Genomic DNA, 138,717 nt, shown 5'->3' with positions numbered 1-138,717 from the left:
GACATGATTTGGAAATTGGTTGGGAGGTAGGAGACAGAGATGAAGAGTAGGCACTCCGATTGGTGGGATGTGACAAGTGGTGTTCCTCAGGGGGCCTCAGCTTTTCACTATATGTATCAATAACTTGGATGAAGGAATAAAGTATATCCAAGTTTGTAGATGACACTAAGTTGGGAGGCACAGTAAGTAGTGCAGATGGGAGGAGGAAATTACAAAGGGATGCAGACAGATTAAGTGAGTGGGTAATACTGTGGTAAATGCAGTTCAGTGTGGGGAACTGTGAGGTCATTCACTTTGGATTCAAGAAAGACAAATCAGAGTAACTTCTAAATGGTGAGAATCTAGAAACAGAGATTTGGGGGTTCATATACACAAATCACTGAAAGCTAGTAGACATGTACAAAAGTAATCAAGAAGGCTAATGAAATGTTGGCCTTTATCTCAAGGGGTCTGGAATGCAAAGTGGAGGAGGTTATGCTTCAGTTCTAAAGAGCCTTGGTCACTCTATCTGGAGTATTAAGTTCAGTTCGGGCACTGCACCTCAGGAAGAATATGTTGGCCTTGGAGGAGGTACAGCGCCGATTTACCAGAATGATACCTGGGCTTAAAGGGTTAAATTATGAGGATAGGTTGCATAAACGTGACTTGTATTTCCTTGAGTATAGAGGTTGAGGGGTGAACTAATGGAGATGTTTAAAATTATAAAAGGATTCAATAAGGTAGATACCGAGAAACTATTTCCTCTGGTGGGGGCATCCAGAACCAGGGGCATAATTTTAAAATTAGAACCAGGCCATTCAGGCACAAAATCTTCCTCACACAAAGGGTAGCAGAAATCTGGAACTCTCTCCCCATAAAGCTGTGGATGCTGGGTCAATTGAAACTTTCAAGACTGAGATAGATAGATTTTTGTTAGGTAAGGGTATCAAGGGATATGGAGCAAAGGCTGGTAAATGGATTTGAGGTACAGATCAGCCATGATCAAACAGGCTCGAGGCTATGTACACATTAAAATGTTGGTTGTGATCTTTATGAATGTGCTTTATTGATCTTTCAGCTAAAGGTAGGCTCAGCCAAATGCCCATGGCATGAAATATATAACACAAACCCACTAGATATTCAGGGGTTTCTTTGGGCCTACAGAAGTTCATTTATTCTGTTGATACAAAATATACTGAGGAACTAAATAATAAGACATATTTATGCATTTTGTATTAAAGTGTTTATTCAGAAATTAGTGTCATTCTAAAAAGGTCAAGTTTGAAGCTCTGGCTTTATAATAGTGAATCACCATTACATCATTTTTTATTTTTTTAAAGTTAGCTTTGCATAACCCAAGATGTTAATTTTGGTTTTCACTGATTTTTGTGACATAATGGAATCATCCATTTTTCCACGATGATCTGCAAGGTATTTATTTCACTGCTGCAATTTATTCTGCCGTAGAAGAATTTAGCAATGAAATCCATTGGTTATAGTTTGTCAGCATCATTAACAGGCAAGTACAGCAGACATTTCAAATGGATCATTAATTTTTTATTTCATTCTCCTATTTTGACAGGAAAACACACACAGGCCTAGATCTTCCTCCCATTTACTGCCTCTTTTATGGTGGATTCTAGATAAATGGTGGAGGAAAAAGGGACTGTGAAAACTCGCACTGATTGCCCACCAGTCCAAAACCCCATTGGAATTTTCCTCCATTTTGCTGTTGGTGCAAAGGGTCAGCTTATTGTACAGCACTGATACCAATATTTTCCTGTCTGACATAAATCAACTTCATAGTCCAAGAAGGATATAGTTCCATTTCTGTTGTACTTGTTTTCAATCTCGTGCCTTGGTTATTGTTGTGCATACGTGCAAGATCAAAATTTGGGGACTTTTGATCATTTGCTAATCTCCTCTATTCATCAGGTATATTTCCCTCCATAATGGCAGGAAATGGAAATTCCACTATGCAACAGTCTATTCAAAGGGTTCAGGTAGGTTATGTGTAGAATAGTGAATCAAAAGAATAATCTAACCAAGAGGTTCATATGGCATTATGAACCAAATGGACTGAAATTTTAGTGGTTTATAATCATCTAAACATGATGGCTTTATATTCACTAAGGCATGGAAATGCAAGACATTGCTTCTAGGGCAGGTTCCCACTTGACGGGAGCACAGATTGGAAAATCAGGAATAGAGCACAAGTTGCACAACACATCTGATTTTCCAGCTATTAAGATCAATGACCGGAAAATTGGGGGCACCATGAATCGAGCACATGACCTTCATATTTGAATCTCCTATATGCACTCTCATTGAGTGAGGCACCATGCCAGAAGCAGAGTCACATGGTTTTGGGGCTACAAAATACAATCAGGAATTTAGCAGGATGATTTAATTTGGCATCGGGTTCATTTCTTTTTGCCACTACCTGTCATTTGGGATGCTGAAATAATTCATAGCCTGTTAAGTACTTTAGGACATACTGGGGACAGAAATACAGTTTTATATGTATGTAAGTACTTATGCTTATAAAAATAGTATATATTTATTAAGCCAACCTTTTTAAGTTTTCTTTTGATGTTTAAATTTTTTGTGTGTTTTTCTTTTAGATCTATGCACGGAACCTATAGCATCACACAGCTGAGAGGGGTGGGACACTTGATCTGGCAGTGCCATTCTACAGTAAGCCATGGTATCTCACCCTTCCATTTTAATTCCCCTTAGGGAAGTGCCCATCTTTTGTTTGACCTCCTGCCAGTTCAGTGAAGGTTGAGAACTTGCTGTATGAGGGACTATGGGCACAAACATAGATGCATTTAAGGGAAAGCTCGATAAACATATAAGGGAGAAAGGAACAGAAGGTTATGCTGATAGAGTTAGATGAAGAGGGGTGGGTGGGAGGAGGCTCATGTGGAGCATCAACACCGGCATGGACCAGTTGGTCTGAATGGCCTGTTTCTGTGCTGTAAATTGTATGTAATTCTATGTGAAACCTGCATTGCACCACTCCAAGTGCAATTTGTTGAACCACAATGCTGTGCCCCTTGCATCTGAAAAGAACTGAAAATACATTAAAAAACAAATCTGGAAGGAGCTGGGGTGGGTTGTATGGCGAGAACTGTCATCAGTTTATTCTCAGTAGGCATTCAAAATGGACGCAAACCATCTCTTGTGAGATTTTTGCTTTGGTCAGTTGTTATGTTGAAAATAACTTTTCAACTGTATACCTTATAATATATAGGCTAACTGTATTTTCTCTTGATAATTAGTTGTTGATTATCATCCAACAAATTACGTTAAAATCATTAATCCATCAGTATGGATGTCGTCCTGACTGTATCAATGGCACCAAATGCTTTTCGTCAGCATCCACTACAGTAGGTCATGGAAAGTTAAATGAAATCATCCTCAAATGTAGTTGGTTCTTTAAGTAAGCTCCCTTCTTAATGCAACTATTAATTTTCCAATGAAAGTTGTTAAAACATCTTGCAAAGTCTTTCTGATGCCATTATTGGACCAATCAAATTCAGTACTTATTTACATACCATATTACCTCACTGCTATATTGCCACTGAGATTTTTAGCAACAAGATGATGAAGGTGGAATAGATGTTTTCTATAAATACATGGTTTAGTTGCACATTTTCAAATCTAATTAACTTCCCAAGTACATTAAATGCCACAGGTCTCACTTCATAATATTGATTTTTAAGTAAAGGCTCAATTGCAAATGCTACATTAATAAAGATATAGAGGCACTGGAGAGGGTGCAGAGAAGATTTACAAGGATGATACCAGAAATGCGAGGGTATATCTATCAGGAAAGGATCTCTTGAAAAGGGAAGGCTGAGGGGTGACATAATAGAGGTCTTTAAGTTTTGATAGAGTGGATACAGAGAGAATGTTTCCACTGGTGGGGAAGAGCATAACTAGAGTCCAAGAAATCAAATATGGAATTCACAAGAAACTTCTTTACCCAGAGAGTGGTGGGAATGTGGAACTCGCTACAACAGGGAGTGGTTGAAGCAAATAGTATAGATGCATTTAAGGGGCGATTAGATAAGCATATGAGGAGAAGGGAATAGAGGGTTATGCTGATAGTGTTAGTTGAGGAAAGATGGGAGGAGGCTCGAGTGGAGCATAAACGCCGGCATGGACTGGTTGGGCCGAATGGTCTGTTTCTGTGCTGTATATCCTATGTAATCCTATGTAATTAATAACAATGGAATATCCATAATTCTCTTACAACCGATATAGGATAGAATCATAGAAGCACAGAAGGAGGCCATTCAGATCATCGTGTCTGTGCCAGCCGAAAAAGAGCTATCCAGCCTAATCGCACTTTCCAGTTCTTGGTCCGTATCCTTGTAGGTTACAGCACTTCAAGTGTATATCCAAGTACTTTTTAAATGTGATGATGGTTTCTGCCTCTACCACCCTTTCAGGCAGTGAGTTCCAGACCTCCACTACCCTCTGGATGAAAAAAATTCTCCTCAACTCCCCTCTAATCCTACCAATTACTTTAAATCTATGTCCCCTGGTTATTGACCTCTCTGCTAAGGGAAATAGGTCCTTCCTATCCACTCTATCTAGGCCCCTCATAATTTTATACACCTCAATTAAATCTCCCCTGAGCCTCCTCTGTTCCAAAGAAAAGAACCCCAGCCTATCCAATCTTTCCTCATTGCTAAACTTGTCCAGTTCTGCCAACACCCTCGTAAATCTGCTCTGTACCCTCTCTAGTGCAATCACATCTTTCCTGTAATGTGGTGATTAGAACTGTACGCAGTACTCTAGCTGTGGCCTAACTAGTGTTTTATACAGTTCTAGCATAACCTCCCTGCTCTTATATTCTATGCCTTGGCTAATAAAGGAAAGTATCTCGTATGCCTTCTTAACCACGTTATCTACCTGGCCTGCTACCTTCAGGGATAGAAACATAGAAACATAGAAACATAGAAGATAGGAGCAGGAGTAGGCCATTCGGCCCTTTGAGCCTGCTCCGCCATTCAACGAGATCATGACTGATCATCCAAACCCTAGCACCCGGTCCCTACACCGACAGCCATCCCACCCAAGCCCTATCCCCGTAACCCCACGTATTTAATCCTCCCTAACACTAAGGGCCAGTTTTTATCATGGCCAATCAACCTAACCCGCACATCTTTGGACTGTGGGAGGAAACCGGAGCACCCGGAGGAAACCCACGCAAACACGGGGAGAATGTGCAATGCACTCCAAGGTCCCTCTGTTCCTCTACACTTCTACACCTCTACACTTCTCAGTATCCTACCATTTATTGTGTATAATCCCTTGCCTTGTTAGCCCTCCCCAAAATGCATTTTGGATATGCTTTACATTGCGTCAACCGCTTTGAGATTGATGTCTAGATGGCCTTCTCTGAACCTTTTCTGGGCCCTCACTGTGTTAGGGGACCAAAACTGGATACAGTATTCTATGTGAGGCCTGACGAAGGCCTTATAGAAAGACAGAATAGTGTTCCTTATTTTGCATTTAATCATCCTGGCAGTACATCCAGATACTGTTTGCTTTTGCAATTAGCTTTGTGGCACTGGTAATGGGCCTTCAATGGCTCGTGCTCTATAATACCCATGTACTTCTACTCAACAGCCTTGAGCAATGTCCTTATCTATGTGCACAACATTACATTTACATATGTTAAAAGACATCTGCCAGATATGCTATTTGGCATATATGCTTGCGACCAACTGTAATGGCATAGGAAAAACTTGCTCCAGTCTGAATAGCAAGAGGAATTTCAAAAACAAATGGATTAATTGTACCTTTTGAGTGTTGCAAAACTGAAAGTCGAGCATATAAACGCAGACAATTTTAAAGTTTTTTAAAATTATTATTTCTTCAATGACACATTATTTCCTTTTTTTGTTCACTCTAGATTTCCTATTCTTGTTTGAATTTTCTTAAGTGTCTGTTAAGTTAATCATCTATTTTGTTATCTTTGTGTTTTTGTATTTTTCATTTATGCCAATCTTATGTTATATTTTGGTCTGTGTGTATTTCTGTATTATCTGCCATCAGTTGATCATTTTCTAGCAGTCGATATATTTTGATTTCCTTCTATCTCTAAAAGGGATACTTCCTTCCTTTGTTCTTTCCATTTTATGGTTTATTAATCTTTTGTGTATTTTTTGCATTTTTATTTTATCCCCAAAATCTTATATTCTGAAAAATAAAACACGCCAAAAAGATTTAAAAGATTATCAGAACAGTCTGTCTCTTTAAGCATCTACAATAATGGCTGGCAGTTTATGCTGAGCTCAGGCAAGCTTGTAAGTTTGGTAGCAGCTAAAAGATATGTTATGATCTAGTCATCTTATTGGTTGTTATGATGCACCATTTTAAAATTTGATTCTAAATTTCTTCTAAAATCTTTTAGCCATTGAAAAAATATTTACATTTGTGATGTAGATTTTAAGATCTCAGCACACAGGACACTGCTGTGAATCAGCTTTGGCTAAGTTAGATATGTATTTTTATTACCATTTTAAACATTATACTAATATAGCCAACTGAAAGGAATTAATAACAGTGGTCTTGCACAACTCTTGGAGGAATTACACAGAAAGCTCTGCATACAGATTGGGGTGAAAACAGCACAGTCACTATGGAAACAAAATGCGCATCTCTGGGGGAACTCATGTAACAAAGACTTAGCAAGTAATGAATGAAAGGAGTGTAGGAACTGAGCACAGTGGAGGCAGCAGCTGATCGGGAGCCATATAACTACCATGGCAATATTGCAATGGTATTTAGCAGTGGGCTGCCAATAGAAGGGTGCAACCTAACAGAGGCAAACAAAACCAGAACACATTTGGGATACTTTTGCAGTCAGTTACTGCACAAACAAGTGGGCCTGCCTGACTTAGACCTGGAACTGCTACCAAAATGGCGTTTTCTCTTTTCAGAGCCTGAATCCTTACAGTATTACTTCTGTCTGTTTGCTAGATATCAGCGATTGATCCCTTCCTTTGGTTCTGTTTGTCTCTTTATTTTGTCTTTCTTACTTGTGGTTTGTGTATTCTATTTTTATACTTTTGTTTCATAATACTGCCTACACTGTTGACATTATCTCTGTCTGCCTCTCTCTCTTTGTATTCTGTCTGTATATCTCTTTCTCTCATTAGTTGGACTCTGTCGGATGGAGAATGTGTCAGTAGCACTGCACCCACACAAGAGTTTTTCATGTTATTTTTTGGATGGTTTGTAACCAGGATGAGACTTCCCTTCTGGAGAGTCACAAAAAATAGCTCCAGCAGCTGAATCACAGAAACAACAAATAATTCCCATCAATTAGCTTGGCATTGACCTCAGTGCCAAGGTAGATGCTTATATTTGGCTATATGCAAAATCAGTTCATAATGCACTTTTTAGTGTCATAGTTACAATTTATACTCATTTCTTTCACTGTTGCCGACAATGCAAATTCTGGGCATCCTGTATGCAAGCACTAATAGGATTGATGCACAGTTTCTGGTTATTTGGATTTATATGCAAGTCAAATGGTTTCAATGAATTGTAAAAATCAGGTTGAGGACACCTCTTTTAAGGAGCAGTAACATAAATGTCAGTCATCTGATTTTTAATGCTGTACATATAAATACAAAATAAAAATTGATAGTGAAAAAAAATATTGAAAATAAGGAAAAATATAATACTGCTGTGTGTATTGCATATGTGTGTTAGGGAGTGGTCTCTAAACTTTACCCAAACTCCTAAAATTGCTGTTTAGGGTAAAAAGAAGTATTGCACATTAACAATTGGAGGATTTTTATCTAAATTCATACTGGGAAAAGTGTCTGTCTATGGGTGGAAGGAACAGAATTGTGTGTAAAGTGACCTGAATCAAACAAATCGAGCACATGGGATAGCGAGGGCACTGAGATAAAGTAGCGAAGAGACTACAGAAAACCAGAGTCCACCCTGAATGGAAAGTGCTTCACATGCTGAACCAGCCCCATGTGGTGCCTAGGCATCTGTGACTATTGATGACAAGACCATCAGTTATGTTTCTGTGATACAGGATATCAGTGCATCAGACAGCTAGCAGGAACTGGAAAAGAGTTAGTGAAATTGACTAAATGCCGGATTGAAAAGATCAGTCTGAGAAGGTTTTTGAAAGTGAGAACAAATGAAGTAAGTTTGAGGGATTTAGAAAGAGAACTCCAGAATGCAGGGCTATGACCACTGAAAGCTCTGCCACCAATGATGATGCGAGGGAAGGAGGACCCGTAGTAGTCCAGACTCAGATTTTCAGGCTCTTAATAATACACCCTACATATGTTCCAAGGCTGTAAGATATGTTGGGACTGAGTTAACATTTATAAATATCTAATACTTTGCTCTCACATTTATCTCAATCCTCATGTATAGCGATTACCTGTTGGGACCAGTGTTTTCTGAAAAATAAACCAGAGCACTGGCTGTATCAGTTACGTACACCACAGACATAGGGGTGCAAAGCACCTAGCACCCAGTGGCGGCACCACTAATGCCTCCCACGGCAGGTTAGCGGCAGCGGTAGCCTGTAGCACCCTGTGGTGCTGCACCTCCGGCGATGACATCATCACCATGCGCAGTGCCCCACTCGCGCCCCAGCCGCAAACTTCACTCATGCCCCCTGAGCTACCACTGGACGCTATGTCCGACAGGGTCAGGGTGGTGTGTTTGCAGCCACGGTGGCGCAAATTAAAGGGCAGGTGCTGGGCGGCCATATTTTTTGGGCCGCCTGCCAGCATTTGCCCCCTTTCGCCTCCTCCTGCGGGGTGCCGGCCGTGATCAGTCAGCCCTGCACTTCTCTTGTGTGCTGGGCTCTTTTGCCGGCACCCTACTCTCCGGTGGTCCAGCAGGGCCCCGGTGTGCGCTGCGCTAGGCCCCACCCCTTTAATCAGGGGAGTACCATGGCACTATGTGCCGACGTGCGTGGCGCTGTTGCACGTAGCGCCGCGATATTGAATGGTTGCGCCTCAAGAGGGAGGGCGAGTGCTTCCACTCAATTTCCAGCGAGGGGGTGCTAACCTTTTTGAGCTGGCAAAGTTAGCGCCCCAAAGGGGGCGCAACCCAATTTTTCCCCCATAGGAACTTAGGAACAGGAGTAGGCCATTCAGCCCCTCGAGCCTGCTCCACCATTCAGTTAGATCATGGCAGATCTGTATCTTCACTCCTTGATTCCATGACCCTTAATAGCCTTGACTAACAAAAGCCTATCAATCTCACTTTTGAAATTTCAATTGACCTAGCCTCCAAAGCTTTTTGGGGAGAGTGTTCAGATTTCCACTATCCTTGACCCCTCCATCCTTGCAAACTACTGCCCCATCTCAACCTCCCTTTCCTCTCCAAAGTTCTTGATCGTGTTGTTGCCTCCCAAATCCGTGCCCATTGTTAGATCCGTGATTCTGAGAGTATGCTGTTTTTCAATAACCACACGGATGCTGTAACTTAACGATAAACAGGTATTTACTGGAGGAGGGTAGTCTCAAGACTGGGGGTACAGAGGCATGCGCAAGGCTTATATACAGGTGTGGTCACTGCCGGTACTACAGTATACAGGAGCTGTAAAAGTAGTTCTGTCTTAAAGGCACATACACTACAATTCCTCCCCTTTTAGATTAGTAGTACCCCTAATATTCAAATAACAATTAACACTTTAGCATGTACATTAAACAACAATAGTCCATTTATAGATTCAGTCTTTGGGGCGGCTTCCTGACCCTTTCGGGATAGCGCCTTTCCGGAGGTTCTTGTTCTTGGTGCAGAGGCGATTCTGACCCCTTTTCATCGGGTAGTTCATCGGGTTCCATTGCTACTGGTTCTGAGGTAGATGCTACCGGTATGTCGGGTTCATCCCCAGGTACTCGAGACATGGGGTTGACACGTTCCTGTGATGCTAAGATCTGATCGACGTGGCGTCTCACAATGTTCTCCCCGACATCCACTGTGTACATTAATGGCCCCTGCCTTGTGCATATCGTTCCGGGTTGCCATTTCTCTGTTCGATAGTCACGGGCCAAGACTGGTTGTCCTACATTGAAGCTCCTTGTCGGCTTCTCATTGATGTGCTGGAATTGTTTGTCCTCAACATTTCTTCGCACATTTGGTCTGAGCAAGTCCAGACGAGATCGCAACCTTCGGTTAAAGAACATCATGGCTGGGGTCTGGTTGGTAACTGCATGTGTTGCGTTTCGGTAGGCTAATAAGAAATTGTCCATCTTATGCTGTAGTGGAATTTCCTCGTTGCACATGGCCTTTATCGCTTTCTTAAAGGTTTGTACGAACCTCTCAGCCAATCCATTTGTGGCTGGATGATACGGGGCGGATGTGTAATGCCTTACCCCATTCCTTCTCATAAATTTTTGAAACTCTTCGGACACAAACTGTGGTCCATTATCAGAGCAAACCTGCTCTGGCAAACCGTTGCTGGCAAATATGGTCCGTAGGACTGCAATCGTTTTCTCTGTAGTGGTTGAGGACATTTTTATCACCTCAGGCCACTTCGAATGAGCATCCACTGCTATTAAGAACATTGAGTCCATGAATGGACCAGCGAAATCAATATGCACCCGTTGCCATGGAGAGGAGGGCCACTCCCATGGGTGTAGAGGGGCATGTGGTGGTGCATTTTGGACCTTCTGGCATCCTAAGCAGCTCTTAGTTAGGTCTTTGATTTGTTGATCGATTCCCGGCCACCACACATAAGCCCTAGCAAGGCTTTTCATTTTCACTCCCCCCAGATGACCTTCATGTAGCTCATTTAGCACTCTCTCCCTTAACTTGGGTGGAATCACCACTCTGGATCCACACATCACTGTCCCCTGGCATACTGACAGCTGTTCTCTTCTGGATGAGAATGCTGGCAACAGTGAGTCGCCATGTGTTGGCCATCCCCTCACCGTCAAATCATATACCCGAGACAGCGTCGGATCATTGCGGGTCTCCTTCTCTATATCCGCATTCGTTACTGGCAATCGTTCAATTATTGACGAATAAAATATCTCGATAGGGTCCACTGCTGGTGCTTCCTCCACAGTAGGCAGTGGCAGGCGTGATAGCCCATCAGCGTTCCCATGCTGTTTCATGCCTTTATATTCTATTTCATATTGATTCACCCCTAGAAACAGGGACCATCTTTGTAACCGTTGTGCAGTCATCACTGGAACGCCCTTCTTAGGATTAAAGATGGAGACAAGTGGTTGGTGGTCAGTCAGCAAGGTGAACTTCTGCCCATGCAGATAGTGGTTGAATTTTTTTACTCCCCATACTAGGCTGAGGGCCTCCCTGTTAATCTGGGCGTAGTTGCGCTCGGCTGAGGTTAGTGACTGAGACGCAAAGACCTTCATGAGTGTCGCACAAATTCCCAGACGGGTTGGAGAGGCGACAGCACCGCTCCAATACCATAGGGTGATGCATCACATGCCAAACGAATTGGTAGCGCTGGGTTGAAATGGGCCAACACCTCTTTTGATGTGATCAATTCTTTACACTTCTGGAAAGCTCGTCTACGTTCGTCATCCCACTTCCATGGTACCCCTGTTTGCAGTAGGATGTTCAGTGGGTGTAATACCGTGGACAAATTTGGTAAGAACTTGTGGTAGTAGTTTACCAGCCCGAGGAACGACCTCAGTTGTGACACATTTTCCGGTGCTGGAGCCTTGACTACTGCCTCAATCTTTTCAGGGGACTTATGTAACCCCTCTTCATCGATGACGTGGCCACAATACGAGATCTGTTTCTGGAAAAACTCGCACTTGTGGCGATTAGCTCGTAGCCCATACTCCTTTAATCTGGTGAGCACCTTCTCCAAGTTGGCGAGGTGATCACTGTCATTTTCGCCCGTGACCAAGATGTCGTCCAAATAACACTGGGTCCCTGGAATCCCTTGCAGGACTTGATCCATTGCCCTTTGCCAGATAGCCGGAGCCGAGGCTACCCCGAACACCAGCCGGTTGTATTGATAGAGACCTTTATGAGTGTTAATCGTAAGGTATTGTTTCGAAGCTTCTTCTATCTCCATTTGCAAGTACGCCTGGGCTAGATCAATTTTGGTGAAGCGTTTACCTCCAGATAGCGAGGCAAAAATATCCTCAATTCGTGGAAGCAGATATTGTACCGTGTGAAGGACTGGGTTCACTATCACCTTAAAATCCCCACAGATGCGAACCTTCTTTGGTTCCCCAGGCGTATTACTCAACGACCTCTTCATTACAGGAACGATGGGTGTAGCCCCCTCGCTCCAGTCCACTTTGGACAGTACTCCTGAACGTTCCAACCCTTCCAGCTCTGCTTCGACAGCTGGTCTGATCGCATAAGGCCCTGGTCTGGCCTTAAAAAACTTTGGGCTTGCACTTTCCTCTATTTTAATCATTGCTGTTATGCCTTTTAGTGTTCCTAGACCCTCCTGGAACACTTCTTTTGCGTCAGTTAGCATTTTTGACAGTCGTCCAGGTGTGACGTCGTCATCCTTTTTGGCCTCAACCTTCAGTACCTGTATGGAATGCCAATCTAATTGTATCTTCCGGATCCATTCACGTCCTCGCAGTGGTGGTCCTCCATCTGGCAATACATATATATCCATTTTAGGTATTTCCTGGCCTTTATATATCACTTTCACCCTTATTTTTCCTTTGGGGTAGACTTTTTGCCCCGTATACGTCTTCAAGACAATCTCTGTAGCTTTCAAGGGTATATGTGAAAATAGCCGCTTGTAGTCCCTTTCTCTCTCCGGTTTGCTTTTTGTTTTTTTTTTCTCGACGCCGCTCGGTTTTCAACCCCCGGCTGCGCCCTGTGCGCTTCACCCTCTGTCTTACCCTGTCAACGCTGCTCGGCTTTCTCTCTGCCGTCGGTTGGCTCCAGCCGCTGCTGTCCGGGAAGGGTCTGCGCTGGACCTGTCGTCAGTCTCTTGCTGATCGTCGTGGCTGGGGAACCAAGCCCGGCTCTCCACAGCCTCCCCTGCGATGTTCACTCTCTGCCGGACGACTGGGCGGTTGCTCGTGGTCGACGCCCGTGTTCCTGGCCTCGACTTTTTTTTGTTTTCTTTTTTTTTTGTTACACCACCCTCCCGGAGCGAATCCTCGAAGGGAAATGCAGAGTTGCAGGTAGATTCGAATCGGCATTCGTCGCCACTGTTAGATCCGTGATTCTGAGAGTATGCTGTTTTTCAATAACCACACGGATGCTGTAACTTAACGATAAACAGGTATTTACTGGAGGAGGGTAGTCTCAAGACTGGGGGTACAGAGGCATGCGCAAGGCTTATATACAGGTGTGGTCACTGCCGGTACTACAGTATACAGGAGCTGTAATAGTAGTTCTGTCTTAAAGGCACATACACTACACCCATCTTTCCTGGAACTCCATGTTTGAATCTCTCCAATCAGGTTTCCACCCCTGCCACAGTACCGAAACGGCTCTTATCAAAGTTACAAATGACATCCTATGTGACTGTGACAAAGCTAAACTATCCCTCCTCGTCCTTCTCGACCTGTCTGCAGCCTTTGACACGGTTGACCACTCCATCCTCCTCCAATGACTCTCCACCATCGTCCAGCTGGGTGGGACTGCACTCGCCTGGTTCCATTCTTATCTATCGAATCGTAGCCAGAGAACCACCTGCAATGGCTTCCCGTTCCTGTATTGTTACCTCTGATGTCCCATGAGGATCCTACTCCTCATTTACATGCTGCCCCTCGTCAACATCACCCAAAAACGCAGCGTCAGTTTCCACATGTACGCTGACGACACCCAGCTCTACCTCACCATAACTTCTCTCGAGCCCTCCACTGTCTCTAAATTGTCAGACTGCTTGTCCACTATCCAGTACTGGATGAGCAGAAATTTCCTCCAACTAAGTATTGGGAAGACCGAAGCCATTGTCTTCGTTCCTCGCAAAAAACTCCGTTCCCTAGCCACCAACTCCATCCCTCTCCCTAGCATCTGTCTGAGGCTGATCCAGACTGTTTGCAACCTTGGTGTCATAGTTGACCGTGAAATGAGCTTCCGACCACATATCCGTGGCATAACTAAGTCCACCTGTTTCCACCTCCCGGCTCCGCCCCTGCCTCAGCTCATCTGCTGCTGAAACCTCATCCATGACTTTGTTACCTCTAGACTTGACTATTCCAATGCACTCCTGGTTGGCCTCCCACATTCTACCCTACATAAACTTGAGGTCATCCAAAACTCTGCTGCCCATGTCCTAACTCACACCAAGTCCCATTCACCCATCACCCCTGTGCTCACTGACCTACATTGGCTCCTGGTTAAGCAACGCCTCAATTTTAAAATTCTCATCCTTGTTTTCAAATCCCTCCATGGCCTCGCCCCCCGTCCCCCATCCCCCCATCTCTGTAATCTCCTCCTGCCCTACAACCCTCCAAGATATCTGCGCTCCTCTAACTCTGGCCTCGAGCATCCCTGATTTTAATTGCTCAATCATTGGTGGCCGTGCCTTCAGCTACCAAGGCCCTAAGCTCTGGAATTTCCTCCCTAAACCTCTCCACCTCTCTTTCCTCCTTTAATACACTCTCTGCCCTAATTTGTCCTTATGTGGCTCGGTATCAAATGTTGTTTTATAATGCTCCTGTGAAGCACCTTGGGATGTTTTACTATGTTAAAGGCGTTATATAAATACAAGTTGTTGTTGTTGTTGTTACCCTTTGTGTGAAGGAGTGCTTTCTGACATTGCCCCTGAACAGCCTGGCTCTAATTTTAAGCTTTGTTCTGGACGCTCCCACCAGAGGAAATAGTTGCTCTCTACCTACTCTATGATCTTCTTAAACGCCTCAATTAGATCATCTCTTAATCTTCTATATTCAAGAGAACAACAGCCTAGTCTATGCAATCTGTCCTCATAATTTAACTCTTTTAGCCTGGTATCATTCTGGTGAATCTGCGGTGCACACCCTTCAAGGCCAATATATCCTTCCTGAGGTGCGGTGCCCAGAACTGAATACAGTACTGCACACAGGGCCTAACCAGAGCTCTGTACATGACATGAGTAAGTTATGTTTGCTGGTGACTTGAGTTACATAATTTTCCATAAATTACTGATTCAGGAAGTCTATTCTATTTATGCAATAAATAGTAATTTTTTATGTGTGCTAAAATTATTTTGTGTTAGCTTATTGCTATTTTCAAGTGCTAGTCACTTGTGAAGTGTTACATTTGGTAAACTTGAGTGACATAATTCTTGCAGAATTTGAGACCGTATCCTTGAATGGGAACACATAAGCAATAAGGATGGCATTATTTTATGAGTACATATTTCTTAAGGTAAGAATTTTGGAATTTCAAAATATGTCCATTGAAGTTTGAAACATCAAGTAAGGTTAGGCGCTTTTTGAACTATTTTTGCCCTTTTTGTGGAATTTTATTTTTCGATAAAGAAGAAACTGTAGTATCATCTTGGCACTTCATTGGTTCAACTGTTAATTGCTTTCTTGTGAGGAGAATTCCAAAATGTTTTTAAAAAAAGAACTTACATTTATATAACAACTTATCACGTCTAATAAATGTCTCAAAGCTCTTCACATGAAATTAATTACTATTGAAGTTTAGCCTGTGAACCTGTGTCAGCAAGCAGGAGCAGGCCAAGTCCAAGAAGCCGGACGACTCAACTAGCTGTACTTATGGTAGATCCTCGCCCCAGGAAGAGAGCTCGCAGATTTTCAGAACAAGCAGTGGAGGAGTTGGTTTCCACTGTGGAGAGACGGAGGGCGGTGCTCTACCCAGCAAGTGGCAGGAGGCCCTCGCCACAAATTTTCTGTGCCATGTGGAGGGAGTTTGCCCATCAGGTCTCAGGCAGTGCTGTGGTTCCCAGGACCCATACACAGTGCAGGAAGAAATTTAACGACCTCACTCGGGTGGTCAGGGTGAGTCAATGCCTCAACAAATGCTACATAGTGTAACATTTGCATATTGAATTATCATTGGCCCGCAGGCATCTGTAAGGAATACCTATTATATTCACATGTGATCACATGCTGAGTTGTCATTGGCCTGCAGGCATCTGTAAGGACTGCTATTGTTTTGAAGACCCAGGCTAGGGGTCCTAATGCCATCTTTTCCCCACTGTGCTGTATGAGTAAGATCAGACCTATTGCTTATTAAAAGAGTTAAACTGTAATACTCCGTTGTCCTGTAATTTATTATTTTTGTACAAAGTGTGCAAAACAAGACATGGTGTCAGAACAGGGATTTGATATGGACATCGTTGGAGCTCCCTTACCTCAAATGAATTGGGAATCTTTGAACTTAGCTGGAGAATGGCGCAAGTTCAAGCAACACGTGCAGTTGATGTTCTCGGGTCCGTTGAAAAGCAAAGGGGAGGAAGAAAGATGCAGCTACCTACTCCTGTGGATCGGAGAAAAAGGGAGAGACATTTTTAACACATGGTCTCTCACCGTGGATGAAGCAAAAGTACTGAAAAGTTATTTTGACCATTCTGAATCATATGTGATGCCCAAGACAAATACGATATTCGCTAGGTACAAGTTTCAGGAGCAAGTACAAGGCGCTAGTGAGTCGTTTGAACAGTTCGTGACTGAGTTAAAACTGCTGGTAAAAGACTGTGAATATGCAGATAAAGATGAGATGGTCAGAGACCGCATCGTGTTTGGAATACATTCAGCTAAAGTGAGAGAGAAACTTTTGAATGTTGGGTCCGGGCTAACGCTGGACAAAGCTATGGACATAGCTAGATCGCACGAGATAGCCCAAGCACAGTTGAAAACCATAACCGGCGCCACGAGCAGCCTGCGTAAACAGACAGTGCACGCAGTTAATAGACACACACCAAAGAACACCACCCAGAGAGCGTGTTTCAGAACAGAAAGAACAGAGAGAGTTCTAAAAATGAGCGACACAGACATAAAATGCTTCAAAAACTGTGGATATTGTGGAAACAAGATGCACGGGGAAAAGGAGCAATGCCCCACCAAAGGAAGGCAATGTGGTAAACGGAACCACTTTGCTAAAGTTTGCAGAACTGTTTTTGGAAAGCAGTACACACAGTGAGTGACAGCCAAATGCCAGATAGAGAGCCAAATGCAAAGGAACTGTTTATTGATTCTGCGTCACACAAAAAACAGATTTCAGAGACTGAGCAAGCCTTTGCAGATATTGAGATAGGAAAACAGGGCAAAGAGCTTAAGTTTAAACTAGACACTAGAGCTCAGGTTAACGTAATTCCTCTAAGTGAGTATCACAGCTTGAAGGATGAGTGTGAGCTACAGCCCACCTCATGCAGACTGACCAGCTATGGGGGTGAGCAGCTCATTGTAAAAGGCACATGCGTGATGAAATGCAAGTACAAAGAAAGCGACATGATGTTGGACTTTTACATTGTTGACACTCGAGCACCTCCAGTGCTAGGTCTATAGGCATGTTTAGACATGGACATCGTCAAGCTAGTGCTATCATTGACAGCACCAGTTGAGAAGCAGACAGTCACGGAGGAGTTTGCTGACGTTTTCAAAAGGAATCGGACTATTCCCAGGTGACCCAGCTTGACCCAGCAGCAACCCCTGTGGTTTGCCCACCGAGAAGGATACCCCTTGCTCTACATAGTCGCCTGAAGGAGGAGCTGCAGAGCATGGAGAATACAGAAATCATCGTCCGGGAAACAGAACCGACAGAGTGGGTCAACGCGTTAGTAGTGGTTGAGAAACCACGTACAGGCAAGCTCAGAGTCTCGACCCCAGAGATTTGAACAAGGCTATCAAACACCCTCACTACCCTCTACCAATGCTAGATGACATCACACCCAAGCTAGTGGGAGCACGTTACTTCAGTGTAATGGACGCACGATCAGGATACTGGACTATCAAGCTCACGGAAGAGTCATCTAAGCTAACAACGTTCAACACACCATTTGGACGCTACCGATTTCTGCATTTACCATTTGGTCTTATCTCAGCTCAGGATGAATTCCAGTGGAAGATCGACAAAACCTATGAAGGCCTCGACGGAGTAGTTGCAATCATAGACGACATCCTCATCTATGGCAGGAATAGAGAGGAACATGACAGGAACCTCCGTGCGATGCTACAAAGATCACGGGAGAAAGGTATCCGGCTCAACCCTGAGAAAAGCATAATCGGATCCACCGAGATCAGTTATCTCGGGCATCGCCTCTCAACTGATGGCATTAAGCCGGATCCAGAGAAAATCTCTGCCATCAAGAAGATGGAGCCATCGAAGAACCGCGCAGAGCTAGAGACAGTACTAGGCATGGTTAACTACTTAGTCAAGTTTGCCCCGAGCCTCTCCGAAATCAACGCACCCATGTGTCAGTTGCTCAAACAATCCAATGAGTTCCTGTGGGACAAACAACATGACACAGCATTTCAGAAAATGAAAGACCTAATCACCAGAGAACCAGGACCAGTTCTTGCCTACTTCGACCCCAACAAAGAGCTTAGACTACAAGTGGATGCGTCAAAGTATGGACTAGGCGCAGTATTACTGCAAGCAGGAAAGCCCATCGGCTACGCTTCCAGATCTCTCACAGACAGTGAAATCAACTATGCTCAAATCGAGAAAGAGCTATATGCAATTCTGTTTGGATGTAAGCGTTTCCACCAGTATGTCTATGGCTGACAAGTCATTGTGGAATCTGACCACAAGCCCCTCGAGTCAATCATGAGGAAACCACTAGCTGCAACCCCACCAAGGCTACAGAGAATGATCCTTCAGCTACAGAAGTACGACTTCACAATCATTCACCATCCAGGCAAAGACATTCCTGTCGCAGACACGCTCTCCAGACAGTCTCTTAGCTACTAGGACAGCAGCCTCAGTGAAGGCATGGATGTGCAGGTGCACCTGGTGTACAACAGCTTACCTGTGAGTGACTCAAAACTGAAGGAGATCCGAGCAGGAACAGAGAAAGATGCACAACTCACACTGCTGAGCAAAGTCATACATGAAGGATGGCCTGAGGAAAGGACGAAATGCCCTCAGAGCATATCTGAATTCTGGAACCACAGAGACGAACTGTCACAAATCAATGGAATTGTCTTCAAAGGGGAGAAAATCATCATTCCTACCAGTCTCAGAGAAGAGATGTTGACAAAAATTCATGCTGGACATATGGGCATGGAAAAATGCAAACAAAGAGCACGTGACATTATGTTTTGGCCCGGAATGTGCAAACACATTGAGGACACGGTCGGAAAATGTTCCATTTGTCTCGAACGTCGTCCATCAAATGTCAAAGAGCCCATGATACCTCACCGTATCCCAGACAGGCCCTGGCAGGCCGCGGCAACGGATCTGTTCACATGGAACAACGAGGACTACATAGTGACTGTTGATTACTACAGCAGATTTTTTGAACTGGACAAGCTTCACAGCACCACATCTGCAGCTGTGATCCACAAGCTAAAGGCAGCCTTTGCCAGGCATGGCATGGTAGAGACTTTAGTCTCAGACAATGGCCCCCAATACAAATCAAAAGAGTTCGAGTTGTTTGCCAAGGCATGGGATTTCACACATGTCACATCAAGCCCACATTACCCTCAAAGTAATGGCCTTGCTGAAAAAACTGTCCAGATTGCAAAAACACTCATGGACAAAGCCAAAGCGGACAAAAGAGACCCCTACATCAGTCTCCTTGAGTACCACAACACTCCGGTTGACAACTTCAAGTCACCAGCACAGCTGTTGATGAGCCACAGACTTCGCTCAATCCTTCCAAGCACCAACCAGCAGCTGCAGCCAGAGGTCGTCAGCTGCAAGTAAGTGCATGCAAAACGTGTACAGAGACGGCAACACCAAAAGAGATACTATGACAGGTCAGCTAGACTACTGCCGCCGCTGCACAATGGAGAATCCGTCAGAATCCAGGAGCATGACTACTGGAAGCCAGCAGTCATCATCCAGCCAGCTGATATTGAGTGATCGTATCACGTCCGCACCCCAGAAGGACAGGTGTACTGCTGCAATCGCAGGCACCTCCTGAACACCAAGGAACAACACCGTCATTCCGACGAGAGGATCAGTTCAACAGAGTGTGATGAACAGAGCAATACACAAAACACATCATACTTACCTGAACCTAAACCTGAACCTGATTTGTTGACCGATTCAGGAGCATGCTCAGTTCCATACCACACAAGGTCGGGACGAGAGGTCAAGCCTAGAGTTATCCTTGACTTGTGAACTGTCAAAGGGTGTAGGCGGATCGCTGCCCTAAAAAAAACTGTAAATCGTTATTGAAACTTTGAGATGTTTTCAGTGCTAGTTAAATGCTGAGTTTACTTACATGTTTATGCTACCGAGAACATTAGGTAGAAGAAAGGTTTAAAAGTAATGCATAACATTTTTCTTTTAAAAGAAAGGGGATGTAACATTTGCATATTGAATTATCATTGGCCCGCAGGCATCTGTAAGGAATACCTATTATATTCACATGTGATCACATGCTGAGTTGTCATTGGCCTGCAGGCATCTGTAAGGACTGCTATTGTTTTGAAGAGCCAGGCTAGGGGTCCTAACGCCATCTTTTCCCCACTGTGCTGTATGAGTAAGATCAGACCTATTGCTTATTAAAAGAGTTAAACTGTAATACTCCGTTGTCCTGCAATTTATTATTTTTGTACAAAGTGTGCAAAACAAGACACATAGCACCATCTGAACCTCAGTCTACACACACTGCCCAAAGCACCACACTCCCAGCACTCACCCACCAACAATCTACACCTACCAACACTCACACCCACATCTCACTTCACCTTGCACACAATGACAGCTATTAAACTATGGCAGGCACATCACCCAAACACACTGTTCCACATTCACTCACACACTTTCCCCTCTCTTGCAGGCCAAGGTGGCTCACAACAGGAGGAAGCAGGAGCACACAAGCGAGGGACAAGCCGACACCCAACCACTGTCTGTGCTGGAGATTATTGGGCACCATGGCCACCGACGACATGTTCATCCCTACTCCTTCTCACATCCCACTTCCCCCTCACCCCACAAACGTTTCCCACTTTCCAGCTAATCATGCTGTATGCATGCATTTCTCCCTTCCTGCCATCACCCCTCGCCTTAACCTGACTCTTGTGCCTTTATGCTTTCAGATAATGAGCAAGCACCAGAGCAACCTGTCCTGGAGGGTACCATAGAGAGTGAGGTGGGAGAAGGAGGAGGAGGAAGAATACATCACGTCACTGCATGTCTCACCTGCAGGCACCAGCTCAGATACTGGCACTACATGTTCTTTAGAGGCTAGTATAGTGGTGGGATCTGCACAGGTTGATGCACTGGGAACGAGCGGGCTGCAGCAAGGCCAGGGGGAAAGGGTAGCTCAGGGGCCAGCTCGCCGGAGGGCGAGTTCACGCATGAGTTCTGCGGCACAGGACTCAGATGAGGACCTCGATGGGGAGGCCTTTAGAAGAAGGGTGCCATTCAATCTCAGACTGCTCTCATGCGGTCTCAGCTTGATGCCACACAAGATCTGACTGCTGCCATTGTGGCTGGGTCTACCACCATCAACCGGGGCTTTCACGGTGTCGCAGCAGGCCAGCAATCTGTGCTTCAACAGATCGCTAGGGATGCTGGGGTGCTGTCCTGGGGGAGTGGCAGTGGGTCAGTGGAGCAGGAACCTGCTGTCCTCTCTCACAATGATCGCATTCCTGCTCCCACCACTGCCACTCCACCATTGCCCTTGTCGCTGCCTGTCATCCAGCCAGCCCAGACTGCTGCCGTCCATGCTGAGGTGGTACAGTCTACAGCCCAGAGCTGGTCGAGGGCACTCTGCAAGGCTATTTGAAGTCTCCCGCACGGACACTCAGCAGCCGTGCTGCAGCCATTGGGCTAACACTTCGTAAGAGCACCAGAGTAGGCAAAGTCACAATAACGACAGGCACTAAGTGTAATGTATATACCTTTAAGGGGGGAATTATCTTTTACAGCTCATGTATACTGCAGTACCGGCAGTGACCACACCTGTATATAGCACTGAGTAGTAATCTGTACAGATCAGTTCCCGTGTGAGCCACGTTGAGTAAACACCTGTTGTACCGTTCTCCTGCAGTCTGTGTCTTATTATACACAGACACAACATTGGCGACAAGGCAAGTTCGAACCTACCTGCAACTCTGCATCACCTCCCGGGGATTCGTTCCTGGAGATCAGTGGATTGGAGGTCAAGGCCAGAGACTCGGGCGTCGACCACGGGCAACCGCCCAGTCATCCAGCAGAGACTCGAGAATTGCGGGGGAGGCTGTCGAGAGCCAGGCTTGGCTTTCCAGTCGAGGTGGTCCAGCGAAATGGGCTGGCAACAGGTAGTACGCAGACCCTTCCCGGATAGCGGCGGGTTAGAGCCCGACCGAGCGGCACAGCAAAGGGCCGAGCAGCGTCGATGGGGGAGAGAGAGAGAGGGCAGAGCGCACAGGGCGCAGCCGGTGTTCAGGGGCCGAGCAGCGTCGAAGAGAGGGAGAGAGAGACGCGCAGAAACCCGCGAGGCACCGCCATTGCCACGAGGACCACCGAGAGCGGCGTTGGCAGCAGCGCAGGAGAAGCGCGCAAAACCTACAGGGCGACGCATTTGCCATGAGAACCGCCAGGAGCGGCGTTGGCAGCAGCGGGGGAGGAAGGAAAGCGCAGGAGACGCCATTTTAAGCCATTGGGAGAGGCCATTTTAAACCACACCCAAAATGCCGAAGAGTGGCAGTATCACCGCATTTGACAATGAAGTCTAAGATTGGACTACATATGTCGAACGAATAGAGGTATACTGCAAGGCAAATGAGGTGTCAGATGACAAGAAAGCGTCGGTATTGTTAAATTTAATGGGTGCAAAAACGTATAGTTTATTACGAAATCTAGTAACCCCAACGAAGCCAATGGAAAAGAGTTTTGAAGACATAGTAACGATACGACAGGAACATTTAAACCCCACACCGCTGCTGATAGCAGAAAGATTCAAGTTTCACAAACGGAACAAGCATAAGGATGAAAGCAATGCTGATTATTTAACAGAACTGCGCAAACTATCGAAACACTGCCAGTTTGGAGCGGGGCTGGCAGATACCTTAAGGGACAAGTTTGTGTGTGGGCTTCAAAGTGAAGGAACCCAGAAACGGCTTTTATCTGAAAAGGACCTTACGCTGGAAAAGGCTTTCAGCATTGCGGTATCATATGAAGCAGCAGCACGGGGCGCTGCAGAGATACAACAGAGACCGCAAGAATATGGCACAAACAAAATGTCATATGGAACAGAGAAGTGCTATCGCTGCGGCAGAACAACACACGACCAGAATGATTGCTGGTTCAAAGACAAAGTGTGCAGACAGTGTGGAAAAGTAGGACACATAGCACGAGTCTGCAGGTCGGGAAAGAAAACTAGCAATAAGAAACCTACCAAAGAAAAGTAGAAGAAGGTACATAAGATGACGGAGAATAGTTCAGATGAACAAAAGAGTCATAACGACTCCGAAAGCAGGGAACTGAGTTGTCTGAAACTACATAATGTGATCACAACGGAGGATCACCGAACCATTTGGGTCACTCTCAAGATAGCAGGAGTCCAGGTAAAGATGGAATTGGACACAGGATCAGCCCTAACAGTCATAAACCGACAGGACTACGAGCGGCTACTCTCACACATACCCTTGAGAGACACAAAAATTATTTTGAAGACGTACATGGGGCAAAAAGTCTACCCCAAAGGAAAAATAAGGGTGACCGTTATATATAACGGTAAGGAAACACCAAAACTAGACCTGTATGTATTGCAAGATGGAGGACCACCATTACTGGGACGTGAATGGATCCGGAAAATACAACTGGATTGGCATTCCATACAGGCACTGACTGTGGCTGACAAAAAGGATGACGACGTCACACCTGGGCGACTGTCAAAGATCCTAACTGACGCGAAAGAAGTGTTCCAGCAAGGACTCGGAACACTAAAAGGCATGACAGCGACGATTAAAATTGAAGAAAACGCAAACCCAAAATTTTTTAAGGCCAGACCGGTACCTTATGCAATCCGCCCAGCCGTCGAAGCACAGCTGGAGAGTCTGGAACGTTCAGGTGTACTGTCCAAGGTAGACTGGAGTGAGTGGGCTACACCCATCGTCCCTGTGATGAAAAAGTCGTTGAGTAGCACGTCTGGGGAACCAAGGAAGGTTCGCATCTGTGGGGACTTTAAGGTAACAGTGAACCCGGTCCTTCACACCGTACAATATCCACTTCCGCGGATTGAAGATATTTTCGCCTCGCTATCTGGAGGGAAATGCTTCACTAAGATTGATCTGGCCCAGACGTATCTGCAAATGGAGGTAGAAGAAGCATCAAAAAAATACCTCACAATCAACACCCATAAAGATCTCTACCAATACAACCGGCTGGTATTCGGGGTAGCATCAGCTCTGGCTATTTGGCAGAGGGCAATGGAACAAGTCCTGCAAGGGATCCCAGGGACCCAGTGTTATTTGGACGACATCCTGGTCACAGGCAAAAATGACAGTGATCACCTTGCCAACCTGGAGCAGGTGCTCACTAGATTGCAGGAATATGGGCTCTGAGCTAACCACCCCAAATGCGAGTTTTTTAGAAAACAGATCTCGTATTGTGGCCACGTTATCGATAAAGAGGGGTTACATAAGTCCCCAGAGAAGATTGAGGCAGTAGTCAAGGCTCCAGCACCGGAAAATGTGTTACAACTGAGGTCGTTCCTCGGGCTGGTAAACTACTACCATAAGTTCTTGCCAAATTTGTCTACAATACTACACCCACTGATCACCCTACTACAAACTGGGGTGCCATGGAAGTGGAGTGACGAATGTAGACGAGCTTTCCAGAAGAGCAAAACACTAATCACATCGAAAGAGGTATTGGCCCATTACAACCCGGCATTACCAATTCGGTTGGCATGTAATGCGTCACCCTACGGCATTGGAGCGGTGCTGTCGTACAAATTCTCGGACGGCTCAGAGAGGCCAATAGCCTTTGCGTCACGATCACTAACCTCAGCCGAGCGTAACTACGCCCAGATTGACAGGGAGGCCCTCAGCCTAGTGTGGGGAGTGAAAAAGTTCAATCACTATCTGCATGGGCAGAAATTCACCTTGCTGACTGATCACCAGCCTCTTGTCTCCATTTTTAATCCGAAGATGGGCGTTCCGGTGATGACTGCGCAACGACTACAAAGATGGTCACTTTTTCTAGGAGCACACCACTATGAGATTGAATGTAAGGGCACGAAACAGCATGGAAATGCTGATGGGCTATCACGCCTGCCACTGCCTACTGCGGAGGAAGCACCAGCAGTGGATCCTGTCGAAATATTCCATTCGACTATAGTTGAATACCTACCGGTAACTAACGCTTGTATCGAAAAGGAAACCTGAAATGACCCGACACTGTCTCGGGTATATGATTTGACGGTGAAGGGATGGCCAGCACATGGCGACTCACTGTTGCCAGCATTCTCGACAAGGAGAGAACAGCTGTCAGTGTGCCGGGGGACCTTGATGTGTGGATCCCGAGTGGTAATTCCACCCAAGTTAAGGGATAGAGTGCTCAATGAGCTTCATGAGGGTCATCTGGGAGGGGTAAAAATGAAAAGCCTAGCCAGGGCTTATGTGTGGTGGCTGGGAATCGATAAACAAATCGAGGACCTGACCAAGAGCTGCTCAGGATGCCAGAAAGTCCAAAATGCACCACCACAGGCCCCTCTACACCCATGGGAGTGGCCCTCATCTCCATGGCAACGGGTGCATATTGATTTTGCTGGTCCATTCATGGACTCAATGTTTTTAATAGCCGTGGATGCGCACTCGAAATGGCCTGCGATCATCAAAATGTCCTCCACCACCACGGAGAAAACTATTGCAGTCCTACGGACCATTTTTGCCAAGAATGGCTTGCCAGAACAGATTTGCTCCGACAACGGACCACAGTTTGTGTCTGAAGAGTTCCGGAGGTTCTTGAAAAAGAATGGGGTAAGGCATTACACATCTGCCCCGTATCATCCAGCCGTATCATCTGAGAGGTTCGTACAAACCTTTAAGAAGGCAATAAAGGCTATGTACAATGACAACATTCCACTGCAGCACAAGGTGGACAATTTCCTGTTCGCCTACCGGAATGCGACACATGCAGTCACCAACCAGGCCCCAGCCATGCTGTTCTTTAACCGAAGGTTAACATCTCGCCTGGATTTGCTCAGACCAAACATACGAAGAGATGTTGAGAGTAAGCAATTCCAGCACATCCATGAGAAGCCAACAAGGAGCTTCAATGTAGGGCAACCAGTCTTGGCCCGCGACTACCGAACAGAAAAATGGCAGCCAGGAACGATATGCACACGGCAGGGCCCACTAATGTACACAGTGGACGTTGGGGAGAGCATCGTGAGACGCCATGCTGACCAGATCCTAGAGTCACAGGAACAAGTCAACCCCATGCCTCGCCCATACGTACCTGGTGATGAACCCGACGTACAGGTCGCATCTACCCCAGAAACAGTAGCATCGGAAGCGGATGAACCAACCGACGACAGGGGGCCAGAATCGCCTCCGCACCAAGAGCAAGACACTCGGGAAAGGCACTGATGTGCCATCGATAACTCAAAGACAAGGAGTTTAAAGGATTCAACTAAAGGCTTTTAATCACTAAGAACATTGCAGGTCTTTACACATCGAGTTCGTCTGATAGAATGACTCATACAGCTCTTGAGACCTTTATATGACAAAAGACAGGGGCGTAGCCAATACACACAATAGGAAAAAGGGTGCGGTACACACAATACAAAGCAGGTAAAACACAGGGGCTGATGAAGGCATATATTTCATCACATTCACCCCTTCTACAGATTTAGTCTGTCCGGGGGTGTGATAGTCCTTCCTGAACGTCGCAACAGTACCTCGGGTTCCGACCGGGAGTCCGTGGTGCCCTCCTGGGCATACCCATGTGTTGGGGGTGTTGCAGGTACTTCTGGGGGTGGTGAGCCTGGGGATGGTGGAGGTTCTTCTGGGGGTGGTGGTGATGGGTCGTCGTCGCTTCCTGCCGAGGCGAGGTCCTTTATGGACACGGTGTCCTCACGCCCGTCGGCGTGCTTGACGTACGCGTACTGTGGGTTTGCGTGGAGTAGGTGTACTGCCTCCACGAGTGGATCCGTTTTGTGGCCCCTCACATGCTTTCGTAATAGGACTGTCCCTGGGGTGGAGAGCCACGAGGGTAGGGACACTCCTGAGGTTGATTTGCGGGGAAAAACAAACATCTTCTCATGAGGAGTGGCGTTAGTAGCAGTACACAGTAGCGACCTTATCGAGTGGAGTACGTCTGGGAGGACCTCTTGCCAGCGGGAGGTGGGGAGGCCTTTAGACCTTAGTGCTAAGGTGACCGCCTTCCACACTGTCGCGTTCTCCCTCTCCACTTGCCCATTACCCCGGGGGTTATAACTAGTGGTCCGACTCGTGGCTATCCCCTTCGACAGCAGGTATTGGCGCAGTTCGTCGCTCATGAACGATGCCCCCCTGTCAGTGTGGATGTAGTTAGGCATGCCGAACGTGCAAAACAGGTTGCCGAGGCACTTGATGACCGTGGCACTGGTCATGTCTGGGCAGGGGTAGGTGAATGGGAAGCAGGAGTACTCGTCCACAATGTTGAGAAAGTACACATTGCGGTCGGTGGAGGGGAGTGGTCCCTTGAAATCTAAGCTCAGGCGCTCGAATGGCCGTGTAACTTTGATCAGGTGGGCTCGGTCGGGCCTGAAAAAATGCGGCTTGCATTCCGCACAGGTGCGGCAGTCCCTGGTCATAGACCGGTCCTCCTCGATGGAATAGGGCAGGTTACGGGATTTTATAACGTGGAATAGCCGGGTGACCCCCGGGTGGCAGAGGCCATTGTGGAGGCCCTGTAGCCTGTCCCCCTGGATGGTGGCACACATCCCTCGTGATAGGGCGTCGGGGGATTCGTTGAGTGCCCCCGGCCTATATATTATTATGTCGTACTCAAACGTGGAGAGTTCGATCCGCCACCTGAGAATTTTGTCGTTCTTCATCTTCCCCCTCTGTTTGTTGTTAAACATGAAGGCTACCGACCGCTGGTCGGTAAGCAGGGTGAAGCGTTTGCCGGCTAGGTAGTGCCTCCAGTGCCGCACTGCCTCCACTATGGCTTGGGCCTCCTTCTCTACCGAGGCGTGCCTGATCTCGGGCCCTTGGAGGGTTCTTGAGAAAAAGGCTACGGGCCGCCCATCCTGGTTGAGGGTGGCTGCTAAAGCGAAGTCGGACGCATCGCTTTCGACCTGGAAAGGGATGTTTTCGTCCACTGCCCGCAGCACGGCCTTCTCAATGTCGTGTTTAATGCTGTTGAAGGCGGCGTGGGCCTCGGCCGTGAGCGGGAAGGACGTTCACAGAAACCTCACAGAAGGTTGATTTCAGGAGGGGACGGGCCTTGTCAGAATAATTGGGGACCCATTGTCGTAATAGGAGAAGAACCCCAGGCACCTTTTCAGGGCCTTGGGAGTGTTTGGTAGGGGTAGCTCCCGTAGGGGGCGCAATCGGTCGGGGTCCGGACCGATTTCCCCGTTTTCCACCACGCAGCCCAGGATACAGAGGCGCGTGGTGCTAAAGACACACTTATCCTCGTTGTAGGTGAGATTGAGTCTGAGGGCGGTTTTCAGAAATCTCGCGAGGTTCGAGTCGTGGTCTTGCTGGTCGTGGCCGCAGATGGTGACGTTGTCTAGGTATGGGTAGGTGGCTGTTAACTGGTTCTCATCGACCATGCGGTCCATCTCCCGCTGGAAGACCGAGACCCCGTTCGTTACCCCAAAGGGGACTCAGAGGAAGTGGTAGAGGCGTCCGTTCGCCTCGAAGGCGGTGTATGGACGGTCCTCCGGCCTAATGGGGAGCTAGTGGTATGCCGATTTTAGGTCGATGGTGGAAAACACCCGGTATTGCGCGATTTGGTTAACCATATCCGCTATGCGGGGCAGAGGGTAGGCGTCTAGCTGGGTGTATAGATTAACCGTCTGGCTATAATCTATCACCATCCGCTTCTTTTCGCTACCCTTAACTACTACTACCTGGGCGCGCCACAGGCTGGTACTGCATTCGATGATACCCTCCCGCTTGAGTCTTTCTACTTCCGACGCAATGAACCGTCTATCCTCCCAGCTGTACCGCCTACTCTTGGTCGCTATGGGTCGACAGTTGGGTGCGAGGTTGGCGAACAGAGAGGGCGGCTTGACCTTCAGGGTAGCCAGACCGCACACTGTGAGGGGCGGCTGGGACCCACCGTAGGTAAGCGTGATACTTTGGTGGTGGCACTGGAAGTCCAGACCCAAGATCACGCTCACACAGAGATCTGGCATTATCAATAGTTTAAAATCTCTGTAATCAGTGCCTTTTACCGACAACATAACCGCGCAGAAACCTGTAATTTTTGAGGTATGCGTCTTATCAGCCATGGCGATTTTGCCCTGTGTGGGGACTATCGTTAGTGAAAGTCGTTTTACCAGGCTAGGATGAATAAAGCTTTCGGTGCTCCCGCAGTCAATCAAGCATTTAACCTTGTTCCCGTTTACCTCTATGTCCATCATCGATTTAGACAACGGATGCGGCCTGGATTGATCCACTGTGATCGAGGCCACCAGTGGGTCCTGGAGGTCCGTGTAGTCGGGGCAAGATGGTGGATTCCATGAGGGTGGACAAGATGGCATCCAAGATGGCCGCTCCCACGGCGCGCACGCGGCGGTGGTGGAGTTGGAGGCGGGGTTCCCTCTGCAGACTTTGCTGAAATGTCCTTTCTTCCCGCATTTAAAACAGGTGGTGCCCTTCGCTGGGCACAGATGCCTGGAGTGTTTGTCCTGGCCGCAGAAGTAGCATTTCGGGCCCCGATGCATCGCGGCAGTAGTGGGGCTCCTGGGTGGGGGCTGGGGCTCCGATGGTGCTGGGCTGGCCTGAGACCTGGGAGGTGAAGATGGCTTCCAAGATGGTGGCCCCCACGGCGCGCACGAGGCGGAGTGGGCCGCGTGGCCTGAGGAACAGGATTCAGAGTTCCTCTGGGCCATATCCAGCGATCGCGCTATACCCATAGCCTGTTTTAAGTCCAGTCCCTCCTTTTCAAACAGTTTCTGCCGAATGTAATTTGAACTGAGGCCCGCAATAAAGGAGTCTCGGATCAGCTCCTCCGTGTACACAATGGCAGACATGGCCTTACAGTTACAGTCTCTGTCCAGTACTTTTAGGCTTAGCATAAAGTCCTCTAGTGACTCACCATGCCGCTGCGTGCGAGTAGTCAGAAGATGCCTGGCGTACACCTCGTTTATTGGCTGCACGTAGTGGGCCTTCAGAATGGTGCAGGCATCCCCGTAGCTGGTGGCGTCTTGGATGAGAGGGGAGACCCGATGGCTCACCCAGTTTCGCAGGATTCCCAGTTTCACATCTCCGGTGGCGGTTGCGGCTGCTATGGCGGTGGATGAGTTTGCAATGAAAAATTCGAAGCATTGGAACCAGTGTCCGAACTGTGTGGCTGCGTCTGAGGCATGGGGGTCCAGATCCAAGCGCTCTGGTTTCAGGAGTCGATCCATCTTGGTGTTTTAGTGATTAAAATTGATGTGCCATCGATAACTCAAAGACAAGGAGTTTAAAGGATTCAATTAAAGGCTTTTAATCACTAAGAACATTGCAGGTCTTTACACATCGGGTTCGTCTGATAGAATGACTCATACAGCTCTTGAGACCTTTATATGACAAAAGACAGGGGGGTAGCCAATACACACAATAGGAAAAAGGGTGCGGTACACACAATACAAAGCAGGTAAAACACAGGGGCTGATGAAGGCATATATTTCATCACAGGCGCTATCCAGAAAGGATCAGGAAGCCTTCCCAAAGACTGAATATATAAATAGACTATTTTCAGCTAATGTTGCATGTTAAAAGTGTTAATTGTAATTAGTTTGATATTTAATTGTTAAATGAGTGTTACGGTACTGTTAATCTAAAAGGGGAGGAATTGTAATGTATATACCTTTAAGGGGGGAACTATCTTTTACAGCTCATGTATACTGCAGTACCGGCAGTGACCACACCTGTATATAGCACTGAGTAGTAATCTGTACAGATCAGTTCCCGTGTGAGCCACGTTGAGTAAACACCTGTTGTACTGTTCTCCTGCAGTCTGTGTCTTATTATACACAGACACAATACTAAGGGATTGCACAAGGGTGAATAATAATATTGTTGTTGTAAAGATGCGTTCACTGATTATTGATAAATTTATTAATTCACTTCGGATAATTTTGTACTGTCTTTCATTTCAGCTGCACACTGTGATATGGCCTGCGACAGGGATGGAATGATGGGGATGTGGTGAGCAACGGAGATCTGGGGTTGAATTTACTGGAACCGCAGTCTGATGAGGCGGTCACGGACTGCCCTTCCGGTAGACCGATTGAGTGGCAGCCTTGCTCCTGTTCCTCCTCATTTTCCTCATCCTCCTTGTCATCCTCCTCCTCTTCCTCTTCCTACTCCTGAGGTGGTCCCACAACCCTGCTGGCAAGGGCTGGGCCCTCATGATGGCCAGATTGTGGAGCATGCAGCAGACCATGATGAAATGGGACACCTGCTCCGACGAGTACTGGAGGGCTCCTCCGAGTGGTCAAGGCAGCAGAACTGTTTCTTGAGCACCCTGATGGTCTGCTCAGTGATGTTCCTGGTGGCAGCACGGCTCTCATTACGAGTGCTGTGCACGAGTGTTGGGGTTGCGGAGGGGAGTCATGAGCCAGGTGGAGAGCGGATACCCCTTGTCTCCAACCAGCCAGCCACGAGCTTGATGTGGTGGCTGGAAGAGTTCTAGCAGAATGAAGGCATCGTGGCTGCTGCCAGGATATCGGTCTACTGGAAGGGCAGTCCGTGACTGCCTCATTAGACTGCGGTTCCAGTAAATTCAACCCCAGATCTCTGTTGCTCACCACATCCCCATCATTCCATCCCTGTCGCAGGCCATATCACAGCGTGCAGCTGAAATGAAAGACATTACAAAATTATCCGAAGTGAATTAATCACATTGAGGATTCACTGTCTGTGGTCGTAGATCAACTGCACATTAAGTGAGTGGTATCCTTTGCGGTTACGGAAGATCTCAGGATTGTTATGCGGTGCCCGCAAAGCCACGTGGGTGCAGTCAATGGCGCCCTGCACCATGGGGAATCCCACAATCCTGGCAAAGCAACATGCACACTCGTCCTGCTTCTCTCTGGTGATGGGGAAGGAAATGTAGTCCCTTCTCCTACTGTAGAGAGCCTCCGTGACCTCCCGGATGCAGCGATGAACGGCAAACTGAGAGATGTTACCTATATCTCCTGTTACAGACTGGAAGGATCCACTGCCGAAGAAATTGAGGGTGATGGTGACCTTGACTGCCACTGAGAGAGCTGTCCTCGTCCTGCTCTGAGGCTCGAGGTCTGGTTGCAGGAGGTGACAGAGCTCTGTGACCACCTCCTTGCTGAATTCTCCTTGCCTTCTAATACACTGCTCCTGGCTTAATTGGAGGTAGGAGAATTGCTGTCGGGGGGTAAGGCTTCCTGTTGAGAGCCCTGATGGCCCTCCTCCTCCCTCTGGCCACATGTTCCAATCTTTCTCGCTGCCTCTGCCGTAGATCCTAGAGGGCGAGGTCGACTGCCAGTGCAGCCCCCATTAATGTAACCAAGTGCAGCACTTTGATATTTTGTGAGAATAAATGTAACTAATTTTTAGTAGCCACAACACTCTGGAGACTAAACAACCTTCAAGTTACTGATTTAAACTGTTGCACAATGTCAAACTGACAAGGGAGCAGTGAAACAGCTTTAACCTGAGAGCTGCGACTCATTACTGATGATCCCTTTAACTAGCGCCCCTGGAGCAGGCTACCGACTGCTTCACGCCTCCTGACCCTGTCGGGGCGAGGCGCTAAGATGGGACGATACTCAATTTGGCAGATCGGGCGCTCACTGACGTCACAATCTGCCTGGTGATGGAAAGTCCCAGCACTAACTCACAGTGGTGGTACTATGGTGGTAGTGGGGGGGGGGGGGGGGGGGGAGGCGAATTTGGCATGCGCCGCTGGATTTGCCTTGCTGCGGTGCTACTACCTCAGCGTCCCATTAGCGCCCCCACCAGGTGCTAACTGGAGGCACTAAGGTACCGAATTTCTCCCCCTGAATATCTATCTAACTATAAAAAAAAGGTACAATAGTACAATAGCTTACACTTACTGTTTGATATGTTGCGTTTCTTTACTTGTAGAATTCTGCAAGTATAGTTTAACATTCAATCTGCTGACTAAAATGTAAATCAATATGCTTAGAAGATATATTGTGAAAAGCATTTTAATATATTAATACAGTTTATACAGAAAGGCATTGCATTAACAAATTTTGGAGGGGAAAAAAGTAACCAGCACTTGTTCTTGACATTTTATATGACCAGGTCGAGGGGAGAAAAAAATACAGCTAAATCCCTGAAGTTCTGAATTCTTTTATAAGTTTCATTCTCACATAGTTAAAAGTCTTCATTGTTTAACCCAGGTTCTGAGCTGCTGAAAAATCTCTTTTCTTGCTTTTATGAGCTGTGGCAGGTCATTTTGTTGTTCTGGGTACATGTCGGCACAATGGGCTGTACCTGTTTGGGTGATTAAGGGAAACACAGAAAAGTAAATCTCTGAAAAACACTAGCTCCTCTGCACTGTATTTTCACAAAACCCTCATTTGTTTAAGAACATGCAAAGTATATCCCGCATGTAAGTATACTCCCTGTAGTTCAATGTCACTGATCTTTGTTACGTGAAATCAATGATACCAGCCATTTTATACATGGAAGTGTCACTTGTAAAACACCCGCCCGACTACCTTACTGGAATTCACTATCAACTGTTAAAGCTTACAAGTCGCACCCATACAGGGTTATACTCAACAGGTACAGTGTTAGGCCCAACAAATCAGTCCTCAAGATTTAAAAAAGCAGAAACAAAAATATTTTCTTCAAAGTTCTTCAACCAATCCTTTCTTTGAAAGTGTTGGGAATCTTGTTCAGCTAGTTTTTCTGTGCATGCTTTTTTGATGCTGGATGTAAATATTTTTCAGCAGACTTTGGGTATTTTTTTGTTTAAACAGTTTGGAAATCAGTTTTAAACTGTTCAAATTTTAGTCTCTTTTTCTAGAAATTGGATGGGGGCCAACTGAGATACCACACAGATCACTTGAAGATTAAACCTACAACGAGATGGTTAACACATACCACATTGGTGTTATTACTGTAATTCTCTTTTTATTGCAATACTTTAACACTTAATTGATAATCCCAAATGAGCAGTTAATTATAATTTTGTTGACAAAAGCTTAGCCACTTGCCCAGCTAAATAGTATTACATTTGTCATTTTTTTTCATTTACTGCTTTTTCTCTTGTTGGTCGGCTAATTCATAATGTGAAGCTGCAAGGTGTAAAAGGGCTTGATCCAAGATTTGTACTATTAGATTAATAAAAGCCTTAATTGTGAATGATGAAAATCTGGAATATTCAGAAGATGATTGTAGTAGTCCTTATATGTGTAACCCTATCGGTTTGAGACAGACCAATCAACTGGAGGCAATCTTAGTGGGAACAAGAATTCCATGCCAAATGAACGAGATGCAGTATGGAGGGTGAAAGTTGGAATCACTACTGGAATTTGCCTGAAAAATCTTAACCTGTGTTAGCACAATACAGTCTGTTCTATCACAGTTATTAGCATGGGACATTCAAAATGCAAAGCAAATCACTCCTGTCCATCACTTAAATTTGTAAGTAAAATATTTGTAATTGCATTCTTGTGAGCAGGAACCATTAATTTATATGTCATTCCCTATTATCTCCATAGGGCTGATAATGCGATGTTTGAAGTCCACAGTCCTGCTGTGCATGGCCTGCATTATGGGACACTGAGGCCATGAGAGAGAAGGTTTGTCTGCACAGGGAAGCAGTCACTCAGTTGTAAGGCTCGGAAACATACAATGCGCAACAGACAGCACACATGCCCAATACCTCTGCCAAACACAGTATTGCCTCCATTGGCCCCAATCATACCTCAAGACCGATTGCCACTGTTGGATTTCTCCACAACTACCATATTTTGCTCTGACCAAATGAAGTCTTCCAATACATTAGAGTCCGATTACCCTAACAGTTTGTATGGTGTAGGTGTGTTGAGTATGTTTTCCCCTAAGTGAAAGTATATGTCTTCCACTTCCTAATCATATTCTCTTTCTCTGTGTTTCTCCAGCAAGAGGGTGAAATGAAAGGGAAGGCTGCTGCATGCCAATGGATGCCTCTAGGGATTGAAGTGATCCAGTGCCTCCTTGTGCTCAGGCACTAGATGATCCAACAGATACTTATGTGGTAGCTACCAGGGCCTGTATACTATGCAACATATCTGTCATTTGAGTGGAGTGCGTGGGCGATAAGGATGTAGCTTCATCCTGTGAGGTATCTCCATCTTCTATGCTAGCTCCTGCTATTCCTCTGCTACTGGGCACTTCCTCAGCATAGCCAAAGATCGGTGTGGGAACTGGCAACAATGAAGCCCTATGTTATAGTTATTTTTCAATCTGATTTCCAGCTTGCTGAAGCCAGGCAAGACAGATTGCTTTAGGCCTCTTTAGGCATAGCATTCATTAAAGAAACATAGGGCTTCAGTCAAAGGGGACTCTATTGCAGAGGGCCCTGGAGTGGCTATGTTCTCCATGGGTCTACCCATTGGTCAAATGGCCGTAGAATGCAGAACTGGACTCTTCCATAGAGCATTCTCAAACTGTGCTTGGAATTCTCTCAAACGACTACATGAACTGTTGAAGCAGCCCCTGTGAGGTCTGAATTCCTGAGCTTGGCAGCTGAAGAAGCCATCAAGCTGGCCAGGTTACCCCTCCTCTTCTTCACTTGTGCTCTTTGTTTCACCAAGGGTCACTCCTGCAATTCACGAATGTCTTTCGAGATATTTACCAGATCTGTTTACCACTAAAAAAAAGATTTTTCCTGCATATTTATCTCCTTCTCTCTCCTCTATTGCTAGCAGAAACTAATGTTGGGTATAGTTTTGTAAATTTTAAAATGAAATTAAAATGTGGAAGCAATAAACCTATTGTAGTAACCCATAGCAGAAAACTAGAATAGTTTGCACTGCTGCAGAGAACAACAAGGAGATTTTTTTTTAAAACACTGAACTTCTAAAATAATAATTCTCTTGTAAGCATTTGCAGCTTATTTCAATAAACAACATTGAATAAAAATGTTACGGCATAAGCAGGACCATTGAAAGATCACAGCTGCATCGATATCATGGAGTCCATGAACAGCACCGTGCTCTGCTCCCCAATCCACTTCCCGCCATTGCTTCAAACTCCTTTGTGATGATGCTGCTGCTCCAGATCAGAAAATGCTGCAGACTGTCGGCATGAATTCCTGATCATGTGATAGTTTTTTGATAAATGGAGACAGACTGGTTCCATGAACTGAGTGGTTAGAGAAGGAGCTCGTAAAATGGTACTAGTATGAACGGAGGAGGAGGAGGAGGAGGAGAGTGCTAGAATGAACTGGGGGATGGGAAACAAGAGTGTTGGTGTGAACTGGAGGACTTGGGTAATGGACAGTGCTGGAGTGACTGGAAGGGGGAGGAAGAGAAGGGGGCTCCATGCACTGAGAAATACATGGGGATTAATGAGCAATTTGAAAACAATTTAGCAACATAGTTGATCAATTTACATCCAGAATAATCCACAATTCCTCTGCAAGGAATGAAGAAAATCCCAACAATTTTTGTCACAATCTCCTGCAATTTTTCCAGCAGCCCTGGCAATAAAATTCACTATAAAAACTGCAGTGCAGATTCCTAGGGATAATTTTATCAGACAAGAACGGGTGCATACTTAAATTCGGAGAAAATTGAAGCTTGGCCGCAACCTGGCTCCAACGTGCCGGCACCTGGGTTTAACTCGGGCTCGTTTGGCTGCGTGCGAACAACCTGCTCGCCGGAGTCGACGGGATCATTAGAACAGGCGGGTGGGAAATGAATACATAATTTAAGATGATAATTGGATGCAAATGAGGACCTTTTCACAGGAATTTAACTTTCCTTCTGAATGAACTCCTCCAGCATAGCTTTCCTGGGGCTCGGGAAACTGACCAGTGAAAAGAATGCGAATTTCAGGTGCGCTTCATGGGGGTCTATCGACTTCAGATTGCCTGAACTCATTAATTTTTACAATTGCTTTGTCAGTATCCTCTGGCAAATGTTTAGCAGAGAGTTCTTGTGACCATAGAGATTTTGGAAAAGTTTGGAGGCTATCAAACAGACACTAGCAATATGGCAGGTGCCTTGGATAGTTTTGATTGTCTTCCTCTTTTGATGTACTATCACCATCCATGGCAGTGATGACGTGCTGTGATAGGATCAGCAGGTGCACAGCAGAGGTGCAGAACAGGAGAGAAATGAGCAACAGAGGGGCCAAAGTTGCAGGAGGCACTACCCATGTAACAAACTGTGGTCTCCTCTACATTGGGGAGACCAAACGCAGATTGGGTGACTGCTTTGCGGAACACCTCCGTTCAGTCTGTAAGGGGGACCCCGAGCTCCCGGTGGCCTGTCACTTTAATTCACTGCCCCATTCCCACTCAGACCTCATCGTCCTCGGCCTCTTGCACTGTTCCACGGAAGCTCAGTGTAAGCTCAAGGAACAGCACCTCATCGTTCGATTAGGCACTCTACAGCCCTCTGGGCTCAACATAGAGTTCAACAATTTCAGATCATAACCTCGGCCCCATTCTCTCTTATTAATCCACACTTTCGTCTGGGCTTTTTTCTTCCCTCCCACATGGCAGCTGTTCTTCATTCTGCCAGCGCAATTCATACTTCATCTAGAGCCATCCTTTGTTCCTTGAAGATCTCTTAATGTCTCTCAATGTCTCTTAATCTCTCCTGCTTTCTATCCGGTCACTGACCTTTTTGTTCTTTCATCCCCTCCCCCTTTTCCCAGCCCCTACTTGCTTTAAAATCTATCCCCTTTCCTGTTTTTTTCCAGTTCTGCCGAAAGGTCTTCGACCTGAAATGTTAACTCTGTTTCTCTCTCCATGGATGTTGCCTGGCCTGCTGAGTATTTCCAGCATTTTCTGTTGTTATTTCAGCAGCTCAGCTTCCTTGACTTCTCAGAAGAGCAGTGCTTCTGCAGGCTGAGATAATCAAGTCATTCTGTCAAACATCCATGTACATACCCTTGGTGAATTGCTTGAACGTATGCTTCCTACTGTTTCTACGTGGTGTATGCTGCAAGGCTTCAGCAGAGGTAGAGACAGGCTGCTCAGGTCCCTACCCAGACTGCTGAGATGTTTTTGGCTTGCGCCAAAGATGCCTCCACCTGAACCTGTGCAGGGGCAGACTCGGCTATCAGGAGACAAGTGAGAGCACTTTAAGTGGAGTTCCCACTTCTATGTCCCTTTTCACCATCATCCCTCTCCTGGGCCAGCACCACATCACTCCCACCACTCTGCTGAAGACCAGCTTGGTGAAATTCAGTGACATATTGTAAGGCCACAGATAAGGTATCTGTCATTCTGTTTAAGTCTGTATGGCCGTGGTCATGGACTGCATGGACTCATTTGAGAGCCGTGCTTGAAGCTTCATGGAGGCGACCACTCTCTCCATGGCAGACATTCTCGCAATTGCCTGCACCATCAATCCACTAGTGATCGAGTTGGACTCCTCCATCCTCTCTGCTATTGTGGAGAGTGTACATGGCATGTCTGTCAGTACCTTGCTAAGTTGCTGATGCACCTCTAGCATGTCCTTCTCAATGATAGCCCCCGGATTCAGCTTCTGTGTACAGAGCAGAGCTTGGAGAGGATTGCGCCCCCCTCTTCCCCCGCCCCGATATGGATTATCCACAGCTGCCTATGCCACAAGGGTCTGCTCGTGCTTACTTGTGACTAGTGACTCACCAGGTGAAAACCCAACCAACTCTCTAACTGGACCCACCAAAATGTGAGTATCTGCACTGGTGCATGGCTGTACGTCCTGTGACGGTGCACCCTCAGAAGGAATGAGGTCCTCTGAGAAATCGTCCTCATGCATGTCCAGCAACACTTGCTGTACATGTGAAAGCCCTGGAAGACAAGAAAGAGATATGAATTAGTCGTGGCAATGTAATGATCTTGACAGTCACCATACTCAGTCTTCTCATAGCTCAGTCATTGATGAAATAAAGTCACCAACTCTTTGCGAGTCACAGACATTCTATCTCCAATTGAGAGGAACGCAGATGTGCCACTTATCTCCATGGCATCTACTTCTGCATTTGTAAGCTGGACTATATGTGCCCCATCCCCTCCGCACCCCGCACCCGCCCCCCCCAGTCCTCTCTCCCTTGTGTTTTGTGCTGTCTTCTACAAGGGGAGAATAAACAGACCTGTGAGTGAATGAAGGTCATGTATTCACCCGATGGATGCAGTACATTCGTCGAGGGTGACTATGAGACAGATGCATCACATTGCATGAGAATTGGGGTGAGTGGCAGCAGTGGGTGTATAAATGGGGAGGCAAAGAAGTGCATAGAAAGTGAAGGATGGGTGCTGCTGCAAGGTAAGTGGGTGTGAGTGTACACTTGGCAAGATAGAGTGAAAAGTGGGAGGTGAGGTTGTTAAACAACAGGATATAGGTGAATCAGCAAATGTACTCACTTTTCCTGGCCTGGTTAGGTCATTAAACCATTTCATGCACTGTATCCAAGACCAGGGCACAATGCTTCTGCTGCTCACCTCCTCCGCTACCTCCAACCACACCGCCTTGGTGAGAGCCGCAGGTTTCGTCCTCTCATTACTGGGGGAAAGTATGTCCCTCCTGCTCCTGACTGCACCCAGCAGTAATTCCAGGGAAGCATCATTAAATCTGGGTGCTGCCAGCCATCATAAACACCTCCTGACTCCTCCAAATTCCATATCTACATTGTCCCTTTAAATAGAGTTGAGATTGCGTCATGTGGGTGTGCATCATGCCCACTGCGCAGCTTGGAGATGCAGAGCTCGCAAGTTAAAATTTGTTGACTTGACTCCCGAGTTTTGCCCGTGCATTTCCAACCGCCCTCACCACCCCCCCCCGCCTCCCCATCCTCGGCTTGGAACCCAGCTTCACATTAATATTGGGGCCCTAGTTTCAAATTGTACTGCATATGCCTGGCATAGATAATTTCCCCTATCCTAACAGAAATCGACTGGAGGTAATTTAAACCTATCCCGCTGGTGGGAAGCTGGTGCAATTGGGTTGACCGGCCATTATACAATGTCTGATTTTACTCTCATTTGACTTCAAGGAGTGCAAAATCAGACGGGATGTAAACCGGGCGGCAGACCCATTTCCTGCTTGGCAGGTTCAGTTAAAATTACCCCCAGAAATGCTGCTTTTCAAAATTGAGCAAATAGATATGAAAGAATTCACCACAGATTGGACTCTCATTTTTCTACTTGTTGGTACTTATATTATTTGTATGATGCAACACAGTGCACTTTAAGTTGTAGAACTAATACTTAACCTAGCCCATCCGGCAGGAACGGGGCGAGTGGAGAGGGTTAAAATCACATCTGGAGGCTCCCCGCACCCTTCCCTCCCTGTACCAGTTTAACTCACCAGTTTCTGGCTGCGTGTCTGGCACTAGCCCCAGGCAAGCGGGGTCCTCATTAAAAGGTTAAAGTCATACTCCCACACTGCATTTCAAATCCAAATCATGCATACCCCAGCCAGTCTTGGTAGGATTGGTGTCTGAGTGTTTCTGAAGTAATATAAAAAGGGGCCTCAGCTGCTGATCACTGGATCACAAGATTTTTTTCTCTGGTTTGCCAGGAGAGTTTCCAAATACCAGATTGCTACTTCCACACTTTGTTGCCTTACAACCCTTTAGTAAGCTTTCTCTACTTATTATCGGTACCATTCTTACTTCTCTGTTCTGGATGGAAGAAGATGTGGAGGAGGAGCAGCAGCCTCAGCAGTGAGAGGGGCTGTGTGCAGGAGGCCATCCCTAGTACATAGAGACACCTTCACAGTCCTTTCTGAGGAGCAGTGCAGGAGGAGGTTTCACTTCTCCAGGCAGGCTGTCACAGACCTCTGCAACCTCCTGTAACATGACCAGCTGCCTGCTGGACCAGTGGGGAACGCCTTGCAAGTGGCCCTCAAAGTTGCCATCGTCCTGAATTTTGACACCACTGAATCCTTCCAAGGGCATCAGCCGCATCTTCCAGACTGAAGTTCACAGCTGCATTAAGCAGGTCACCAATTCCCTCTTAGCCAGGACCAAGCCCGTACATCAACTTCCCCACTGACCTCAGCAGTCAACAGGACAGAGCTTGTGGCTGGCTTCCCTCATGTACAGGATGTGATTTAATGTACACACGTGGCCATCACTGGAACAGGAGCCAACAATATTTGTGAATTGAAAAGGATACCACTCTGTCATGTACAGCTAGTGGCCAGTCACAGGAACAGCAGCAGCAGTTCTGTGCAAGATTCTCAGGGAGCTGCCACAATGCTTTTATATTCAGACACTCTACCATCCCCACGTTATTTGACTCTGTGAGGAAAGTGACAGGATGCTTGCTGGGGGACAAGGGATATCTCTTGCAGACCTGGCTGATGACACCCTGCACAACCCCACCATGCCTGAGCAGCACAGATACAATAGAAGCTAGGGCACAACCAGGATCCTTATAGAGCACACAATAGGAATGATCAAGTAGAGGTTTAGATGTCTGAATCACTCAGGAGCTCCCTGCAATATGCCCCAGATAAGAGTGTCATGCATCGTCATGTTCTGCTGCATATTGCACAAGGCTGCATTGCAGAAAGGCCTGCATTTGGAGGAGGAAGACGAGGGGGAAGGAGAGGAAGCAGCAGAGGAAGGTGGGCCATGTCAGCATCTTATCAGTCTGCCTGGAGAAGTGCAACCTCCTCTTGAACTATTCCTCAGATAGGACCATGAAGGTGAATCTTGGCCTGTAGACACTGTGGGGGGGGAAATTTGGTGGGCTGCGCCACCAGTTAGCGCCTAAAGAGGGCACTCAGTGGCTTTAGCGCCACTGGCCTCGCCTCCCACGATATTTAGCTGGGGCGCTAATGGCGGCGTTAGCCTGTTGCGCTGGGCTGCCACCGATGACGTCATCGGTGTGCGCAGCAACCCGCTACCGCCCCGCTCGCGATATTTGGCAGCGACCGCCTCTGTAGCGCTGCTTGCTAATTGCGCTCAGTTCACGGGGCCTACCTGTGGTGGCAGTGGCGCAAATTAAGGTGGAGGTGCGGGGCAGCCGTTTTTTTCGGCGGCCACCTGCCAACACCTCCGTCCCCGGTCTCCCCCTGTTCTCCCCCTGCGGCATTGCCGGCTGCTTTCCAAGAGCCCGGCACTTCTCCTCGCTCATCGCGCTGGTGCAGGCCCCTCCCCCTTAAGAATGGGAGGAAGGCCTGCAGTACCGCAGTGCCGCAGCGTGTGGCGCTGCGGCATGTTGCGCTGCGATATTCAGTTTCAGCGCCCTAAGAGGGACACGGAGCGCCTCGAGCCTCGCCCCGTGTCCCTCTTGGGGTGCTCAAGCTGAATTTCCGGCGATCGCTGCTGCTCCGATCGCAGCGCAAAATCTGGCGCCCAGGCGAGCTTGGCGCCCCATTTGCGGCTCCACCCAATTTCTCCCCCTGTGTGTTGGATATGGCCTCCTGTGCGCAGTCTCGCAGCCAGAGATGTCAGGGATCAGGTTCAGCAATTCTGCTGGGCTTCTCCCACATCCGCCCTGAGAACTTAGACAGAACCCCCCTGCACAACAGTCCTTGTTACATTCTTCCCCATTACCATGATCCTGCATTAAAGAACATTCAAACCATTCAGACAACTTCTATATCATTGACATTCTGACAATGCAGACTCAGATTTGATAAAGGTGATCAATTTAATGCCAAACACAATAAATGCCTTCCATTCATTTGTCACCTAGGTGATCAGTCCATAGTGCTCAGTTGGTGGCATTCTCACCTGAGTCAGAAGGTTGTGGATTTAAGTTCCATTCCAGAGAATTGAGCACAAAAATCTAGGCTGACACTCCAATACAGTACAGAGGGAATGCTGCACTGTCGGAGGTCCCGTCTTTCAGATGAGACGTTAAACTGAGGCCCGTCTGCTCTCTAAGGTGGATGTAAAAGATCCCATGGCACTATTTTGAAGAAGAGCAAAGGAGTTATCCTCAGTGTCCTGGCCAATATTTATCCCTCAATCAACATCACAGAAACAGATTACCTGGTCATTATCACATTGCTGTTTGTGGGAGCTTGATGTGTGCAAATTGGCTGCCGTGTTTCCTAAATTACAACAGTGACTCCACTTCAAAAATACTTCATTGGCTGTAAAACACTTTGGGACTCCTGAGGTCGTGAAAGGCGTCATAAAAATGCAAGACTTTCTTTCTTAAAGAAGGTTTCCTATCTCTATTAATCCTGTGAGGTGCTCCCCAGTGGCCTGAACAGTGGGAACCCTTGCAATGCTCATGGCCAGGGACTTCTGGGTGTTAGAGTTTGATAGGGCCTGGTCACAGGCTGCTGCAACTCGGCTGCTGCTGGGGCAGTCTGGCTCAGTTGACTGCTGGCACAATGACAGGTATTGGTTGGGAGGGGGGGTGGGCAGATGTGCTGACTGTTTGAGTTTAGCACATACGGTTCCCGTCATGCCACTGGCACTTCCTTGGGTCTGGGCTTAATTAAATCCACTGATGTATGGGAGTGAAGATGACTGACTTCTTCAAAGACCCTATGCTTTTGATGCACTGATCTCTCCATTGTGGAGCCCAGAGACTGCATGGCAACCATTTGAGCTTCCACCAAAGTTGCAAAGTGTGCTTGCATGGAGAGCCTAGCTGCAGTGTCCAGGCAGGTGATCACACTATTCAGGTTCTAATCCAACTTTATACATCTATCCATCCAATATGACATCAAGAAATCAACTCATTACCCTTATACATTCCCTTAGAGACTGTCTTATATGTGCCTTTGCCTATCCTACTGATGTCATGCAGTGCTACCCCAGTGGCTGCAGCATGGCTGGTGGACTTTCAGTGGAGGACACTGCAAATGGCCTTGCTGGTGGACCTTGAGGAGCTGGTGGCTGGGAATGTCAAATCGAATGATGGTATTTCTTTTTTATTCTTCTTCTTCACTCTTCTCTCCCTCTTCTTGGTCACCCACTGGCTGGGCAGGCTGCATTTCTTGGGTGTCTGAAATGAGGAAGGCACAAGGGCGTAGTTGTGGTGAAGGGAGGGCGGGAAAGCAAGAGGTGCATGCGAGAAGGAGGATAACGTATGGGGATACCAACATCTTGTATCCTTTCAGCGCCGCCGCTGGCCAGGGGCTCAGCCATGCCCCTGCTGAGAATGGCCAGCACCGTCTCCTCCAAGGGGATGAGTTAAAGCTAGGAATGGGAGGTGTGCCTCGTGATTGGTGCAGATTGTTGGTAGGTCAGTGATTGGTGGGGGGAGTCGTGCATTGAGAAGTGTGAGAGGCTAGTGATGTAGTTGGTAGGAGACGGCTTTTAAAGATGCACCACTGGTCTGAGGTCATGAAGCTTCTTTGGGCACTGGAGCCAGGTGGTGGGGGCAACCCTGCTGGCAGTGACGGCCTTGGTGATGTGGTCCTACATTGTTCTTTCTGGAGGGCCTCCTGGCTCCTGTGGGTAGAGGACCTTTCTTGCAGTGTTGATCCCCTGCACAAAGCTGGATTGCTGCGAGACCCTGGGTGCCCCTTCCTTGGCTTGTTGAGCCATTTATGTTAGTGCTGAAGCACTTTCCTCATTTTTTGGGTGCAGAAGACTCTCATTTGGGACTTCTTTTTATTGTTAATTTTTTTTAGAAGGCAGTTGAGCTGTAAGGGCTGAAAACTGCATATTTTTACACTATTTTTATTTTTATCATTTCAGAAGACATTGCCCTTTTACAAAAATGACAATGCATTGCCCTTTTAAGATCCCACAATGCTTTGCAAAATCATAGCCTCGCTTTCAGAGACGGTTCGAAACTGCAACGCCACTTGTGGACACCACATTGGGGCCTGATGCTGGGATGAACGCCACCGGGAGCACATTACATGGTGAGTTTAGCCCTGGGCTAATAATCATTAGTCCCCAGCGCCAATTTTTCAGTCCTGTCAACGCCACCATTTTCGCCGGCCGTTAACCCCCGGCCGTGGTGGCACCGGCAGTTTTTGTGGTGGCCATGAATTTCTAGGCCAAGGTGTCCTTTCTCCACCTTGATAAATGTTAGTGACAACCTCTGAATGTATACTGAATGGAGTATTGATCCCAATATAAGCTACATAAACCACCCAGTATTAACACAGTATCTGGACTCTGGTATCACCGTCAACAGAAATCATATTATTGTTACTTTTACAAAAGTAGTTCTGTAACTTTTTGTTTAACATGACGGAGACAAGACAACATTTTCTACATTTATATTAAGCCGCTACTAGTGAGTGGTTTCAGCAATGCCAACAGACTTGGAATGGTAACCAACCCAGATGTTGCCTGACAGGGCTGGAACTAAATGAATGTTTTTTTCAATGACTGATAATGTTTTTAAGTGAACACTGGCACATTGTCAAGGTAAGCCCCCAAATTTTCCATTTTCTTAAAAAAATTAAGTAGGTTAATTAAAGAAGGAGCTAGCTGCAGTGTTAGTACTGTATAGATTGGAAAGATAAGGAACACTAGGCAATGATCCATTTGACCTACTTAGTCATCATGTCTATAATTGAGCACACTAAGAGCAGTCAAGTGCTGAATACCTGTCAACAGGAATCTCTTGCTTGCAAGCTAAATATTACTGATGATACGGCATCTTTTAAACCGATCAGGTAACTGAACAATTAACAAATTAATATTTATAAAAGTAAGACTGTCTCATTTCAGTGTGCACATATGAACAGCAAAATCATAGATTTAAATGAAAATCACCATTAAACGCTTAACAGATTTCCACTGGATACTTAAATCTACGGTATTATAATAGATAGATGCCAGTCCTTCAACAGCATTATTAATCAGCGTAATTCATGTGTTTATTCATTGCTGCTCGATAAAACAAAAATGTTGTAGGTAGTATCTGTGAACAATGACTGACTTGTTCAAGTCCATCTTTCATAAGTAATAGTTACATTCTGTTGAAAGCTGAAACTTTAAGACAGTTAACTGGTTGTGAATGATGTTACTGTTCAGTATTTGATCGTCTTACTCAATGATTATACAGAATCATTCATCAACCAAAGAATTAGTAAAGGATCATTTAGGAGAGAATAAGAAATGTTGGTGCCTTGAAGATGGATTAATGGTAACATGAATCAATAATGCGTAAATCCTTGTGGAATGCATTAAACAGTTGATGAAAGAACATAGTGGAAGTCCATGCAAAGAGTACCAATATGTGGTTCTGTAGTTGATTACCTGCTTAAGATTCTTCAAACACCTAAACAACAACTTATAGCTCTCTTATGGTATTGTTCAATAGATCACCAAGATTTGGAGTGCAGTTTCTGTGTTTACTTTGGTCGCACAGTGGCTCAAACACATAACTATTGCAGAAATTTACTAAGAAATTTGGGCCGGATTTTCCGACCCCCACGGGTGCGTACGAGGTGTGTACGCGGCCGTAGGGGCCACGCAAGTGCGAATCGCATGCACTGAAAACCGGCACGTGGGATCTGTCAAGAATTCTCTTGACAGATCATCCGCCTGCCGAAGAAAAGGGCCTCCGTGGGTGGAGAGTTGGGTTTTTTGCACAACATCCGCCTGCTGAAAGCCTGCCAAATTCTTAAGCCTGGTAAAAGCAAGCGTAAGGCCTGCTTTTGCCAGCATAAGAGTTTTAAAAAATAGAAAAATAAAATTTGATCACTAATTTATAAATTTAAAATACTCTTAAAAAAGGTAAGTTTATTTTTAGCCCCGTAAAAACATTAAATTATTTTTTTCAAAAAAATAAATTTTTGTTTAAAATATTTAATTAAATGGCATTTTAATTCATTTTAAATATGTAATTAAAAAAAATTATTTAAAATTTATAGTGTTTTTAAATGTGATCCCTATTCATACTTTTGACAGTTCTGTGCGTACAGAACTGTCAAAAGTGTGAAGGGGGATTCCCTTCTTTCATTGGTTCACCTGGCCCACGTGATCCCAGAGGCGTTTGCAAAGAGGAGAGGCCCAGGATTGCAAGCCTCGATATCTACGGAACCAGCAGGTAAGTTCGTAGATTTTTTTACGATCGGAAGCATTCGCCCGCAGGAAGCCTCCGATTGGAAATTCAGGGCCAATATGGTCCCTGATATTCCTCTAATTAACGTTGGCTGGACGCTGCACAGGTGCAGCATGCCTGGTTTTGGTGGGCCAAGTTGTTTGGATGGCTCAGTTGTACCTCTTGGCAGGGCCTTCTGCCTGGAAAGGGGGCAGCATAAACACAGTTGCAGTTGGAAAACAGCAGTCATAAGACCTCAATGCCCGAGGATTCATGGGGAAGCTGCAAAAGTAGGTAGGACTTTACCATCTCAGGCCATCTGGCAGTTTCTTTAGGTGGCCCTGCTTCTGAGGTGCTCTTCCAGAAAAGATGGAAGAAAGTGAGGTGGAAACCTGGGAAGACCCTTTTCTGCCTCTTCTGCATTGTTGCCATTACTCTGTGCTTGTCGTAGGTGCAGGCCCAAGTATATCAGTATTAAATGTTACTTTTTGCTGCTTCTGCTTCATAGTTGTTACTTGTAAAATTTCTACCTTGTTGTTGGATGGCATGAGTTGACCTAGTGTACTCTGGGTTTAGTAACTCCACAGCATTGTAATGAAAAGTACAGCTCCCATGATGCCTTACACACAAATAAGCACATACACAGAATTTAAACAGGAGTTGCAAATCTCAAGCATTTCCAAATCAAAGATACCAAGAGGCAGCTTTACAGTCATTGCACTGTGCCGGCTGATGAGGGTATGTGGTTCTACAATCTGAAGGAAGTTGATGAATGTAGAGTTGAATCTTCAGCAAAAGAATAGATAGAAAAAAAAAGACTTGCACTTGTATAGCGCCTTTCATGTCCTCAGGGCATTCCAAAGCACTTTATAACCAACAAAGTACTCTTAAACTGTAATAACAACAGAAAATGCTGGAAAAACTCAGCAGGCCAGGCAACATCTGTGGAGAGAAATTAAAGTCAACGTTTCAGGTCAAAACACTTTATCAAGACTAAAGAGGCACAGGGAATGAAATAGATTAAGAGGCCGGGCTGGGAGAGAACAAAAGAGAAGAGACATTAAGAGGAATTCAAAACGAGACGAGATGGTGATAGGACTAGTGGAGACAAAAGACAGCTCTAGATTAGGTGTGAAATGCGCTGGCAGAATGGGAGACAGCTGTAAGTGTAAGAACATATAAGAACATAAGAACATAAGAAGTAGGAGCAGGAGTAGGCCATACGGCCCCTCGGGCCTGCTCCGCCATTTAATAGGATCATGGCTGATCCGAACCTAGACTCACGTCCACTTCCCTGCCCACTTCCCGTAACCCCTAATTCCCTTATCAGCTAGGAAACTGTCTATCTCCGTTTTAAATTTATTTAATGTCGCAGCTTCCACAGCTCATCTCAGTTTCTCCTCATCTCAGTTTTGAAAGGGCAGCCCCTTATTCTAAGATTATGCCCCCTAGTTCTAGTCTCACTCATTAGTGGAAACATCCTCACCGCATCCACCCGATCAAGCCCCCTCACAATCTTATATGTTTCAATAAGATCGCCTCTCATTCTTCTGAATTCCAATGAGTAGAGGCCCAACCTACTCAACCTTTCCTCATAAGTCAACCCCCTCATTTCCGGAATCAACCGAGTGAACCTTCCCTGAACTGCCTCGAGAGCAAGTATATATTTTCTTAAATATGGAAACCAAAACTGTATGCAGTATTCCAGGAGTGGCCTCACCAGTACCCTGTACAACTGAAGCAAGACTTCCCTGCTTTTATACTCCATCCGCCTTGCAATAAAAGCCAAGATTCCATTGGCCTTCCTGATCACCTGCTGTACCTGCATACTAACCTTCTGTGTTTCATGCACCAGGACCCCCAGATCCCTTTGTACTGTAGCACTTTGCAGTTTCTCTCCATTTAGATAATAACTTGCTCTTTGATTTTTTCTGCCAAAGTGCATAACCTCACACTTTCCAACATTATATTCCATCTGCCAAATTTCTGCCCACTCACTTAGCCTGTCTATGTCCTTTTGCAGGTTTTTTATGTCCTCCCCACTCACTGCTTTCCCTCCCATCTTTGTATCGTTGGCAAACTTGGATATGCTGCACTTGGTCCCTTCCTCCAAATCGTTAATATAGATTGTAAAGAGTTGGGGTCCCAGCACTGACCCCTGCGGAACACCACTAGTTACTGATTGCCAACCCGAGAATGAACCATTTATCCCAACTCTCTGTTTTCTGTTAGATAGCCAATCTTCTACCCATGCCAGTATATTACCCCCAATCCCGTGATTTTTTATCTTGTGCAGTAATCTTTTGTGTGGCACCTTGTCAAATGCCTTTTGGAAGTCCAAATACACCACATCCACTGGTTCCCCTTTATCCACACTGTTTGTTACGTCCTCAAAGAATTCGAGCAAATTTGTCAAACATGACTTCCCCTTCATAAAACCATGCTGACTCTGTCCGATTAAGTTATGCTTATCCAAATGTCCTGTTACTGCTTCCTTAATAATGGACTCCAACATTTTACCAACCACAGATGTTAGGCTAACTGGTCTATAGTTTCTAGCCTTTTGTCTACCTCCCTTTTTAAATAAGGGCATTACATTAGCAGTTTTCCAATCTGCTGGGACCTTTCCTGAATCTAGGGAGTTTTGGAAAATTACCACCAATGCATCCGCAATCCCTACCGCTACTTCTCTCAAGACCCTAGGATGTAAGCCATCAGGTCCAGGGGATTTATCCGCCTTTAGTCCCATTATCTTACCGAGTACCACCTCCTTAGTGATTTTAATTGTGTTTAGCTCCTCCCCCCCCCCCCCCATAGCCCCCTGTTTGTCCAGTGTTGGGATATTTTTAGTGTCCTCTACTGTAAAGACTGATACAAAATATTTGTTCAGCGTTTTTGCCATCTCCATGTTCCCCACCACTAATTTCCCGGTCTCATCCTCTAAGGGACCAACATTCACTTTAGCCACCCTTTTTCTTTTTATATAACTGTAGAAACTCTAAGTGTAAGTGTAATCACTGTTGCAATATAGGAAATGCGGCAGCCAAATTGCACACAGCAAGCTCCCACAAACAGAAATGAAATAATTGACCAGATCATCTGTTTTAGGTATTGGTTGAAGGATAAATGTTGGTCAGAACACCAGGAGAGCTCCCTTGCTCTACAAATAGCGCCATGTGATCTTTTACGCCCACCTGAGAGGGCAGACTGGGCCTTGGTTAACATCTCATCTGAAAGATGAAACGAAGGCACCTCTGACAGTGCAACACTCCCTCGGTATTGCACTGAAGTGTCATCCCAGATTAATGTTGGGTAATGAGTGAAAGAATTAATGATATGAAGAAGGAGCAGAATGGGGGAGAGGACAGAGCCTTAGGTAAGCCGAGGTGATTGAAAATATCAAAACATAAGTCATATCGTGCTCTCCACATTCTCAAAATTATTGTTACAATCTTTCCACTACTAAATGACACCCCAGATTTCATAAAATACCCAATTGGTAGAGTTTCCGCTTTGGACGCAATTGGGCAATTGGGTGCAAATTGCACTTGAAATTGTGCTGGTTAAGTTACAGGTCAAGTTTCCGCTAAAATGCATTTGCATAATCACAAATGTAAAATCTTCCATGAAACAGTGCAATCGGGCAGCGTAATAGAATGTAATGGTTTATTATTTTTTCTTTACGTTAAAAAATATTAATTGATGTATTTAAGAGTGGTAACCTGGTGCAGTTTTAATAATGCAGCTGAAAATGGATTGATCACCAAAATAAGCATTCCTTTATAATTATTCTCTTTAATCAGAGTGTCTAGTCCTCCACCTGTGAGTAACTTGATTTTAAATGACTGAAAATAACTTTAAAAAACTATACTAAACCATTTACTAGTTTCATTGGTGTACACTAGTCAGTTTCTTAGTAAATTAAATATTTTTCAATATGAAAAAACTTTTAAAACATCCCTACTAGTGCCTGTGCGCCTAAGAAAAGGAGTTCAATTTGAAGACCGGCCGCAAACTGGTGCAATCGGTGGAAACTCGCCATCCTCATTATTTCGATCTGGGGCTGTGGCCAGCTTTGTGGGCAGGGCCGTCTTCAGGCAAAATGATTTTTAAACCAGCAGTAAAGATCGCGGAAACTTGATTTACGCTGGACGCAACTTATGCTTGAGTTTCCACGTTCTTTTGCGCTGGCTTGGCTGATTTTACTTGGATTGCGCTGATAAAACTAGTGCAAACTAGCGGAAGCTCTAGGCCAATATGTTTTATATCAACAATTTCATTACCTTGAATGTAAATAGCTTTATGATTTTTGGTAATGCCCAGTATGTGCCAGGGATCCATTGAGCCATTAGGGAAGATTATCCGACTCCCTTTGATGTTAATGCCTCCATAGTTTTCATTGGTGTGCTGTACAGCATCAGCAACTACAGTGTCATTAAACGCTGGACCGAATAAATCTACACATTGCTGAAGTTTGTAGCTATAACAGAAGAGAGAAAAAAACCTAACTTGTATTTGTAAAATCGTCTGTCTTACTAAAGCAAAAGATTAATAATGATAATTTTTCACAAGACTATACCACTTCATAAATAACAAAGAATACAAAATAGCAGGTCACCAATTCAATTGTGTAGGAGAAAGAGTGGGCATTTTACCACTGAAATATTGCAAAACAAATACAAGAAGAAACATGTTGCATGGTTGTTAATTATTTAGATGATTGTGTCTCACACACATCAACCTTTGTAAGACATCTTTAAAGTGAAAGAGATCTGTTAGCACACTGATTTATAATTGGTTGATTTTGAATTTTTGAAATGGATTTCAAATGGGTAATTTTTGATAGAATTTACAGCACATGATAAAACACGTGAAACATTCTTAAACATACTGTGCTTAATGTGCATAAATGATGGCTTAATGGCTTTAATGTTTATTTTTCCTGCCATCAGTAAGATAAAGTGAGACTTAAATATAAAAGGAAGACTTGCATTTATATAGCATCTTTCATGACCTCAGGATGCCCCAAAATGTTTTACAGTCAACAAAGTACTTTTGAAGTGTAGTCACTGTTTTAAGAAACAAGACAGCCAATTTGCACACAGCAAGCTGCCACAAACAGCAATGAGATAAATCACTAGATCTGCTTTAGTGATGTTGGTTGAGAAAAAAATATTAGCCTGGACACCGGGAGAACTCCCTTGCTCTTCTTCGAATAGTGTCATGCGATCCTTTGCAATGACCCGAGAGGGCAGCCAGGGCCTCGGTTTAACATCTCATCTGAAAGACGGCACCTCCGGCACTCCCTCAGTACTGCACTGAAGTGTCAGCCTAGATTATGTGCTCAAGTCTCTGGAGTGGGACTTGATCCCATGTCCTTCTGCCTCAGAGGCGAGAGTGCTACTAACTAAGCCATGGCCGACAACTAAATGGCATATGTTTTATGCTTTCCTCGGGCCTGATTGTTAATGCTGATTTCCACTTGTTTTCCACCCATTTTTACATTCCAGTGTATGCTAATGAGATTTTTAGGAAATTTTGGTGTGAATTCCTGCTGGCAAAATCAGCGTATAACATTCATAAATGTCAGCGTAACTTGACATGCCAATTTTCAGCAAAACAAACTCTGAAGATCACTAATGAGGAACTTCAGCTGCATTCCACAGGTGCAGAGTCACACTGAAAGTGAGCATTTAGTGCCACGCATTCGCAGTAGACATCTATATTTTTGCAGTATTAGTGCTTTATGTGTTTTGCTGCTGTGTTTGGTCCTTGTGTATTGTGAATGTTCCCTACTACTAAAAGTCAGCCTAGTTGAGAGAATATTGTTGGTAGGTGGTAGCACAGCCAACTGTAGAGCTGGCAGAAGATATAGAAGGCCTGATACCTGTATCTGCACCAGCATCAGTGCTAAGGTTCTTTGGTGGTAAAGTTGCTGTGGCCTCAATACTCTCAGAGCTGGTGCCGACAGCTACTAACCAGGTGTATGCAATGGCACAGAACTGCTGCTGACATGACAGCCAAGTGCCTACTCCTACAGTAATCCATGCATGCCAATAGGCATGACCATTTCTTCACAGATCTACATGAACATAGAACAGTGGGTGATGTAATAAAGACTCACTATGCACTTGGTTGTACATAAAGCAAGGCTTTAATCGACTTGTAACAAAACATGGAGGTCTACTTAGTAGTCACTAGCTTCCTGTTTCCAAACTGTCTCTGGCCAAGGTGGGCCCACGCCCGAGTATTTATACTCCTCGGGCGGCGCCCTCAGCTGGCCGTTCAGTAGTACTTCTTGTAGAAGTTGCGATTTATGACATTCTTCCTCCCTAAAAGGTTTGGAAGTCCAGTCTTCCTTTAACAGACTAGGCGGACCAAAAATAGCCGTAGTCGTTTAGCTTTCTGCTTGTGACCGGAAGGCACGTCTCCCCGGATCGTGTCCTGGTCCCTGGGTTGCTTGGCCCGTACCGGTAAGTCGGTAGAGTCCGCGTCGTCTTGATCGTCCTGTGGAGGCCTGGGAATATCATGGCTCCGGGTGCGGGTCCCCACAGGCGCAGAGCTGGTCTCATCCTGGGTTGCAGCCAGAGATTGTCCGGCGTCCTGATTTCGGGTGGCCATCCTACAGGGAGCGTTCGGCTCCCTGAGTTGACCGGTAGCACTGCCGGCAGATCCCTCGATGTCCCAGGTAGGGCGTCATCTTCATAGGGGTGCAGAGTGTTGACATCATCGTCGTGGGATCCTACATCATTCGGGCCCGTGTGACCGGTTGGGCAGAGAGCCAGATCTCTGAGCGAGACGGTGGACTCCCGGCCATCGGGGTACCGCACGTGCGCATACGTGGGGTTTACCTCCGTTAACTCCACCTCGTCAACGAGAGGGTCGTTCTTGGCCGACCGGACGAACCCCCGGAGTAGCACAGGGCCTGGAGCCACCAACCATGATGGTAGAGATGTCCCATGTGTAGAGTGATGCCGGAACTTGAAGAATTGCTCATGAGGTGTGACATTAGTGGATGTGGAGAGAAGAGACCTGATAGAGTGTAACACGTCGGGGAGCACAGTTTCCCACTGCTGGTCTGGTAGGTTGCATGACGTCAGTGCCAGACGGACAACGTTCCAGATGATGGCATTGTATCGTTCAACCTGTCCATTGCCGATTGGGTGATATGGTATCGTCTTACTCGAGGTGATTCCCCGTTGGGAGAGATAACTTTTAAGTTCACTCGACATAAAGGAGGGACCCCGATCCGTGTGGATAAAATTGGCCGTCCCGCAGAGGGAAAAGACCTGATCGAGGCATTTAATTACCATAGAGGTAAGCATATTAGGACAGGGAAAGGCAAAGGGAAAGCATGAATACTCGTCTACCATCGTAAGTAGGTAGGTGTTCCACGTCGACGAAGGCAATGGCCCTTTAAAGTCTATGCTGAGCCTCTGCATAGGCTGCATTGCATGTATGAGTAAGTCATCTGATGGGCGGAAGAATTGTGGTTTCAATTCTGCACAAATCCTACAGGAGGAGCATGTTTTCTTTATGTCCTCCATTGAGAATGGTAGATTTTTGGAGCGCACAAAGTGCAACATAAGGGTAACGCCAGGATGGCATAAGTCCATATGCAGATCCACCAGAGTCGACGTTGACATTGAAGAGCAAAATGCCCGTGTGAAGGTATCTGGGGCCACATTCTGTTTGCCGGGTCGGTAATGGATAGTATATCCAAAGGCAGCCAGCTCCATCCTCCAGAGTTGAATTTGATTATTTTTGATTTTCGTGCGCTTCCGATAATCCAACATGAAGGCCACGGAGCGCTGGTCAGTTATGAGCGTGAAATGACGCCGAGCAAGAAAATTACTCCATTGGCGTACAGCCTCGATGATGGCTGTAGCCTCCTTCTCGATGGGGGGGTAATGGAGCTCGCTACCCTGTAAGGTTCTGGATAGGAATGCCACGGGCCGACCACCTTGATTCAAGGTAGACGAGATCACCACCTCTGATGCATCGCATTCGACCACTAAAGGAAGGTTTTCATCAATGGAGCGAAGCGTGGCTTTCTCCAGCTGTCGTTTGAGGAGGTTGAAGGCAGAAATAGCCGTTGCTCCTAATGGAAAAGACTTCGCATGAAGCAGGGGCTGTATTTTATCGGAGAAGTGAGGTATCCACTTTGCGTAATAAGCAAACATGCCAAGTGCCCGACGAAGAGAGCCAAGATTTGTAGGGGGAGGGAGCTCTTGAAGTGGACGAAGTCGCTCTGGGTCCGGTTTAATAACACCGTTGCCCACCCAGTAGCCGAGAATGTTCACTGATGGCACCGATTTCACCGATTTGGATTTGTTTAACGTTAAGTGGCGACGACGGAGAACGTCAAAAAATCTCTGAAGATTAGCGTCATGCTCCTTTTGATCATGGCCGGCAGTAGTGATATTGTCTAAATACGGAAAGGTATCCGTCAAGTTCTCTTGCCGGACTAGGCCATCCATTGCCAGTTGGAAGACGGCCACCCCATTGGTGACCCCAAATGGAAGGCGACGAAACTGATAAAGCCGACCATTGGCCTCAAAGGCCGTATACTTTTTGTCAGAGTCTTTCAGCGGTACCTGATGGTACGCGCTCTTTAAATCGAAGGTTGAAAATACCTTGTATTTGGCAAGGTTGTTGACCATGTCATCTATGCGTGGTAGCGGGTAGGCATCCAGATTGGTGTATTGATTAATAGTCTGCGAATAATCAATACACAGACGTTTCTTATGTTGTTTTAAAGGGTTTTTCACAATGACGACTTGAGACCGCCAGGGGGATGAACACGGCTCGATAATACCGTCAGCTAAAAGGTGAGAGATTTCTGCCTCAATAAATGTTCGGTCGTCTTGGCTAAAGCGCCGCGATTTGGTGGCTATGGGTTTACAGCAGGGGGAGAGATTGGCAAACAGGGAGGGCTCACCGAGTAAGGCCACCGAGAGCGCACAAAACGGCACCTTAGAAATGGTAAGCTCCGGCTTCGACCCTCCAAACTCAAAAGTGAGTCTTTTGTGCTGCTTCTGGAAGTCCTGACCCAGAAGCACATCGCTACATAAGTTTTCGAGTACTCCGAGCCAGGTGGAGGGATACGTGCGACCATTGAGGATGAGGTTGACAAGACAGAAGCCAGAAGAATTGGTGGTCAGAGTCGTCCGAGCCATTGCAATCTCCCTGTCCGAGGGATAAATGCGCAGTTTTAACCTGTTGACAGCCCGCTTACTAATGAAGCTGTCAGAGCTGCAGGAGTCGATTAGCGCGCTTAGAGTGTGCCCATTTACTGAAACCTTCATAGCTGCATGGGACAAACTTTGGGGAAAAACAGCTGGGATGGGAGGAGGGGTAATTTTTCCTTCGGCAGCTGTAGCCTTAGCAGTGGTTCTTGAGGGAGGAGCAGCTCCATATATAGCAGCTGTGAAGCTAACAGGAGCTCTCGACTGGTATACTTTAGAGGAGTGGCCTTTCTTGTTAGCAGAGGCCCGTGACTGGCATACCTTGGAAAAGTGTCCTTTCTTGCTGCAATGATTGCAGATCGCATTACGAGCCGGGCAAAATTTTCTGTAATGGAATGTACCTCCACAAAAGAAACACTTTCTTCCTGATTGCCAGGATGCTGCTAGGGCGGGGTCGTCATCAACAAAGGCCTCTAGGGTAGGGTCGTCGTCCGTTAGAGTAGAGTCATCATCAGCGGGGGCATCCACCCGAGACCTATCGAAAGATTATTAAGGGTGATAGCCACCGCCTGTGCACGTGGTGGGAGATAAGTGTCTGCATTCTTCTTGGCCAAGTCCAGGGGACACGCCTGGTCATAAGCAGCCCATAAATTGAGGGTTTTATTTTCCAGCAGGCGCTGACGTATAAAAGGGGATGCAATCCCATTGATAAAGGAATCGCGGATTAGTTCCTCTTGATACTGTTCAGCTGTAACCGCTTTAAGGTTACAGTCTTTGCTGAGCCTGCGAAGTTTCTGGAGGAATTCATCGAGTGATTCCCTAGGCTGCTGCCGAGTTGTGGCCAGTAGGTGTCGAGCAAAGATTTCATTCGGGGACTTGACAAATAGCTGCTGTAAAATTTTGATAGCAGCGTTGTAGTCTATACAGTCCTCAATATAATCATACACATGAGGGGATACGTAGTTAATAAGCATTCGTAACTTATTAGAGGCACCCGCCCCACATTCTTCAAGAAAGTTGCTAAAGGTACGAAACCAATGCTTCCATACCTTCGCTGCCGCAGGTGCATTCAGGTCCAGGTCGAGACGAGCGGGTCTAAGGAGTTTATCCATGATGGATCAGTTTCTTGCCCAGGTCCCTTTCTGCAGTTTGAGTTGCAGCTGGTTGTTCCGAATCACCCAAGGCGTGGAGACGATAACAAGTCGATTAAATTGACGTAATAAAGATTCACTACGCACTTGGTTGTACATAAAGCAAGGCTTTAATTGACTTGTAACAAAACATGGAGGTCTAGTTAGTAGTCACTAGCTTCCTGTTTCCAGACTCTCTCTGGCCAAGGTGGGCCCACGCCCGAGTATTTATACTCCTTGGGCGGCGCCCTCAGCTGGCCGTTCAGTAGTACTTCTTGTAGAAGTTGCGATTTATGACAGTGGGCATCTCTGAGCTTTTTAATTCTCTCGTGGTTGTCTTCAGCCATTTCTATGCTATTTGCAGCCAGCCATAACTGCATATAGCAATTTGTACCATAAAATCTTAATAGTTGCAATAGAAACATTTAAATGAGGGATACTTCTACTCACTGTGCTTACATATACTGAGGTCTGTATAGTAGATGCCACTGGTGTTGCCATGCAATCAACACCAGACTGCAATGTAATTAGTGCTCCATGACATCCTCGTGGGAGATGCCAGGGCATACCTTGGTGTTGGCGTCTTCACACAAACAAGCACACTTTAAATTCCATGTGAAAAGAGGCAAATGACTTCTCAATAGAGTATTGATGCTGGACCAGCCTTGTTTGAAAGTATACACAGCTAAGCAAGCTGGGTCACCACTCTGTAGCAGTTGGCCCCTCATCAATCACTACCACTATTACTTTTCCTTCATCAGTCTCAGTACTTCACAAATGCTTCCTTATCACCAATATTTAGATCTTCCACAGTGTGTGTAACTGTGCTGGTGCCTGTTTCAAGTGAGGATGGTGATGATGACTCATACTCAGAATTGTGGTGCACTTCAGGTGGTGATCTGTTGGGTTCTCCTTGTTCTGTGAAGAGAGCAGATGGTACATTTTGAGTACATAGACACACATTCATTTGGGTACCGCATTGTAATTACATGCACTGTGTACTGGTGCACCATATGTATGGATACATTGATGCACTATGTTGTGCAAATGTCAGAATATATCAATAATATGTTACATAAAAACCAGTATTGGCTCTCTTCCAATTTTTATGGCCACAACACCTTCTAAATTCTTCATTCAGAACAATGCAATCACTGCCTCCTCATATGGAGTGATTTCCTTAAGATTTTGGCATCCACCACATGTTGTATGGTGTGTCTTATTATATGGCAATCTTGCCTTTAAACGTAAGAGCAATGAGCATTAGGGTTGTCTGGCCCATGGAAGCCCTTTCCTGCAGTACATTCTCTCCTCCAGCGTGACACGTACAATGTAATTTTCAGAACCATGCTATTTTCACTTCTAATATCTTATTTGCTACATTTTTGCTGACATTTCTCTGGGAATCAGTACAATGTTTTCAGCTTTCATAATTTACAATTGTAACTTTCCCACATGCCATTAATTTACAGAAATATTTGTGCCTTACCTTTGTGTTCTTCTTTAAATCATTATATCTTCTTCTGGACCTCCTGCCAGGTCCTCCATAAGGTGAAGATGATGTTGACACCACCTGTCACATATTGTCACAATTTGCAGTTTCTTTGCATGGTAGATCACATGTCTTCTTCACTAAACAGTGCTTGCTTCACTCCTTTTATGCACTTACAGAGGATCATCGGTAAATTATTTTTTTCACAGTTGGGGTTTAGACATTTCTTCACCATTTGTGCACGCCACAGCTAGATTATCAAACTTCTCAAAATTGATCATGGTTAACTGGCTTGTTACTTGTTTGAGAAGTGTCAAAAGATCATTATTGCTGGTGCGGTGCGATTTGCTGCTACTTTTTAATTGCCACAAACAAAATCCGATTCTTACAAGCAACACATTCCTGCAATTCTGTTACACTTTAAATGTACTTTTGCTCAGGAATATTGTGGATTATTTTTCAACAGTAAGTTATCAATAGAAACAGACTGTAAGCAGCAAGTCACCTAGAATTCAACTTACTCGAGAGAAAAACCAGTAAAAGGCTGCAGCATTGAGTCAGTTGACTGATAATAGCCAAATTCTGTACATGACTGATAGGCCCACTGCCTACCTGGAATGGGAGAAAAATGCAGTTGAAATACATAAACATATAAAAATACATTTGTGGCTTAGTTGGTAAATGCACAAGCTAGAGTAATACTAGCCAAATATCTCAGGTTTGACTCCCAGTCTGTGGTGAGCCAGCCAGAGCAGCAGTTCAAATGCTACAATTGACCTCAGTGCTTGTGAGCTAGCAAGAGGAGAAAAAAAGGTTTCCTGCTGCTGACCAGAATCCAATGAAGCCTCCTTCAAAATACACATGTGTTGACTGTATCAAGCTTGACTGCTACTCCCAAAAGCTGAACAGCCTGCCAACACAAACTGTCTAGACATGCATATGAAGAATAACCACTCGGGCCACTAATGGCCATGGAACTGAATCCCAGCATGAGATGGTACCTTCAGGAAAGAAAGGGAGAAAATTGGAGGGACAAAAGAAATGAAAAAAAAATAGCGGGTACCACCAGTGTTGGTATGCTCCAGCTTCACAATCCTTTCAGAGACTTTTTAATATTGACATGTAAATGTGAGAGTGAGATAGGAAGCATAAGGCAGACATTTTGAGCACAAAGCTCCTGATTGCAGTTCAGGCACACCTACACAATGCAGTATTTCTGAAACACTAGCATCATTCATAGGCTGGCCAGACACTCCTGCTCTAAATACACTTCAAAATGAATCTTATAACTCAGAAACTGCGCACTTCAAATTGAAACATATAAAATTTACTGTGAGAAATAGTTGAACTGCTGGATTGTTTTGTGCTGTCACTTGGACTGGTACTAGTTTTACAGAAGTCAGTTGAAAAGAGAGATTTAGATTATAAAGGTAAAATATTGCTCTAAAGACCTTAATGTCATTTATTACTTTTTAAAATGATCAACCTTAGCATTATTTTGAGAAAGCTCTTTTTAATGTTTCTACTAAATAATGAGAGCTGACGATATAATTTCGAAGCAGCTGGTGACAATTATGTTGAGTCCAATGGGAAATAAATTATCAATAGAAATAGTCATTAACCCAGTGTGGTTCAGCTTCGAGCACATGCATTAATTAACATCCCTTGTACAGTTAGTCACTCAGTGACCCTTACAGTACTAGTTCCCTTGCTGAGTTCATCAACTCTGACTGTTTAATCTGTTTTTTTTTTAAATGTTAATGTTAAAGCCAGGCCACTGGGAAATGCTGTTTCCCCACAGGATGGAATGTTTCTTTTTTAAATTCATAGGCCTAGAAATTCACTAGCCTTAGCGCCGCTTTTGAGGCGCTAGAGGGACTAGCGCCAGAGTTATGGCCAGTTCAAAAATTCCCTGGGGCCCTAAAGCGGCGTTGCACCGGTAGCGCTGCGCCGGCACCGATGACGTCATCAGTGTGCGCAGCGTCCCGGTTGCCATGCCGACGGGCCCCAGCGCCGAAATTCAGTTGCGGCCGCCTCGCCCGTGGCAGCCGCAACTAAGACTCTGGCAACAGAGTCCAACATGTGTTTGCGCCGGCGCATTAAAGGCCCCGCGGCGGCTGGCCGCTTTCCCGCCGGCCGCCTGCCCGCAGCTCCCTCCCCGGACTTCGCCCCCCCCCCCCGCCCGGAACAGATGCAAGCCCGGCACTTGTCCGAGGTGCCGGGCTCATTTTTGAAGAGATTTGCGCGGGCCGCGGCCGGGTGCAGGCAGCTCCTCCTTAACGGAAGGAGGAGGCCTGCACTTCCCGAGCCTGCCGCACCGCAGCGGGCGCCGCAGCGCCGGAATAGCGCCGCAATGCGGCGCGTTGCGCCAGTTTTCAGGCGCTAAAACCCTTCAGTAGCGCCGGCAACCGTTTCTCTGCAATTGACACAGCTTACCCTGCTGTCAATAATCAGTTCTCCTGTTATGGTGTCAATAGAGCTTATCCAACATATAAGCTGGCTTGCACATAACTGAAGATGGCCAGATATGGGTGCTTGGTCAGCTTTTCACCAATCAGAAGTTTTCAAAAAGTGAGCAGCCTTCTAAAAAACGGTTTTCTTTCACAGCAAACTTGAACAGCACAAGTACGTGGTCTTGTGTCTGGTAACAGGGTTATTAAATGGATGGTTTTTGTAGTGTATGTAACCGTTCTACCTTTAAGAGAACTATTGTATGTAACCGTCCACCTTTAAGAGAACTATTTTAGGTGTTGCACTACTTTATCTTGGCTGCTGTATACTGTAATACTGGGAGTGACCACACCGGTATATAAGTGCTGTGTAAGGATTTATTGGGCAGATTCGCCCTGACCTTCGAATAGTAAAGTCCTGTTAAAGTTACTCTTGTAGTCTGTGTATTAATTCACCATATAACCCACAGACTTTACAGTGGCGACGGGTTCGATCTTACCCTGCGGCAGCGACACACCCGAAGCAGTTAACGAGCGTCGAGAAGAGGCACCCGCCCTCGTCGTTCTGCTGAGAGAAGACTCGAGTCTGCAGAGCAAGGAAGAAGGAAGGATTCAGACACGAAGCCTTCCATCAGCAACAGGCTGTTATTGTCCCTTCTGCCACGGCGGTGAGTGAGCCGATCAGCCAAGAGAAGCAAGTCGGCCACGTTGACTGTGAGTAGGGGGAAAATAAAAAGAAACGGAGGATAAGGGCGGTGAACTCGACCACAGTCGGGGGAAAGGAGCCGGACAGAAGTCGGGCCCAGAGGCGCTGAGACTGGGGCAGCGTAGGGCACGGAAGCCGCGGTACAAGCGGGAACGCAGCCGGTGTGAGAGACCGGGCTACAAGCGGGAACGCAGCCGGTGTGAGAGACCGGGCTACAAGTGGGCTGGGAGACGCAACAGTGTCGTGAGACAGCTAGACCGCGACCGGCAAAAAAGGCCGGGCAGCTACCGAGGCCACGAGACGCTGCGACCGGGATCGTAAGGCGCGGGAAGATATAAAAATAAATAAAACCGCGGAGAACTCAGCCGCAGCCGGGGGAGGAAGGGACCGGACTGCGAGAGGGCGGGGAGGCGCGATTGGAAGCCGCTGAGGGAGAGACAGAGCCCGAGTGAAGGGGGAACGGGACCGAGCGAGGGAGACCGAGCGAGATTCCGCCCAGCGGCTGGAACTGTTCGCCGCCAACGGGTTGTCCCCAGCGCCGGTTGCCACCCGAAGGAAAGCTTACCCCTCCCGCCAGGGGAAGAAACGCGGGAAGCCGCCAGTAGGCGGGGGAGAAGACAGAAGTGGGAAACCGCCATTTTGAAAGTGGGCGGGGAAGAAGACAAGCGCGGGAAACCGCCATTTTTGGAAAAAAAAAAGTAACGAACAAATTCGTTGTGGTTTCTCAAAAAGATAGTGAAGATGCCCAAGCATGGTAACATCAACAACTTCGATTCCGAGGTGGAAGATTGGGCCACGTACGTAGAACGCATCGAGATATATTGTGAGGCCAATAAAATAGCAGATGATGATAAAGCTCTCACCTTATTAAACGCAATGGGGGCGAAGACATACGGGCTATTGAAGCATCTTCTATCACCAGCTAAACCGGCGGATCAGACTTTCGCTGATATTGTTGCTGTCCTGAAGGATCATTTGAACCCCACACCGCTGATGTTGGTGGAACGATTCAAATTTTATGCGAGAACGCAACGGAAAGAGGAAAGCAATGCGGAATACTTGGTCGAACTGCGTAGACTAGCGAAATACTGCCAGTTTGGGGAAAATCTGACAGAGGCATTGAGAGACAAGTTCGTGTGCGGGTTGTCGAAGGAAGGAACACAAAAGTGACTGCTCGAAGAGAACGATCTTACACTTGACAAGGCTGTCCTTATTGCAGCATCACACGAAGCAGCCGCGAGAGGCACTGTGGAAATGCAGCTGAAGGCAACGGTACTCAGCGTGGATCAAATGACTTCGGGTACAACAAAATGTTATCGTTGTGGGAAGACAACACACGACCAGAACCAATGCTGGTTTAAAAACCAGGAATGTAGAAAATGTGGCAAGCTTGGTCACATAGCTAAAGTATGCCGGTCAGGAAAGAAGACCAACAACAGAAAAAAGTCACCGCAGGAAAAGTACAGCAAGGTACACAAGGTTGCTGAGAAGAGTTCAGATGAACAGAATTCGGATTCAGACCCGAACGGCCAGGAACTGGGTAGTCTGAGAATTTACAATGTGAGTAAGGAAGCTGACCTACAAACTATCTGGGTCACACTAAAAGTAGCCGGAGTCCAAGTGAAAATGGAATTGGACACAGGATCAGCCCTATCAGTCATAAATCGAAGGGATTACAACCGGCTATTCTCACATATACCCTTGAGAGATACCAAGATCGTATTGCAGACATACACGGGGCATAAAGTATACCCCATGGGAAAGATACAAGTCAAGGTGAGAGACAGGGGCAAAGAACACCAAGGAATGGACTTATATGTACTACCTGAGGGAGGTCCACCACTTCTGGGATGGGAGTGGATCAGGGAAATAAACATGGAATGGCACTACCTAAAAGCAATAATGAGTGAGAACTCGGTGAAGACAATCAGCTCAGACTCTGAAACGGATAACGACAAGACCAGCCCAGGTGCGAAAGACAAGTCTAAAATGGACTTGCTGACTAAGGTTGGAAAAACGAAGGAGTGCATAAATACTAATGCTTCAAAGGAGAACAAAGTTTCAGAACAGAATTCCACTGAACAACAACAACATAGTTTGGCAGAGAATTCTGAGTCTGTCCAGGTTACAGACATGCACAAGTCTGAGGAACACCGGGCTCAAACTCAACTCCATTTCAAATTACAACAGCAATTAGAACAATTGAGTTGCCGTCTCGAGCAAGAGATAAAAGCAATGAAAACGTTCTTTGACACAGAGTGGGAGAATCTGGAAAGACAACAGAAACAGCTGAGGGAGAAAAGGGAGCAGGAGCACACAAACCGTCTGCGCAAGGAGGCCAAACGAATCAAAGTTGATTCGGTTTCTGAAGGGGCGTGCTCTAATCTGGTGGAGCAAGATGTTCAGCAACTGAAGGCGCTTGTTAGCAGATTGCAGGCAGAAAAGGCTGAGTTGGTCGCCATGAATTCCGAGCTCCTACTGAAGTTGGGTGCAGCATCACCAGACGATTCATTTGTGGAAATTCGAATGGTGGAGGCTGCGGATGATGGCGAGGTAGAAACAGCAAAGGAGCCCCAGGGCAAGGTTATAAACAGCCCTGCAGCTACTGGGAAACAGATGAGGTCAGAAGAGTCAACGGTCAGCCAACTCCTTTATATGCTGAGGGACAAGACTCTGAAATGGGAACAATTTGGACATGAGTCTAAATCTTCAAAGGAGAGGGGTTTGGAGCTCCCAAAAGTTATTGGAATAGCTGAGGTTGCAACACAGACTGAGAAGATGGCAGCAGAGCAAACCTTGGATGCCAAAAGTACGCTGATTCACGTCAATGTTGAACAACAGAATGCTGAAACAGCTGCTCCAGTAGAGGGATTGAATAATACAATCAATCAATCTCCCAATGAAGTTGAAGTATTGAAATCACGAATGAGGTCATTAGTAAAAGACTTGCAGGAAGCCCAGAAAAAGCTGGATGAAACTGAACGCATGAAGGAGTCTCTTCAGGAAAGATGTCTGGATTTGGAACAAAAGCTGGCTAACATCCAGCTGGGTATGGAGGAAATAGAAGACCCTCTCGCTGGCCTAGCTCAGGACGACATCGAATATTACCATGATCTGTTGGACAACACCGAATATTACGATGACCTGCTCTGCCCAGCTTGTGATGAAAACTCCCAAAGTGCAGAAACCATGAAGAATCACCTAAAGTCTAAGAAACATCGGGAGATGGTGGCGCTACTACGGAAAAAGGAGGACGAGAAGGAGGAACGGTGCATGCAGCTGGCAGCTGACAGTGGAGCCCAGAGAGTCTCCAAGAAGCAGAAAAGGAAAAGACGAAGCAGAAGATGATGACCATCTGAACCATTATCACCTCTACCAGGTCACGCACGTGGTCTCTCCGTACGGAGCCAAACCAGTTTGGAAGTAGAAAAACTTCCCAAGGTACTCAAGCTTTTAAAAGTCAACAATGCTGGTTCAGAAGTGACGGAAGTTCAAGCTGTTAAGTCCAGTGAAGGACTATTGGATGAGTCACTCCAGCAACGTGAACCGGCTACACCGAGACTGAATCTGTGAACTGTTTTCCGCAGAGACTGAATCTGTGAACTGTTTCCCGCAGAGACTGAATCTGTGAACTGTTTCCACAGAGACTACATCTGTGAACTGTTTTTACATGAAGTTGGATATATGTTATGTTTAATGGGGAATAAGTATGTGGAAGCTAAAAAGGGAGGATTGTAGTGTATGTAACCGTTCTACCTTTAAGAGAACTATTGTATGTAACCGTCCACCTTTAAGAGAACTATTTTAGGTGTTGCACTACTTTATCTTGGCTGCTGTATACTGTAATACCGGGAGTGACCACACCGGTATATAAGTGCTGTGTAAGGATTTATTGGGCAGATTCGCCCTGATCTTCGAATAGTAAAGTCCTGTTAAAGTTACTCTTGTAGTCTGTGTATTAATTCACCATATAACCCACAGACTTTACAGTTTTGATCACCCATACAGACCAGCGACATTGTTTCCCCATCTCTGGTTTTTGCAGGCTTTGCCCAGCATCAGGAAAGATCTGGCTGATAGAAATGACGTCAGGAATCATGACTTTCAAATAACTGTATTTCTGTGCTGTTGCCAGTACTGTGGAATCCATCCCATAATACAATATTCTGGATTCCACAGCGTTGTAGTCCCATAAACATAATATTAACATGAACAAGGCCACAGCATTGCGCTTTAACTGATGCAATTTCTACAACAGTAAGATTTAGATTAAATAAATTAAAAATTTCTTCAGGATCCCTATAAAAAGGGGCCAATGAAGTGTAAAATTATTCCATCCTCCCACTATTTTTGAATTCTAAAACACAGTAAAACAGATCTCGATCAAAGCAGTTTTTAAATATTGATTGCTTTCCTACTTCCATCTGCTGCTGGTGCAGCCCAGGAGGTGTTCAACATATCAGATACAAACTTGCTGTAACTTGCATCTAGACATTTCTCTTCATACGTCTTCAGTAGGAGCTGTGAAACCTTAGCATATCTGTTGTAAGGTATGCCCAGTGATGAATTCTCCATTATATCACAGAGCACGTCAACGGTGATGTTGGTACCTTTTGGGTCCTGTTTACAAAACATCCAGATAAAACATTATAGACATTTAAAGGAAAATGCAAGAAAATTAGATAAAAAGATGACCGTTTCTTTCTTCCCATGTTGTTCTATAGGAAAGAGAAGGCTGAGAGGTGACCTAATAGAGGTCTTTAAAATTATGAAGGGGTTTGATAGGGTAGACGCGGAGAGAAAATGTTTCCACTTGTGGCGAAGTCCAAAACTAAGGGCCATAAATATAACATAGTCACTGATAAGGAATTCAGGAGAAACTTGTTTATCCAGAGAGTGTGGAACTCGCTACCAATGAAGTAGTTAAGGCAAATAGCATAGATGCATTTAAACGGAAGCTTGATAAGCACATCAGGGAGAAAGGAATAGAAGGATATGCTGATATGGTTCGATGAAGTAGAGTGGAGGAGACTCGTGTGGTGCATAAACACCAGCTTGGACGAGTTGAGCCGAATGGACTTTCTGTGCTGTAAATTCTATGTAATTCTCCTTACTATTAAGTCTCTCACTTCTCCACACCTCTGCCACTGTTCACACAACAGCCAAACTATTCTAGCATGACATGCACATCCTCAAGACATCTCATTAGGTTACCACTAACACCCCCTTCTTTTTAGCAGGACAAGTTCGCACACAATACCCAGGAGCAGGCGAGGACAGGAAGAGGGTGAGCATACCTGAGAATATTAGAGTAAACTAACAAGAGACATAAAAACAGATTGTAAAAGCTTCTATAAATATGTAAAAAGATTTGTGAAAGTAAACGTGGATCCCTTAGAGGCAGAGGCAGAAGACATCTTAATGGGGAATAAGTAAATGACAAAGACATTAAATGAATGATTTATATCTGTCTTCACGGTAGAAGACTTAAATAATATTCCAGAAATAGTGGGTAGCCAAGGGTCTAGCAAGAATGAGGACCTTAAAGAAATTAATATTAGAAAAGAAATAGTACTGGAGAAATTAATGGGACTAAAAGTCGACAAATCCCCTGGCCTACATCTAGGGCTTTAAGAGAGGTGGCTACAGAGATAGTGGATGCATTGGTTTTGATCTTCCAGAATTCCCTAGATTCTAGAATGGTTCCCGCGGATTGGAAGGTAGCAAACATAACCCTGCTATTCAAGAAAGGAGGGAGAGAGAAAACAGGGAACGAAAGACCAGTTAGTCTGACATCAGCAGTAGGAAAAATGATAGAATCTATTATTAGGGATGTGATAACAGGGCATTTAGAAAATCATAATAGGATTGGGCAGAGTCAACATGGATTTATGAAAGGGAAATCATGTTAGACAAATCTGTTAGATTTCTTTGAGTTTTAACTGTAAAGGTAGATAAGGGGGGAACCAGTGGACATAGTGTATTTGGATTTTCAAAAAGCATTCAATAAGGTGCCACACAATAGGTTATTACACAAAATTATGGCTCATGGGATTGGGGGTAATATGTTAGCATGGATTGAGGATTGGTTAACAGACAGAAAACAGAGAGTAGGAATAAATGGGAAATTAGGGATAGCATAAGATCCAAGGAGAGGACATATAAATTGGCCAGAAAAAGCAGCAAACCTGAGGATTGGGATTCAACAAAGGAGGAAAAAGGGATTAATTAAGAGGGGGAAAATAGAGTATGAGAGTAAGCTTTCAGGGGAACATAAAAACTGACTGTAAAAGCTTCTATAGATATGTGAAGAGAAAAAGATTGGTGAAGTCAAGCACAGGTCCCTTGCAGTCAAAATCAGGGGAATTTATAATGGGGAACAAAGAAATGGCAGACCAATTAAATACATACTTTGGTTCTGTCTTCACAAAGGAGGACACAAATAACCTTCCTGGAATGGTAAGGACGGGGAACATAGGGTCTAATGAGAGGGAGGAATTGAATGAAATCAGTATTTGTAGGGAAATGGTGTTAGGGAAATTGACGGCATTGAAGGCCGATAAATCCCCAGGGCCTGATAATCTACATCCTAGGGTACTTAAGGAAGTGGCCCTAGAAATAGTAGATGCATTGCTGGTCATCTTCCAAGATTCTATAGACTCTGGAATAGTTCCCATGGATTGGAGGGTAGCTAATGTAACCCAACTATTTAAAAAAGGTGGTAGAGAAAAAACGGGGAATTATAGACCGGTAAGCCTGACATTGGTAGTGGGGAAAATGCTAGAGTCCATTATAAAAGATGTAATAGCAGAGCACTTGGAAAACAGTGACAGGATCGGACAAAGTCAACATAGCTGTTCCTGATGGCGGGGGAGTCCAGAACCAGGGGCCACAGTCTAAGAATAAGGGCTAAGCCATTTAGGACTGAAATGAGGAGGAATTTCTTCACCCAGAGAGTGGTGAACCTGTGGAATTCTCTACCACAGAAGACAGTTGAAGCCAATTCATTAAATATATTCAAGAAGGAGTTAGATATATTTCTTAAGGCTAAGGGGATCAAGGGATATGGGGAGAAAGCAGGGACAGGGTACTAAATTTGGATGATCAGCCATGATCGCATTGAATGGCGGAGCAGGCTCGAAGGGCCGAAGGCCTACTGCTGCTCCTATCTTCTATGTTTCTATGTTTCGGGTTGGCAGGCTGTAACTAGTGGGGCACCGCAAGGATCATTGCTTGGGCCTCAGCTATTTACTGTCTATATTAATGACTTAGATGAGGGGACCGAATGTAATGTATCCAAGTTTGCTGACGATGCAAAGTTAGCTGAGAAAGTAAGCTGTGAGGAGGATAAAAAGAGGCTGCAAAGGGATATAGACAGACTAAGTAAGTGGGCAAGAACATGCAGATGGAATATAGTGTGTAGAAGTGTGAAGTTATTCACTTTGATAGAAAAAAATAGAAAAGCAGAATATTTTTAAATGATGAGAGACTGGGAAATGTTAATATTCAGAGTGTCCTTGTATTTGAATCACAGAAAGTTAACATGCAGGTACAACAAGCAATTAGGAAAGCAAATGAATGCTAGCCTTATTACAAAAGGATTAGAGTATAAGAGTAAGGGGGGGAGAAATTCAGTATAGCCCCGGAAAAATTAGCGCCCCCGCGCCGGAAATTGGTCGGTTGCGCCCCAAAGGGAAGCAGGGCGCTACTGGAGGTGCCCTGCCTCCCTCTTGGGGCGCTGCAAGTGAATATCGTGGTGCTACGTGCCGCAGCACCACACGCTGCAGCACGTCGCACTGCGGTATTGCAGGCCTTCCTCCCCTTCTTAAAGGGGAGGGGCTTTGTGCAGTGCGATCTGGGGCCCAGCTGAGCCCCCGGGGATTAGGAGTGCAGGCAAAAGAGCCTGGCACCCAAGAGAAGTGCCGGGCTCTTGGAGTGCAGCCGGCACTCCGCGGGGGGGGGGGGTGGTTCCGGAGGCCGGGGACGGGAGCGCAGGCAGGTGCTGCCAGGCGACCAACAAAAAAAATGGCCGCCCCGCACCGCGCCCTTAATTTGCGCCTCCCCGGCCGCAGGTACGCCACCCTGACCCTGTCGGACATAGCATCCGGCGGTAAATCAGGGGGCGCTCCCAAAGATCACGGCCAGGGCGTGAGCGGGGCACTGCGCACACTGATGACGTCATCGCCAGTGGCGCAGAGCTAACAGTTAGCGCCACCACTAACCACCTGCTGAATTTGGCGGGAGGCGTGGGCAGTGCCACGCCCGGGTGCTAGTTGGTTTGCGCCCCACTTAGCGCCCTCTTAAGGCGCTAACGGGTGGTGCAACCAACTGAATTTTTCCCCCAGGATGTCTTATTACAGTTGTATAGGGCCTTGGTAAGACCACACCTGGAGTACTGTGTACAGTTTTGATCTCCTTACCTAAGGAGTCCCTTGCCTTCGAGGGAGCGCAACAAAGGCTCACTAGAGTGATTCCTGGGTTGAGGGGATTGTCCTATGAGTACAGTAGGCCTATATTCCCTAGCGTTTAGAAGAATGAGAGGCAATCTCATTAAAACATAGTGGCCCAGAAATTCGGGTCCCAACGCGTGAGTACGCACGGAGTACTCACGCATGGACCCGATGGAAGTGTCGGTTTCTTGCATGCACTACGCATGCATGGGAAACCGGCATTTCCGATCCTCTGAACGAAGGGGTTCAGAGGTGGAACGCGTGTGCGCGGGAGTCTGCGCGTGCGCGTTGAACTTCCTTTTTTTTTACAGGTTTTTCCGTGCGTGAAGGCCTCTATTTTTTACACATCTAAAAACCAGGCGTAAGGACTTCATTTTAAAAGGTAAGTGGTCAATTAATTAAAATTAGAACATTTTTTCCACAGGTTTATTATTTTTAAATACTTTAAAATAAGGTAAGTGTATTTTTAGCCCCATTTTTTTATAAAATTATTTTTTCAAAAATTTAAATTATTGTTTAAAATAGTTATTTAATGTTATTTATAGTTTATTTAAATAGTGTGATTTTTTTTCAAATTTATTTTAAGGTTAAGTACTGTTTTGGGCGCCCGGAGTTTTCATAAGTTTGACAGTTCTTTCTGTCAATCTCATGAATGGGCTTTTCCCTCCTCCGATTGGTTGCCCGTGGCTCACGTGATCCCAGCGGACGCATCGCACTAAGTACACCGCTGGATCATGCAAGCACAGCGCGCCGGGAGCTGGACCGGGCCACAGACAGGAAATCCATGCAGGGCCAGGCCTCAACTGCCGGCGCGCTAGGTAAGTGTAGGTCGGGGGCTTGCACCCGCAGGAAGCCCCTGACACGAATTTCTGGGCCATAAAATTCTTAAGGGGCTTGACAGGGTAGATGCAGGGAAATTGTTTCCCCTCGCTGGGGAGTCTAGAACTAGTGGGTCACAGTTTCAGAATAAGGGGTCGGCCATTTAGGACTGAGATGAGGAGAAATTTCTTCACTCAAAAGGTTGTGAATCTTTGGAATTCCCTACCCCAGATGGCTGTGCATGCTCAGTCGTCGAGTATATTCAAGAGTGAGATCGATAGATTTTTGGATACTAAGGGAATCAAGGAATATGGGGATAGTGTGGGAAAGTGGAATTGAGGTAAAAGATCAGTCGTGATCTTATTAAATAGCAGAGTAGGCTTGAAGGGCGGAAAAGCTGAATGCTGTTCCTATTTCCTGTGTTCTTGTGTACATCTACGGTTTGTCACCACTCCAGGAGGAGGTCCTGAACATGGATAAACACTTGAAGGAGAAATTATTTAAAGCATATGGAGAAGGAGCAGAACATTATACTGCAAGGAAACTCTCGTTTAAACGACACCTAAATATCCGGAATTCTCTATTAACCGGCAAAATTCATACTCCGAAAACACCTCAATAACCGGAAAAGTTGCCGAGTCCGAGTCCGAGTCTCCCGCGGTGGCCAAGTTAGTCAGTGGGGGTAGTTCTCCAAACTGCCACTACTCGGCTTCTTGGCACTGTCCAAAGTCTGAACACCTCAATAACAGGAGTCTGACTCTTTGTTTGTTAAAAATAGCCTCGGTAGATAACCCTCTCTGTTATCCGGAATTTTTAATCAACCGGCACCATCCTGGTCCCGTTGGTGCCGGATACCAGAGAGTTTCCTGTAGATAGATCCAGTGTGGAGCTTTTAGCTGCACTGCCATTATGGGCTAAAATGGCCTACTTCTGAGCTTAAATTTTTAATGATTTTTAGAATACTTATGCGACACACTCTTGGGCTCTGACTCTCGGGCCGCGATTTTGGGCAGGTTTGGAGGCAGGTCAGAGGTTAAATTCATTTTGATTGACAGTGGATTCCGAACCTGCTGTCAACCCGCCTCCACGCAACTTTGCCAAGTGTCGGGTTTGGGAGTCCCGATCAGACCCGCCACCAAGTGGCGGGAGAGGCAATTAAGGCAGTTAATAGCTTGTTAACTGCCTACATTATCCGATTTTAGCAGGCTCTTCCCATTTTACGACATTTTCAGCATGTTCCACGCTGTTCGCAAAACACGCCAGCTGATTGTGCTGGGTTCAGCAACTACGTGAATTCTTGACAGCTGCAACTGCAGCATAAAAGTGGACCTGTAACATGGCTGACTTTCAGATGACAGAACTTTGTTTTTTGAGGTGTTGGAATGAAAGGATAATTACTAGTCCTAGCCCCTTTAGGGCAACCCCGGATCAGGCATATTCCTCAGACATTCACTTTCAACTAAAGTTTGAGGTAGCCAAATCCTAAAGATGCTTAATTGGGTCTAAAGGTCAGGACTATCTCTCCCTAAAGGAAAGGAACAAACTGAAAATGTTACCATCCTCCAGATAGCACTTTTAATAAGTTTAGCTAGACTGTAATGTTCCGGATATTATGAGGGTCCGGAAAACTCCCCCAGAATTCTGCAACTCCTTACCAAAGAGTGTACAGAGATTGAGTTTGCGAGTTTGATACAGAAGTATTATGTGAGACAATTCTAAAAATATATAGGTTTATTAAAGAACCGAAATATAATTTACAATTGGTGAGTCAATCGCAACATTAACAGTTCTAAAAAGAGAAAGCTTTACAATCTTATCAGAGATCCTTACTCTCAAATCTTAACTTTGCTACTGTTTTACAGTTCTTAAAGTTTATTCAGGATATCCACCAAAATCAAATACAGTACCTTGATCCCCGAGGTACAAAGAGTTGGAGACTTACAGAGCTAGCCCTGAAGCCGAGAATCGCTTTGCCCCTTTAAGCGAGTCTATTATCCCATTTGAGAGTTCAACATTTATACCCTTTTCCAGTGGTATTTCCTTTAAGGTTTTCTGCTGATGTAAGCTAATTATCTCTAGTCATTTTTCTGCTGACCCCTGCATTTCTTACAGTCACCTCAGCTGGTAGCACTACAGAATTTTGGCCTAGAAATTCGGTGGGCTGCGCCACCAGTTAGCACCTAAAGAGGGCACTCAGTGGCTTTAGCGCCACTGGCCGCGCCTCCCACGATATTTAGCTGGGGCGCTAATGGCGGCGTTAACCTGTTGCGCTGCACCGCCTCCGATGACATCATCGGTGTGCGCAGCATCCCGCTACCGCCCCGATCTCGATATTTGGCAGCGACCGCCTCTGTAGCGCCGTTCGCAAATGGCATCCAGTTCACGGGGCCTTCCTGTGGCGGCAGTGGTGCAAATTAAGGTGGAGGTGCGGGGCGGCCGTTTTTTCCGGTGGCTGCCTGCCAGCACCTCCATCCCCGGCCTCCTGATCGCCCCCCGTGGCATTGCCGGCTGTTTTCCGAGAGCCCGGCACTTCTCCTCGGTGCCGGGCTCTTTTGCCGGCACTCGCAATCTCTGATCGCGCTGGTGCAGGCCCCTCCCCCTTAAGAATGGGAGGAAGGCCTGCAGTATCGCAGCGTGCCGTGCCGCAGCATGTGGCGCTGCGGCACGTTGCGCTGCGATATTCAGTTTCAGCACCCTAAGAGGGACGCGGAGCGCCTCGAGCCTCGCCCCGTGTCCCTCTTGGGGCGCTCAAGCTGAATATCCGGTGGTCGCTACTGCTCCAAACGCTGCGCTAAATCTGGCGCCCAGGCGAGCTTGGAGCCCCGTTTGCAGCTCCACCCAATTTCTTCCCTTATGTCTCTTCTCTAGGTTTTCTAAATTTATCATAAAAAACGGCATAACAGCAGGTGCACTTTACTTGGTATCATTTTTATGAAAGCAGATGTTTGTTACTGTTATGTGCTCCTTTACGAGGTGTAAATTAGAACACCTTGTACCGGGTAACTATTATCTTGTTTCCAAAGGTTCAGACTTCAGGAGCATTTAAGCTTCAGTTTCAATAAGGATATTGATTCAGTGTCAACAACTTATCTTATCTCTATAGCCAGAATGCTATCACAGCTTTTCATAGTTCGGTTTCTAGATTTCCAGACCCAGTTTGTCATGTTTTAATAAGGCCAGAATTCTTTCATAGAATGGTGTATTTTTCTGAATACGTTATATGGCTTATTCCTTCACAGGAACACCTTTTGCAGGTCTATTGAGCTTGTAAGTGGTTAAGCTGAGATCCATATGCACTGTGACCTCCTTGGAAAACCCTCTCCCCACATTGCCTGAGCACTTATAACATATATTCCTCAACTGAGATATATACCAGCAGAATGGGAACCATTTATACCCTCTCATCCTGGTCCTCAGAATCGGAGAAAGAGCAGCTGCGGCAGCAGCAGAACCAGGCACACCAGCAGCAGCAACAACAGGAGCGCCAACCTCCTCCTCACCCACCTGATGCTGCACAGGGCAGAGGGCGTCAGCGCAGGGCTACACCTCACCGCAGGAGATACCCCCAACACTGGGTTTACAGGCAGAGGATGAGCTTCCTCAACATGACAGAGCAGCAGTGCCAAAGGAGCCTGAGACTTTCGTGAGAGGTAGTCGCTGATATCTGCACAATGCTGCACCAACACCTGGAGCCCAGAGGAGCAGGTGCACACCCTTACCAGTGGCTGTCAAAGTCACCACCGCCCTCAATTTCTTTGCTTCAGGGTCCTTCCAGGGATCATCAGCAGACATCAGCAGCATTTCCCAGTCGGCTGCACACACTTGCATCATGCAGGTTACCAATGCCCTCTTTGCAAAGGCGTACAATTACATCCACTTCTCCACGGATGAAGCAAGTGTAACCGCGCGTGCGGTTGGCTTTGCAAATCTGGCAGGCTTGCCAAGGGTGCAGGGCGTCATAGACTGCACACATGTGGTCATTAGGGCACCCCATCACAACTCAGCTGTATTTGTGAACCGCAAGGGCTTCCACTTCCTTAACGTCCAGCTGGTGTGTGACCACAGGAAGAACATTATGCATGTTTGTACCAAGTTCCCTGGCAGCTGCCATGACTCGTTCATCCTGCGGCAGTCCGCTGTGCCTCAGCTCTTCAATCCACCAACCCAACTTTCTAGTTGGCTACTTGGAGACAAGGGCTATCCCCTGAAGATGTGGCTAATGACGCCGTTGAGGAGGCCATCAAACGAAGCTGAGGAGCGCTACAATGCGAGCCATATTTCCACCAGAGCCATCATCGAGCAAACCATCGGCTTGCTCAAAATGCGATTCAGATGCCTCGACAGCTGGTGGAGCCCTACACTATGCACCAGCCAGGGTTTCCAGAATCATCATGGTCTGCTGTGCACTGCACAACATCGCACAGCAGCATGGCTTACCGCTGCCTGAGGAACAAGTAGCTCAGCGCACAGCCTCCTCCTCAGAGGAGGAGGAGGATGAGGAGGAGGAGGAAGAAGACCTTATAGAGGCGGATGTGCTAGTTCCACCAGCACACAAGCACATTGCTAGATTCGCTTAAGTTTACGAAGCAAACACATGTGGCTGCTGCCTTCTTAACACATCTGTACAATATACTATGGGCTCCTATCACTCTCACGACCATCATTACAGATGAATGGTGCCCTGACACCTCACTGTGACACTTCCATTTCTGGGCACACATAGGCCAGCTCTTTGAATGTTTGCCATTGCCTTTCTTTATTATAATTGAAATGACGATGATAATCTTAAATTTGTATTACATCAAAACACCCAAGTGACTACCCTTGTGACTATTTGTGTGTTCACTTTCTCTTACGCGTGCTTCTATGTGGTGCTTCCCCTGTGGCTTCAGCAGATGTGGAGGCAGCTTGCTCACTTTCAACTTGCTCCTGCTTCAACATCTTTGGCGGGCATCCTCTGGGTTTGGGAGCCTGAGAGGGCTCTGCAAAAGTCTGCTCCTCCTGTGGCTGTGCAGGGGCTGAGATGGCCATCTCAGTTGGGTGAGGAATCTGGGGCTCTGACCGAGGGCTCCGCAGTGGCATGGGAGTATGAGCGCTTGGAGAGGAGCCCACACTTCCTTGTTGTAGACCACCAACATCCCTCTCATGGGTCATCCGCACTTCACTGCTAGCACATAGCTGGAGAGCATCTTGCTGCACATCAGTGTACTCTGTACTGACAGTCCTCATATCGGGGACATCCAAGTACCTCTGGTGTCTCTCCTCAATAGCTGCCCATCTATCCTCCATAGCAGACCATCTATTTAGGAGAGTCACCATGCTTTGTTGAGTCTGGTGAATTATGTCCTCCAAGGAGGTTGCCACCCTCTCATGGCGGCATGTTCATGCGCCATTGCCTCCACCATGGCATTGCTTATGTTTGAGATGGACTCCTCCATTCTCTCCACACTCGCAGTTACTGTGGATGAAAAACCTGTCAGAGACTCCTGCATTTGTTGCTGAAGTTCCAGCACCACTCTCTTTTTGGATGGCCCCAGAGGCACAGGGTCCACATGCAGCTGAGCAGAGCTAAGAGCGCCCTGCGGCCTCCGACGAGGACTCTCCACTGCTGTCCCTGTCTCCACCATCAGCTGATGCTCACTTGTGAGCTGTGATACACCAGGTGACAACATTACTCAATGTCGCGAAGGACCCGCCAAGGTTTGCGACTCTGCGCTGGTGCTGGGTGCGCTCAATTCTGCTGACACTGCGCCCTCAGAGGTTGCAGCTTCCTCTGAGGAGTCTTCCTCTTGGACAGTGGGGAAGGGGGGCTCTCGATGGTCCTGTGGGGAGTAAAGGCATGAGTTAGACATGTGATAAGAACATAAGAAGTAGGAGCAGGAGTAGGCCATACGGCCCCTCGGGCCTGCTCTGCCATTCAATAGGATCATGGCTGATCCAAAGCTAGACTCACGTCCACTTCCCTGCCCGCTCCCCATAACCCTTAATTCCCTTATCAGCTAGGAAACTGTCTATTTCCTTTTTAAATTTATTTAATGTCGCAGCTTCCACAGCTCTCTGAGGTAGCAAATTCCATAGATTTACTACCCTCTGAGTGAAGAAGTTTCTCCTCATCTCAGTTTTGAAACGGCAGCCCCTTATTCTAAGATTATGCCCCCTAGTTCTAGTCTCACCCATCAGTGGAAACATCCTCCCTGCATTCACCCGATCAAGCCCCCTCACAATCTTATATGTTTCGATAAGATCACCTCTCATTCTTCTGAATTCCAATGAGTAGAGGCCCAACCTACTCAACCTTTCCTCATAAGTCAACCCCCTCATCTCCGGAATCAACCGAGTGAACCTTCTCTGAACTGCCTCGAGAGCAAGTATATCTTTTCTTAAATATGGAAACCAAAACTGTAGCAGTATTCCAGGTGTGGCCTCACCAGTACCCTGTATAACTGAAGCAAGACTTCCCTGCTTTTATACTCCATCCCCCTTGCAATAAAAGCCAAGATTCCATTGGCCTTCCTGATCATCTGCTGTACCTGCATACTAACCTTCTGTGTTTCATGCACCAGGACCCCCAGATCCCTTTGTACTGTAGCACTTTGCAGTTTCTTTCCATTTAGATAATAACTTGCTCTTTGATTTTTTCTGCCAAAGTGCATAACCTCACACTTTCCAACATTATATTCCATCTGCCAAATTTCTGCCCACTCACTTAGCCTGTCTATGTCCTTTTGCAGGTTTTTTATGTCCTCCTCACTCACTGCTTTCCCTCCCATCTTTGCAAACTTGGATACGTTGCACTTGGTTCCCTCCTCCAAATCATTAATATAGATTGTAAAGAGTTGGGGTCCCAGCACGGACCCCTGTGGAACACCACTAGTTACTGATTGCCAACCTGAGAATGAACCATTTATCCCAACTCTCTGTTTTCTGTTAGATAGCCAATCTTCCACCCATGCCAGTATATTACCCCCAATCCCGTGATTTTTTATCTTGTGCAGTAATCTTTTGTGTGGCACCTTGTCAAATGCCTTTTGGAAGTCCAAATACACCACATCCACTGGTTCCCCTTTATCCACCCTGTTTGTTACGTCCTCAAAGAATTCGAGCAAACTTGTCAAACATGACTTCCCGTTCATAAATCCATGCTGACTCTGTCCGATTAAATTATGCTTATCCAAATGTCCTGTTACTGCTTCCTTAATAGTGGACTCCAACATTTTACCAACCACAGATGTTAGGCTAACTGGTCTACAGTTTCCAGTCTTTTGTCTACCTCCCTTTTTAAAGAAGGGCGTTACATTAGCAGTTTTCCAATCTGCTGGGATCTTTCCTGAATCCAAGGAGTTTTGGAAATTTACCACCAATGCATCCGCAATCCCTACCACTACTTCTCTCAAGTCCCTAGGATGTAAGCCATCAGGTCCAGGGGATTTATCTGCCTTAAGTCCCATTATCTTACCGAGTACCAGCTCCTTAGTGATTTTAATCGTGTTTAGCTCCTCCCCCCCCCCTATAGCCCCCTGTTTGTCCAGTGTTGGGATATTTTTAGTGTCCTCTACTGTAAAGGCTGATAAAAAATATTTGTTCAGCGTATTTGCCATCTCCATGTTCCCTACTACTAATTTCCCGGTCTCGTCCTCTAAGGGACCAACATTCACTTTAGCCACCCTTTTTCTTTTTATATAACTGTAGAAACTCTTGCTATCTGTTTTTATATTTTTTGCTAGTTTATTTTCATAATCTATCTTCCCTTTCTTAATTAATCTTTTAGTTATTCTTTGCTGGCTTTTAAATGCTTCCCAATCTTCTATCCTCCCACTAGATTTGGCTACTTTATATGCCCTTGTTTTCAGTCGGATACTATCCTTTATTACTTTACTTAGCCACGGATGGCTGTCTTTTCTTTTACGCCCCTTTTTCCTCAGTGGAATATATTTTTCTTGAAAGTTGTGAAATATCTCCTTGAATGTACACCACTCCTGCTGTACCGTCTTACACCTTAATCTATTTTCCCAGTCCACTTTAGTCAACTCTGCTCTCATACCTTCATAGTCTCCTTTGTTTAAGCTTAGTACGCTGGTTTGAGATCCAACTCTCTCACCCTCCAACTGAATTTGGAATTCAACCATGTTATGGTCACTCATACCAAGGGGATCCTTTACTAGGACATTTTTTATTAATCCTGTCTCATTACACAGGACCAGATCTAAGATTGCCTGCCCCCTGGTTGGTTCAGTAACATACTGCTCAAGGAACCCGTCCCTAATGCACTCTATGAACTCTTCCTCAAGGCTGCCCTGCCCAATTTGATTTGTCCAGTCAATATGAAAGTTAAAATCTCCCATGATTATAGCTGTTCCCTTATTACAAGCCCCAACTATTTCCTGATTTATACTCCGACCAATAGAGTTGCAACTGTTAGGAGGCCTATAGACTACGCCCACTAGTGACTTTTTCCCCTTATTATTCCTTATCTCCACCCAAACTGTTACACTATCCTGATCCTTTGACCCAATATCATTTCTCACTATTGCAGTGATTCCATCCTTTATTAACATAGCCACCCCACATCCCTTTCCTTCCTGTCTGCCCTTCCTAATAGTCAAATACCCCTGGATGTTTAGTTCCCAGTCATGGTCACCTCACAGCCATGTTTCTGTAATGGCCACCAGATCATACCCATGTGTAGTTATTTGTACTGTCAACTCATCTATTTTGTTACGAATGCTGTGTGCATTCAGATAAAGAACTTTTAAATATGTTTTGTGACAATTTATTCCTGCTTTTACCCCCTTTACTACTTTACCTTTATCTTTATATATTCTGTCCCTTCCTGACATGCTCTGGTTTTTAATTTCCCCACTGCTACTTTGCTCTATTGCCTTCTCCGCTGACATTTTTATTTTTCGCTCTCTTGAAACCTCCCCCCCACTAATTAGTTTAAAGCCCTCTCGTGATATTAATGTAGCAGGCACATCGAATTGTGCAGATGATCAGAACTCAATCTGTATAAACATCAGATGCCATATCAGTCACTCACGCAATCTAAATGAGAGGGCTGAAAATCTATTTTGTCACCAGCTTGCTCTACTGTGCTGGTCTGACCATCCCCCACTTCCAGATCCTCAGCACCTCCGAAGATGTCGAGAGCAGTCTCCTCAGCAGTGGTCAAGTGGGCAATCGAAGGTGGCCCTCCTCCTGTCCTGCCCTTCTCCCTCTTATTGTGGGCTCTCTTTTCCTGCAATGAGGGGCACAAGTGGAGTTTGAATGAGAATGTTGGAGTGAGTGTAGAGAATCCATAGCATAGATACTTAGAGGGAGACAATGATGGAGTGAGGTGCCAATACCAAGGGCCCTCCCTGTGCATTGTTAGTTGTTGTCATTGCATAACAGTGATAGCGAGTGTGAGGGGTGCATAGTAGAATAGTCAAATGATTCCATACATAGGGACAGAGGGATGGTTAAGGGTGCAAGGGATGTAAGGGTAAAGTGGGATGTGCAGGAGTAGGTTGACAATGCAGAGTGCTGGTGATGAGAGGAGATGGGGAGCAGATTGAAGGTAAGTGTGATGATAGACTCACTTTTGCTGTGCGTAGCAGGCCATTGAACCTATTCCTGCACTGAACCCAGGTGCGACCACACAAAGACTTGGCGCTCACCTCCTCAGCAATTTGCAGCCAGGCTGCTTTGGTTTGCTGAGAAGGCTTCGTCTGTCCATTTGAAGGGAACAGTACCTCTTGGTGCCTTCTCACACCCTCCACAAGAGCATGGAGGGAGTCATCATCAAATTTGGGAGATGCCTTTGGTCTTGCAGCAGTCTTTTTCAGATGTGCCACACCAAGAAGCAGCAGAATAGGATTGATCAAAAACAAGGCTGCCTGGGCCCCTTAAATGCAGTTGGCTGAAAGACGTCAGCAGAGGCGAGCAGCAGACCCGAGCCCACTGATCGGGCCGGGTAGCGCGCACGACTGGCTTAATCAGCACACTTAAGCAAAAATCGTAATTTCAGGGTGGCTGAAACCGACAGCGGGACCGGAACCCACCAAACATCAAAGCCACCTCCAACCCACCTCCACTCGGAAAATCGCGGCTTAGCTCTTTTAAAGCGATCAATGACACATTCTTGACCTTGGCCTTTATGAGGGAGAAACATCAGCTCAGAACCAATATTTGTAAAATGCTTCTGTGGCTCAGATTTCATAAAGAAGAGACTCTAGCTCAATAAGAGCATTTTAAAAACTATTAGAGGTTATTGAGCCTGAAACCGCACACTCCATTAGCAGCAAAAAGCTGACACTTTTCAAAATCACCTTTGATTCATAACTTTGAAATGCCACTTTGCTCAATGTTAATGCCCACTTACCGCACTGCCTGCTGATCCTCTTTTGCTGCTCCTCTTCAGCATCCACTCCCACACCTAATGCCAATTCTGCTCCTGCAGCCCGCTTCCTAACCACAATGTGAGTGCTACACGCATGACTGCAGTCACCCGTAAAGCTCCACCTAATGAAATGCTGCCCAAAGATCAAAGAGCTGCATTCAAGGTATCTAGGAGCTGCATGTGGTGGAAACTGCACATAATTCTCCAATTGTAGCTTAACCAAGTATCATCACTTACTTCCTTTCATATATAGACCACAGGATTTTTTTTCCAAAACAAAAGATCAGACTGGTTGGATATAGTTATGATGAGAGACTGGTTGGGTTAACATTTCCGGTGCCATAACACTAAATTGGCGTCTAGAGTTGACTGACTCAATTATAAACAGATAGCATCACTGTTTAAAACAGCTAAATCTGAATATTTTAAAATCATGATTTTTTTTTCAGATGCCTTGTTTTGTAAGCATAGTTGATCTTTACAGTAGTCCTGTAACAGAATAGACCTTCAACTGCTGTAACTGACAAGTTTCTTTCAATAATTTCAAGCATACATCAGATGTAGTCACCAGAGGGAATTCATCAGCCTGAGTTAAACCACATGGATAGGATGTGCAGACTGCACTCACTACAATGTCAGCAACAGGCTCTGAGTCACTGTTTTTCACTGGCTGGTCCTGCTGTAGACGCATTGTGCTAGTTCAACTCGATCAGGTCTATGTGGTCTGGCAGCTACTCCAGAACATCATCATATTTTAGTTCCTGTAAGCTCTGGATACACATTTTTTGAAAAAGGAAAATTTAAATTAAGTAAAAATAACCCCAAACTTTGTTGGTTTAGATGGGGTTTAAAATAGCAAATAATACAGTTTTTTAAGAGCAACCTCTCTGTGTACTTGTGTCAATAAGACGTGTAAAAGATATGTAAAAAGGGTGTATGTCAGAGAGTGAATACATCTGCCAAGGTGGTTGTTAAAGCATAGGTAAATGGTGACCACTAAAGTCCAATTTTTTTCTAATCATTCCATAGCAAATAGTTAGGACTTTTGGAAGAGGCAATTCAAAACGTAGCAACTTAGGTGTGTGATAAAGATCTCCACAGTCTTGGTATAGCTAAAGGTAACATTTAAATAGCACAGTGGATTGCACTCAGAATGATAACTGTTAAGTTAGTATAGAGGCTTATGGTGACAAGGTAATAAGCTATTTGGCAATATTTTAATGAAACCACTGAGGTAGAAAAAGAAAAAAGGCAGATTTTGTTACATTTTTAAAGAAAGATCAAATGTACATGAAACAGTGATATGTGGTACAGCTAGTTTTGGTGCAAGGCAAAGCTGGGTCTTCTGGCCAGATACACAGACAGTCACTTACATTTCAGAAAATCCTGCACTGCCTTATGTATACAAACTAGTTCAAATAAATACCCTATGTGTGTTGTAGCACTTACCTCAAAAGCTCTGTTGTCCTTATTATATTGGACCACATCCATGAAATTCCCAGCCAATGTCTCCAATAAATAAGCAGAATCCATTTCGGATTTTATTTGAAGTTTTTCACACAACCTGAGATGGTGAATAGTTTGTGATTTAATAAAAAGTATTTTAAAATTCTAAAAAAGGAAAGGGCAAAAAGTAATATCTCAATTTATATAAACTTGATAAATCATTAACCACTTTCCATGCTAAATGTTCTTTGTGCCTTTCTGTTAAATATCTACCAACGTTTATTAAAATATTTTACTGCACTTCGATTAAGACTTTATATACTGGTAAATAGACATTCAATGAAACACACCACCAATATAGAGAGTAAGTACACTTTAAGCGATCAGTTGGGTTGCTGAGATGCAATGGAGACATCCAAGCCATGGAAGCGCAGAGAAGAGTCAGCAGCCTGATCCCCAATGTCAGAAGACTGAGTGATCAGAGAAGACTGGTGAAACTTGGGTTTTTCCACCTTGGAAAAAAGGTGACTGAGGAAAGAGCTCAAACAAAAATGGCATAGAAAAAGCAAATATTAAATCATGACAGTAGGAGATGAAGGTGCAGGTTCAATGAAATGAAAGGCATATTTATAACTGTTGCCAGGAAGTTTTTCTCAATAAAAAAAATGATCAATATATGGAATAGACTTCGGATTACAGGAGTGCAAACAAAAACAGGAATCATTGAAGAAACAGCTGGATGTTGGGATTGCATTATAGGTTCTTTCTAGATGGATGAGCTCGGAGGGACTTAAATGCCTTCCATATTTGTACTTGTTTTGTGACCTTCAATACCCACTGAGGCAAGCCATCTTTTCCTATTAGCTTTTCATAGGATGGATAGCAACAGAAGTTAAGGTGGCAAGTGCTCATCCCTGGTATGTTAAGAAAACAACCCTCATCACCTGAAACTAATCCCAACTTATTTGGAACTAGTTTGGGGGGTGGGGGGAGGAGAATATCTACGGTAAGTAAAAATGTGAGAAAAAGACCAACGTGTGCAGGAGGGGGACTGTTAACCAGATAAAAGTTCTGTACACAAATGGACGTAGCATAAAAAATAAAACAAGTGAGTTAGAAGCACAAATTCAGCTTAAGGGGTGTGCTGTATTAATCATTACAGAGACCGAGCTACAAGATGGGCATGAATGGGAGCTAAATATACCAGGCTATAGGAAGGATTGGGAAAGGAGGGGGGTAGCAATGTTGATAAAAAGACACAATTACAGCAGTCAAAGGAAGGAATTTTAGTAAGGGTGATCAAGCAGTGGAAACACTTTGGGTAGAGCTAAGGATGCAAGATTCAGTTTGGAGTTGTCTACAGACTTCATGATAGTAGTGAGGTACTGGGGACTATCTAAGTACAGAGATTAAGGAAACATGTAGCAAAAACAATGGCTGTAATTTTCCGGGTGGTCAGCAGGGTGGATCGGTGGTGGGACGGCTGGGAAAGTGGTTTTTTTTGACAGCAGGTCGGGAACCCGCTGCCACGCGCCTTTCCCAATGTCAAGTCTTTCAGCACTGAGCAGACCCGACAGGCAGCGGCGGGGGACCCAATTAATCTCATTAACATCTAGTTGATAGATCGTTAACAGGTTTTTTAACTTACCTTTTCGCTTTAACTTCATGGCCACGGAAACCATGCTGTTCGGGGACCACGGCTGTCAACCTGAGGTGGAAGTTCAGTGGCAATTGTTCCAGCTGATTACTTGACAGCTTCAAATGTACAGTAAAATCACCCACATGACAGATCTTCACTTTCCTCAGCCACAAGCTGTTTCTTAGTCCATTTCCAGCACAGATTCTGCAGGCTTTCCACTTTCCACTCTCCATCCTGTATCAACTCATTGGAAGAACGCTCTCACCATTGACAGATCGCTTCTGTCATCTCTACTTCACCTGTCATCTATTTCATCAACATGGGTGCTCTTTATACTGACTCACCTTGTTCCTCAGAATCTGACCACGATCAGCCCCAACATCAGCAGCAACAGGCACACCAGCAGCACCAACCTTCTCCACAATCACCTGATGCTGCACAGGACAGAGGGCATCAGCACCTGACCACATTGCTGCCCGGGGGGCCAGGGATGGCCTCACCATGGCCAGATTTACTTCACTTGACCCTGGCTGCCACATGATGCGCCAGGTTGGCACACAAACACCATAAAGCATCCCTACAATGACCAAGCCATTCCTTTCACACTCACCACCATTGCGATGGGTACCGTTATGTCTCACCATTCATTGCAACTCACTAAGCCACTTCCAAAGGTGCACCAAAAATGTCCAAGAACGCAAGTGTTGAAAATAAAGGTTTTAATGTTTGATAGTACATTAACAGAAACTTTACATCAACACCCAAGTAACTACGCTTGCGTGTTGTTAGTTGGTATGATTGCACTAGGATGAGGGTGAGTGTGAGGGGTGGCTAGTGAGATGGGGATGTGATAATGTAGATAAAGAGGGATGGGTGGAGGTGCAAGAAAAGTTACTGTGAGTAAGGATGTGCAGGGGTAGGGTAGGGAAGTCAGTGTGATGGGGATGTGATGAGAGGCACAGCAGGATGAAGGTGAGGATGTGGCTTTGCAGTAACGTTTTCTGATCTAATGAGATAATTGAAAGGTTTGTGCCACTGCACCCAGGTCCTCCTGACGACATCCTTGCTTGTGCCCTCCTGTGCAATGTGCAACCAGGCTGTGTTGGTCTCCTGGGGAGATCTCTTCTGCCCATCAGAAGGAAAGCGGACTTCCCTGCGTGTTCTGACTCCATGGAGGGAGTCATGGGAGAACCTGGGTACAGCCCTGCACCTCTGTGCAGTGATTGTCAGTGTTTGAGGCACTTCAGTGCTGTAGAACACTGACAGCACAAATGTCAAAATAAAGTTGGCCATGGTCCCTTTAATGAAACTGGCTGATGACGCATCATGAAATGACGTCACCAGACCCGCTTCCTCTAATTGGACCGTCAAACGTGCTGGGTGGGCTTAACAAGCCCTATCAAGGGGAAATCATTTTGAACCGTGGGATGGAGCCAGCACCGACATTGCCCGCCCCGGACCGAGGTGAGCAAAATCCTGGCCAATGTGCTTATATTGGGAGATTTTAATTTTCAGCTAGACTAAGAGAAGCAGAACAGCTCAAGCAGTATGTCTTAGAAGTGATAAGGGAACGTGCCAGAGTTGAGTTAATGATGAGTAACGAACTAGAAATAGTTAACAATCTGACGATAAGGGAACATCTTGCAAATAGTGACCATAACATGATTGAATTTGATAATGGTTTGAGAGAGATGGGTCTGTGGGAACTAACTGATACTATCAGGTCTGCGCAGCCACTGATCAGTGGGCACTCAGTTCCAGAGCCCAGCCTAAGTGAAGTAGCTGGAGTCCACTTTCAGGATGATCTCTCTCCTGATGAAGGCTCATGTGATCTTTCTAGCTAGCCCCCTCAGATGCCTGCTTAAAAAGAAAATTAAAGAAAGACTTGCATTTATATAGCGCCTTTCATGACCACCGGACATCCCAACACGTTTTACCGCCAATGAAGTACTTTTTGGAGTGTAGTCACTGTTGTAATGTAGGAAACGCAGCAGCCAATTTTGCACACAGCAAGCTCCCATAAACAGCAATGTGTTAATGACCAGATAATCTGTTTTTTAGTGATGGTGATTGAGCGTTAAATATTGGCTAGGACACCGGGGATAACTCTTCTTTTAAATAGTGCCATGGGATCTTTAATGTACACCTGAGAGGGCAAATAGAGCCTCGGTTTAATGTCTCTTCCAAAAGATGCCACCTCTGACAGTGCAGCGCTCCCTCAGTACTGCACTAGAGTGCCAGACTAGATTTTTGTGCTCAAGTCTCTGGAGTGGGACTTAAACCCATAACCTTACTGACTTAGAGGCAAGGGTGCTACAAACTGAGCCATAACTTAGGTAAGTATCAGGATACAGGACTAGGCAATACCTGCAATGGTGATGAAGCCTGCTGAAGAGTCCTCCTGGAACTCAGAAGCCCACTCAGTCACAAGAGGCTCATGATACCACAGCACAATCAAGCATCAATGTTTGGTGAGTATTTTATGTATAATTTTACATTAGTTTGATTTATTTTATTTTATCATGTGTAAGCATCCATCACCTTCCATATCGCAATATCAGCATTTCTAACTAACCATTCCTCTCGGTGTCTAATGCACTTTCTTTACACTCACCATAATCTATATTGGCAATTGATAAAATCAGTTTAGTGCCCCTATTACTTGAATATTTCAATCAGTGTCAATTATAGTAAACATGCTTTTAATTGCCTTTTTGTAGTAAAAAGACATGCCAGAATTCTATACCTATCTACATATATTAAAAATGTTACTTATATGCACAATTCTTGTGTCAACATTTTCAATTATAAATTCCTATGTCCACATTTATACTGGAAACTTCCTCTGTAAAATTGTCATGCAGTAATTACATCTTCCCACTATTATACCTCAGTTTTCCATCTCCCACTTCCTCTGCTTGTACTGTAGAGAAAGTCCTATGTTCTAGCCAACTCTGCTTCCCAAATTGCTGTAGGTTTTGCTATATAACTATAAATAATAATACAAAATCAAGGCAATGCATAAAAATGATGATACAATGCAAGACTTTGAAATGGATATTGAATTACATCTGCACATTCTGGTCTAATTATATCCTGACTTCTAATCTCGGTTCACCTGAACAGTACATTTGGTCTTGACTCCCATTGTGAAACACCACAGGAGATCAACTACAGGTAGACTACCCTTTATCCGGACTTCCGAAAACCGAAACCCTCTAAAAACCGAAGGTTTTTTCGTTCAGCGTAAGTCGTGCGTACGACTTACGCTGAACGAAAAAACCTTCGGTTTTTAGAGGGTTCCGGTTGCGGAAGTTCGGATAAAGGGTAAGTCGTGCGCACGACCCCCCGCCGACCCCCCCACCAGCCCCGACAACAGCGGACCCCGCCGGCCCCGACAACCGCCAACCCCGCCAGCCCCGACAACCGCCGACCCCGCCAGCCCCGATAACCGCCGACCCCCCCGCGGACCCCGCCGGCCCCGACAACCGCCGACCCCGCCAGCCCTGACAACCGCCGACCCCCCCGCGGACCCCGCCAGCCCCAACAACCGCCGACCCCGCCAGCCCCGACAACCGCCGACCCCCCCGTGGACCCCGCCAGCCCCGACAACCGCCGACCCCCCCCGCGTACCCCGCCGGCCCCGACCCCCGCCGACCCCGACTGACTTACGCTGAGCGTCAGCGTAAGTCGTGCGCACGACCCCCCGCCGACCCCCCCGCGGACCCCCGCCGACCCACCTTCCGAAATCCGAAATTCTCCTTTATCCGAAACTCGGCTGGTCCCGAGGTTTTCGGATAAAGGATAGTCTATCTGTAGTATATTATTAAAGATCTTGGTATGAAAGCGCAGTCACTGTTATTTTTTAGCACAATGCCACATAATGCATAATGCCACCATTTGGGTTATGTCAGGATCACTCGGCTCCCGACCTCATTTCAGCCTTGGTCCAAACATGGACAAAAGAGCTGAATTCCAAAGGTGAGGTGAGAATGACTTCCCTTGACATCAAGGCAGCATTTGACCGAGTGTGGCATCAAGGAGCCCCAGTAAAACTGAAGTCAATGGGAATCAGGGGGAAAACTCTCCACTGGCTGGAGTCATACCTAGCACAAAGGAAGATAGTAGTGGTTGTTGGATGTCAATCATCTCAGCCCCAGGACATCGCTGCAGGATTTCCTCAGGGCAGTTTCCTAGGCCCAACCATCTTCAGCTGCTTCATCAATGACCTTCCCTCCATCATAAGGTCACTAAAGTCAGAAGTGGGGAAGTTCGCTGATGATTGCACAGTGTTCAGTTCCATTCGCAATGCTTCAGATAATGAAGCAGTCCATGCCCGCATGCAGCAAGACCTGGACGACATTCAGGCTTGGGCTGATAAGTGGCAAGTAACATTTGCGCCACACAAGTGGCAGGCAATGACTATCTCCAACAAGTGAGACCACTGCCCCATTACATTCAACAGCATTATCATCGCAGAATCCCCCATCATTAACATCCTGGGGGTCACCATTGACCAGAAACGTAACTGGACCAGCCACATAAATACTGTGGCTACAAGAGCAGGTCAGAGGCTGGCTATTCTCTGGTGAGTATCTCACCTCCTGACTCCCCAAAGCCTTTCCACCATCTACAAGGCACAAATCAGGAGTGTGATGGAATACTGTGCACTTGCCTGGATGAGTGCAGCTCCAACAGCACTCACGAAGCTCGACACCATCCAGGACAAAGCAGCCCACTTGATTGGCACCCCATCCACCACCTTAGCATCCACTGCCGCCACCACCGGCACACCGTGGCTACAATGTATACCATCTACAAGATGCACTGCAGCAACTCGCCAAGGCTTCTTGAACAGCACCTCTCAAACCTGCGATCTCTACTGCCTAGAAGGACAAGGGCAGCAGGTACACGGGAACACCACCACCTCCAAGTCAAACACCATCCTGATTTCAAATATATCGCTGTTCCTTCATCGTTGCTGGGTCAAAATCCTGGAACTCACTCCCCAACAGCATTGTGGGAGTACCTTCACCATACAGACTGCAGCAGTTCAAGAAGGCAGCTCACCACCCCAAGGGCAATTAGGGATGGGCAATAAATGGTGGCCTTGCCAGACAACCACATCCCAGGAGCAAATATTAAAAAAAATTATAGCTAACCTACTAGTGCTTTGACGGATAATTTGCTGGTAAGCAAGTTTACCAATTAAGTTATTTGGTCACGTATACACTCAATATCACAGCATCTTCCAAAAATCTGAGCAATACGATGCAGACGAACAAAAATTGAGCTGCATTAAAGAAGGCAGCCGCCGGAATCAGGAGATACGTCATGAGGTAAATATAATTACAGCATAAATCAACTGGGCCTTAATTTCCAGTCTTTTTATGCTGCATTATTATAACAATTGCCTCATTATTAGATATGACAAACATCTCCAAAATATTTATAATGAGGATGTAGTGGCATTTTGTAAAATGATTAAAAATTTGAAAGTGGCATGATCATATCATCCAAAAATGTAGCAAATTAATGATTCAACGTTCTGTAGCTGCAGACTCAACTCCTAATTGAAGTTTATGAGGGTTTGTCCATTCTTACCCACGTTATTAGATATGGCTTTCCACAGGAAGAAAACTGATACTCTGTCTTGATGAAAATCAATGGACCAGAATTACACCTGTATGTGAGGCTGGAGTCTGTGACCTATTCACTGATCATTTCACTGAAAAGGAATTGTACAATGACTGAATGTTCTTTTTTTCATGGGGGAGGGAAAGAAGAGGAAAAACACAACATTATAATGCTTAACCTTCCAGCTGCTTGATTAATTATAATAATGAGTAAACACAAAAGCTCGACAGCTGTTTTCTATTTAAATCTTACATGGAGCTTTCCCATAAAAGGAAATGGCACTTTTACAGCATTCTAACCACAGTCCAATAAAATAACTTCCATACGACTAATGTTCTAAATTGTGACATTACAGAACAGTAGCAGAGAACCAGATCCATTACAAATTCCAAATAAAACCACTCTTGGTAAGACAGGAAGCAAGTTTGCCTCCCACATTAGTAATGACAGACTTGTTTTCCTAAACTCGAGCTGCAGTTATGCACGTTTTTCAATTTACGGAAATGGGGATGATGTTGTCAAGTCTTTAGAACATTATTATATAAGCAATTGGAATAGTATATTTTTATTTTAGTTGACACATCCTAGTTTAATGTTTCCAGTGACAATGAAGGATTGAATATAGTTAAATGTCAAGGGCAGAGGTTCCCAAACTCGGGGGGTGGGCCCATATGGGAGGTGACAATGCTACTGCAGAGGTGCGAGAGGAACAGGCTGGCTAAGGAGGAGAGCCACCAATGCAACCTGGTATAGTCAGTGGAGGGGCATCAAAAGTTGTCATTTCAAACTGAGCAGATTTAAGTTTAAGTTCAAAGAAAAGTACTGTACGTACCAATGCAGCCTCACATAGGATGACCTCAGCACAGCGTTGAAGCAGAAGTTGAACCAATCAGAGCTGCTTCTGGTAGATAGGAATTTGTTGCTCTGCACCAGAGTCAGCTCTGTCTGGCCTGACTTTTACTTTTAGAAATCAGCAGGAATTTAAACATGCTCTGCTGTGCTGTGATTGCCCTATGTGAGGCTGCATCAGTGTATTCTCAACGGAGTGTAAAATCAGCTGGAGTGTAAAATGGCCATCTGACCCGAACCCACCCCATTCCAGTTGAGTGGGTTAGGTTAAAATCAGGGCTTACAATTCCCACGAATTATTGTGGCCAGAGCTCTTAATGCATGAACAAAGGAATATCCTTCCTTCCGTAGCCCTCTCCCTCCCAATCTCTATATTTTCCTTAACCTGTTCCCTCCCAAACTCTCTGTACATTTTCCAAAACCTGTTCCCTCTCGATTGCTGTGTTTGCCTCCTGATCCCTGTGCTTTTTTCTGTGGAACGCACTTTGCCCTCTAACTGCACAGTCTCGCCACATAGGAATGTGAATGATACAGGAAATGGGGCTGCTGCAGAAACAAAAAGGAGAGAGAGATAAAACAGAAGAGTAGGAATGGGGAGGATAAAGGAAAGGAAAAGGAATAAAACAGAAATTGAAAAGAAAAAGAGAGGAAAAAAGTAAAGGAAAAGAGATAGGATAAAGAGAAGCAAAGGAAGAGATGGTGTACAAAGGAGAAGTGAAGTAGGAAAGAGTAAATAAAGCATAACTGAGGGAGGAAAGGACAGGAAAGAATCCAGGTCCAATAAACAAACTTCTGACTTTATTTGTGACCCAGAAAATAAGGGAAGAGAGAGTGAAAGAGAGACAGGCACACACACACAGAAGTGGTGGAAGAGGAAAATCAAATGTTCCTGTTGAGGATCAGTGGGAATGAAAGAGGGACAAGGACCCTCTTGGGGACATCATTAGGGAAGGGGAATGAAAGGAGAGAGACATACTATTGGGAGGTGTGGAAAAAGAAACGGAGAAAGGCAGAGATACCCTGTTTGTCAGCGAGTGGAGAGAGAAACGCTATTGAGTGGAGTGCAGTTAGAGAGGCAGAGGGAAGCCCTATTTTCAGATGAGGCAAGTCACTAGCTGCGCTGGGAGCAGGAGGGATTGTAACTGTTAGCGCTTAGCATGCCCTTGTTATAAAACATTGCAACCTCCAACACATCATGGGCAACATGTAGAAGATCTATGGGAGTGAAATTGGATTGGGCCCGAAAACGGGCGTGGTGAGCATGAAGCGCGATCTGCCCGTGCCCGTTCAAAGTGGTGCAGGCACATCACCCAAACACATTGCTCCACACTCACTGACACACTTTCATTTCTCTTGCAGGCCAAGGTGGCTCACAACTGCCGTGAGCAGCAGCAGAGAGGCGGGGGTGAAGCATGACTTTAAAATCTCACTGCGCTGGAGGAGGAGGTGTTGGAGATCATTGGAGGGGCCGTCACTGAGGCCGTGGTGAGCGACAACGTTGAAAGCATTGCTGATGATGGTATGCGCATACCTAATCCTTCTTCTCACATCCCACTTCCCCCTCATGGCACAATATCTTCTCACTTACAAGCTGCTGCTGGTGTAAGCATGCACATCTTGCTTACCCCTCCGCTGCCCCTCCCCCCCCTCACCATCACCACAACCCGACCCTTGTGCCTTTCTCCTTCCAGATACCCAAGGACTGCCAGCAGCCCAGCCTGTCCCTGACCTAGTAGAGGAAGAGAGTGAAGAAGAAGAAGAGGCACCATCACTCAATCTGAGACTCCCAGGAACCAGCTCAGAAAATGGCACTGCGCAAATTTTAGAGGGTAGTATAGAGGTGGGATCTGCACATGGTAAGTCACCGGGTAAGAGTGGGCTGCAGCCAGGCCAGGGGGAAAGGGTAGCCCGGGTGCCAGCTCCCCAGAGGGCGAGTTCACACATGAGTGTTCTGCTGCACAGGACTCATGGTGACTTCAATGGGGTGGCCTTCAGAAGAAGGGTGATGGGCATGCGCACAGAAATGCTTGGTTCAATGGCAGGCCTGTCAGCGAACCTCTCGTCAGTGTCAAGGAGCGTGGAGGAGTTCGGCTCCAACATTGCACTGGGCTTTGCACAGAGCTTGGTGCCCATGATTTCCAGAATGGAAGTGATGGGCAACTCCATTAGAACACTTATGGATCCAACCATGATGCAGGGTGTGAGGGGTGATGTCTCAGCTTCCATTGAAGCACAAGCAGAAACCACCCAACATCGGAGTGCTGCACTGGAAGCTCAGACTGAAGACATGCAGGCTCAGCTTGCTGCCAAGCAAGCTCAGACTGATGCCATTATGGCTGGTTCTCCGAGTGTGGAAAGGGGCTTGCAGGTCTCAGAGCAGTCCAGCAATCTGTGCTCCAACAGATGGCTAGTAATGCTGAGGCGCTGCCCCAGGGGAATGGCAGTGGCTCTGTGGAGCAAGAACCTGCTGTCCTCTCTTAGGATGGCAGCATTCATAGAATCATTGAATCATAGAAACCTATGGCACAGAAGGAGGCCATTCAGCCCATCGTGTCTGTGCCCGCCGAAAAAGAGGTATCCAGCCTAATCCCACTCCCACCCCTGCCACTCCGCCAGTGCCCTTGCTGATGCCTGTCAGCCAGCCAGCCCAGACTGCTGCCGCCCATGCCGAGGTGGTGCAGTCTACATCCGGACCTTCTAGGCCCAGAGCTGCTTGAGGTCATCCTGCAAGGCCATCTGTAGTCTCTCCCATGGAATGTCAGCAGCCTTCCACCAACCATGCTGCAGCCACTGGGGTAGCACTGCGTAGGAGCACTAGGACAGGCAAAGGAACATGAAAGACAGACACTAAGGGGTCGATTTTCCCGAAGCTGTCGGGAAGAAGGTGGGACTACAACTTTCGGGTTTTAGTCCTGCCTACATCGACGTCCGGCCAATCCGTGCGATTTTCCCTTGATTGACCTTGTTGAGCCCGCCCAGCGGGCTCAGCAGGCCAATTAAGGGCCACCCGGCAACAGGTGACGTCACAGTCTGCAATTTCATCTGTCAAGAGTTCTTGACAGATGAAATATCAGTGTTTCACAGCTGTTTGAAGCTGCCAAACACTGACAGTCTGAGTTATAACATGAGTCCTTCTGCCAGACTCAGTTAGAACTCTCAGCAGCACTCAAAGCTGAAGGCTGTCACTTTTGACAGATCGCAGCCATCTGTCCCAACGCCTACAGGAAGAAAGGCTGTTAAGGTAAGTACGGTAAGTAAAAGTTCTTTACACACTTTAGACACACCAAACACACTTACCTTTGCACTCATGCACCCATCACTCACCTGAACACCGACATCGCGACCCCTCCAACTCCTTCAACCCGACGGCCCGCCTGCTCTAACCTGGCGTGGTTTGGAGCCGTCGGGAATCCCACACGACACCCCTCAAAATAGGGATTAGGCTAAAAACTGCCTGTTAACTATCTGTTAACAGGCAGTTAATTGGCACTAATCCCTTCCCGCCTCGGGTCGGCGGGTTCCAGTGCGGGGCGGGTACCCGCCGCCCCTGAAACTTGCATGGAGTGGGGTTTTGGGCGGGATGGTGTCGGGGCCCCTGAATTCAGGATTTCCCCCCCCCCCCCACGCGCCTGAAACCCCGCCTGACGGCTCCAGGAAAATCGACCCCTAAGGGAATGCACAAGGGTTAGTTGACTTTGTTATGTAGTTTTGGATTGATTAATTTGGAATGTTTGTTTTGTGGTGGCTCTCATTTCAGCTTTTTGCCCAAGAGGAAGCTGTGATGTTCTATGGCAGAGGGATGGTAAGGTGGGGAAGTGGTGAGCAATGGCAATCTGGGCTTTCATTCAAGGGAACCTGATTCTGATGAGGCGCTCAAAGACAGCCTGTCCAGAACGGGGTATGCTGCATGCCTCCACCCTTTCTCCTCCACTTCCTCCTCCTTTTGCTCCTCCTCCTGAAGTGGTAGCAGAACCCGTAGTGGCAAGGGCTGTACCCTCATGATGGCCAAGTTGTGAATGATGCAGCAGACCACCACGAAACGGCACACCCGCTCCGACATGTACTGGAGGGCTCCTCCCGAGCGGTCAAGGCAGCAGAACCGTTGTTTGAGCACCCCGATGTCTGCTCGATGAAGTTCCTTGTGACAGCATGGCTCTCATTATATGAGTGCTGGCCATGAGTGGTGGGGAATCATCAGCCAGGTGTAGAGTGGATAACCCTTGTCTCTGAGCAGCCACCCTCGGGTTCGACGTGGTGGCTGGAAGATTGCTGGTACACCGGACTGGCGCAGGACAAAGGCATCATGACTGCTGCCAGGATACCGGACATTTACCATCATGACGTGTTGGGTGTGGTTACATACCAACTGCACATTAAGTGAGTGGTAGCCTTTGCGGTTGCAGTACATCTCAGGATTGATATGCAGCATCCAGAAAGCCACGTGTGTGCAATCGATGGAGAAGCCCAATATCCTGGCAAAGCCACATGCGCACTCCTCCTGCTTCTCTCTCCTCAGAGAGAAGACAATGAAGTCCCTTCTCCTGGAGTACAGAGCCTCCCGAATGCAGCAATGGATGGCAAACTGAGAGAAGTTAGCTATGTCTCCTGCTCCAGACTGGAAGGATCTGGTGGTGAAAAAATTGAGGGCCACTGGCAGCACTATCGTTGCCCTGCTCTAAGGCTGCAGGTCTGGCTCCAGGAGGTGACAGAGTTTTGTGACCACCTCCTTGGTGAAATGGTGCCTCCGAATACACTGCTCCTGGCTTAATTGCAGGTAGGAGAAGTGCTCCCTGAAGACCCTAGGTGGGTAAGGCCGCCAGCTGAGTGCCCTCCTCTTCCTCCTCCCTCTGCAAGCATCTTGTCCTCTTTTTTGCTGCCTCTGCTCCATCTCCTTGTCATGCTCCAGCACGAGGGGGACTGCAAATAGAGCCCCCATGACTGGGAGCAAATGGTCTGACCAGAACACTTGAAAGCAGAACCAAAGCCTTCTTCACTTGCAGCACCAGCCCTTGTAACCTCACCAATTTTATACAACTGTAGGAAGTTCCAAACAGTTGCACAAACTTACACAGAGCCAGTAGAAATCAAAAAGCAATTCACCTGCAAATTGTTGATGATCCCTTTAAATAGCGCTGGTGGGGGGTCCCCCATGTAGCTGAACGTACTTTCAGCTGTTTGAGGGAGAAATTCGGTTGATAGCGCCACCGATTAACGCCTAAAGAGGCCGAGAAGTGGGGCGCTAGCCAATTTCTGGGCGGGCGCAGGGAGCCTAGCCCCATATTGAGCATGTATTTAGCGCCGGCGCAAAATCTTAGCGCCCGCTCATGGGCGCAGGCAGATTATGACGTCATTTGAGTGTGCAACGCCTTTTGGGCGCCCCGGACCGGAAATTCAGTGGCACCCCCCTACGTAGCGCCTGGCACTATTAGTGACAACTTACCTGGAACCTTACCCAATCGCTCTCGGCCTGGTGGGGTGTTATTTAAAGGGCACTGGTGTGGTTTAAAAGCAGAAGCCTTTTTGGCTCGCAACTTCTTCGAGAGCTACAGAGAGTTGCTTGGCTGCACACTGCGAGCCATTTCCCCACTGAGCCAACGCTGGCAGAGGAACTTCAGCCTTCTGACCATCACCTTGCTGTTGGTGAGCATTTACAACGGCAAAACTTTCTTTGCGCACTTATTATGGGGGCTGCATTGGAGGGGAACGTCCTGCTGCTGAATCATCTGGAAAGGGCACAGAGATGCATGGAGAGAGGGGCAGGCATGGCCAGACGGAGGAGGACCAACAGGCATCGCCACACCAGGCCTTACGCTGCCAGGGTTTTCCGACAGCAGTTTCCTACAAGAACATGTCGGAGGAGCAGTGTATCAGAAGGCTGCGCTTTAGAAAGGAGGTGGTGACTGAGCTGTGCCAACTGCTTCAGCCAGATCTGCAGCCTCAGATAAGGTGCAGGACATCTCTGTCGGTGGCTTGAGGATGACTGTTGCCCTAAACTTCTACGCAAGCGGCTCCTTTCAGGCCACAACTGGGGACATAGCCAACATCTCGCAGTTTGCGGTGCATTGCTGCATCTGTCAAGTGACTGATGCCCTGTTTAAAAGGAGGCGGCAGTACATCTCCTTCCCAATGACCCCAGACAAGCAGCGGGAGCGCGCAAAGGGCTTCGCTGCAATAGCGCACTTTCCCATGGTGCAGGGTGCCATTGACTGCACGCACGTGGCTTTGCGGGCGCCTGTAGAGAATCCGGAGGAGTTCTGCAACCGCTAGGGGTTCCATTCCTTGAATGTCCAGCTGGTCTGTGACCACCGACAGCTGATCCTCGCAGTGAATGCGCAGTTCCCAGGAAGCAGCCACGACGCCTTCATCCTGCGCCAGACTTCTGTTGCAGACCTTTGAGGCCCCGGCTCTCCCAGGAGGCTGGCTTCTCGGGGACAAGGGCTTTCCTCTGTGCCCGTGGCTGATGACCCACCCCTTTAAGAGCTGGCCGGCGCCAGTGTGTCTCAGGGAAAGTGATTACTGACAGCACCTGCGCAGCGCCCCGCCGCCGCGAAATTGGGTTGCGCCGCCGGGTTAGCGCCTTAAGAGTCTCGTGCAGCGCTTGATTTGGTGCCGCAATCACCCTCAGGGGCGCAATGACCCAATATCGCGCCAGGTGGCGCTAAATCACGCCTGGCGCTAAGCTTTGCGCTTCGCCAGTACTAGCGCCCCAAATGGGGCTATACCCAATTTCTCCCCCTTTGTGTTTTGGAGAGGGCTTTCAGCCGAGTGGTGATGTCCAAAATAGCAGGTTGTGCGTCAAATTGACGTCATGATCTGACTGATTAGCATTTACCAGGCGAACGCAGGCAATGGCCGCGCTGCCGACCTGCTCAAAATGGCTGCCGCTGCAGGCCGTGCCAGAAGTGGGCGGAAGCAAGATGGCCATCATTTTTGTGCTGAAACCGGCCTTAACAGCTGGCAGTAAGGTGCCAAATTTCACGGCCTATGAATTGTAAAAAAATAAGATATATGGGATGTATCACAGTTCTGTAATCTCATTATAAAATTCACTCAAGCTTGTGATTTTGACATCAGGCAAGTCCTTTCCTCACTTGGAGCGCTGTGCTTTATAAAGTGACTCCAAAAGGCTCACAGTAGATACATGAATGTTCAGACAGCACTGCAGCAGTAAAAACTGGTCTGTCAATACCAACAGAAAAGAGTCACAGATATCTGCAGCCTTTGAACATATAGGGCTAGAATTTCCCAGGGCCGTGGAGGCGGGAATGGAGGCATGTGGGGTGTTAAAATTGCGAAATCGGGGGGGGGGCACGAACCCACCCTGCCCCCAACCCGCCTCCATGCCCATTTCCCAGGAGGCGGGTACACAACATGTGCTGGGAGCCGCCTCCCCGAGGCGGGAAGGGGATTAGTGCCAATTATTTTTAGCTTAATCCCTATTTTTATCTCTGAAGTGTGGGCTGCCCGATGGCTCCAAACCATGCCAAGTTAGCGAGGCGAACCGTCGGGCTGAAGGACTTGGAGGGTTCGAGATGTCCGGTGTTCAGGTGATTGATGGGTGCATGAATGCAGAGGTAAGTGTGTTTGGTATGTGTAAAGTGTTTAAATAAGTTTTACTTACTAATGCAGGCTTCCTTCCTTCAGGTCTCGGGAGTCCCTCAGCCCACCGGCACAGAAAGCAGAATGGCCGCGAGCTGTCAAAAGCTGCAGCCTCTGCTTTCTGTTCTGGAGAGATCTCTAAATCAGCCTGAGAGGAAGGAATTAACTTAGAGATTGTCAGTGTTTGACAGCTTCAAAGAGCTGTCAAATGCTGATATTTCATCTGTCAAAAGCTCTTGACAGATGAAATGTCAATCTGTGATGTCACCTGTTGCCAAGTGGCCCTTAATTGGCCTGCTGAGCGGGCTCAACAAGGTCAATCAAGGGAAAATCGAGTGGATTGGCCACAACTCGATGGAGGCGGGACTACAACCCCAAAAGTGGGAGTCCCGCCTCCTACTCGCCTGCATTGATAAAATCCAGCCCATACAGTGCAAGAAAGGAAGGCTTATATGGTCCTTGCTATGGTAAGCAAAAACTTTAAAAAGGGACATGGTCAGATATTCCCCATTTGAAAATGAACATTTCTTGATAGGGAAAGGTGAAAAATTTTTGCTTAAATTGTGATCATGTTAGAAACTTTAACGAAGAAACACTGCCCTCAAATGGAACAACAAAAAATTTCACTTAGCAGAAACACGGGCAGATATCTGAGTTATGTGGTCATAAGTACAGTTTGATTATCCACAGACTCTTGCAGTCTTTGGCAGTGACAGTCTTCTGGTACTTTGCCCCAGTGGACACGTGAATCTAGACATAGAGGGCAGAATTTTCTGAGGCCCAGCACCACTGGCAGGGCCTCACGTACAGCCGGCAGCTAATCAAGAACTCTGCAATTCTCTGATAAGCTCGAAAGGCTCAGAAAATTCCACCCAGAGTCAGTAGGTTCTTTGATCCTTTGATCAAAGCTGAGGCCGAGCTTGTTCTTACTTGATGTCCACATGCATGCACTTTCCCAGAAGTTACAGGATAGCAATCAGGAGAAGGAATTCTCATCCTAGTGTACAAATCCCCCCAATAGCCTCGGCCCTCCCTATCTCTGTAACATTCAGCCCTACAACTCTCCGAGATCTCTGCGTTCCTCCAACTCTGGCCTCTTGTGTATCCGCCACTTCCTTTGCCCCACGATTGATGGCCATGCCTTCAGCTGTCTAGGCCCTAAGCTCTGGAACTCCCTGCTCAAACCTCTTCGCCTCTCCACCTCTCTCTCCTCCTTTAAGACGCTGCTTAAAACCTACCTCTTTGAACAAGCTTTTGGTCAGCTGTCCAAATGTCTCCTTCTTTGGCTTAGTGTCAATTTTGGTCTGATTACACTATTGTGAAGCACTTTGGGACGTTTTATACATTAAAGGCGTTATAGAAATGCAAATTGTTGTTGTTGAATCTTGGTTAGATTTTTTTCTCCCCATCCTTAGCCCTATGGCAGTTTACGCCAACTATAGAGCATCAATAGCTGCAATTATAGTAGATGCTGACCATTTGTTTCACACTAGTAAATCCTGTTTCAAAAGTTTCCACTTAATTGCGCTGTTTTTTTCAGCGCAAACCGGTGTAACTGCGCAAAAGATCGCGGAATTTTAAGCGCAAATTATGTTCAGCGCAACTCGAGCTTCAGCGATCTATCAAACTAATTAAAAAAAACATTACGTTAGAAGCAGCCCCACCCACAAAACCAGCCACATCCCCAGAGTGAATTGATCACCATTGGGAGTTTCCGCTAATTGCCCCCGTTTGCAGGCCTTCGAGGAGGCTCTAAAAATTAAACTGGTTCTTTTGGGCGCAAGACACTAATAGGCACCTTTTAAAAGCTTTTTGAATGTAATTTTTTTTAAAATTTACTACAAAACTGATTACTGTACCGCAATATAACTAGAAAATGGTTTGGTATATATTTTAAAAGTCATTTTCAGTGATTTAAAATTGGGTTACTCACAGGTGGTGGATTGATCCTGATTTAAAATGCTTATTTTTTGTGATAAACCCATTTTCGGCTGTTTTAATCAAGCTGCACCTAGTTACCACTCTTAAATATATCACGGAATATTTTTTAAAGCAAATTAAAAAAAAATAATGATACCCAATTACGTTGATTCATGGCAGATTTTACGTTCGGCGATATGCAAATGAGTTTGAGTAGAAACACTTCTCAAGACGGGTGCAATATTGAGCACAATTTGCGCCCGGATCACCAATTGTGCCCAAAGCAGAAACACAATGGCCCGGATTTCGCGATGAGTAATGATGATGAACTGTCAGCATTCGCCATTATTACCCCTCTGAAATTGACTGTAACCTCAGGAAGTAGCGCATGCGCAGCTAAATGCGGAAATCCTGAAGTTGCGGTCAGTCATTTACTGATTCGACACAGGCTGCGCTGTGGACCCAACACCCCCCACCCCCCCCCATAGCCAGCAATCAGTGACGTCTGTGGAACTGACGAAAACTTAAGCTTTTCCGCGCTCATATCGCTGTTAAACACCCCATTAAATATCAAGCCTTGTTGGAATAGGTGTAACTGGTGTAACAGGTTTTAACAGTGTATTGACTGCTAAACAACTGTTCTGGTCCTGAAAAACTGATTTTATTTTTGTGGAATGTCAAATTTCTCCATTATGATAAAAATTACTAGATTTTAAAAAAAATAGAAAAACATTTTTAAAGTTTGTTTATGATATTTCAGCCTCTACCTTAACCCCAAGTGTATGATCCAATCTTTATTTCGCTGTCTGTAACATTTTTTTAAAGTGCAGATAATCAGTGCTATTTTATTTCCTGGTTTGCTGTCTGTGAGAAGTCTTCAATGTGATTGGCTGCTTAGACAGCTTGATGATGTCACTGCTGCAGTATGCTCTTCAAAGTCAGTGACGATCGCCGTTGCTTTGCCGCTGACCGCAAATTATGGGCCTATAGTCAAAAAACTGTAATTTTGTAGCCAAGATTTTTGTTACTGGCCTGTCCACTTTTAAACTACACAATCAGCTTAAAAGGAAAGGATTGCCGATCAGGTACTGTAATTTAATAAAACCACCACTGAACCTTCTACTTATGTTTGAGCACCAGAATCAGCATCCAAGAAGTGGAAGGATATCAATCCCACATTGACTCTGGAACAGCTGACCATAGACAGCATCTGAACTGGTCTTTTCAGTCCTGGAGACCTGCCACCATGGAGCCCCATGAGACTGTTTAGGTAAATGGAGAATATCTTCTCTCAGGGAGAAAACATCTCGATGTCTTCCCCCCACCCCACACACACAGATGCACACACATACAAAAGCACCCTATTTATGGGGAAGTAATTTAATTTGGTCTCACCCCCAGAATGCTAACCTGTCAGATGCTGGTAGTGTGCTGTGATTTCCAAAACTATTTATTTGAAAACAAGTCAATGGACAGAACAATGGCAGGTGTATTTTAATACAAATGTAAAGTACTGCCCTGAGGAAGGGAAAATGGGCAGCACATCAACTCCAAGAATAGTGTTGAAATAGCTATGGAGCATGAAGCTGAAATAGACCTACGAAGCAGAGTAGAGTCAAAGTTCAACATGTCCAACCAGCAGCAATCAACAAAGCCAGTAGAATTTAAAAACCAAAAAGCTGCCGATGCTGGAAATATGGAACAAAATATGAAAATACTAGAAACACACAACAGATCAAGCAGCATCTGTGGAGAGAACAGATGAGGTAACAGTTCAGGAGTTCACACTAGGGAGACATTCAAGCACTGGAGGCAGTGCAAAGAGCCACATGGCTGATCCCAACCTTAGAGGTCTGAGTTATAAGGAAAAACTGGAGAAACTTGGGCTTTTATGCCTTGAAAGTAGATGTCTATAGAGGTATACTAGATAGTAAATGGCATGGAAAAGGTAAATCAAGAAAATTACTTTGTGTGAGAAGGAGAGGGATTGGCAAAAGAACCAGAGGCGATACGAGGAAAAACTGGTTTACACACGAGTGGTTCGGATTTGGAATGCACTGCCTGATAGGGTGGTGGATACAGATTCAACAGTAGCCTTCAAAAGGGAATTGGATAAATACTTGAGGATGAAAAAATTGCAGGGTTATGGGGAAAGGCCGGGCTGGGATGGGGGAACTAACTGGATTGCTCTTCGAAAGTGCCAGCGCAGACTCAATGGGCCGAATGGCCCCATTCTGTCCTGTATTATTCTATAATTCTATGATTTTATGGATCCTGGGTTCAAACTAGTAAACGGGAAATTCAGGACTACTATCAGAGATTTTTTATTCGCACACTTTGAATGCATTCTCAGATAGCACAGTAGAGGCAAAAACCCTGGAATCATTTAAGAACCAATTGAATGCTGCAATGAGGGGACTTTTGGAGTCCTCACAAGGGAGACATTCAAGCACTGGAGGCAGTGCAAAGAGCCACATGGCTGATCCCAACCGTAGAGGTCTGAGTTATAAGGAAAAACTGGAGAAACTTGGACTTTTATGCCCAAGTTCTGGATTCTGGATGGATGAACTAAGATGGACTGACTGACCGTCTTCATCTGCAATTATCTTATGAACTTGAGAAGTCGTTGACGTACTGTGATTCAGAATGCAGCTCAGTACTGGCTTTTGAAAGGGTTAGCCTGACAGCAGATTGATGTTGCTGTACAGAGTACTCCAATATTACCTGTCTGTGAGCTTACACTATTTATAGTGCAACCTGTTTTTAAATAAGTTCAAGTAACTTCATAAAATGCTTCATGTTAAAGTTATATATTTTTAGAATCTACCATACTTACTGAAAATCTCGTGTTATCTGGTTGTACTTGTCAGTATTTGACAACAACTCTACTAGAGTGTCAGAGGCATCCTTCACTAGCAGAGGACATAGAGTATTATAACTTTCCAAGGAATAATTAACCACCTCCAAGTACTCTGAAAAATATTGAAAATGAAGTCCCAAATTTATTTCTAGTTTCTCTGGTGTCAAGTTAACTGAAAATAGAAATGCTGATTGAAGGTGGCAGTAAACTCTAGAAGTAGTGTAAGTATATAAAGGCAGCTAGTCAGGTTGTGACCAATTTAAAACGTCTAGAGGCACAAATGAAACAGTCAATCAAATGCTACATGTTTTCCTTAACCAGTCTGGTACAGAGATTCAACTACTAACCAGAGCTTCAGAATAATGACGACCAAACTTGTTCTAAAAATCTCCTAATAGTGAGCTCTATTAAAATCAACCACAGAAGTTACTGCATTAGTATGTTCATTTGATATTCTAGCATGCTGTAAACTGTACATTAGACAAGAATAATCTATTCACACCAAATAACCAAATAGCCTGGTGTCCTGGCCAATATCTATCTCTCAAAAAACACCACTAAAAACAGATTATCTGGACATTTATCTCATTGTTGTTTGTGGAACCTTGCTATGCACAAATTGGCTGCCCCATTTCCCTATATTACAACAGTGACTACACTTCAAAAGTACTTCATTTGCTGTGAAGCACTTGGGGACATCCTGAGGTTGTGAAAGGTGTTCGATAAATCAAATTCTTTCTTTTTTTTTCATCCCAAGTCAGGTAAAGCACAGCCATATCTACAGTGAGCTCCTTCTACATTGCCCTAATAATATGCCTTAACGACAGCCTCAAAACACACCACACCATTGTGACATGTTTTTCCACTCCAGCATTCTTACAGCCTCAATGGGTGAGAAGTCCAAAATGTGTCAAGTTGATGGCAGCTTTGTTCTGTAAATGAGACTGTTCCAATTTCATTGGAAAAATAAATGTTATAGCCCACACTGAACAAGATGATTTTTATCTCATCAATCTGAGCTGTGTTGAAACCTGGTATCTGAAAGTAATGCATTATCCTTACGTCCCACCCAATACCATCTCTGGTGAGTTTATTATTATATATAAGGAAAGTATAAAATAAATGGGAATAATCTTATAGCTAGCTGGTTTACTTATATTCAAATAATAATTGCAATACTATATCATTTCAATACTTTTGAATATATTTTGAATATTTTCAATAAACACAATGGCACTTGCCAATGCAGTGGTGCAAATGCTAAAGCTGCATTCATACTGCTGCTACTGATCTGAGGCTGGCAGCTTCAGTATGGGTTCCAGCTAAGGCATATTCCATTTACACTACCTGGCTGAAATCCAATTTCCTGTCCAGGAGAGAGATCTGTGCATGTATGGTTGCATGTTTGAAAAACCACAAAAGCATCAGATAACAAGGTCTTCAACTCAATTTAAGAGTGTGTTTTATAATAACCAGTAAAATAAGCAACTGCAACGCCACTTGGTTTTCTTTTTCTCTCCCCCCTCCCCCAAAAGAACTTGTTGAATTTTGCCTTATACACCCAACTTCCTCCTCCCCTTCTTGAGAGGGGAGGAGCCACAACTCCACCTTCTCATCACCCAGTCAGAAGGACTATAACGATAGCAAAATACTGCGGATGTTGGAAATCCGAAATAACAACAGAAAATGCTGGAAAAACTCAGCAGGTCAGGCAACATCCGTGGACAGAAATTTGAGTTGACGTTTCTGTAGTGTATGTACCCGTCTACCTTTAAGGGAACTATTGAATGTAACCGTTCACCTTTAAGAGGACTACTTTCGGGTGGCACTATTTGTTTGGCTTCTGTATACTGTAATACCGATAGTGACCACACCAGTATATAAGTGTTGTAGCAGGATTTCTGGGGCAGATTCGCCCGGACCTTCGAATAGTAAAGACCTGTTTGTTTGTTACTTCTGAAGTCTGTGTATTTATTAACTGCACAACCCACAGACTTTACAGTGGCGACGAGCCCGATCGTACCCTGCGGCAAGATTACCATAAGCAACGAAGAGCGTCGAAGAGAGACAACCGCCCTCGTCGTGCTACCAAAAGAAAACACGAGGCTGCAACAACAGAAAGCAGGAAGACTAACAACAAAAGCTGTATCAACAACAGGCACTGACTACCCTTCTGCCACGGTGCGGAGTGAGCCGACCAGCAATAAACAAGGCGGCCGAAGAGACTGTGAGTAGGGGAAGGTGTAGAAGCATCCGGAGGATAAGGGCAGAGCACTCGACCTCGGTCGAGGGGGAGCTGTGCCGGCCAAAAGTCGGGTCCAACGGCGTCGGGTGACAGCCGGACCGCGATTGGCGGGACAATCGGGGCAGCGACCGCAGCCACGAAGCGCTGAGCCTGCGAGTAGGCGCGGGAAGAGAAACCCAGCTGCAGCCGGGGAGGGAAACACCGGTCTGCGAGAGGGCTGGGGAGGCGAACGGGAACCGTGCGGGTGAGAGCCGGGTGTGGAGAGAGAGACTGCGAGGAGCCGGTCCAGCGGCTGAGCTGTTCTCCACCAACGGGGTACTCAGAGCCGGCAAAACCGAACGTGCAGGAGTGGGTGAGAGACACAGCCGAAAACGGGGTGAGAGACTGCGCGAGAGCCAGTCCAGCGGTGAGCTGTTCTCCACCAACGGGGTACCCAGGGCCGGTAGCATCGAACGTGCGGGTGAGAGAGACAGAGCCGGGTACGGAGAGAGAGACTGTGCGAGAGCCAGTCCAGCGGCTGAACTGTCCTCCGCTAACGGGGTGTACCCAGCGCCGGTAGAGCCGTGCGGGCGGGAGGAAAAGACATAGCCGAGTAATGGGAGCTGTGCGGTAGCCAGCCAGCGGCTGAACCTGTCCGCTGAGGGGGAAGCGTACCCCTTCCACCGGGAAGAAACGCGGGAAGCCGCCATTAGGCGGAGAAGACGCCAGAAGCGGGAAACCGCCATTGAAGTGGGCGGGGCGAGAAAGGAAGAGCGGGAAACCGCCATTTTCGCGGGAAAACCGCCATCTTGATTGACATACCGCCATTGAAGTGGGCGGGGAGAGAAGGAAAGAGCGGGAAACCGCCGATTTCGCGGGAAAACCGCCATCTTAGTGTAAAGTATGCGCATATACTTGATACAAAAAGGAAGAGACAGCTTGGAAGGGTTTAACTTAGGTCCTTACTTCATACCCACAGGCGGGAACTGAGGGGAGATCAGTACCCGCAGTACTATTTATACCCCTATGGCCAGGAGTGGTACTACGGTATCACTACGCCCTACAAAGTAGTGCTGCCCTGGCCATAGGGTTAAAGTAGCATACATATTACATACACAACATTCCTCCCCTTTTAATTAAAACGTACCCGTGCAATTAAGTCAACAGATGCACCATAACTAGGGCTAATAACATTTGGTAACACAACATACATAACATATTTACATCAGAGTTGTCTACCTATATATATATAAAAAGAAACATGTTATAGATTCAGTCTCTGAGGAGGCCTCCTGTCTCGACTAGGATAACGTCTTTCTCTAGTCGGTCTCGGTGTAGGCGGCGGTACTTCCGTCACCACTTCATCGCTGGAGTCGTCGGTGTCTGATGGCACATCCTGTGCCGTGGAGCTCACTGGAGTGCTGAACTCCTCGCCATCCTGAGACTTCTGTAGCGACGAGCTGGGCCGTGATTCCGCTGGAACAATGTGCTGAGACGTTTGAGGTAGTGAATCAGTTGGGTTTCTGGACTCCACAAGTTGATCAGCATGTCGTCTGATTATGCCGTCCCCTGTCTCCACTGTGTACATCAAAGGTCCCTGGCGGGCCTTTATCGTACCAGACCGCCACTTTTCATTTCTATAATCACGGGCCAACACTTGCTGCCCCACCTCGAAGCTCCGTGTCTGTCTGTCAGGAGCCCTACGAAATACTCGGTTTTCCACATATCTCCGGATGTTTGGTCTGAGCAATTCGAGGCGAGACCTTAACCTTCTATTAAAGAACATGACGGCGGGGGCCTGGTTGGTCACCGTATGTGCAGCATTACGGTACGCGAATAGGAAATTGTCCACCTTGTGTTGTAGTGGCAACCTTTCCTCCCCCATCGCCTTGATGGCCTTTTTAAAAGTCTGTACAAAGCGCTCTGCCAGCCCATTTGTAGACGGATGATATGGTGCGGACGTATAATGTCGCACTCCATTCCTTTTTAGGAATGCTTGAAATTCTTCTGCCACAAATTGTGGCCCATTGTCCGAACAGACTTGCTCGGGCACCCCATTTCGGGCAAAAATGGTCCTTAAGGCTGCGACCGTCTTTTCGGCTGTCGTTGATGACATCTTTATGACCTCCGGCCATTTTGAGTGGGCGTCCACTACAATAAGGAACATCGCATCCATGAAGGGCCCAGCGAAGTCCACGTGGATCCTTTGCCACGGCGTTGAGGGCCACTCCCACGGATGTAGTGGGGCTTGGGGTGGTACGTTCTGTACCATCTGGCACCCTTGGCATGCTTTTGCTACTTCCTCGATGTCCCTGTCAATGCCGGGCCACCAGACGTAGGCTCTGGCGAGGCTTTTCATTTTGACACCCCCCAGATGACCTTCGTGTAAGTCCCGCAACACTTTATGTTGTAATTTTTGAGGGACCACCACCCTGGCTCCGCACATCAATGTGCCCCGGCATACGGACAACTGGTCCTTCCTTGCCGAAAACGCCGGCAATGATGCGTCACCCTGCGCCGGCCAGCCTTTCACGGTCAATTCGTAAACCCTTGCCAGTGTCGGGTCATTCTGTGTTTCCCGCTCGATACATTGGCTGGTGATGGGCAAGTGTTCCATAACCGCCGTATGATATATTTCCACGGGGTCCTGTACTATCTCTTCGATCTCTGCAGGCAATGGTAGCCGCGACAGGCCATCCGCATTGCCATGCTGTTTGGTACCCTTATATTCGATAAGGTACTGGTGTGCTCCTAAGAACAGTGACCATCTCTGTAGCCTTTGGGCCGTCATCAGGGGCACCCCTTTTGTTGGATTAAATATGGACACCAACGGTTGATGATCCGTCAGTAGTGTGAAACGTTGTCCATGTAGATAGTGGTGGAATTTTTTTACACCCCACACCAGACTGAGGGCCTCCCTGTCGATTTGCGCATAGTTTCTTTCGGCTGTAGTTAACGACCTTGAGGCAAATGCTATTGGCCTCTCCGTCCCATTGGGAAATTTGTGTGACAACACTGCCCCTATACCATACGGGGAGGCGTCACATGCCAACCTCATTGGCATTTTTGGGTCAAAGTGTGCGAGCACTTCCTTTGATGTAATGAGTTGTTTACCCTTTTTAAAAGCAGCCTCACACGCTTCGTCCCAATTCCAGGAGACTCCCTTTTGCAGCAATGAATTTAGTGGATGTAAAATGGACGATAAGTTCGGGAGGAACTTATGGTAATAGTTTATAAGGCCTAAGAATGATCGTAACTGAGATACATTCTCAGGGGGCGGGGCCTTCACTACTGCCTCGATCTTTTCTGGGGACTTATGCAGGCCTTCCTTATCTATAATGTGACCACAGTATGAGATACGTTCCTGGAAAAACTCACATTTCTGCTTGTTCGCCCTGAGTCCGTATTGTTGCAACCGCAGAAGTACTCGCTCCAGATTAGCGAGGTGGTCGTTATCCGTTTGTCCTGTCACCAGGATGTCATCCAGGTAGCACTGCGTTCCTGGAATGCCCTGTAGGACCTGTTCCATGGTCCTCTGCCATATGGCTGGGGCGGACGCCACACCAAATACCAGGCGATTGTACTGGTACAATCCCTTGTGGGTGTTAATCGTTAGGAGCTTTTTCGAGTCCTGCTCCACCTCCATCTGTAAATAAGCTTGACAAAGGTCAATCTTCGTAAAGTGTCTACCCCCAGCTAACGATGCGAATATGTCCTCTATCCGCGGCAGCGGATACTGTACCGTGTGCAGGACTGGGTTAATAGTTATTTTAAAATCCCCGCAAATGCGAACCTTCTTTGGTTCCCCCGGCGTGTTATTTGCAGATTTCTTTATAACTGGGACGATGGGCGTGGCCCACTCGCTCCACTCAATCTTTGTAAGGACACCTGCACTCTCTAAGGCATCCAGTTCTGCTTCCACAGCTGGCCGGATGGCGTAAGGCACCGGTCTGGCCTTACAAAACTTGGGGTTTGCGTCTTGAGCAATAGTTATTTTTGCTCTAATGTCCTTTAAGGTCCCCAGCCCTTGTTGGAACACCTCTGGCGTTTTTGCCAATATTTTCGACAGCCTGCTTGTAATGGTTGCATCATCCTTGGTGGTCTCTACTTTTATCTCGTGTATCGACTTCCAGTCGAAATGGATTTTTCTTATCCATTCCCTACCCAAAAGTGGTGGTCTGCCGTTTGGTAGGACGTATAAATAAAGTCTTGGCACTTTTCTGCCATTGTATTTAACTGTTACTTGCATTTTTCCCTTCGGGTAAACTTTTTGTCCCGTATATGTTTTTAATTTGATTTCGGTATCCTTTAAGGGAATGCGTTTGAACAGCCTGTTATAATCTTGTTCATTAATTACTGATAGGGCTGAACCCGTGTCCAGCTCCATATTAACTTCGACGCCTGCTACCTTCATTTTAACCCACATTGTGCTGTGGTCCTCCGTTTTGTCTACACCATATAACTTGAGACATCCCAGACCTTTAGGCTCTGCTTTTGTGCCTTCCTGTGACTCGTCTGAGCTACTGTCAGATATCTTATGTATTTTTGTCCTTGCCTTGGTACTGCTCGGATTGCCCCCACTATTGGGTTTCGTACCCGACCGACAAACTTTCGCTATATGCCCCTTTTTCCCACACTGCCGGCATATTTTATCACGAAACCAACAATTACTTTGGTCGTGGGTGGTTTTGCCACAACGGTAGCATTTACCTTTGTGAAATGTCACCTCATGGGTGTCATAGCCGGTTGTATTTTGTCGTATTTGGGCAGCACCCTGTGCTGCTGCTTCATGTGCCAATGCTATTTCTATCGCCTGATCTAGGCTGAGCTGTTTCTTGGCCAGCAACCGTTTTCGTGTACTCTCATTTAACATGCCACAGACAAATCTGTCTCTGATCGCTTCCGCCAAAAAGGCTCCAAACTGGCAATGTTTGGACAACCGTCTGAGCTCAGCTAAATAGGCTGCCTGCGACTCATCATTCCTTTGGTCGCGTCTGTAAAAGCGGTACCTTTCCGCTATAAATGGTGGCTTAGGGTTTAAATGTTCCTTTAACGTATCAACAATTTGGGCATACGTTTTGTCTGCTGGCTTTTCTGGAGTAAGAAGATTCCTCAGCAGACCGTATGTTTTTGCCCCCATAGAATTTAATAAGGTTGCTGCCTTTTCGTCATCTTTCACCTTGTTTACTATGCAATAAAGCTCATGCCTTTCTACATATGCGTCCCAATCTTCTATGTCGGCAACAAATTCTGACAACCGAGCTTCTTTAGCCATTTTTAAAAGTACTGAAGAGGTTTTCCCGCCTTTTTCCACTAGATGGCGCTGTTATTTTTTTTTCTAAGAGAAAAACTTTCCCCCTTTTGTCCACTAGATGGCGCTGTTCATTTTAAACTGCTGAAGAGAAAAACTTTCCCCTTTGTCCACTAGATGGCGCTTTTCCCGCCTTTTCTCCCTCTGCTGTCAACGACGTCTCTCCAGGTTCGTTATTTTTTTTTCTTGCAGCTCCCGTTATTGCCACCGCCGCTATTACAACGACCTTCCCCTCTCGTGGCCCGCTAGTCCTCGTGGCTCCGTTTGTTCCCCAGATCGCCTGCCCGTTCTGGCCCTTGCAGCTCGCGTTCCCCAGGAAGGATTGCAGTTTACCTGACCCTGGGTGGACTTTTGCCCCGTGGCTGGAACGCCCGTTCAGCCTCTTCTCTCAGCTGCCGCAGCCTTCGCTGGAACCTCTCTCTCTCGCTCCGTTGCTGCCGCTCCTCCTGAACTGGGTGGCCTCCTTCGGTCGACGCTGGACTCTGCAGGCTGGTAAGAAGCTTCTCTCCCCGTACTGCTACCGATCCTTTGTTGCACCTTGTACTGGTGAGTTCGAACGTTCCTAGTCGCCAGTGTAAAGTATGCGCATATACTTGATACAAAAAGGAAGAGACAGCTTGGAAGGGTTTAACTTAGGTCTTTACTTCATACCCACAGGCGGGAACTGAGGGGAGATCAGTACCCGCAGTACTATTTATACCCCTATGGCCAGGAGTGGTACTACGGTATCACTACGCCCTACAAAGTAGTGCTGCCCTGGCCATAGGGTTAAAGTAGCATACATATTACATACACAACACTTAGAAACAAATAAATAAATAAGAAATACTGGTGCTGCTCCCAAGGGAAGAAAGATGCCTAAGCGAGGGAATATTAACGACTTTAATTCTGAAATAGAAGACGGGCCACGTACGTGGAACGCATAGAGATCTATTGTGAAGCCAACAAAATAGAGGAAGACGACAAGGCGATAACATTGCTAAACTCGATGGGGGCAAAAACATACGGGCTCTTGAAGCATCTAATAGCACCAAATAAACCAGCGGATCAGACCTTCGAAGAGATTGTGGCTGTGCTGAAGGACCACTTGAACCCCACACCGCTGATGCTGGCTGAACGATTCAAATTCTACGCAAGAACGCAGAAGAAAGACGAAAGCAATGCGGAATACTTGGTCGAACTGCGTAGGCTAGCGAAATACTGCCAGTTCGGAGGGAATCTGACAGAAGCGCTGCGGGACAAGTTCGTATGCGGATTGTCCAAAGAAGGGACGCAGAAGCGACTACTGGAAGAGAATGACCTCACACTGGACAGGGCTGTCCTTATAGCTGCATCGCACGAAGCCGCAGCGAAAGGAACGGCGGAAATGCAACTAAAGGCGGCGGCACTCGGGGTGGACTAAATTACTTCAAGCACAACAAAATGCTACCGTTGTGGGAAGACAACGCATGACCAGAATCAATGCTGGTTTAAGAACCAAGAGTGTAGGAAATGTGGCAAACTGGGTCACATCGCGAAGGTATGCCGGTCCGGGAAAAAGATCAATAATCAAAGGAAGCCACCACCAGAAAAGTACAACAAGGTACACAAGGTGGCTGAGAAGAGTTCAGACGAACAGAATTCAGACTCAGACCCAAATAATCAGGAGCTGGGTAGTCTGAGAATCCACAATGTGGGTAAAGAAACGGATCTACAGGCCATCTGGGTCATACTAAAAATAGCTGGAGTCCAAATAAGAATGGAGCTGGACACTGGATCAGCTCTATCAGTCATCAACCGAAGGGACTACCACCGGCTATTCTCTCACATACCTTTAAGAAATACCAAGTTCGTATTACAGACATACACGGGGCATAACGTATACCCCGTGGGGAAAATAAGAGTCAAGGTGAGAGATAGGGGTAAAGAACACCCAAGAATGAGCTTGTACGTATTACCTGAGGGAGGACCACCACTTCTAGGACGGGAGTGGATTAAGAAAATAGACATGGAATGGCATTACCTAAAAGCCATAATGAGGGAGGACTCGGTGCAAGCTATTAGCTCAGATTCTGAAATGGATGATGATAAGACCAAGTCGAAAACGAAGACAGGCAGAAGGACTTATGGTATCAAGAAGAATAAAGCTGCAGAGCAGAACTCCAGGTTGACAGAGAATTCTGAGCCTGTTCAAGCAAAGGATTCATCCATGATGGAAGAACACCGAGCTCGGACGCAAACTTATGTCAAAGTACGACAACAATTAGAACAGTTGAGTGATCGTCTCGTACAGGAGATGAAAAATATGGAAAAGTTCTGGGACACCGAATGGGGAAACCTGGAAAGACTACAGAGACAGCTAGCTCAAGCAGAGAGCGACCATAGAGCCATCATGGTCAAATACCAATCACATTCCCCTGATGCTGTTCAGGAACTAGAATATTTACAGAATGAACCAAAGGAAGAGGAATCTTCAGGGAGCCAGGATTTTATTCCAGTTCTTCTTTACGACTCCTTACAAGCAGAGTGTGAGAAGTTGAAAGAACAGTATGAACAGGCCCAGGCTACAATTCTGGAGGGGGTTAACTCGGCAGCCTCCGAAAAGCTAGTTTCAGTAGAAGCATATGAACAACTAAAGGTTGAACATGAGCAAGAAGTCCAAAGGCTGCAGGAAATTCTTGATGAGCTCAAGGCCAAGACAGACTCATCGATAGAAGCTCCATCCATAGATGAGCAATTAGAGGTGAAAATCATGGCAGAGCATGAAAGACAGGATGTCCAAGAACTTATAAAAACATTGAAGGACACCCAAGACAAATATGAGGCGGCAATGTCTGAGGTTCAACAACTTGAAGAACAGATTCAACTGGGAATCCTTGCAGTGGAAGAACAGGACACTGTAAGAATGGTCCCTGAACATGAACTAGAGAGCATCAGGGCGCAACTTTTCCGAGCGCTGAAAGCCAAAGTTCAAGAGGAACGTAAGGTGGAAGTATTGGAGAAAGAGGTGGATGAAATGGAGAAGACTCTGATCCACCGTGTTCCCAGGGAAGAGTTAACGGTCGGCCAACTCCTTCATATGCTGAAGGACAAGACTCTACAAGGGGAACAATCTGAACACGAGCTTCAATCTTCAGGGGGAACGAGTTCGGAGCTCTCAAAAGTCACGGAGATAGCTGAGGTGGCAACACAAATTTTACAAGGATGCCAAAAGTACGTTGAATCACGTCAAGGTGAACAGAAGAAGGTGGAAACCGTTACTTCAGTAGAAGGGTTAAATAGCCTGATAACGCAATTACCGGTGGAAAGGAAGGTATTGAACTCACAAATGAGGTCCATCGTGAAGGAATGGCAGATAACCCAGGAAGAGCGGGATGAATATGAATGCATGAAGAAGGCTTTTCAAGAAAGATGTTTAGGGAAGGAACCACCGTCAGCTAACGTCCAGACGGGTGAGGAGGAAGAAGAAGTCTCTCTCGCTGGCCTAACTCAGGACGAACCTGAATATTACCATGACCTGTTGAGTGACACTGAATATTATGAGGATGTGGTCTGCCCAGCTTGTGATGAAAACTCTCAAAGTGCTGAAATCCGGATGAAGCACTTAAGGTCTAAGGAACCTAGAGAGTTGGTGGCGCTACAGCTGGCAGCCGAGAAAGGAGCTCCGAGAGTTTCAAAAAGGCAGAAAAGAAAAAGAAGAAGCAGAAGATAATAACTGTCTAAAATATTAGCACTTCTACCATTCCAGGCGGGACATTACGAAAGGAGCTAAATTAGTTGAAAAACTGGTAAATGTCAAGACAGCCAGTTGGTTGTCAAAGTCCGCACTGCTGGTTCAACAGGACGAAAGTTCAAGCTGCTACGTCAAGAAAAAGGCTATGGAGGAGTCACGCTAGCCAGGTGAACCGGCTACCCCAAAGAAATGTTGTTCGGAACGAGTCAAGATCAGAGACTGAATCTATGAACTGTTTCCGCAGAGACGGAACCTGTGAACTGTTTCCACCGAGATTATATTTGTAAATTGTTTTATATGACATTGACTCCACCGAGATTATAGCTGTAATTTGTTTTATAGGAAGTTGAAGATATGTATGTTTAACGGGGACTCTGTAAGTAATAAGCTAAAAAGGGAGGATTGTAGTGTATGTACCCGTCTACCTTTAAGGGAACTATTGAATGTAACCGTTCACCTTTAAGGGAACTACTTTAGGTGTGGCACTATTTGTTTGGCTTCTGTATACTGTAATACCGATAGTGACCACACCAGTATATAAGTGTTGTAGCAGGATTTCTGGGGCAGATTCGCCCGGACCTTCGAATAGTAAAGACCTGTTTGTTTGTTACTTCTGAAGTCTGTGTATTTATTAACTGCACAACCCACAGACTTTATAGTTTCGGGTCGAACCCTTCTTCAAAACTGGAAAGAAAAGATGGATCGGAGGCAGGGCTGCGATCGGACAAAAGAATAAAAGAAACAAAAGAAGTAAAAAAGAGACAATGAAAGGTGTTAGAAGCTAGACGAGATGGTAATAGGCTGAGATTGGGTGTAAAGTGTACTGGCAGGGCAAGGGATAGCTGCCAGGTGTGAGAGTGAAACAAAAGGAAAGGGGGGGGGGTAGGAACAGCACCTCATCTTCCGATTAGGCACTCTGCAGCCTTCCGGACTCAATATCGAGTTCAACAATTTCAGATCATAACCTCGGCCCCTATTTCATTTTTTCTTGTAATTTTTCCACTCTTTTCCCCCCCCCCCTTTCCTTTTGTTTCGCTCTCACACCTGGCAGCTATCCCTTGCCCTGCCAGTACACTTTACACCCAATCTCAGCCTATTACCATCTCGTCTAGCTTCTAACACCTTTCATTGTCTCTTTTTTACTTCTTTTGTTTCTTTTATTCTTTTGTCCGATCGCAGCCCTGCCTCCGATCCATCTTTTCTTTCCAGTTTTGAAGAAGGGTTCGACCTGAAACGTCAACTCAAATTTCTGTCCACGGATGTTGCCTGACCTGCTGAGTTTTTCCAGCATTTTCTGTTGTTATTTCAGAAGGACTATAACCTCATCACACACTACATTGTTAAAGAAGGAAACTGTATGCATAATAACCAGGCAAACACAGACACAAACACGTTCCTGAAATAACTAATATATCCTGTGTACTGATGATGCAATTAATCATCATTTGCACAATGTTGGAAAATGAGTTGCACTGTGCTAGATTATATCCATTTAAGACAGCAGCAGTGAGTAGCAAGTTTTCAGTTAAAAGAAAGTCAAAAGAAAGAAAGACTTGCATTTATATAGTGCCTTTCATGACCTCAGGACATCCCAAAGCGTATTACAGCCAAATTAAGTACTTTTGAAATGTAGTCACTGTTGTAATGATAGAAACACGGCAGCCAATATGCACACAGCAAACTCCCGCAAACAGCAACGAAATAAATGACCAGATCATCTGTTTTAGGTGTTGGTTTACAAACATACAAAATTGACAGGCAGGAAAAGACCATCTGATCCATTAAGCCTGCCCATGGGATTAGGGATAAATTTTGGCCAGGACACTGGGAAAACTCCACTGATCTTCTTCAAATAGTGCCCTGGTGTAGGAGTCTCTGCACTCCTAACAAAGAATCTATAACTTACTGGAAGTTAACAAACTGAATTTATTGTCTAAGAACTTTACAAAACAAGAAACTACAGGAGAAGCTCAAAACAGGTCTTTTCTCTTTCAATCCACACGAGGACTGGCTGGCCTCGCCCTCTACCTCTGACGTCATGACGTCATCACGTTTCCTGCCGAAGGGGACGTCACGTGACCCACGTGGTGACGTCATCGCGTCAGATCGCGATGTTGTCGATCTAGCTCTGTTTAACCAGAGCCAACTTGAAAGGTAATAACATTGGTTACAGACAATTAATGCTAGAGGTAATAACATTGGTTACAGACAATTATGTAAGTCACTGTAAGAGTCTCTTAGTGGTTTTGCCACACTGGGATGTTTTACATCTACCTGAGGGGGCAGATGGGGCCTCTATTTAACGTCTCATCCAAAAGACGGATTAACTTCAGTGAAACAGCAGCTCAATTAATAACATAGTAGGTAAATGCAACACATGGGGTGGTACTCAATCATATAGGCAAGAAGATCCTAGGTTCAAACCCTACTCTGTGCCGAATAAGGAAAAAGAGAAAGCAATTAGGATTCCTGGTTCTAATTTTTACTTCATTAAGAGTCAACTTCCTCAGGAGAGTAGTGGAGAAATAAACGCAACACTTACAGCTTTAATAACGGATTGGCAGTACTCACCCGGAAAGTTGACAACAGCCTGCACTGGTGCACTGGATGCAACGGCAGCATGGACCAGATGTGGGTACTTCAGTCTAAACCATGCTGCAAGGGATCCTGGATAAGAACCTCCAAAAGCAATCCACTTGTTGAGCGAAAGGTTCATTTTCACATCCACCATAGTTCGAAAGTGGGCAAGGTCTGCGAGTGCCTGATCACTACGAAGGTACAGAAGATTTGAAATGCTCAAGTCCCTTGAAGAAAATTTCAACAAACACAGCAGAAGAGGGTTAAGTTTTTTAACGTTAAGCATGCATTTTAAAGGAAATTCAGAAATACTTTTACTACTCACTAATATCAAATTTCACTTTAAAATTCAGCATTAGATCAAGAGAAACAAACTACAAAAGTGTACTTGAAAACAGAACTTTTGATCATCACTCTGCCCTTTGTATGAAATCCCAACCTGAATTATTGCTTGGAGGGCTTTTGGCACTGTAGAATTTGACCGAGTGTGGCACCAAGGATCCCTAGTAAAATTGAAGTCAATGGGGACCAGTGGCTGAAGTCATACCTAACACAAAGGAAACGGGTGGGGTTGTTGGGGGCCAATCATCTCAGCCCCAAGACATCACTGCAGGAGTTCCGGCAGCATCCTAGGCCCAACTATCTTCAGTTGCTTCATCAATGACCTTCCCTCCATCACAATGTCAAAAGTGAGGCTGTTCACTGATAATTGCTCAGTGTTCAGCTCCATTCGCAATTCCTCAGATAATGAAGCAGTCCTTGTCTGCATGCAGTGAGACCTGGACAACATCCAGACTTGGACTCAAAAGTGGCAAGTATCATTTATGACAGACCAGTGCCAGGCAATGACTATCTCCAACAAGACAGACCCTAACCATCTCCCCTTGACATTGAATGGCAGTACCATCACCAAGTCCCCTACCATCAACATCCTGGGGATCACCATTGACCAGAAACTCAGCTAGAATAACAACATAAGTGCCATGGCTACTAGCGCAGGTCAAAGGCTGGATATTCTGCTGTGAGTGGTTTACTTCCTGTCTGCCCAAAGCCTGTCCACCACTTACAAGGTACAAGTCAGGAGTGTGATGGAATACTCTCCACTTGCCTGGTTGGGTGCAGCTGCAGGAACACTCAAGAAGCTTGACACCATCCAGGACAAAGCAATCTGCTTGATTGGCACCCTATCCATGAGCTTTAACATCCACCCCCTTCACCACTAGCTTACCATGGCTGCAATGTGTACTATCTGCAGGATGCACTGTAGCAAGTCGCCAAGGATTCTTCAGCAGAACCTCCAAAACCCACAACCTCCACTACCTAGAAGTATAAGGCCGCAGGTACATGGGAGCACATTGCCTTCCAGTTTTCCACCAAGTCACACACCATTCTGACTTGGACGTATATCACCGTTTCTTCACTGCCACTGGGCCAAAGTCCTGGGACTTCCTATTGTGGAAGTACCTTCACCACATGGATTGCAGTGGTTCAAAAAGTAGGCTCATCACCACCTTCTCAAAACCAACTAGGGATGGGGGATAAATGTGGCTTTGCCAGCGACACCCACATCCCAAAGAATGAATTAAAGAAAGAAACAAGAATATTTGTTATATTTATCATTAATATTTTAGACCTAGCCAGTAAGAATGCCTGTCCATCTCACTGAGACCTCTAGTCAGAAAATTAGTTAATTTTTAAAGAATGACTGGTCTATCTTTATATTTAATAATTTCTGTTATACAATGATTTGCCTTTGAAACTACCACCCTCCAGTGTGATCCTAACCTTGTCACTGTAGTATCATTAAGCCAGGAACAATTTTTCACCTCAAAGAGCACAGAAGATCAGCCATGATCTTATTGAATGGCGGAGCAGGCTAGAGGGGCCAAGTGGCCTGTTCCTGCTCCTATTTCCTATGTTCTTATGTTAAAATACAGAAAGACAGATGTAGTGTGAGACATGTGCAGCTCACATTGTTTTTTATATAGTACAGTTCCATACCCTCATGTCTTGTACTAAAGCTATCATGACAAAAACTGCTTTTAAATCATTTTATCCTTTTTATTTCCTTTTTCATATAATTATGAAACTGGAGGTGGTTATGTTGCACTGACTGTTGTTTTGTGGACCATTAACATTTTGACAATTACTTTTGTTGTTTCCAATTTTAAATTGTAAAAATAGTCACAAAAATGCTCATTATATTATTGAAAAAGGGCATTTAATTATAAATATGGATGCTCCATGCAAGCCCCAAAAACTAGGCCACAAAATTGTCTTATGTCCATGCAGATCTAATTCAATTGACAACTTTCCCCACAGAAGAGCCAGTTCAGCTCAGAAATTCCAGATTGAGCTAATCAAAATATGTAGGTGGGCAGAGCAATGGTAGATGAAATTTAATACAGACAAATGTAAAGTAAAACACATGGGAAGGAAAATGGACAACACACACACACCATGAATGATGTTGAGGTAGTTTAGGAGGTAGTTGAAAGAGACCAAGAAGTCTTCATCGACTGGATGCTCAACATGCCCAACTAGTGCAGAGTAGCAATCAACAAAATCAATAGAATGTTTAACTAGAGTCATAGTCATAGGGGGCAATTTTCTGATGTCGGAGGAGGCGGGTTTGGAGGCGGGAAAGGCGGGAAAATCAGCTTGAAAGAGGTTGGGTTCAGAACCTGCCTCCGTGGGATTTTGCCGGTGCTGGTTTTGGAGGTTGGGAAATGCTTCCGCCTCCAGCTGGCCATTGCGCTATTTAACATCCTTAAATGCTCTTTAAAGGCCTCTCTAAGCCTATTTTGAGAGGCCCTCGTGATTTTTCCAGCTTTTCGGTGTGATCCACGCACCTCCTAAACCACGGCAGGTAAACATGGCGGGTTGACTCGTGGGTGGCCTCACTGCTGCAGGTCTAACAAGACATCATTTATTGCAGCAAGGATTACTTGCAGGTGTCAGACCTTGGCTTTAAAAGGTCTCTGAGCACTTTTAAAAGTCCTTCCAAAGTCGGAGGTGCTGCAGCTTGACTCCATCAACTGTGGGACCTCCTTGGAAGACCCTCCCCCCGCTTGCAATGAGCGCTTCCCCAAAGGAGGCATCTATAAGCAGAATGGGAACTATTTGTTTTCTTTCTGCATGGACCTCAGATGAGGTTGAGGAGGAGGAGGATCTGGAGGAGGAGGAGGAGGAGGTCAGAGCCCAGGCTGCAAGGGATGAACTTATTGACGTAATAAAACTCACTACGCACTTGGTTTGAGCATAAAGCAAGGCTCTAATCAACTTGTTTCAGAACATGGAGGTCTAGTTGTATTTCACTAGCTCCTTGTCTTACAAAATGTCCCTGGCAAGCTGGGGCCCACGCCCGAGTATTTATACTCCTTGGACGGTGCCACCAGCTGGCCGTCCAGCATTATTTCATAAGTAGTTTCTTGATGATGAGATTTATAACACTTATCATGACCAGATTTGCAAAGGTTGCCCAAGTTGGCACATGTCCTTTGCTCCATCCTAGGACATCATTGACAATAGACTCTCTGGCCTCCTTTCACTCTGGCCACCAACCTGACAACGCAAGTGTCGCAGAGCCCACAATGTGGAGCTGCCTAAGGCGAAAGAACAGATGCCATAACGCCAACATTTTGGCATCAAATTATTTTAATGCTTTCCAACAGGGATGGCATTTCATCAATACACATAAACATTCACCTAATCTGCACAAAGATCCGGAGGTTATATCCCTTGCCAGCTGGACCCACACAGCCTTGGTTTCTTTGGGGGGCCTCTTCCTCCCAGATGAGGAGAACAGCACCCCCCTGCTAGCTGTCATCCCCTCAATCAACATTTGCAGCGCCTCATCCGAGAGCCTCGGGGAGGCCCTTGCCTTGGAATTGGACATAGTGTTTTCTCAGAATATGTTGCAGGTGGTGCAGCATCGGCAGAAATCCAGTGGAATGAACCAAGGCAGCAAGCAGCCCTAAAATCAGGCTGGAAAAGTGATGTCAGCAGAGGCGAGTTTCAGTCCCAAAACACTAATTGACCAAGGACATCCCACACCTCTGAAATCAACTGGCCAATCAGGGAAAAAATCGCACTTTTTTGAAAACTATCAGTGGAATCTGGTTTCAAACCCACCCAAATTGAAACACGCCTCCATCCCGCCTCCAGTGGAAAAATCGCTCCCTACAAGTCATAACGGCACAGAAGGAGGCCATTCAGCCCATCGAGTCCATGCCGGCTCTCTGCAGAGCAATTGAGTCAGTCCCATCCCCGTAGCCCTGCAAGTTTATTTCCCTCAAGTGCCTATCCAGACTCCCCTTGAAAACATTGAGTGTCTCCGCTTCCACCACTTCCGTCGGCATCGAGTTCCAAGTCCTCACCACTCGCTGTGTAAAAATGTTTTTGCTCACATCCCCCCTGTATCTCTTGCCCAAAACCTTAAATCTGTGTCCCCGAGTCCTTGTACCATCAACTAGTGGGAACAGCCTTTCCCCGTCCACCCTATCCAAACCCGTCATAATCTTGTGCACCTCTATCAAATCACCCCTCAACCTCCTTTGCTCTAATGAAAACAAATCCAGCTTCTCCAACCTGTCCTTGTAGCTAAGATTCCCCCATCCCCGGAACCATTCTGCTAAATCTCCTCTGCACCCTCTCAAGTGCCTTCACATCCTTCCTAAAGTGTGGTGACCAGAACTGGATGCAATACTCCAGTTCTGGCCTAACCAGCGTTTTATAAAGATTCAGCATAACTTCTCTACTTTTGTACTCAATACCTCTATTTATGAAGCCCAAGATCCCATATGCTTTGCTAACCAGTCTCTCAATATGTCCTGCCACCTTCAGGGACCTATTAACTCCCAGGTCCCTCTGTCCCTGCACACTCTTTAAAACTGTGCCATTAATTGTATATTGCCTCTCCCTGTTCCTTCTGCCAAAATGCATCACCTCACACTTCTCTGTATTAAATTCCATCTGCCACTTGTCTGCCCATTCTGCTAGCCTTTCTATGTCCTGTTGCAGTTGATTGGTATCATCCTCACTGTTTGCCACACCCCCAAGTTTGGTGTCATCGGCAAATTTAGAAATTCTACTTTGTATTCCAATATCCAGGTCATTTATATATATCAAAAAAAGCAGTGGCCCCAGCACTGACCCTTGGGGAACATCACTGTCTACCATCCTCCAGTCTGAAAAACAGCCATTTACCACAACTCGCTGTTTTCTGTCCTTAAGCCAATTCCTTATCCAAGCTGCCACTGATCTACCTATTCCATGAGCCTCAATTTTGTTAACCAATTACATAGTCAAAATAGAAGAATATAAGTCAGAAAAAGTTGTGATCCAACTGCAAAACACTTCGCTTGGACTGCACCTGAGCACTGTGTCTGGTTATGGTTGCTGAGAAACAAGGGAAATATTAAAGCACAGGAGGCAGTGAAAGGAAGAAGCATGAGGCTGACCTTCAGTGTCAAAGAGCTATGAGGAAACGTTGGAGAAATTTGGGTTTTTCAGCCTTGATAAAGGATGTAATGTATGTACCTTTAAGGGAGAGAACTACTTTTTACAGCTCCTGTATACTGTAGTACCGGCAGTGACCACACCTGCATATAAACCCTGAGTAGTGATCTGTATAGTTAGTTCTAGAGTAACCCTCATTCAGTAAACACCTGTTGTACCGTTTCTCCTGCAGTCTGTGTCTTATTATACACAGACACAACATTGGTGACGAGCAGATTCGAACCTACCTGCAACTCTGCATCACCTCCCAGGGATTCGCTCCTGGAGAACAGTGGAAGGAGGTCGAGTCCAGAAGCGCGGGCGTCGACCACGGGCAACCGCCCAGTTATCCAGGGGAGATTTGAGCATCGCAGGGGAGCCTGTCGAGAGCCAGGCTTGGCTTTCCAGTCACGGTGGTCCAGCAAAACGGGCTGGCAACAGGTACTGCACAGACCCTTTCCGGACAGCGGCGGCTAGAGCCGACCGAGCGGCACAGAAAAAGGCCGAGCAGCATCGATGGGGGAGAGAGAGAGGGCAGAGCGCACAGGGCGCAGCCGGTGTTCAGGACCGAGCGGCGTCAACGGGGAGAGAGACGAGAGAGAGCAGAGCGCAGCCGGTGTTCAAGGGCCGAGCAGCGTCAACGGGGGAGAGAGACGAGAGAGAGAAGAGCGCAGCCGGTGTTCAAGGGCCGAGCAGCGTCAACGGGGGAGAGAGGCGCGCAGGAAAACACGAGGCGCTGCCATTGCCACGAGGACCGCAGAGAGCGGCATTGGCAGCAGCGCAGGAGCAGCGCACGAAACCCACAGGGCGTCGCCATTTGCCACGAGGACCGCCGAGAGCGGCGGTGGCAGCAGCGCGGGAGACGCCATTTTAAGTCGCAGCGGGGAAGAAAGGAAAGCGCGGGAGACGCTATTTTAAGCCAGTCTAACCACACCCAAAAATGCCAAAGAGTGGCAGTATCACAGGGATCGATCAGCAAATCGAGGACCTGACAAAGAGCTGCTCAGGATGACAGAAAGTCCAAAATGCACCACCACATGCCCCTCTACACCCATGGGAGTGGCCCTCATCTCCATGGCAACGGGTGCATATTGATTTTGTTGGTTCATTCATGGACTCAATGTTTTTAATAGCCGTGGATGCGCACTCGAAATGGCCTGAGGTGATCAAAATGTCCTCCACCACCACGGAGAAAACTATTGCAGTCCTACGGACCATTTTTGCCAGGAACGGCTTGCCAGAGCAGATTTGCTCTGATAACGGACCACAGTTTGTGTCCGAAGAGTTTCGAAGATTTATGAAAAGGAATGGGGTAAGGCATTACACATCCGCCCCGTATCATCCAGCCACAAATGGATTGGCTGAGAGGTTCGTACAAACCTTTAAAAAAGCAGTAAAGGCCATGTGCGATGACGACATTCCACTGCAGCATAAGGTGGACAATTTCCTGTTAGCCTACAGAAATGCGACACATGCAGTCACCAACCAGGCCCTGGCCATGATGTTCTTTAACCGAAGGTTGAGATCTCGTCTGGATTTGCTCAGACCAAATGTACGAAGAGATGTTGAGAGTAAGCAATTCCAGCACATCAATGAGAAGCCGACAAGGAGCTTCAATGTAGGGCAACCAGTCTTGGCCCGCAACTACCGAACAGAGAAATGGCAACCAGGAACGATATGCACACGGCGGGGGCCACTAATGTACACAGTGGATGTTGGGGAGAACATTGTGAGACGCCATGCTGACCAGATCCTAGAGTCACAGGAACGAGTCAACCCCATGTCTCGGCCATACGTACCTGGTGAGGAACCCAACGTACAGGTCGCATCTACCTCAGAAACAATAGCATTGGAAGCTGATGAATCAACTGACGACAGGGTGCTAGAATCGCCTCCGCACCAAGAGCGAGACACTCGGGAAAGGCGTTATCCAGAAAGAATCAGGAAGCCTCCCCAAAGACTGAATTTATAAATAGACTATTTTCAGCTAATGTTGCATGTTAAAAGTGTTAATTGTAATTAGTTTGATATTTAATTGTTAAATGAGTGTTATGGTACTGTTAATCTAAAAGGGGAGGAATTGTAATGTATGTACCTTTAAGGAAGAGAACTACTTTTTACAGCTCCTGTATACTGTAGTACCGGCAGTGACCACACCTGTATATAAACCCTGAGTAGTGATCTGTATAGTTAGTTCTAGAGTAACCCTCATTCAGTAAACACCTGTTGTACCGTTTCTCCTGCAGTCTGTGTCTTATTATACACAAACACAACAAAGGATACCTGAGAAGTGATCAAATAGAGGTACATAAGACAGTTAAGGGAATAGAAAAGGCAAATCCGGAATACTACTTTAAATTCAACTGCGAGACTAGGACAAGGAAACACAGCTTCAAAATAGTAAAAGGTAAATTTAGGACTGATATCAAGCAATTCTTCAGGAAAGGGGTTGATTGAAGTGTACTAAAATGCTGTGAGGTAAGTTTATGCAAGTCACTTGTGTAACAATTACTGTACCACCTCCATTCATTCAACTTTTCTCCACACAATTTACGAGAGTAAATGAAAGAATTGCCTTTTTTGATGAACTCAGGAACATAGCATACATTAAAAGCAGAACAATAAAAAGGTGTCAGGTGAAGAAGATTAAACAGGGCAGTGTGATGGTATTGCATCATAGTGCACTAAAAGTACCATAGAATAAGCATTAGTTGTATTTTTTCTCCTTTAGCTCTTGACCTGAGCAGAATGATGCAGGAAGATGCAGAGCAGCGACTGCGGCATTCAACAGCTGACGAAAGAGAGAAGGACTGAATATCAGTGGAGATAACTGTGCCCATATGGTCTCTGGTGGCCTCTACGAACTAGCTAACAACAACAACTTGTATTTATATAGCGCCTTTAACGTAGTAAAATGTCCCAAAGTGCTTCACAGGAGTGTTATACGACAAAAAAAAAAATTGACACCGAGCCACTAAGGAGAAATTAGGGCAGATGACCAAAAGTTTGGTCAAAGAGGTAGGTTTTAAGGAGCGTCTTAAAGGAAGAAAGAGTTGTTGTTGTAGCTAACCTCCAGAGGATACTTGTGGTGGTCTGGAAGCAGGCTGCATAGCCCCATCTGCTCAGATTCAGATGTCAGGCAGACAGATGAAAAAGATAAAAACACAAAATAAAAAGGGAAATCTTACTCAAATATCATATGAAATAGTGAAAAATAATATGAAGCACAACTTGTTAACCTACATTGTTGGCTGACTTTTTCCATAAAAACGATGCTCTATAAGTAGACAGAGGGCACCCAACTTTTCAGCAAATGTTAACCAGGCACCATAGTCCATCCATGCTGGGTTTGCAGTCCCCTCTCCACCAATCATCAGAAAGACAGGACCCCCGGCCTGATAAAATGTATCATTGATATAAAATCTCTGGGAAAATAAAAGCAAAGAAGGAGCAGTACTGGTTTGCCAAATTTATTTGAAGTTTACTCTAAATGTATACCACTTATGTATTATCGCTTCAAAAATATTAAATCCAAAATTAAATTACTGAATGAAAAACTAAGGCCGCGATTTTGCTGACCTCGGTGGGTCTGTGGCGGGCGATGACAGTGGCGGGTCCTGACCCCGGTGCTGGCTCCAGCCCGCTGTCTGAAATTAATTTCCCTTGATGGGGCCAGCGCGTTTGCCAGCCAATTAGAGGAAGCGGGTCTGGTGACATCATTTGTTGACGCATCATCAGCTGGTTTCCTTAAAGGGACCATGGCCAACTTAAATTTGGCATTTGTGCTGTCAGTGTCCTACAGCATTGAGGTGCTGCAAACACTGACAAGCACTGCACAGACGTACACGGCTGCACCTAGGCTCTCCCATGACTCCCTTCATATGCTTATGGAAGGAGTCACAGCACGGAGGGAGGTCCTCTTCCCTTCCCATGGGCGGAGGAGACCACCCCAGGTGATCAACACAGCCTGGTTGCACATTGCACAGGAGGGCACAAGCAGGGATGTCGTCAGGAGGACTTGGGTGCAGTGCCGCAAACATTTCAATGATCTCAGTAGATCACAAAACGTTAGTACAAAGCCACACTCAACCTCATCCTGCTGTGCCACTCATCACATCCCCATCACTCTGCCTTCCCTAAGCTACTCCTGCACATCCTTACACCAACTTACCTTGCACCTCCACCCATCCCTCTCTATCTACATTATCACATCCCCATCTCACTAGCCACCCCTCACACTCACACTCACCCTCATCCTAGTGCAATCATACCAGCTAACAACACACAAGGGTAGGCACTTGAGTGTTTTATGCAATGTTGATGTAAAGTTTCTGTAAATGTGCTGTCAAACATTGAAACCTTTATTTTCAACACTTTGCATTCTTGGACAGATTTGTGTGCTCCTTTGGAAGTGGCTTAGTGAGTTGCAGTGAATGGTGAGACATAACGGTATCCCCCACAATGGTGATGAGTGTGAAAGGAATGGCTTGGGCATTGTAGGGATGCTTTATGGTGTTGGTGTGGGGTGGTGCCAACCTGGAGCCTCATGTAGCAGCCAGGGTGTACAACGTCAAGTGAAGTAAATCTGGCCATGTTGAGGCCATCCCTGGTCTCCTGGGCAGCAGTGTGTTTGGGTGCTGATGCCCTCTGTCCTGTGCTGCATCAGGTGATTGCGGAGCAGGTTGGTGTTGTTGTTGGTGCTGCTGGTGAGCCTGGTGCTGCTGATAGTGGTGGGATTCTGAGGACCAAGGTGAGAGATTATAAAGGGCACCCATGCTCATAGAATAGATGGCAGGTGAAGTAGAGATGACAGAAGCGATCTGTCAATGGTGAGAGAGGTAATGAGGTCAGACTGGATGGAGACTTGTGTAAAGACTTGCAGCACAGTGAATCTGTTGTGGAAATGCAGTGAGGAAGAGTTGGTGGCTGAGGGAAGATATCTCTGTAAGGTGGGAGCTTTTACTGTACATTTGCAGCTGTCAATTCAATGGCCACTGAACTCCCACCTCAGCTTGACAGATGTGGTCCACGACAAGCGTGGACCCCGTGGGCGAGCTGTCAAATGCAGAAGGTGAGCTGAAATTCATTCTTAAGTGGCTCTGAACAAGTCACTAATTACCTGAATTGGATCCCCTGCTGTGAACCCGCCGCTGCGTGTCGAGTCTGCTCAGCGCTGACAGACCCAATATCAGGAAAAGGCACATGGCAGTGGGTTCACAGCGGGGTCCCAACTCGCTGGGGGAGAAAAACGCTTTCCCACCCGACCCGCCACCGATCGCACCTGCTGACCCCCTGGAAAATCCAGCCCTAAGGAACTAGACAGAACTTTTGCATTGTCATCAATAACAGCAATAAATTATTACAATAGTGAGTCTTTTGAAAAATCATTTCCTGTTATTTTATTGGGAAATTACCCCAACAAAAAAGTAATGAGGTTATAAACAAAATGGATTGACCAGGACACTGCACCCTAAGGAAATTAAGTACATTAAGTCAGACAAATGTTCACATCATTACTTATAGCCAATTACCTGATACTGCTGCCATGATATTTTAAAAAGTGCTCTTGTATGCTATGAAAAACACCTTTTAGAGATGGACAACACTGGAATTTTGGTTAATTGTACTGCCATTGTGGGCTTTTTTAAGTGCAGCATTGAACAATTTTGAGATTAGTCACAGTGGAGTGAGAAAATACCATTTGGCTCATGTACAGTTTATCAAATCATGGATGTTTTCCTACCCATTTAAGTTCCAGAGGTAAACTTTTGCCTAACTAATCCCTGATCCACAAAAGCAATAAAAAAAACTCCACAATATTCGTTAGGGCTTAGATTTATATCTAGAGGATTAGAATACAAAGGGGTAGAAGTTATGCTACAGCTATACAAAGCCCTGGTTAGACCATACCTGGGGTACTGTGGGCAGTTCTGGAGCCACACCTTAGGAAGAAGATATTGGCCTTGGAGAGAGTGCAGGGTAGATTTACCAGAATGATACCCGGACTCCAGGGGTTAAATTATGAGGAGAGATTACACAAACTAGGGTTGTATTCCCTGGAATTTAGAAGGTTAAGGAGTGAGCTGATCGAGGTTTTCAAGATATTAAGGGGAACAGATAGGGTAGATAAAGAGAATCTATTTCTGTTCGTTGGGGATTCTAGGATTAGGGGGCATAATCTAAAAATTAGAGCCAGACGTTTCAGGAGTGAAATTAGGAAACACTTCTACACACAAAGGGTGGTAGAAGTTTGGAACTCTCTTCCTCAAATGGCAATTGATGCTAGATCATTTGTTAATTTTAAATCTGAGATTGATAGATTTTTGTTAACCAAGGTTATTAAGGGATATGGGGCAAAGGCGGGTATATGGAGTAAGATTGCAGATTCGCCATGATGTCATTGAATGGCGGAACAGGCTTGAGGGATGAAATGACCTACTCCTGGTTCCTATGTTCCGATTTCTGCTACTCAATCTTGATTGTCTGCCCAGCACAGTCAACATTACACCATGCCCTTGGGATGATCAAATATTATTCTTGTATTACAGAATTTAGGAACTTATTTCCTTATCTTTATCTATATATATATACACAGTAATGGGAATTATGTAAAGTCTCTGTTGAAATAATAACACTGACTAACTCTGCAGTGCAAACTTTTGTAATTTTTCATTATTGTCTTAATATAATTGCATTAAGTTAAAACTGAGTTAAAAATTAAAGGTGATCGAATCACATAACTACATTTATCTATTAAATTTGGTAAAATATTTTACAAGAAGTTGCCAGAGGAGAATGTTCTGGGAGCACAGGAATTGACACATTACAATAACAATTATTTTATTCAAAATCAGCAAAATGTTCTGAAAATATAGCACAGAGGATCTGTGTGCGCATACTCTCTTACTTATCCATAGTCTATTGTATATGTAGGTGACTATAAATCTTTTAACAGGGAACAGCCAATGGATTACATTATTTCCTTCAATCGTCTGTTTTTCTGGAATGAGTAAACTCTGTCATTCATTTGCATTAAAGGTTACCTGGTTCCACACCCTCCCATCAGCGGCATTGAAATGATCCAATCTCTGGACGAACCATTGCTCAGATCCCTCAAAACGCAGTTTGTGCCGTAAAATTCTGAGATACCTTGAATTATGAAAACCTAAAGCACACCATTCACAGGAAACCAAAAGAACAACTGACAACACAAGACGAGTCATTTTCATCACCGCTATAGCCACACTATACACTCATGGTCATAGGCATTATATGAAGACGTTTATCATGGTGATGAAACCTGTTGAAAAGCGAAAACTTCTTGGATCAGCTGATGATACACAAGTCACTAGAACAGTAACATCTGGCAGGTGCATCGTGTACATTCATTTCAACACTCTGAGGAGAAATACCAGTCAAAGTAATAATCACAATTGCACTGCTTAGGCATCACAAATGACAAAGTGACATCACAAGGCTGTTGGAAGGAAGTTCTAAAGATAAATAATGTGCTTGTTAAACACTGATTTATTAGATGTCTCCCAGACAATTCTCCCCTACTCATCCCAAAAATTGTTTCTGTATTAAAGTAAGATTTAAACTTCATACTTCGAATCTGATTAGTTTCCCATTTGCTCTAACAGTGAAAGTGACAATCTCGAGGGGATTCCCATGGAGTACATCCATTTGTTAATGGTCTGCCTTCAGATCAGTCCTTAACTATTTCTCTTCTTTAACCCCTCACTCCCCAGTAGCACTCTAGTTATTGCCAAATGTAAACACATCTGTGGTTATCTCACATTAAATCAAGTGGAGTTATTTATCATATCCACTGTTTGCCATGGTGTGTTCTGTTCATGGTCACATTGCACTCTAAACTAGAGCAAGACTTGCAGACCCAGGGTCTATAAGTCTGCCACCAGCCTATTGAAAACAGGTTTAACATCATAAAATCTTCGAGCTGGCCAATGGATGCCAGGCTCCTGGGATCAAAATTAAAAGACTGCTATAACAGGCCGTTAAGAAATACATTTTTGCATTATTGTACATCCTCAGGATGTTCTGAAGAGCTCAAAAACATTACTTTTAGAAATGCAGTTATTGTTGTTACGTATTACATAGAATTTACAGCACAGAAACAGGCCAATCGGCCCAAATAGCCTGTGCCGGTGTTTATGCACCGCATGATCCTCCTCCCACCCTACTTCATCTAACCCTACCTGCATAATCTTCTATTCCTTTCTCCCTCATGGTTCTCCATAAAGCCATCTATGCTATTTGCCTCAACTACTCCTTGCAAGATCCACATTCTAATCACTCTCTGGGTAAAGAAGTTTCTCCTGAAGTCTTTATTGGATTTATTAGTGACCATCTTATATTGATGGCCCCTAGTTTTGGACTCCCCACAAGTGGAAACATCTTCCCTACATCTACGCTATCAAATACTTCATAATTTTAAAGATTTCTATTAGGTTACCCCTTAGCCTTCTCTTTTCTAGAGAAAATAGCCCCAACCTGTTCAATCTTTCCTGATAGTTATAATCACTCAGTTCTGGTATCTTTGTTGTAAATCTTTTTTGCACCTTCTCCAGTGCCTCTTTATCCTTTCTGCAACATGGAGATTAGAACAGTACACAGTACTCTAAGTGTGGTTTAACCAAGGTACGATACAAGTTTAGCATAACTTCCTTGCTTTTCAATTCTATTCCTCCAGAATAAGGCAGCGAGTTTATGCGCTGTAACATCCCACAAACTGTTTAGTAAGATGAATGACCTGTTAATCTGTTTTTGGTGTTGTATATTTCTAGTAGTAGATTTTGAATACACAAAAATATGATTTATTCTCTATCTGCACTGAGAGTTTGTTGACTATTACAAGCAAAGAATGAGGAAGAAAAAAACATTGGGGAAGAGTTTCCACTTTTGCGGCAATTGGGAAATTGCACCCAAAATGTGCTTGAAATTGCGCTGGTTAGGTTAGGCTTCAGGTTTCCACAAATGAATTTGCATAATCACAAACGTAAAATCATCCATGAACCAGCGCAATCAGGCAGTGTAATAGAATATAATTGTTTCTTTTTTCTTCTCATTAAAAAGTATTTTGCTATTGAAAAAGTATTCGTTGATGTACTTAAGAGTGGTAACCTGGTGCAGTTTTAGTAATACAGCTGAAAATGTGCTTATCAGCAAAAATAAGCATTTTAAACAAGGATAGCCAGTGAGCAAGCGGATTTAAAGTAACAGAAAATAAATGCACTAGTCGGTTTCTTAGTCAATTAAATATCTTTTGATATGAAAAACCTTTAAAACATGCCTAAAACCTTTAAAACCTGTGCACTTAAGACAATTAGCACAATTTGAAGAACCTTCCTGAACCAGAGCAATTGGCGGAATCTTGCAGGTTCAATCTGGGGGCATAGCTAGTTTTGTTGACGGGGCCTGTCAGGCGCATTGAATCTTGAACCAATGTAAAAGATTGCGGAAAACACAAATGCAAGTGGTTTTGAGCGAAACTCAGTTATGTTTAAAATTCCCTGCTCCATCGTGCTGATTTGGCCTATTCCACCCAGATTGCGCTAATAATAACTAGCGGAAGCAAGCAGAAACTCGGCCCCATGGTTTACATATCATCCCAAGACAAACCAAAAATATTTTATATTTATAAAGTTTTTTAAATAAAAAAGTTCATTTTATGATAATTAATATTCAAGGTACTTACTTCTCCATTAACTAATTAACATTTATGAAAACATATTATCACATATAAAGTCAGTTTAAAACATACTACAAATGTTACTAAGTGAATAGATCATGCCCAGTAGTGTAATATAAACAGCTCCGCCCTTGAAAATGACCATAAGCCATTCAGATTTAGTCAATTATGAGTTATCCAGTCAGGCTCACTTATTAAATGAATTATCATATCAAACAACTGCTAACCATGATACATCTTCCACTATTCTTGTATGGAATAAAACCAGTGGCAACCAATATTTTATCTCACAAAGCTATTTATTTGACTTTCTTAGGTTATAAAAACTGCAATCATAATAATTATTTTTCAGTTGAAATCATGATGCAAGTGTGATAAATAGTATATTGTAGTGTTGTAGGAGTCTACGTACTCCTAGCAAAAAATACTGAACTCGGAGAGGTTCAACAGAAAAGGTTTAATTGTTGAGGCTACATGTTGAACACAAAATGGCGTCAGAGACTACACCAAGTCCGACTGCTTTTCATCAGTCCACAGCTTCGACTGCTCCTCCCCCGCTCTGGGCTTAACTATGTTGCAGATCGAGTTTCTTAAAGGTGTGATCCTTCTTAAAGGCATGACGCCTGATTTATAGTCTATGGACCGAAAAGCGGATTGTGTCCTTTCTGTGATCGGTACGCCACAGTGTTTTCTTGGATGCCTTTGTTAACAGTAACTTAGGCTACAACTCCATTATATTACCAATCCGAGGGTGGGAGCTGCACAGTGCGTAGTGAAGCTGGCAAGACAAGTTTTATATTGCAGACTGTTAGTTACATAAGAACATAAGAAGTAGCAGCAGGAGTAGGCCATACGGCCACTCGGGCCTGCTCCGCCATTCAATAGGATCATGGCTGATCCGAACCTAGACTCACGTCCACTTCCCTGCCCGCTCCCCATAACCCTTAATTCCCTTATCAGCTAGGAAACTGTCTATCTCCGTTTTAAATTTATTTAATGTCGCAGCTTCCACAGCTCTCTGAGGTAGCAAATTCCATAGATTTACTACCCTCTGAGTGAAGAAGTTTCTCCTCATCTCAGTTTTGAAACGGCAGCCCTTTATTCTAAGATTATGCCCCCTAGTTCTAGTTGCACGTTCCTCACCAGAAGATATCTCTATTCATACATCCTTACACATGCATGTGCAAAACATCCATCCTAACTGGTACGTGTTTAACATGGAAGCATGCACTTTCTCATTAAGAACACAGCACTAAGTTTTGGGCCACCTAACTGAAGGCGCTGACCAATTTAGCACTGGCCCATCCGCCCGTGCGGATTGGGTGCAGGCTAAATTGGTTGTCGTTGTGCCCACTTTAGGCCTATAAAACAGGTGAAACAATGTTAAATTTAGACCCCTATGTTTGGCACCATTTAGGTACTTTTGTTAGGTGCCTAATAGTAATTAAATGAACTTTTGGTTATGGTTGATGACTGAAAAATGAAGGTTGATATAACTGAATTAAATTCACATTCAAATGAGAGCAGTACCATTACCATCTCCTTTTGCCTTGCATCTCTTTTGTCATTTAATCTCTCCTGCCTTCTACCCTATCACAGACCTTCCCTTTTGTTCTTTCCTCCCTTCCCCCCTTTCCCTGCCTCTGCACTTTCTTAAAAACCTGTTACATCTCTAACTTTTTCCAGTTCTGACGAAGGGTCATTGACCTGAAACGTTAACTCTGTTTTGCTCTCCACAGATGCTGCCTGACCTGCTGAGTATTTCCAGCATTTTCTGTTTTTATTTCAGATTTCCAGCATCCACAGTATTTTGCTTTAGTACCGTGAACATATAGTTATACAGTAACAAATACTGTCATAATGATCTGTTGATATATGCTTAGAATGGTTATAAAGCTGCATTCCATTGACAGCACTGCCATCATTAATGGAGTGCTTGGATGAACAACGGCTGAAATTTTGAAGTCTCTGACCCGCCTAGGACGGGGTGGAGGGTGAACGGTCGACCTCTGGAAACCCGGAAGTCCATGTTTCTCAGCACGCTATGCATTTTTAACTCCACCGCGTGCGTGTGACCTCATGGGCAGATTCCTCGTCCTGATTGCCAGGTTAGCTTCCAGTCGGGCAGGGAACGCTAGACAGGATGCCACAACAAACAGGTAGATGCAGGGTCCAAGGACCAGGTGTGTGGGGGGGTGCGGTTTCAAGCCCTGGGAGGGGGCGTCCAAGCTTGGGGGTGGGGGGGTCTGATCCCTGATCCCCGACGGGGGGGAGGCTCCGATCCCTGGGGGGCCCAATATCCAACCCCTAGGGAGGGGTGGTGTTTGAATGGGGCGGGCTGATGGTAGGTGAGCTTGGGGGTCAGGAGGAAGCACTCCTGCTTCTCCCGGACTAAAAGGATTGCTCCCCGAGGCTGTCCTCACTTTGCTGCAGCTTCCGGAAATCCCGAGGCCCAGGATCCCTAGCCGGCCGCAGTAAAACCTGCACAGCAGTTTAGAGCAGAGGCTTCAGGGCCTCTTTATCATATTTAAAATGCCAACCCGCCTCCTGGCAGTGGGTTGGCTGCCCGCCTTCCGTCCCGCCTGAGTAAAAGCCAAAAGTGGGTGAGTTGGAGTCAGGCTTTAGATTTTTAATACTTTAACTTCCCACCCTGCCCGCAACCCACCCATTTTTCATGTTAAAATTCCCCCCCAATGTGTCAGCAATCGTGCTGCTGTCTCAGATAAATGAATGTTCTATTTTGTGGTATTGTACCAAAAAAGTACATGAATTTGATTCTCTAGATGTATTATTTGTGGTGAATTTTAAAGATGTTGCACCCTTAAAGGGAGGTGAAGAAGGAAAAGTTGCTTGAATTTATACAGTTTCACAGCCAGCTTGGGATATGACTGCAGCTGGCACAAGTCATTCATACATTGGGTTGGATATGTGTCCACGAACTATTAGTTGCTGAATAAGAAATGTCACCTTAGGAGAATTAACGAGATTTGCCCACAGTGGCCTTGGCTCCCTCAGATCCACAATGCTCATCAGGAAGTAATTGTAGAACCTCCACCTCTTGGAATGCCCTTAGTTCATCTTTGGCCAGGTCCAGACTATTCAACCCGAAACGTCAACTCCAATTTCTCTCCACGGATGTTGCCTGACCTGCTGAGTTTTTCCAGCATTTTCTGTTGTTATTCCAGACTATTCCTACTTTGGAAAGCAGTGTATAAAGTATATAGTATGCCATGAATGTATAATAGACCTTTAGGTGTCCGTGCTATAATGCATTAACCAAGAAGTCAGTATATTTGAAACACATTTTCAACATTTGAAAGGACCATTCTGTAATCTCTCCAGTAAATTTGTGATTGGTTACATTTATCCTGAGAATTCTGTGGATTCAAATTGGATCATCTTAGCCCATTTAAATATTTACTAGCTGTCATCATATTCTTTTGCCTCATTCAATTTTCTACAGGAGGAGGATAGGGAGATAGGATGGGGGATTATGGAAAAATCCTGGAAATTTATCAAAAAATACTGATATCCTTGGCATTACATTTTACCTGCATGCTCAAAAAATTCTTTTAGTTGCAGGAAATGATCTACATCTGTGATACACATATCTATACATCTATGATCTTTAGTGAAGTTTTAATATCGACATACATTTCTCACCAGCAATATTATAGAACTGTTGCATTCCCTCTTGCTGTTGCTGGCTTCAAAAGAAGCAGATACACCAATAATATTATAGTTGTGACCTGCTGGATACATCCACACATTGTAGACTAAGTAATCACAGCAAAAGCAGCAGATTGAGCTTGAATGATATCAGTTACAGAGCAGGTAAGTTTTGCTCTTCCAAATTGTGTTTTGGTCGAAGGCAAAAAAAGCATTTTTGAGGACCACTGACTGTCATAAAGATCATGAAAACTTGAAGCCTAGAGCAGACCAAGTACTTTAAATTCAGAAATCTAGGTTTTGAAAAATAAAAACAACACTGGTGGAAAATGTATATCAATACTAAAACATCTCCAAATCAGTTGAAGCAAAGACAACATAGGTCATTACAAGTTAGTATCAATCAACTGATTCTGAAGAAAAAACTTTCAAGTATATTTCCTTTTGGAGTAGCAACAACAGAACAATTGTGTCTAATGTGAAAAAAGTAACTGGAGTGACTAGGCTGAGGCCATGGCTGTTGCTCATGGGCTGAAAATTTGGGTGTTTAACGCTGCCGCTCTGCCACCATTTTGCAAGGGCCAGCAATGCCAACTTATCACCTCAGTGAACTTGGACCGTAACGCCAAGTTCAGCACTGAGTCCTAAGCTTGCCATAAAAATGCAGCATTCAGCAGACTGACATAGGCGCTGTCAGCACCTCTTAAAGAAACACACACATCTTTAGGTAAGTTTGCATTTAAGCTTTTGGACTGGATCGTTTTTATTTTATTGAAGTAGTGGCTTGCTGTAATACATGTTAAAGGTTTTTTAAGTGTGCAGGGAGTGCTGCTGGATGCTTGCAAGGCCTCGGAGGTAAAGGAAGGCCTCTGAGCAGACAGAAAATGCTGTAAATACTCAGCAAGTCAGGCAACATCCGTGGAGAGAGAAACAGAGTTCATGTCTTAGATCGTGATGCTGCATGACCTGCTGAGTATTTCTAGCATTTTTGCTTTTATTTCAGATTTACAGCATCTGCTCGCAGAGGGAAGAGGAAGACACAGAAGGGGAAGAAGCAGAAGAGGAGGAAGCAGAAGGAAGGATGCAACCCAGACAGCCCCTTTCTGGCCAGGATATCTGGGATGGAATCATCCACCTGTGGTACCAGTGACCACAACCCCAAATCCCCTTTCAACATTTGTCTTACACCTTACCTTCCTTCCCTCTGTTACTGATCATTACAGCGTCCTCTTGGCCACATTGCTGAAATAAAAGCAAATTTTCCAATCCAATTTTATACATCTATCCATCCAATATGACATCAAGAAATCAACTCATCGCCATTATGCATTCCCTTAATGACTGTTTTGTGTGTGCCTTTGCCTATCCTAGTGATGTCACACAGTGCTACCCCAGTGGCTGCAGCATGGCTGGTGGAAAGCTGCTGACTTTCAGTGGGGGACACTGCAAATGGCCTTGAGGAGCTGGTAGCTGGGAGTGTCAAATCGAGTGATGGTGTTTCTTCTTCTTCACTCTCCTTTTCCTCTTCTTGGTCAACCACTGGCTGGGCTGGCCAAATTTCTTGGGTGTGTGAAATGAGGAAGGCACAAGGGTGTAGTTGTGGTGAGGGGAGAGCGGGAAAGTAAGAGGTACATGTGAGGAGGATAATGTATGAAGATATCAGCATCTTGTATCCTTTCAGCCTGCCATTGGCCAAGGGCTCAGCCATGCCCCTGCCAAGAATGGCCAGCACCGTCTCCTCCAAGGGGGTGTGGTGAAGCTAGGAATGGGAGATGTGCCTCGTGTTTGGTACAGATTTTTGGTAGGTGAGTGATTGCTGGGGTGTGGAGAGGTGGGTGGAGTCATGCATTGAGAAGTTTGTGAGGCTAATAATGCAGTTGATAGGAGAGGGCTTTTGAAGACACATTCACTGACCTTGACCACAGCTCTGATGCCATGAAGCTTCTTTGGGCACTGGAGCCAGGTGGTGGGGGTGACCCTGCTGGCAGTGACAGCCTTGGTGATCTGGTCCCACATCCTTCTTTCTGGAGGGCCTCCTGGCCCCTGTGGGTAGAGGATGTCTCTTGCAGTGTTGACCCCATGCACAAAGCAGGAGTGCTGTGTGCGAGAGCCTGGGTGCCTGGCTTGCTGAGCAATTTTGTTGGTGCTGAAGCACTTA

The 138,717-nt window shown here is 45.7% G+C and overlaps 1 protein-coding gene across 1 annotated transcript; it reads right to left on the bottom strand.

Moving 5' to 3' along the window:
* Nucleotides 1–33,345: 33,345 nt before the first annotated feature.
* On the bottom strand, nt 33,346–117,904 carry prss59 (serine protease 59, putative). Its single transcript, XM_085991984.1, has 7 exons — nt 117,645–117,904; nt 98,309–98,458; nt 83,355–83,516; nt 66,677–66,878; nt 59,624–59,714; nt 51,576–51,772; nt 33,346–33,653 (listed from the first exon to the last, which is right to left on the bottom strand). The coding sequence occupies exons 1-7, from the start codon at nt 117,831–117,833 to the stop codon at nt 33,544–33,546; spliced, it is 1,101 nt and encodes a 366-aa protein (XP_085848110.1). The 5' UTR covers nt 117,834–117,904; the 3' UTR covers nt 33,346–33,543.
* Between the last annotated feature and the right edge of the window lie 20,813 nt (nt 117,905–138,717).

The sequence above is a fragment of the Somniosus microcephalus genome, chromosome 6 (assembly GCF_052327205.1).
Source record: "Somniosus microcephalus isolate GS21.2 chromosome 6, FLI_Smic_1.0, whole genome shotgun sequence".
Taxonomy (NCBI): domain Eukaryota; kingdom Metazoa; phylum Chordata; class Chondrichthyes; order Squaliformes; family Somniosidae; genus Somniosus; species Somniosus microcephalus.
This window is presented reverse-complemented; position numbering and strand designations above follow the sequence as displayed.

What these genes read in the sequence shown, in the direction of transcription:
- prss59 (XM_085991984.1), bottom strand. Translation starts at nt 117,833, where the DNA reads ATGGTGGATGTGAAAATGAACCTTTCGCTCAACAAGTGGATTGCTTTT. An exon ending in CCATTGCCTGCGTTCGCCTG is followed by an intron (nt 83,517 to 98,308) that starts GTAAATGCTAAT and finishes TTCCTTTTTTAG; the next exon opens with AATTTTAAAATACTTTTTAT. An exon ending in TGCACCAGCAGCAGATGGAA is followed by an intron (nt 59,715 to 66,676) that starts GTAGGAAAGCAA and finishes CTCCCATTCCAG; the next exon opens with GTAGGCAGTGGGCCTATCAG.